Raw genomic sequence first — 144,179 nt, forward strand, 5'->3', positions numbered from 1 at the left:
CCCTCCCATGGCCTCCTAGCTGGTGGTAAATTGCCTCTCTTGGCAGAAGCGGCTGCTGGGAGCGCCAGCATCAATAGTAGCTGAGCCCTGGGTCTGGGGAAGCTAGCGCCCGCGCACTGGGCCACGCAGCTCCGGCCTGATTGCTGGCCCTGCGGTGGGTTGGGGATTCTGGGGAGTGGGCCGAGGCCAAGACGTGCTCTGGACTGCTGGACTGGGCAGGCAGGGCTGAAGCCAGGCCACCTCAAGGCCTCCTTGTCCTACAGGAGGCTGGGCCCCCTGTATCCCAGGAATCCTGGGCTTGCTGGGAGTGTGCTGGGGTAGGGTTGGCAGAGATGGAACATGGATCTTGGATCTAAGGGTGGCTGTAGCCAGAACCAGAAGCAGCCCCCATTATCCCCTTTGGCTTGAGGGCCAGGCAGGGGCTAGTGTCGAGTTAGGAGCCTGTCATAATACCCTGGTGGTTGCCAGCATCCACTCTGGACTCAAAAAGCTTAGGTGTGTGCTTCAACCTTTGCCTCTCACTACGACTCTGGGTAAATTACATATTTGGGTCTCAGTTTGCTCATCTGCAAAATGGAATTATTAAAGTAGCTTCCTCCAGTTGATGTGCTCTTACAGGTTTGACATACACTGTTCACTCCCAGTCTGCTCTGGTCTGCATGCTGTGTCCCCTGCACCCCCCATGCCCCCCCCCCCGAATCATATGTTGAAACTTATAATGCCCAAAGTGATGGTATTAGGAGGTACACTTTGGGGAGGTGATTAGGTCATAAGGGTGGAACCCTCATGAATGGGATTAGTGCCTTTATAAAAGAGACCCCAGAGAGCTCTCTCACCCCTTTTGCAGTGTGAGGTCACAGCAAGAAGAGGGTTGTCTATGAAACAGGAAGCTGGGCCCCAGCAGACACCAAACAGGAAGCTGGGCCCCAGCAGACACTGCTGGGTGCCTTGATCTTAAGCTTCCTAGCCTCCAGAACTGTGAGGAATACATTTCTATTGTTTATGGTATTTTTGTTACAGCAGCTAAAGGGACTAAGACAGTCCTACAGCCATGCAGGCATAACCAATCATAGCAGTCTCCCCTGCTAAGCCTAGATAGCCACAACTGTCGCTCCAAGTTCTGCCTAATCAATTAAGGTTGGTGCTCAGGATGAAACCTACAGACCATCACTGGCCTTGGGCCTTGCCCGACCAAGGACTACAAGCTCCATCACAATTATAGCTCTTTGCTTCACTTAAGAATGAATAACCCTGCAATTATTGAACATAAGCACTTTCCAACTTTCACTGCACTAGAGAAGTTTGCATCAGCCAATAGGTTATAAATAAATGTGCATATCTTCTCAGCCATTATTTAGAGGAAGATAATGTATCTGGAGACATTTCATGTGTAGACTCTAATGAACTAAACATCATCAGATATTTACTTAAAACAAACAGAAACTTTGGCGTTTCATTTGCCTGTTAGGACCTATTATGATGCTGTAATAGCTCATAGGTCTTGAGAATCAGAAGGGATAATGTATGTAAAGTACTTGGCACAGTACCTAGAACAATGGCATTTGTTCCATAAAAGTTAGCACTCGCTAATACTAAGGTATCAGTGACTGCAGCACGTGGGGTATGAATGCGCAATGTTTACCTACGATTAGCTTCTGCTACATGAACAGAAACTGCTCTGCCTGATGCCATGCCCACACTCAGCCCCTTCCCTTCCCTTCCCAGGCCCACCTTCCCACCCCTGCAGGCTTCTCCTGAGAGCACCTCTAATAAATGAGTTTCACGTGAATCCTTGCTCTGAGGCGTGCTTCTGGGACACCCAATCTAGGACAACCACCATGACTGGCTGATATCAGGACCACTCAGCTTCCAAGCCAGTTCACAGCAAGGATGTGAGCAAGAACTCAACAGCACCCTTGTCCCTGCTGGGCACGCTCTCATCAATAGTAGCTAACACTTGTGCCAGACACTACGTCAGCTGCTTGATATATATTAACTCAATACTCACAGTAACTCTGTGAGATAGATACTCCTATTCGCGTTTCCAGATGAAGAAGCAGAGAACCAGAGAGATCAAGGGACTTGCACAAGGTCCCACAGCTAATAAGTAGCAGAGCCTGAATTCAAACCTAGGCAATTTGGCCCTTAGAGTTTGGGTCTTAACAGTATACTCTGTAGCCTGTCACTACAAGGCACCCGGGAGAATTCAGTAACTGAACAGCAGGAGTTATTAATATAAGCAGCAGATCAGCTGGGAAGTGAATTATCCATGGCTTATTAAAAAAATTTGTTTGGAAATCAACCAAAATGTCTATGAGAAGAAATTTTGAATAAGGTCAGGCAAAATACAAAATAAAATTGAGAGTTTTTGAAAAGAATACAATGAGTTTGTGTATAACGTTTTTCTGAGGTCTTGCTGGCCCTTGATTGGGGTCATCTCTGACCTCTGGACATCCTGGCTCTGGGATCCTGTAACCTAAATCAGAAATAGTTCCTGTTAGGGCCTCCTGCCTAAAGGTCTAGGTGACACGTGAGTGGGCAAGGATGTGCACATGTAACACCAACCATACACACACACCCGGAGGTGTCATCTTTTGAAAACTAAAGAGGACTGTGCTGTTTCCATGAGACCCCTGTTGTCTGCATTCCTCCTCACAGAGGCTGGGGTCATCTCATTTAGGTGATGGTCAAGAAGGAGGGTGTTGTGGGGACCACTCGAAGCTTGAGCTAAAGTGAGGGAGACAGGCATAGAATATAAGGCAGGGGACTGGAATGTTCATGATGTTGTCTTCATTCACACTTTGGTGCTGGGATGACTGAAATGCTGGCCAGCACCCCCTTCTCTCTGACTCTCTGTTTCTTTCTTTTCATGTGACCTCTCTTCATGAGAGCTTGGGCTTCCTCATAGCATGGCAATTTCAGGGTAATCTGACTTCTTACATGGTAACAGGCTTCCATCCAAGAGTACAAGCAGAGACTGTGCAGCCTCTTAAAGGCTATGCCTTGAACTGGCACAGCATCACTTCTGCCAAATTCCTTTGTTCAAGCCAGTCATAGGGGCCAGTTCAGATTTAAGGTAGGAGAAGAAGACCCCAGCCTTCAACTGGAGGAGTGGCAAAGAATTTACTCTGCCACAACTATGATGTAAAAAAGACATAAAGTTTTATCGTTAAGCTACTGGACTGTTGGGACTGTTTGTTACAGCAGCTGGCCTATACTGACTAATACACTCTGTCATAAATCAGATGTAGGGGCTCATTCACATCTTCCCTCAAAAAGGAGTCCCTTCTACAAAGACCATCTAGTACATGAAGCAAAACTGAGAGAAAATGGAAGACACTGTACAAGGAATAATCTCTAGTTCTTGTAAAGACCTTTATTTTCTGATTTTCCAATTCTTTTTGCATTAAAGGAAAATATGTTCAAGGGAGAGATATATGGACTCATATTTGGTTTAAAGATAGCTTTTATTAGGGAAAAAAGGCTTGTAGTCAAAATGATCTCTAGCCAAAATGGACTGTCCTGGAAGTAATAAGTTTCCCATCACGTGGAGGCAGTTGAGCAGAGGCTGGTGTCACCGGGATGCTGGATGAGGAATCCAGCTGTCAACACTTCCACTCCCGAGACTAGTTTTACTCAGACCCAGTGAGAACCCAGTTTGGTGGAATCCTTCCCATCCCAAGAGACCACCTGGTTAGAAATCTAAGCTCTAGCTCATCATGAGCAGACAACTAGGGAATGTGAACATTCATCTTTCCAGAAAGTTCAAACGCCAGGTAATAAGAAATCGCTCCTTGGCATTGGATAGGAATAACGCTGGTCTGCAGCATGGTGGCTTTATTCTCTGGAGGCATCTCTGAAACCTGAGAGAGAATGATGTGGGAAACAGGCTACAGGATGGGGTCAACCCATGAGGGGTCCTGCCCAGCTCTATCCTGAGCTTCCAAAGACTCTTCCACCTACCTTCTCCCTGGACCACCTCCCCCCCTCCGGCACCAACAAGCTGATCCAGCAGGGAGCTGGTGGCCGAGTGAACATCTTCAAGGCTTGGTTAAAACAGGCCATCAACACTGGGAGAGTACAGGTGTGCTCCTGAAAGGACAGACTGTCTGGGTGGATAGAACATGTAGTCAGAGTTTCTTAAATGCTAGTGTTTGGATAATATTGTGGATAATTTGCATTTTCTCCCTTTTCCTTCTTCCCCTGAAGGCAGGTGGCAGGCTTGGTGTTTGGTTGCCTCGGGGGAGGAATGTGTCAGAGCTGAAGGTAGAATTATCCCGGAGATTTCTGTCATTGTTCTGAAAACCTAAACATGTTAGGGATGGGTTTGTGGGAGGAGGCGGAGTGGCTTGGGAGGCTCAGGAAAGAGAGAGAGAGGGGCTTCCCTCAGACTAAGAAAAAGAGATATCCCCTGGGCTGCACTATGAGAGAGTGGCCAGTGGATCCCTGGAGCAGTGGGAAGACAGAATGACCCAGGGAGAAATGGGTACGTGGTATGTCAAGGACATAAGACCAAAGGGATTTGGACTCCCAGCCTCACCAGAGACCCCTGTGTCCCACGCCTGGAGAGGAAGCAGCAGAGAGAACTCCGAGCTGAAAGCACCACACAGATGCAGCGATAGAGCTCTCAGGGGTGACTGATGACTGCAGATCCTGTGCCCCCGGCCTTGGCACTACATCCGACCCCAGATCCTTGACAGCACAGCCTGGGTTGAGCTGAAGGAGGGCTGGAGAACAGAGGTGGAGGTCCCTTCTCGCACCATGAGCTCAGAACAGGGAACGAGGCTGGTTACTGAGGATAGAGAGATGTGACCATTCTTATACCCCTGACTTCTTTGTGTGTGTGTGTGTGTGTGTGTGGTACACGGGCCTCTCACTGTTGTGGCCTCTCCCGTTGCAGAGCACAGGCTCCGGACGCGCAGGCTCAGCGGCCATGGCTCACGGGCCCAGCCGCTCCGCGGCATGTGGGATCTTCCCGGACCGAGGCACGAACCCGTGTCCCCTGCATCGGCAGGCGGACTCTCAACCACTGCGCCACCAGGGAAGCCCTACCCCTGACTTTTGATTCACGCTGACTTTTGATTTGTATCCCCTCTATATTTAGTATTGGTGGGTAGAGAACTGAGTAAGTGACGGAGGAAATGATTGAGGAAATGATGCTGGCATTTCCGGTTGACTCGGGGCAGCTGAGTCTGTGCTTGGTTTCCAGGGTGTCCTGGAGGAGTGCTAGAGCGGTTGCCTCCCCTGGGCTTCTGTATTCACAGTTAAGGAAGTAATCCATGTCTAATGATGCCCTAAGCACCATCACACCTTCTTTTGTGTAAATAATGTCTGATAGAATGAGGTGTGAGCCTGCTGTGGCAAAGAACACTTAGCTGTTAAATGCTTTCCTTTCCACTCCATTGACTTTCCCTATTTACAGCTATTCCAGCAGAGCGTCCATGTCATATTAATTTCCTGCCAGCTGCTGTTTCCTCATCTTAGTTCTGAAGGGAAACCCATAGGGACCTCCCCAGGACCACCCACTCTCCACGGCACTGGCCTCTGCTTGGGTCAGGAATCGAGAGAGAAAATGCAGGGTGAGGTCTCTTCTCTCTTCTTCTCTGGACTTGGCCTTGGAGCTTTTTTCCAACTTAGACAGTAACAGTTCCTTGACCTGGGTTTACCTGGGAGGAGAGTATTACAGAACCTGGGGTGGGAGGAAGATTTTTGTCTTGCAGAGAGGACATAGGGTATGGGAGTAACAACTGAGGCAAAGACTCCGGTGACTTCTAAGGAGGATGGTGACAGACTAGTACTGACACTAATATTAACAGTAATAGTAACAGTGGTCATTAATCTTTATTGAGTTGTTTGCTATGTACTGAGCACCATACTGAGAACTTACATGCATTATCCGTTTAACCCCAACGCCACGAGGTAGGTCTTGAGTAGGCAGTATTGATCAGAGGGGAATCTGCTTATAGGAGGAGATAAGATATTGTGACTGGTGAGTAGAATTAAAATGAATTATGTGAGTGCATTTGGGAGAAACCATAGAGGTTAGCCAAGTCCTGTCTGGACAAAGACAAGATAAAGAAACAAGGCATGTGAAACAGTGGGATGTTTTTTGTTCTTTGACCCCAAGAGTGATTTTAACGAAGTAGAATTTAGGTCTCAGTCAAGACTGAATCCACCTAGGCTCCACTTTTGGTTGCCCAGGTAACAGGAGTCACACGTTAGGATAATAGCATTATAATGGGAAAAATGCAAATGAAATAAATAGTAATTAGGGAAGGAGCTGTGTGTGGCCCAGTTAGGACCACCTTGGGGGAAGGTAGACAGTAGTCGAGGGCAGGAGGGAACCATTTGTGTTATGTACGAAAGTTACTTTGAGAGAACTAACACATGGCACGTACCTCTGGTTTCTCCCCCAGGCTTTGGTGAAAATGGACTGGATAGTAAATCATGGACTTGCTTGTCCACATTGACTTTCTTTTCCACCGTTGGCATAGCTGCCTGGAGAAACATTTTCCTGGGAGATGGTGAAAGGCCATCCTCCTGCTGACCCGTGGCTCTGTACTTGGCTTTGGACACTGGGGCCGTGGCTCACCTGGGATCTGAGAAGGACAGCAGAGAGTCAGTCCTTGCCTCTGTAGGGCAGGTAGGCTCAGGGCAGCCACCAGACAGTGATTTTGACAAGCCGCTGCTTAGATTTTTCTTCCTGTTCTTAGTACCAGGGGGCTAATCATGTCCCAAAGAGTCAGGGGAATAGACTAAGGGTCAGCGGTTCTCGCTATTGATGTTGCTGTGTAGATGAGGAAATTGAGGTTCAGAAAGGCTAATACAAGTGGAAGAACCCAAATGTTTCTGACTCTAGTCGAAGCATATCATTCCTTCTAGCCTTTTATCCACCTTCTCAAAAGCAAAGAGACTGAGGAAGGACAAACAAGGTATAGTGGATTCACTACCAAAAATGGTCACAATCCTTCCTTTCTCTGAATCCTTTTCCCTTGCAAGATGACTCTAAAGTTCCTCCTATCAAGAGGCAGAGTTTATGTCCCCACTCTGGAACTGGGCTGGCCTTGTTACTCACTGTAGAAGTGATGGTGTGTCAGGTCTGAGCCCAGGCCTCAGGGGCTCCTGTGGGCTTCCATTCATCTCTTGGAAGCCTCCCATTGCCATGTGAAGTAGCCCAGGCTAGCCTGCTGGAGGATGAGAAGCCCCACGGAGTAGAGGTGAGGACCCCAGCTGACTGCAGACACATCAGATCACACGTGAGATGTTGGCCCAGATCAGCAGAACGGCTCAGCCAACCCAGGGGTTCAGGAGCAACAGTAAATGTTTGTTGTTTGTTACCCAGCCCTGTTGTGGCAATAGATGTCTAATACAGGAAGCCACGGAGACTCCACCCTGGAACTACGCACAATAGAAAGTTGGGCAGCAGGATGGCGAAGCGGATTCGGTGGGTCACAAGGACTCTAGGAATCTGAAACCCTCTGAGGATTCTGCACTCAGTGACGGATAGAAAAAAAAAAGATATTATCTAACACCACCCTCAGAGCCATTGCCCTTGGAGAAAGAAAAAGGAAACCAACATTCCATGCCAGGTGGTTTAGATGCACTGTTCCATTTCCTCCTCACACCATTTCCCAACAGAGGGAGGGGAAGGGACCTGCTTGCGGTCTCACAGCTAAGAAGTGGCAGAGTAGGGATTCTCATCCAGATCTGATGAGCTCAGAGACCACCTTCTTTTCCATTGACTCCGTGTTTTCTATCTAGTCACTGGGTAAGCATTTATTCCGCTGGGCCCTGTGCTAAGCTTGGGATTTCCTAGTCGAATGGGAGACAACCTCTGTCCCCAGAGAATTATGGTGCTTTGGGGGCTATGAGACGAGTCTATTCAGAGGGTAATTCCCTCTCAGTAGAGAATTGCTGGGTCAGAGGGCTCTGAATTCAGGAATGATTCATGGATGATGGTTTCCAATAATGTGATGTCTTTGACTCCCCACCTTATTCCTCATCCTGACATGGACTTGGGATTTGGGCCCTGGTTATGGATTTTAGGCAGGACTGAATTCGGGGCTACTGCTCCACTGGGTTCTGGTTTGGCCGTGCTCTAAAATGGGTTATGGAGAGGGCTCTAGGGTTAGACTTGGGTTAGACTTTGGCTTGTGTCTGAATTGCCCTGGGAATTGTTGGGTCCTCACCTGGCTTTGATTTGGGCTAGGATTGGGACTAAGTTAGTGCCCCATTAGGCTCTGTACTTGGCTTTAGACACGGGGTTCTTGGCTCAGCTGGGATCTGAAATGGATAAGGCAGGTGGACTCAGGGCCACCCCCAGGTAGTGACACCCTGGCCAGCCCCTCTCTGATTGTTCTTTCTTTCCCTTGCTCAGCCATACTTAGAAGAAGGCCATACTTCCTCCTCACCCAGGAGTAGACACATAAAAGCATGCTTTACATGGTTCCTCAATCTATTTGCCACTTCCCCAAACAGCTATACCGCTTCCCTGACACTTGCTATTGGTGAGTCCCGTGTTAATCTGAGTCCTAGAGTCTGTAGCAGGAGAACTCTAAGGACAGATTGTGACTGCAAAGTGCCAAGGCGGTCCGTTCCAAGAGCCTGTGGCCACTGGGTTGAAGGAGCCAGGTACTTCCCATGGTCACCTTCTGGGTGGGCTGGGTCTACCAGGCTGAGTGCTGAGGGGTTCCGTTTGTTCAAAGCAAGATGAGCAAACCCGGGGACTTAGGATATTTTCTTGGATGGGTGGGTTTATTTTGATGGGTTTCCCAATCAGAAAAGTTGGTAGCTGCCCTATTTCTGCAGGATCCAGGCTTCCTACCCCTGCTCAGTAAAAAGTCACAGGTCCAGAAACAGGTTTAACAGAAGGAAGGGTCAAGATTCTGGGCTGGAGAAGACAGCACGGACAAAGATGGGGCCACAGCTGGAAGCCGTATTGAGAGAAGATAGAAGAGCAAGGAGATGGGAAATTTTAATAATCCCATTAAAAAATTAAACACCAGGCCCCAGCGGTTGTCGCTTTCCATCCGCTGAGATTCACAACACTTGACATCCAATTATAATTGTGGGTTCCTCTAAAACAGCCCGTTAACTGCAACTATAAATTATTATTGCTTATGTGGAGTAGGCTGCTGGCTTAGTAGCTGATACTGAGGACTCTGGAAATTATTAACAATGTCCCTTGGAGTTCTCTTGCTCTGGGGAAGATGGATGGACCCTGGAGGCATGAAGACAGCTGCCGATTGGAACGACATGTTCTGGCACAAAGTACAGCTGCCTTTGTCTTTGATGGAGGGAGGGCTTTTCTCTCTACTGCTCCTCAAATTGCCATCTGGTCACCTTCCGTAGAAAGGAGCCTATGTGGCTGCGCCTGCGGACCTGGGATGTACAGGCCTGTACACACCCACCCCCCCATCCCCACAGTGCCCCCCCCATACACAGATACACACATTGTGTAACTCCTGCCAACAGCACCTTCCTCTGACGGAAATACCAACATACACCACGGATCCAAGGAAATACTGAAAAATTCTGAAAGAGCTTATTCCATTCTCTATCAGCCCCTGACTGGGCATCTTCGCCCCTCTGCCTCCCTCGCTCTCAGGCGCACTGCTTCCTGTGAAGGGCAGGCCAGCCACGGAGCCCTGGGGGAGCAGCCTGGCCTTGCCCACAGGGCAGAAGAGGCGTGCTCAGCCCTGATGGAGTTTTCTGTCAGTCTGTCTGCATCCATTTCCTATCTTCAGGGGACTCCCTAGATCTTCTATTCTCTCTTTTCCAGGGTTACTACGATTTTTACTTTTTACCACTTCAGTGGTATTTTGGGAGGGAATAGAGAGATAAACATGTAGGCTAAATTCACCCTCTGGAAACCAGAAGTTGTCCATTGCATTTTAAACATTTGATGTTTTTTTTTTTAAAGCAACAAAAAGAATAAATAATATTAGTGACTGTTTTGCCAGACATTTGACACCTATCATCACATTGATCTTCTCGAGAATTCTATGAGGTGAGGATTACCATTAACAGCCCATTTTACAGATGAAGAAACTAAGGCACAGAGACGTCGAGCTCACGTAGCTAGTAAACGGAAGAGTCAGATCTGAACCTGGGTCATCTGAATCCAAAGCCTGTCCTTTTAACTTATGCCTTCTTTGGGCTAAAAATAGTATTTCTTAATTACTGTCTTTTTTATAAAATGTAATGCCTTTTAAAATCACAAGAAAATATGAAATAAGAATAATTATAAAAAGCTTTCACTTTTCTTGGCTTACATCTAAGCATAATCTTTATTTAAACCCCTGAATCTTCTCTTAGTTTTTTCTTCTGCCCCCTGTAATTTTCTTCTCCTTGCGCATCTTTATAGAGGGAGATCTTCTTGTCCATTCCTGGCTTTAGAAAAAACAGGTTCCGTCAGAGAACCCACGGGTCCTTGTTCCATCTATTTGTCTCAGACCAAGGGGAGATTTGGAAGCTTGTGTTTTTGTAGTTTTCTTTTGCTGGATTGCAGTTTCGGTTGCCTGTGATGAGTAGGAAGTGAATTTCCGGGAGAGTCAGCATTGCAGGAGAGAAATTTCCTGATGGGCAAAGCAGTTTCCTTTCTGAGTTTATTTCCTCAGCAGAAGTTAGCAGGGCACTGCCCTCTCCTCTAAATGCCCTAATGAGGAGCTCACTGCAGAAATGCCTAGAGTGGCTTGGCCTGCTGCCGGGGGACTCACCAGGGCCAACAGCTCCCCAGACCTGTGTCCTGCGCTGTCCCCATTGCTCTGAGCTGGGGTTCTTTGTGGAACTCCCACATTAGGCTTGTTGATTGGCAAGATTCCTGTTTCTCAGGGCTGATCTCCCCCAGCCCACCTGTTTTTACTTATTGTCTGTGATCATTTCAATTGGGATTTCTGAAGGAGAGGCGTTAAAAGCATGTGCTTAACTAATTATAATAAAAATGCAAATTTTAAATTTCCTTTTGCACATGAAAAGGAACTGAAAGGATAAATACCCAAAGGTATATCTGGGCAGTGGAATTTTGGATGATTTTTATTTTTTTCTTTGCGATTTTTCTGATCTCAATTGCGAATCTATTATTTTTACTTGATTTTTAATCTTTTAATTTCAAAATTCCAAGCATATAAAAAATAACAACAGACATTCTTGCACCCACCATAGAAGTTTAACAAATGTTAACATTTGTCCTACTTGTTGTAGATCTTTTTTTTTTTACATCTATTCCTTTTATAATCAAAGGCTTCACTTTAACAATCAGAGAAAGTTAACTCAGGGACTCTCTAAAGTTTTTCTGGAAATAACTTCTTTCTTGACGTTGGAATAGGCAGCCAGCACTGTCAACGGGAAGCCCAGTACCTGGCTGTCCAGGGACCCAAAGAAGATTCTGGGGCACTGCTGCTATTGCCAGAGCCCCCAGGAGGGCAGTTGGGGGTGCAGACACAGCTTTGATGCCTGGAAGCTTTCTCCAAATTCCAGAGTCTAGTGACATCCATCTCTGCCTTACAGAGAGCGTGACCGCTCCAGGTGGGGTCTGCAAGACTAATATCCCTTGGCAGGTGTTTCTGTTTTTTATGTTTTGTTTTGGGGAGGAGAAAAAAATCCTTAGTACTCTCTCTCTCTCTTTCTTAGCAGTTTTATTGAGATATAATTGTATACCAAAAAACCCTGCAGTTGTTTAATTTATACAGTTTGATGAGATTAAACCTATGCATATATACCCGTGATACCATCTCCACAATCAAGGTAATAAACATATCCATCATCACCTTCAAAAGTTTCCTTGTGTCTCTTTGTGATTTATTATTATATTATTGTGGTATAAACACTTACCATGAGATTTACCCTTTTAACAAAATTTGAAGTGCGCAGTACCAGAGTCTTTACTGCATGCACCGTCGTACAGCACATCTCCAGAACTTGTTCATCTTGTGTAACTGAAACTTCATACCTGATGAGCAATAATGCCCTGTTTCTCCCTTCTCCACTGGCAGTTTTCTAGAAATGCGGAAATGCACTGTTCTTCTCACACGTTCAGGTACATAGGAATCACCTGGGGATCATGTTCAGTGTGGATTCTGACCCAGCAGGTCTGGAGTGGGGCCTGAGAGGCTGCATTTCTACGAGCTCACAGGGGATGCTGATGATTCTGGTCTCAGGCTCTGCTACCAAGAGTGGTCTCACTCTTGGTAGCAGAGCCTCCGAGGACTTGGCGTGGTCCCCAGGCTGAAGGAGGCCACCCTGGTTATACATGGCCGGAATCTGTTCTCGTTGGTCACAGCCAATGTTGTATGGGTTTTTAAATCTTTTGAATATCACCCTGTTCCTGAAGAAAACATTTGACCACAAGAATGCCTTAGATTTTGCTCTCAGTTTTCTGTGCCCCAATTATTACGAATGATTATCATTAACTCTTTGAATAGAATCCATCAAGGTAAATGCAAAGTGTAATCTATTCTAGCTAGAAAACAAAGATAAATTTCTGTGTCTCAGATCACTGTCCGTTTTTAGCATATCCCAAAGTGAGATGAATGCCTCATTGTTGGTATGTGAGAGAATTTTACGTATCACATTGATAATTTTTAAAGACTTTAAAAATATTCTTTCCACCTGAATTCTTTTTTTTTTTTTTTTTTAGTTGAAGTATAGTTGGTTTACAATGTTGTGCTAGTCTCAGGTGTACAGCAAAGTGATTCCGTTTTGTGTATATATATTATATATATATATATAAAATATATATACACACACACATATAGGTATATATATATATATACTCTTTTTCAGATTATTTTCCCTTATAGATTATTATAAAGTATTGAGTATATTTCCCTGTGCTATACAGTAGATCCTTGTTGGTTATCTATTTTATATGTAGTAGTGTGTATATTATCCCTCCCCCCCTTTCCCCTTTGGTAAGCATAACTTTGTTTTCTATGTCGGTGGGTCTATTTCTGTTTTGTAAATAAGTTCATTTGTATCATTTTTTTTTTTAGTTTCCACATGTAAGTGATATCATATGATATTTGTCTTTGTCTGGCTTACTTCACTTAGTATAATAATCTCTAGGTCCATCCATTCACTGAATTCTGAACCAACTGAGAAAAAGTATAAAAGCACAAGGCAGATGGGAGATTACCATGACATTCTTATTATGACAAAGGCAAGGCTGAAACCTGGCTTTATTAGCATCAAGGGACCTTACTAATGCCCTCGCCTCCTTACTGGCATCCTGGGAATCCCGCTTCAGGGAAAGTGAGTTGGAGGAACAGACCCACCTACCCAGATCACTACTTGATGCCAATCTGTGGGGAGAGGGCAGAAGAAAGAGACAAAAACTAGGATTTTGATAAATTAGTTATACCCACCCAATCAAGAAATATGGACCAGTGACTATGCCCAACAACCAGGTAAATTCTCACCCCTCTGGGAAGAGGAGAAAAGATAGACGAGAATCTAAGGGTGTTTTGTGAAAATCCCTTCTCTCTGAAACCAGAGAAATGGGGGGAAAACATCCCCTCATAGCAATAGTTGTGCTTTTGTATTTTAATTAATCAGGGTTAGTGGAGCTGATTCTCCATGTGTGATAGAAACAAAAACTTTCCTTTTAAAATAAATTTAAGTGAACAAAAAGGAGATGATTAAAAGAAAAAGGTTAAAGTAATAATAGTACAGGTAATATGTGGATATATGAAAAATTGTAAAGATGATGCTCAAATATCTAATGTTTGGGAAACACTGGTCCAATTAATATTCCCTGAAATCTCAATGCAACAGTTCATATTCACAAACTGCAGATCAGGGTCAGTCTCTCATCCTAATGTTCTCCTAAGGCAGCTTTACCTCAGTTATTTGACCATTGATCATGGTTTGATTGTTTCATTCAATAGAGAGTGGTTAGAACGAATAAACTAAGACCCTTGATATATTATCAGCTTTGATTTCATATATATGCATCATTTTTGGGTCAAGTCATACGATCTTAATAGTATTGATCCCAGGCTTTTAATTCCCTCTCCCCTCTCCCTCCCTCTCTCTCTCATTTTTTCTAAATTCACTGTGAGAATAGGAGTAGGTAGAATAGCAAATTCTTTTTCTTTAATGGCATAAAATAAGACTGTATCCTTCAATAATTTGATGCAGCTTCTAGGTGAACTAGAAGCATGTCCTACTGCCACAGGAAACAAGGAGACCAGTATACTTTCATGCCCTGGATGTCAAGGTTACATTCACTGGTTCCAGGAGACAATAGAAAACAGCCAAACCTGTTGGCTAAATGGTGCCAGGTAGAACGAGCTAAATGTGAATTATGCCAAAAAGAAAACCTGCATTTGGCAAAAAAAATCTTGACATCCAAATGGGAAACATTAAATTATCCTATCCTATCCTATCCTTGACATGCAAATGGGAAACATTAAATTATCCTTCACTTGGTTACCTGGGCACCATTTTGCTGCCAAATTTTCCCAAAAGGTTAATTGCTGTACACGTGTACACTCAAAATTGAAAGCAGTTTCCAAATATGTTTATATGAGGGGTGACAGCTCTCCCCACTAAAAAAGTCCCTTAGAGAAAATGGAGTCTTATATCTGAGTCCTTAAGAGGTATCTAATTTAAAGGGCATTCTCTAAATAACTTTATTTTGAACCATGAGGACACCTGAAGTGAGCTGATTCACTTATCCTAAATGCTAACTTAGGATATTCATATAGATCACTGGATGGACTTGGTAACAGAAAAGGCAAAAAAATTAACACTAATTCAGTCGTTATTCCTTGAGATGTGAACTCACAGTGCAAGTCTGGACATAAACAAGCCATTGGAAGGTCATCTTAAATGAGATGTTCAGTGATTATGTTGATGGGATCATGACTTCATGTCTCCTGGGAATGGATACATGGAACTGGAAGACTGCCATGGTAGAGAACTGGTAGATTAACTCAGACAAGGTCCTGATGCCAAAGATTAATGAGAAGAATTTAAATAATATCATTTCATGAAGATGCAAGAAGGGGAACAAAGCAGTATTTTAAATCCTTATAATTGTCCAGATAATGTGATTTTAAATTCATCTGAGAATCTACAATAAATGAGACACTACAAGTAGATAACTATTCCCTTTAAATTTCTAAAAGTTTATATTAGGTCGGACCATTTGAGATTGCGATTTTTTCAAGTTAAAACAGCTGAATGTTGGCAATTTCATATGGTTCAACTTCATAAACTCAAGTTGGCAATACACACAAAAAGATATTATTGGGAAAATGATGGGTCCCCCTAGCTGTGGGGTCACCTTATATGCAGGTGTGTACACTTCAAGGTGAAAGTGGAACATTGGAATTTTCTAACTGCGGAATCTTCAAAGTTAGGGTCATGATGATATTTAGTAGCTTTATTGAATTTTTAATTAACGGAGGACCATTTGGGGAGACAAACTGTTGGCTTTGTCAGTAGTTACTCCAATAACCCTCCTCTTTTTAGAATAATCAAGATTTTAGTTGTTTTCATTATAAACTATCATTTTTGTTCACTATTTGCCCAATTTCTTTATTAGAAGGTCTACCTTCACATGAAGTCATGGAATACTTATTTCATGTGCTGACTAGTGACATCAGTGGCGAATCTTTTGCCTACAACTAATGCCAAAATCAGGTGGCTGATGCTCTAGGAAGGATAAGATCACAATTATTCCTTCTCAGAATTCTCCAGCCTTTATTTATCCCTCTGTCCATTGGGACCAGCCATCATTTGCAATTCTGCACAATATCACCTTGATCTCCCATAGAATCCCCTTAATAGACTCATCATTCTTACTATTTCGTGTTTATCATCACTTTATGTAAGAAAGACAAATATGTGGATACTCCAGGAGTTCCTGTAAAAGGAATTATCAAGGATACATTATGTTGACCTCCAGCTCTCATGTAAAGATCACCCTCAGGACATTGATTCTTTCTCCTTTGAGCTTACATTAGGTCGTAGGAAGCACATCACCCATCAGTTGTCCTCTTTGCCTTGACTCTTTGGAAGCTCAGAGCCACTCTTGAGTTCATTCAATGTGGAACATTTATCACATATATTTCTTTTTTTTTAAATGAGATAATATGAATATTTATATTGATAAAAGGCATAGTCCACATAAAGTTACAAATATTGTAAATCAAACAACATAGCATTCGAAGTTAAAACTCTTAGATATATAAGAAGATATTATCAAAAATTATTACCACAACGGGGCACATTAATATAGTGCTATGCAAAAATAATAAAGTAATAAAATTCCCGGGGGGAGGGATAAATTAGGAGTTTGGGATTAACATACGCACACTGCTATATATAAAATAGATAACCAGCAAGAATCTACCATATAGCAAAGGGAACTCTACTCAGTATTCTGTAATAACCTATATGGGAAAAGAATCTGAAAAAGAACGAATATATATCACATACATTTCTTGATCTGATTCTATCTTCCTCTTGATAATTTAACTTTTGATCTGGAATTTTATCTTGATCCCTGCAGCAACTCTTCTCTCCAAAGTTAGTTTAATTTCCAAGGGAAGGCTTGGGTCAAATCCCCACCTGTCTCTGCTTGCCTTTGTTGCCACAGACAAAACACCCAGACTTGTGCCCAATTTCTTATTTTCTTCACTTCTCAAATATTATTTTCCTGCACTTAAAGAATGCTAGCTAAAAGACAACACATGTCGTTTCTTCATTCCCAGGTCTAACAACATTTGTTGATGTCAAGTTCTTCCTAAAAGACAATTTAAATTTTTGTGCTGCAGCCCAAGTCTCTTTCTCATAAAGAAGGAATCTGGAGTGAGAAGTTACAGATTTGAGTCCTGGCTGTGTGACCCTAGACAAGTAGCTTAAAAAAAAAATCTTTGGGTCTCAGTTTCTTCCCTCTGCAAAGTGGGAATACAGATCTTAGTTATTATAAAGAGAAAATTATGTAAAGTATATGAAAGGACTTTATGCCCTTAAACAAGTTTACGGTCAAGTTAATATTACTCAGAAGCAGGAGAGATTGAAGTCCCGTATAAACATCTTTGTTTCCCTGGATATTAACAAGTTTACGGTCAAGTTAATATTACTCAAAAGCAGGAGAGATTGAAGTCCCGTATAAACATCTTTGTTTCCCTGGATATTTTGCCTCTGCCATTTTATCTTTGTGTCTCCATATTACCCAGAGTTTCCTGGCTGTACCTCTGCCCAAGGGCTCTGAGTGGCTGCAGCCTCTGGAGAGAGGGTTCAGGACTCTGAAAGTGGCATGAGGTGCCTTGAAGAGCCACTTTGAGGAGCCCAGAACAAACCCCATTAGGACCAGGTTCATCTGGGTAGTGTGAACTGCAGGGCTCATACTGGGCTCTGATAGAGCTAGATGCCCAGCGTGGAAGGACAGCCAGGTCAGGGGCTGAGGAGCTGCGGCAGCCAAGCTACAAATGCATCCCTTGCTCCAGGCTTAGGGGGGCACAGAGCCCCATCCCAGAAGCCTGAGGGCAGGACTGCAGGCAAGATGCCAGCTCTACTGCAGGGCTGAGCATGAGTCAACCTGGTATTCCTCAGACAAGCTCCCGACTGAGGTGTGCTGGGCAGGCTATGCCCACAAAGCATGTGTCAGCCAGCCGTGATCCAATTAGCCATGTGTCATCAATCATGTTCTGGTTAGACGTGGGTCAGCCTGACACGTGTCAGTCACACAGACTCATCTCCAATCCTTCAAGGCACATGGGAGTAAAATAAACGGCAGTCACACACATGGTCACTGGGTGCATGTCTGCCAAACTCTGAGTGAGGAATGGACACCAACCACGTGGTTCCAGCAGGAGAATGTGGATGTAGAAAACTCTCCCATCCTCCCCTGCTTTTCTTTCACCCCCTTTCATTCATGGTCTGGTCCCTTCCCCTGCAGACTGTGTGTGTGTGTGTGTGTGTGTGTGTGTGTGTGCGCGCGCACAGAGGGGGGATGCCAAGGGGTGGGAGGCAAGCAAAGGGAGTTGCCTCTTACTCAGAGAGTGGGTTCTAAAGCCAACAGGCCACATGACAGAGACACAGAAGCCAAACCGCCTGGAGAAACTCCCCCAATCTGACACTGCCGCTTCCATCTCCCATCACTGCTACGGAGGTGTTTATTTATCCAGTTGGGCATTTGAGAAAGTAACTGGCTTGCATTTAGGGGCTATGGAGGGTGAAGAATAAGTAAAAATCTACATTAACCTCACAATCAGCGAGGCAAAATACTCACATGGTGATGGGCATGCAAGGATGGAGGGGACAGAAGACCCCAGCGTCTTCTCATCGTCACTGTCATGAAGCAAAATGGCAGCTAAAACTGCTCACGCTGCTTGAATCACCTCTCTGACAGAATATAATTGAATTTAGGTGAATTAAATGCTTGTCTGACATGACTCCCTCTCATTATCGGATGAAATGCAATCTGACTCGTTTAGGCTTGGTTAGGAGGAGTGTCTTTCTGACTTTCTTTTTTTCTTTCTTCTAACTGAAACAGAGATGTGGTGGCCAGAGCACCAGCATCCATCTTGGACCATGAGGATGAAAGCCAATGGACTAAGGATGATGTAGCAGAAAGACAGAAGGTGCCTGAGTCCCTGTTAACATAGTGGAGCTGCTGTACCAGCCCTGGACTGTCCAAGTCCAGACTTCTTTCATTTGAGAGAATAAATTCCTAATTTGTTTAAGATACTGTTGTCAATAAAAAGCAGTTAGGAATATAGTTCCTAAAAGGCACAGTCATAGTTCCATTTCATACTAGAAAAATGGAATAAATTTTGTTCTAAGTTGTTTTGGAGGCTGAGGTATATATGTTTCTTTCTTTCTTCCTCCCTCTCTTCCTCCCTCCCCCCCTCCCTCTCTCTCTCTCTCCCTTTCTTTCTTTCTTTCTTTTTCTTCCTTCCTTCCTCCCTCCCTCCCTCCCTCTTTCTTTCTTTCTTTCTTTCTTTCTTTCTTTCTTTCTTTCTTTCTTTCTTTCTTTCCTTCTTTCTTTCTTTCCTTCTTTCTTTCTTTCCTTCTTTCTTTCTTTCTTTCTTTCTTTCTTTCTTTCTTTCTTTCTTTCTTTCTTTCGTTTCTTTCTTTCTTTCTTTTTCTTTCTTTCTTCTTTCTTTCTTCCTTCCTTCTTTTCTTTCTTTCTTTCTCCTTCCTTTCTTCCTTCCTTCCTTCCTTCCTTTCTTTCTTTCTTTCTTTCTTTCTTTCTTTCTTTCTTTCTTTCTTTCTTTTCTTTTCTTTTCTTTCTTTTTCTCCAAAATGATAAAAGCAACATGTTCTCCTTATTTATTTATCAGGAAGCCAATTTTATCAAGAGCCAAGTTCATTGTTGAAGTGCGAGGGGCCCCTTGGGGCATCTGTTTATCCACCTGAATTCGTTCTTCAGCTCTCCAGTGCTGGGCAATGGGAGGTGGGGGAGATGAAGAGATTACGTATGTCTCCCATAGAAGGCATCCAAGCTGACTAGTGGCCCATCTTATCCTGGAAAAAGAGCAGACATCCATTTCTGCCCTTAGTATTGGGTAGGCAGGTGTGGGGTACACCCTGAATTTGTGGAAAGACTGAGAGTAGCCCTGGAACTGGGATGTGGTGTAGATGGGCCCAGGGTCCAATCCAGTGAACAGAATTTAGCCCAGTGCCCTTAATCCTTGTTCCCAGTTGCCCCAACCTAGAAAAACACACTCCTGGGCATTTTGGGCTGGCATGTAACACTCTTCTCCAAAGGATGAATTCCTCCTCATCCTTTAGGACACGGCCCCACTGTCACTTCTGCCAGGAAAGTTCCCGTTCTCTTCCCTGTAGCCCTCATCACCAAGTTTCAGTTTATTACATTATAGAGTAATTGTTTGTTTATGTGACTCTCATTCTCATTAGTCTGAGAGCTCTGTGAGGGGAACAGGAACAAAGGTTCACACAATTGTGTATCCTCCGTGTCCGGCTAGTCAGCCTAAATTGTTCAGGAAATATATGCAGAACGAATGAAATCCCATTGATTCCTATATTTTCTTGTATTTCATCTAGTAGTTTCTTCACCAAATTTGAGGACCAGACCTCCTAACTTCCTTCTCATTCCTGGGAGATGTAATGTCATTGCACCTGCAGTGTCTGATAAACAAGCTGAGCTTTATGCAATAGGTGGTGAGATTTGTTATAAGGGGAAGGAACTCCCCGTCCTTTTTCATGAAGTCCTCACTGACTGTGTTATGTTTCCTCCTTTATATCACACTCCCCCCTGCATTTGCTCCAATTATTGCCCTGGACTTATTTGCTCACATCTCTCTTGTGTGAGTTACTCCAGGGCAGTGTCCATACTGCAGCAATTAAGGGTGTGGCCTTGACACATATATACAATGGAATATTACTCAGACAGAAAAAGAAATAAAATTCAGTTATTTGTAGTGAGGTGGATGGACCTAGAGTCTGTCATGCAGAGTGAAGTAAGTTAGAAAGAGAAAAACAAATACCGTATGCTCACACATATACATAGAGTCTAAAAAAATGGTTCTGATGAACCTAGGGGCAGAGCAGGAATAAAGACGCAGACGTAGACAATGGACTTGAGGACATAGGGAGGGGGAAGGGAAAGCTGGGACTAATTGAGAGAGTGGCATGGACATATATACACTACCAGATGTAAAATAGCTAGCTAGTGGGAAGCAGCTGCATCGCATGGGGAGATCAACTTGGTGTTTTGTGACCACCTAGAGGGGTGGGATAGGGAGGGTGGGAGGGAGGGAGACGCAAGAGGGAGGGGATATGGGGATATATGTATACGTATAGTTGATTCACCTTGTTATACAGCAGAAACTAACACACCATTGTAAAGCAATTATACTCCAATAAAGAGGTTAAAAAAAAGGGGGAGGGGGTGTGACCTTGAGAGGAACGCCTGGTCTGGATCCTGGCTCTGCTACTTGTGTGAACTTGATTTCTCCACTTTTTTCAGCCTCCGTTTCCTCACCTCAAAAATAGGGGTAATATCAGTGACCACTTTTGAATGTGATTCTCAACTCCACACGGATTAACTTGTCTAATCCTCATAAAGCCACTATGATGTTGGCACTGTTACTAGCATCGCTGTTTTACAGATGAGGAAACTGAGGCACAGAGAGCATAAAATAACTGGCCCAAGATCCCAGAGTCAGAACTCAGGCAGCCCATGTTTGTAACCACCACACCCGTCTGCCCTGTGTTCACTGGACTTTGAAATAGGACTTGCTTTGTAGGGTTGATAAGATATGGAAAGCCCAGCAGCCGACACAGAAAAAGCATTCAACACAGGTTGTCTGGTGTGACCTCCATACTCTCCTTTTGCAAACACTCAGTAAATGTTGACTAGTTTTGGGTGTTAATAAGTGTGTATGAGGATATAGAAAAGAGACAGACACACACATATGAGAAGACACAAACCCACACGTAAGCATGCATCCTCAGACACGTGTGCACAGACCAGAGGGACTGAATGTGGAGTGTGGGGAGCCACTACGCATCACGACACCAGTAGGGATGGAGGAGCGCCTCAAAGACAGGGCAGGAAGCTGGGAGAACAGAAAGCATCCTGGATGTCTCAGTGCTACTTTCAGGTGCATTCAGGGCCAGGGAATCTCAGTGAATGCGAGGAAGGGCCGTCAGGACTGCCACGCGTGATGGTGCCGGCTGTGCCCTACACAAAGATGTCAGCTGGGAGTGGCAGGGGGCGTGGAGGCTGATGTCCAACCTGCACTCTGTTTGCTATAGTGTGTCCCCCAAAGGCTGTGTGCATACCAAAGGGGCACCCTTTCTATTTATCCGCCAAGAGGGAGTGCCTTTTCCTAACCCTCACAATGGTGCTGTATAGGCTAATAATGGCAGTAAAGACCCCAAGAGACCTAAGAGATCCCAGGCAGAAGGTAGAGCTATGGACAGCATCCTTTCTTGGGGTTAAGCAGTGGGGTTATGCGTTCAGGGTACAGAGCCCCAGTAGTTCATTCATTTACTCAAATAATAATTAAGTACCTACTGTACCCTGGGCACTGTGCTGAGGAAGATGGACATGGTCTCTTCTTTCCTGGAGCTTCCAGACCCAGGGGGGAGAAAGGTATCAACCAGTAAACTCACATATAATGCCAGATAGCAGTAAGTCCATAACGGAAGGAAAACAGAATCACAAGACTGAGAATGACAGGGGGAAGGGAGGACAACTCTAGGTAGATATTTGAGCTGAGAACTGGACGATGAGAAGGAGCCAGCCATGCTATCTCGAGGATCAGCTCTTTAGGAAGAATAAACTGCTTTTGGAGTTCAGGGTAAGATCAGAGTAGTAGGTATGGCAAACGGTCAGAACCAAAGAAAACCTAGAAGACGACTGGACCCAGGGTCTAGGCCAGCAGGAGCAGAACACTGGGACAATTTTGGCCTGGGGGCAATAAGGACACCAGGGAATTCACCACCCAAACTGGGGCCCTGCTGAGTGTGGAAGGGGCAGTGTCAATAATTTCTCCAGGACATCAGCTATACACTGGATCTGTCCTGGGAAAACCAGGGTGAATGATCACGCTACGCTGGGCGTAATGGGTATTGAGCTTATTGGGCCGAAATCTTTGCAGCTCATCAGTTTAGACTCAGCCACTTGCTCCTGGGTTGTGAGAGTAACTTAATTCCTAGGCACATTGGAAGAGATAGGATGGAGGGAACTGCTACGAGCTTGGTTCTGTTAGAGCTGCGGTGGATCTAAGCTGACAGGAGAGGTAGATTCCACTGCCAGGAACCAAATAAGTGAAAATAAAGGGAATACAAGTGAGCACCTACTGTGTGTCAGGCGTGTACCTTCTCACCTAAGACTCACCCCTTATCGTAGGTACAATTTCTGTCCCAGTTTACTAAGGATAAAACTAGCTCTAAGAAGTTGACAGTCTGACCAAGATCATATAGGTAGGAAAGAGCAGAGGTAGGATTCAAACTCAGACCTACTGGGCTCCCAATGATATATTGTCTTTAGACAGAGGCAGGGAAAGCAAGGCTGACCCAGGTGTAGGCACATTCGGATAGGCTCAGAGAAACACACTTACAGAGCGACACTCAGACGCAAGAGATCCAGACGCAGCTGGAAGCTTTGATGCGTGGATAGGGTTCTGTGCCCCGTACAGCTAGGTGTCCCCCAATATCTGCTCTCCCCTGCTTCTATAGAATACCCCAGTTTTAGCTGAGCCCTGTGCCACCAAAATGACAGATTATATTTCCCTACTCCCCTCGCATCTAAGAGTTCTACCCAAGGTGATGAGAGCGAAAATAGTACCACTATCCTCGCACAAGCTTAGGGGGCACTGTTCACAATACAAGGAATATGTGAGTAAAAAGGATGTTGCAGCCTTGACTGGCAGAGGTTTGTTCTGCCCATTCTCCCTTTTGCTCCCAGGAGACTGAATATTTGAAAGGAAAGCGGCCAGACCGTATATGACAACAGAGCTCTGACCCATACCCCTGGAGCAACTGGCCTGGAATGGTCAGGACCTGCTCGGTGACTGCCAGCTGTCCTACTTTAATGTCCCTGCTTTAACTGAGGACCCACCAGAGAAAGTCAAGTATGCCCATAAGACAATCACATAGGATGCCCGCTTCTAGTTAGCCCACCTCCAGCTTCACGGAGCCAATAGCCACCTTCAGGGCACACCTGAAGGGTCAGGAGGCTCTGCGTGTTCTCTTTGGGGCGATCACTGATTTCTACACTCCCTGCTGGTGAGTGTGGAATGAGCCATCGTGAACTGTGAGCTCCAGGATGGAAGGAACCTGATTCTCCGGTAGTTTGGAATCACCGTGCACCCTGGACTGTGAGTGAGAGAGGAAAACGATTCACACACACACACACACACACACACACTCACTCACTCACACTCACTCAGGCCCGGAGGAGGCTTTTTTGTCTCGGATTGAATAGTCAGACCTTATCTATTTAAACCACACTAATTTGGAACTTGTGCAAGTTTGCCCTTGGGCAGCCTGGGAGAAAGGGTACTTTTGCACTGGATTAAAAATCAGAGGTTGCTGAGCAGACTCACGTATACACCTGATTTCACTCGTTTAGGATTTTTAAGGTACTTTAGCGTCTTTCATTTGCATATGATGATTGATATGCTAATTACAATAGACTCTGACCTATTTATTAATACTTAGAGGCTACTTAGTCTGGGAGGTCTGTGAATACTAATAATGCAAGGGAATAAAGCTGCATTAATTCTAACCGGATTCTCCCTCATCAGGATAAACAACCGAATTTCACTGACTCTTTCTTGGGTTTTTCCTTTGTGTCCCAATGTAATTCCATCACCCTCTGGATACAGCCTCGGCCACCGTGTGGCCCAGGATCACAGGACACCAAATACTTCTGGATGGGGAATTTATAAGGGCAATTCATTAATGTCCACATACAACTCATCCTTCTTCTGATCACCAGAGATTCAGGGCTCAGCTTCTGGGTGGTAGCAGCTCCCATTGGCCTCTGTGTCCCTTCTCCATGCCCATGGGGGATGCCCAGAGGGGGCAGGCTCCCAGAACTGGATTCTTGGTACCATGTTCTCAGTCATTGGATCTCCTAAGATGCTTGGGGTGGAAAGATGGGCTAAGACCCAGAGCTAATATCTTATGTTTATAAGTCTTGTAATTCAGACTCTTATTTTCAGGAAGCTTCCATGATGCCTGACAAAGGCAAAGTGGCCCCTGGAGGTTCAGCAATCTTTCCCAGGTGCCTGTGTGTCCTATGGAGCTACGTGGGAAGTGTCCCAGAAGTGCAGTTCCATGGGGCATTCCTGTCCGTGCCACCAGACCTCCAACATCCATCCACACACTCATTCATCCATCAAACACTTGCTGTGTGCCTACGACATGCCAGCAAGATACAACCTTGACTCTTAGGGAGTTCACGGTCTATGGTCAAGACAGGCATTTACACAAATGATACTCTAGTGAGATAAAAGCTGGAACTGAGATGCATACAAACTACCAAGTGCAGAAGAGTGAGCGGATAACTCAGCTTCGTTGGGGAAGGTTTCACAAATATCAAGGCAGCGACAGCTGAGTGAAGTCTTACAGGAGCAGGGGTTTCCATTAGCTGGAGACACACGGGGGAAAGCATTCCAAGCAAGGCATGGAGACAGAAAAGGATCAAGAAAAGACACGTAGTTCTGTAAGGCTGGGTGAGGGAGGAGAAGTGGCTAATCCCCAAACCGACATTGGGGTTGTTTTGGGCACCACGCTGGAGGATTCGGACTTCATTCTGAGGCCACGGTACACACTCAAAGCAGGGCTGTGAACGCAAATGCCTACAGGGTCAGGCAGATGATGAGGGGGGCCAGGTGGGAACTGAAAAACCGAGGAGTGCAGGTCCCATCCAAAGGTGACAGCCATTGTCGCCATGCTGGAGCACAGGCTCAGTGTGGCCAAGTCTCTATGTCATACTGACTGAAGTAAGTCAGACAGAGAAAGACAGATATCATATGATATCGCTTATATGTGGAATCTAAAAAACTAGCACAAATGAACGTTTTTACAAAACAGGAATAGAGTCACAGATGTAGAAAACAAACTTATGGTGAGCAGTGGGGAGGGGAGGAGGGATAAATTGGGAGATCGGGATTGACATATACACACTACTATGTATAAAATAAATTAACTAATAAGGACCTACTGTATAGCCCAGGGAACTCTACTCAATACTCTGTAATGACCTATACGGGAAAAGAACGTAAACAGAGTGGCTATATGGATACGTATAACTGATTCACTTTACCGTACAGCAGAAACTCACACAACAATGTAAATCAACTATACTCTAATAAAAATTTTAAAAATAGAAGCTGGAAATCCATATTTTTATATGAACACTCCCAAGTTTTAAATGTTGGAAATTATTTCAAAACATCATGCTGGCCAAGCAGAAACATGTCCGATGTCCTATCAGCCTCTGGTTTGGCTTCACTTCAGATTTAAATCTTCAACAGAGAGCTGACACCGTCAGACTATGTTTCAGAAAGAGGATGTCCCCACTGACCTCCCCAGGCTTTGCCAGCAAGAACCTCTTCTTCTCCCTCCTCCACCCCCTTGCTTCTTCCCTCGCTGCCCTCCCAGACCATCCCCAGCGCGGCCCCATCTTGCTTGGAGGAGCTGGGTGAATGCGCCGTGCTCCAGGCCTGACAGAGAAAGCCCAGCCACGAGGACACGAGAGAGCCGTATTTATTTCACATGGACAAGCGTGATTCTGTCGCATGCTGAACATGAAAGCTCGCGTGAGGAAAGTACCCGTAACAGCAGAATTATGTGCCTTTGCCCACAGGGAGCAGGGAGAGTCACAGAGCGGTTTTCAAAGACAGTTCAAGCAGTTGAGACCACAGGCTTTGAACTCACTGGTTTATTTCATCAGCAAAGGGTCTGTCTCCTAGGAGTGGCCAGGGGGACACTTCCAGCTCTGTAATCTCGCCACGAGCTGCTAAGGTCAGGAGGACGAGGCTGGTCCCCCATCCATCACCCAGGGTGGCTCGGAGACTTAAGCTGAGAGGGGAGGTACATGCCGCTCGAAATTAACAAACCCACTCCGGGGTGGATGGTGACAGGGACAGACTGCTGTGTTCATAGCAACAGACCATCATCCCTTATAATATGTATCATAATTGGAAGACGCACTCCCACTCTTCCTAAAGCAATTTCCCAAGGCCTCTTAAGGGCTGAAGGAAAACCATTCAGAATTGACCGGACACGTCAGAAGCAGATCAGCTTTGCATGGACAGACTGGGAGGGCTAGTGTCAGGGACCCCCCTGGTCTCTTGGCCTTAGCTGGGCTCCTGGGTTCCAGGATGATGAAATCCGAGATGGGAACAGGGGTTGGAGCCTGGGTTCCCTGGGGGAAGAGGGTCAAGGGCTCTCAGGGCAAACCTCGCGGAAGAGACAAGTGGAAGAGCCCTGGCATCTCGATGGCTCACTCCCACCTGAAGTCCTGCCCAACAGTTTCATAAAATTTAATATTATAAGGTCTATAAAATTCCCGGAGCTGGTCTATCACTTCCGGATCGATCTGTACATGAGTTCTGCCTTTCGATTTGCCCAGGCATCGAGGCAGGAGGCTCGATTCTGTTTTTTTCAAGCAAGGGAATCCTTTGGTCTTGTTGAAGTAGAAGTGCTTGTCCGTGATGAGCCTCTTAATGCCCAGGAAGTCCTGGACCCGCCCCATCTCGCCGGCTGGGTCAGTGATGAGCCGCTCGCCGCTGACGAAGTGGATCTGGGCCAGCGGGAAGTAGCGCAGCCAGCTCTCCAGGTGCAGCGCGTACATGCCTATGCGGATGGCGTTCCAGGACACATCCACCAGGCCCAGGGTGCGGTTGCGGAAAGAGAGGCCCTCGAAGGTGGGGATGTCCGGCTTCTTGGAGAGCGTCTGCGTGTAATCGGAGATGGCGCGGGTCACGGGGTTCCGCACGACCACTATCAGCTTGGTGTCTCGGGACATGTTGAATATCCGGCGAGGGGCCTCTTGAGTGACGAAATAGCTGGGGGTCTTCTCCAGCGTGATCTGGCTCTCGAGGGTCCGGGGCATCAGGCTCCTGCGGGGCAGAAACGCACATGATCAGCCGGGGCTCTGTTGGGGGCCTGGAGATCACTTCCTTCCGCCCAGCTCCCTAGTGAAGCACCCGCCCCCTCACCAACGGGACCTTTGAGGCTCACCTGCTCTCATCTGATGAAGACCCCACTTTAACTCTTGTTGACTTTGTTTTTTAGGTCTTTAACAGTTTGCTTTAAGACAAGAACCAACCTAAATGTCCATCAGTGTGAAATAAATAAATTGATGGAATAGCCGATTAATAGAGTTAGGTAGATCTGCGTGTACTCTTATGGAATGATTTCCAAGATTTAGTGCTTAAATGAAAAAAAGCAAGATACAACTTGTTTATCTCAGGAAAGATACCAAGAAACCAATCAAAGTAATTGCTTCTGGGGAGGGGACTTGAACGGGAGCAGAGCCAGGAGGTCAGGGATAAATGAGAATTAGTTTTTATTGTGTAATCTTTTACGCTGCTTGAAATTTTTATTGTGTTTATTACATATTAAAAAAATACAAAGGAAGCCACCGAATATTGTTCTGGCAAAAGATACTTCTCTAAATATATTAAGAAAATCTTTTGGGGGGAGGAAAGGCATGCTTTGTAGGGATAACATGTGTTTTAGAAATGAGTTCTGATGTCTTTCCCTCCTTGGTATAAGACTGAAGAAGCACAGAACTGCAGGCTGGTTGGGACCTCAGTCGGAAGCCCTAATGCAACCTCTTGCTCCCTTACTTTTTAATTTCCTGGTTTGCTTAAGGTTTAAGGGAGGATGGTGGGACACGCTGATGTCTCCTTCTCAGGTGTGTCTCTTTCAGGCCCTTGTGAAGGAGAACACCTCTGGCTCCCAGTCGCTACAGTTTTCTTAAATAAAATAAAAATTTTGTTTTTATTTTTGGCTGCGTTGGGTGTTCGTTGCTGGGCGCAGGCTTTGTCTAGTTGCAGTGCGCGGGCTTCTGATTGCGGTGGCTTCTCTTGTTGCAGAGCACGGGCTCTAGGTGCACGGATTTCAGTAGTTGTGGCTCGCAGGCTCTAGAGCACAGGCTTAGAGCACAGGCTCAGTAGTTGTGGTGCGCGGGCTTAGTTGCTCTGCGACATGTGGGATCTTCCCGAACCAGGGATCAAACCCGCGTCCTCTGCATTGGCAGGTGGATTCTTAACCACTGCGCCACCAGGGAAGTCTGCTACTTCTTTCTGAAGGTTGTGTTTTACCCTTAACCAGTTTTTCTTAATCCTGGCTGTTCATTAGATCATCCAAGAAAGTTAAAAAAAAAAAACCCACAAATGTCGAGCCGCATCCTAGACCAACTGATTAAAAATATTTGGGGGTGGGTTCCTTTCTGAAGCTCCTCAGATGATTCTAATGTGAAGGTACGGGTGAGAACCACCAACACAGCATCCTTCCCCCACTCTTAACACTACAGCTTCCCAACACCCACAGAATGCATCTTCACAGTCCTCTGGAATAGAGGCGCCTGGTACCTGGTCTTCATCCCAGCCCCTATCGTCATCTCTCTTCAGTAATCTGGTCTTACAGTTCTTTGACCAAATATCTCCTTTTTGTCTTCCTTTTAGCACTCTTTCTCATGGCCATACCATAGGTCTTGTCCTCGGAATTGCCCTAATTCTGAAAAGATTCACACTGAAATTCCACTCTAGGACGATGTTGTGGGTTGAATGGTGATCCTCCAGAAGATACCTCCACCCAGAACCTATGAATGTGACCTTATTTGGAAAAAGAGTCTTTGCAGATGGAAGTAAGTTAAGGATCTCAAGATGAGGTCATCCTGGATTAGGGTTCCTTGTAAGGAATATCCGTAGAAAAGAAGAGAAGGAGAGAAGAGATACACAGAGAAGGAGGCAATGTGGCGATGAAGACAGAGCATGTAGTGATATGTCTACAAGCCAAGAAAGGACAGGCACAGTTGGCAGCCACCAGAAGCCAGGAGAGGAGCATGGAGCAGATTCTTCCTCAGAGCCTCCAGGAGGAACCAACCCTGCTGACAGTTTGGTTTCAGAATTCTGGCCTCTAAAACTGTGAAAGAATAAATCTCCGTTGTTTTAAGACATCCATTTTGTGGTCATTTGTTATGGCGGCCACAGGATACACACACAGACTACAACCTTCTTTCTTTCTACCTTTACCACGGTTTCGGATTCATTGTATTGATACCCGATCTTCAGATTCATCTGTGATATTCTTGATTTCACTTTCTTCTAAACCTTCTCTGGACCCAGTGAACAATCATTTCAATAGCATCATCTTCACATCTAACCCTAACCCTAACCCTAACCACCATCGCCATCATCATCAACATTAATTTCTTTGTAATACTTGCTCTTCCAAGCTCTAATAATGCGTCTTGCCAGTTTTCATCCTTTCTAATTCCGTCTTTGTGTCGTCAAACAGCAGTAGAGAAAATTGCTGATCCTGACAGAGGATTGCTTCTCCTTTATATATTTATTAATTCTAGCTTAAATTGAGCCCTCAACACTGCTCAATAATCTTTTATGTTTGTCTTTACAGTGCCCCCATCATTCCTCATAGTAAGTGTTCCAAATTCTCACCATAAACTCTCAGCCATACTCAACCACCCTAACACACAACTAGTCTCCCACTACTCTAGAAAAGGATAAGCTGCCACCCCTCCACTCCTTCAGTCTTCCTCTCCTTCACCTTGAAAGTGACTATTATCCATCCTGAACCCCTCCCACTAATCTCAGAAGACAAGGTAGGCAAGGGCTCACCTGCCCACCTGTGCTGTCAGATCCCTTCCCCTACTGCCTTCCCTGCAAATCTACCCATTATCCCCTTGAATATTCAAATTCTCTTTGCAGCTGATAAGCTGATACGACTGATAATTTGCTTCTAGGCCCAGAGTCTATAACGCACCCTCATGGCTTGAAACTTTGAAAGTATTTATTAATACTGAGAAGGCCATTTTCTAAGTTGGATATCATTCTTGGCAAATAATCACAGGTGTACTTGAATAGAATTCTTTGGCTGGATTTTCTTAGACATCTGCCTGTAATATTTTACGACCTTGGCATACATTGTAATGAGGTTTTGGCCTTTATGACAAGAGTAGATGAAATTACATATATGTGACAGTGCATTTAAACTTAAGGACTTTCCAAACTTCATGGGGGTTATTGATATCAGCACACAAAAAGTTGACCTGATAAGCCATGAAACAGATTTCTTCACAATATCCTTTTTTAAAAAAGATTTATTTATTATTTAATTATTTATTTTATTTATTTTTGGCCACGTCAGGTCTTAGTTGCAGCACGCGGGATCTTCACTGAGGCATGCGGGATCTTTTGTTGCGGTGCGCAGGCTTCTCTCTAGTTGTGGCACGCGAGCTTCTCTCTAGTTGTGGTGCACAGGGCGCATGGGCTCTGTAGTTGTGGCACACAGGCTTAGTTGCCCCATGGCATGTGGGATCTTAGTTCCCTGACCAGGGGTCGAACCCAAGTGCCCTGAATTGTAAGGCAGATTCTTTACCACTGGACCATTAAGGAAGTCCCTCTTTGCAACATCCTTTAATACGCTAAAGAATATCCAAGAGAGGAGTTGAAGGTGCAGCATTTCCAAAGCTTATGTGACCAAGGAGCTGTGAACTTTTGCCAGGAGCACCAATTGACACACCTTTTTGTTACCAGTTTGGGAAATTCTGACCAATTCCAGTGATCTTCATTCCCCCAGCTGTGCACTGAAGTGACGTTCCACCCTTCTAATTCCTAATTGGCATATCAGCTACAAAACCAAATTACAGATACTAAGGAAGATACAAACACCAGACTGTAAATAACATGACACCGAGGTCATCACATCGTGAGTCAAACGTGTACTCCAATCTATCCCACCAAAGGACACCCCTATATATTTATTTCTCATTCGGTCACTGGAATAGAGCACAGGAGGCCTGTGGGATGATAATGTACAAGGAGACCATATGGACACACACCTCCCTGCTCTGTGGTGGGAAGGGGCCATTAGGCTTTTCCTTAGGCTCATTTTTCCTCCTCATGTCATTGTTCAAATTTTGCTGATTTGTTTCCAGCTGCTAACAAACAGCTGAACTTTTCTCTCACCCTGTAACCCTTTTAAGCTTCAGCGTCCTTTTCTGTGTAGCTCTGCAAAAATTACTGAAAGAATGGTCTAACACTCGTCATTTGGACTTACCTCCCATCTGTTATTTTAACCTGCTAAGCAACAATTTCCACCACATCTGGTAGCAGCTCCCAGATTTTTTTAAGGAACCACCACTCCCGCTTTAGATAAAATCTTAGCAGGCCAAGGGGAGGGTGCAGGACTGAAGTTAGGCTAATTAGTGCTAATTGTGTCATAAAGACAAAAATGTATCATAGAGACCGAAAGTGGACTGAATCTTCCAACCAGACACAGGAGCAGGGAAGAGCCTCCCTATCGGTTTCTTTTACCAAATCCCTTCAGCTCTCTGGGTTCTTGCCCTTCCTGAGACCTGCTTTTCCCACTCTCCTCTGTATTCTGTGAGTTACTGCACATCCTTCTAATTTGTTTGTTTCTGGACTACTTTAAGTTAGAGTCCGTTTCTGTAGTTTGCAACCCAAGAACTCCAACGTGTCATACACAACTTGGCTTCCTCTCTGTGGAAGCTACGCTCACTCCTACTTGATTATAAACTCCATGAGGGAGGGCAGGTGCACCTTATTTGCATCTACATCTGCAAAGTCTTCCACAGCCACGGCACAAGTAAAGTTTCCATCAATATGTCTGAGGTTACACGAAGCCAAGAACCTAATCCAGTTATGCAACGAAGCCCTCATCCTTTTTCACATTCTCAACTCTCTCCAAACCACCGGGAACCTTCCCAGGAGTCTATCTCCCACTTCTCTTACTCTACGTCATCTTCCTGGATGACCTCATGCCTTCCCCAGCCATTAGCACTGCCCAGGAGCTGTCGACTCCTCACAAGCCTGTAACTGCAGCTCCAACTTTCCCACACTATGGACTGGAACGTCCAACTGTCTGTGGAGTGGACACCTCATCTCAACAACTGAACTCCCCATTTTCCTTCCAAGCTTACTTCTCTCTTTTGCCTGTTTGTGTAGGTGATATCACTGTGAATCCACTCACAAGGCAGAAAAATGTCAGAGTCATTTTTGACCCCTTCTCACATCTAATGTCTGTCGTTCTTGTAAGTTCTCAAGTTTCCCCCTCCCCCTCCCCCAGCACTCACACACCACAGATTTTTCTCTGACCTCCATGCTTCTACTCTCGTCTCCCTTTCAATTTATTCTGCAGTCTGTGTCCACCAGGGAACTCCTTCTCAAGCAAATCCAATCTTGTCAACCATCAGTTATTCTTTTGAAGAAAGCCCACATTCCTTGACCTGGTACTCAAGGCTGCTGCCTACCTTTCCAGAATTTATCTCCTGCCACCTCCTGGCAATCTGATGCTCATACTATGCTGGACACAAAATCCACTCCCCAAACACATCCTGCTCTTTCATATGTTTTGCACTTGCTGAGTTTTTTTTTTTTTTTTTTTTTTAAGACTCTTGATCATCTCTCTTGTCTCTTTCACCCTGGTAAATGTCTACTCATCTTTCCAAGTCCAAAGGAAAGTCATATCCTCTGTGAACCCTTTCTTGTAATTTCTTGGCACTTCCTGCATCCAACTACTAAGACCTCACCCCATTGTGTAGAATTTACTGGGTATCCATCCATTTATTTCCACAGGTCATCAGCATCTTGGGTGTGTTTCTCGTTCGTTTTTGCCTTCCTAGCACAATACCTGGCATGGCATAGGTGCTCAATAAATTGATCAAAGATCCAGTATCAAAGGTAGGTGCCTATTCAGAGGTTACCTCGAGTCCTCAGAAGTTACCGGTGTTTACCTTATGAAGCTTGGCCTTTTCTTGGCATTCTGTCCTTGGGCAGAGGAAGGTTCCAGCAGATAGTCCTGGGGCGAGGGGATCGCTGTGCCATTTTAAAAACTTCATCATGGCCACGTGTGCTCAGGCTCACAGGCTGAGGGGAATCCAAGCTCTGCTTCAATCAAAACCTCCCAATAGGGCTTCCCTGGCGGCGCAGCGGTTGAGAGTCCGCCTGCCGATGCAGGGGACGCGGGTTCATGCCCTGGTCCGGGAAGATCCCACATGCTGCGGAGCGGCTGGGCCCGTGAGCCATGACCGCTGAGCCTGCGCGTCCGGAGCCTGTGCTCCGCAACGGGAGAGGCCACAACAGTGAGAGGCCCGCGTACCGCCAAAAAAAAAACACCTCCCGATATATGAAGGTAAAATGAGATTGAAAGGAACACATCTTGTGCCATTTCTGTTTTGCCATCTGCACTCTGTCCTTTGCCCAAGGCCCCCTCTAATGTTGAAAGAGGACAGGGCTGTGGTCATCTGTAGTGTGGCTGGGAGAGGAGGAGTCGGGGAAGTCAAGCTGGACTCTGGGACCACCTGGAGGGCTTTGGAAATATGTAAATAACCCCACACCAGACTAATTAAATAAGAATCTCTGGGTGGGCACGGAGGCCTCGGTACCTGCAACTTTAAAGCTCCTCAGATGATCCCAGTGGGCCCCCCCAGGGCTAAGAACCATGGCTGGGGGCTGCGTGTTCCTTTAGCCGCATAGCCTTCAATATGGTAGCCCAGGAGTATCCCCTGGGGGTGCGCCTTAAAGAGTCCCAGGACATTCAGCTTCAGTGGGTTTGGGGTACAGCCCAGGAGTCTACATTTTTAACAAGCCCCCTGCCCCAGAACTCACGATCAGAGAAGCTTGGGAAGCACAGCCTTAATAAAAGGCACCCTCATAAGTAACACGATGGCGCTCATTACTACCTGAGATGTTATATATTTATCTGACGGATGTCTCTGCCCACCCCTGCCCCGAGCCATGCACTGGAAGTTCCAGAAGGAGAGTGTTGGTGTGTGTCTTGTTCATGGCTGTGCTCTCAGCACCTAGGAGATGGCTGGCACTTAGTAGGGGCGCAGTCAATATTTGCTGAAGAGAAAACATAGAAAGGCAAGGTTTTGGTTCCCAAGTCTGGGAACAACGAGGAAGAAGCATATTTGTGTATGCCGGTGGAGATGTGTGCACGAAAGTCCGTATTTTATCTTCTCCCTAATCACAGACTTCTGCGGCCCTTACCGAAAAAGACACACACACACAAAATCCAAACACTCACTTGTCAGCTTGAGGCTCTCTGGAAATGGCATTTTCTGACCCACCCAGTGGGACAGAGACAGCTTCTGTGTCTCCACTGTCCACAGAGGGACGTGCTGTGCGGGGCCTCTGAGCAGGGCCGGTACACCCCTGATTATCACTGATAGGGTTCTCTGGAAGATTTCATTTCCTGCTCAATCTGTACACTCTGTGTATGTGTTCTGAAAGGCCTGGCTGCCTGGGGGACTTCAGTGATGTATTAGCTCCTAGCTGGGCAAGCAGGCTCCTTGAAAAAAAATAATTGCAGTCTCCAGAGGGATAATTAGGAGGGAAAGAGGAGGGGAAAGGCTCTCTTGCAAGAAACTCGTTCTTAACACTAAACCTAGAGGGGTGGGATAGGGAGGGTGGGAGGGAGACGCAAGAGGTAGGAGATATGGGGATATATGTATACTTATAGCTGATTCACTTTGTTATACAGCAGAAACTAACACACCATTGTAAAGCAATTACACTCCAATAAAGATGTTAAAACAAAACAAAACTAAACTAAACTAAACCTGCTAAACCTGCTCACCCGCTACGTGCTGGCTGAGCCCAGGCACAGCCTGTGTAGCGTAGCTCACAGTCACTGTGAGCGTAGAAATGAGGCCCCTCTAGCATCGCGGCAACTCCTCCTTCCAAGTCCACAGCCCCACATCCTTACGTTGATGTGACACAGGAGGAAACTGCTGAGTCCCAGCCTGAAACCCATCAATAATTCTTCACTGCTCACAGGATAAAGGCTTAAACAGGATTCATGTGGCTCATCTTGATCCGGCCCACAGCCACCCTGGGCTCTGGCCAGACTGGACTATTCAGGGTTCTCCCCCGAAACTGCATTTTTCATGCTAAGGGACCTCTGACATGTTTTGCCCTCTGGGGGAAGGCTCTGTAGCCTATCAGGCAGAATTTCTTCATCTCTCAGCTCTTAGCTCATCATCACCTCCACCAGGGAGCCTTCCCTGATTGTGCCCTTATTATTTCCCCCTTCCCAGGAGTTAGGCAATTTGTTACCCTTGTGATTCCACGGTAGTCACTACAGACACATCCCGTTTTTTACACATTATCTGCATCTGTCATCACCCTAGAGTGTTAGGTCACGGAAGGCAGGGACCACCACTGTCACATCTCTATCAACAGGGCCTGTCCTGTGCTTGGTATGCATTCATGTATTCATTGGACAAGGATTTATTGAGCACCTGCTGTATGCCAGGATACAAAGACAGGCATGGTGTAGTCTCTGTCCTCAAGGAGTTAACAGTCTTGTAAACCCCAGGGGTAAGGGGGTTCCCTTTTCTCAGTGTAAGGGGCTGCACTGAACTTGGCTTCCCACTAGGGCTGGTGGCTTCCTCCTCTGCCAGGAGGGGCCATGCCTGAACCCAGTCTCTGACAGTCATCAAGGCCCCCAGGGGCAGGAGAGCTGGCTTTCCCAGATAACTTCTGTACACAGCTGGCCCCTCAGCCCAGCCTACCTGGTGTCCTAGTAGTTTGATTGTCCCCCCAGCTGACAAGGCTGTTCTCACCCCTGCCCTATAAGAAGGGAAGTTCATGTAGGTGTCGGGGCAGAGTCCCTTCTCTGGAGCATAAACCCACAGCTGGTCCAGGCTCTGGTATGTCCCTCAGGGTGATGGTGAGAAGACAGAGTAACCCCTTGCCTGCCTCTTCTAGTGCAAGTTTCCCCAGTGACGCTTATTCATTTTCTTTTTTTGAGATTTATTATTTATTTATTTATTTTATTGTTGGCTGTGTCGGGTCTTAGTTGCGGCATGCAGGATCTTTTGTTGTGGCACGCGGGCTCTTCGTTGCACGGCTCGAGTTTCTCTCTAGTTGTGGCATGCAGGCTCTGTAGTTTGTGGCACGCAGGCTCTGTAGTTGAAGGGCGCGAGTTCAGTAGTTGTGGTGCGTGGGCTTAGTTGCCCTACAGCATATGGCATCGTAGTTCCCTGACCAGGGGTCGAACCCGTGTCCCCTGTATTGTAAGGCGGATTCTTTATCACTGGACCACCAGTGACACCTATTCTTTCACCCATACTTTGTGCATTATGGAATTTGTCTTGAGTCCTGCCATGTGACCGATGGAGACAAGAAAGGGATCCTCCTGGGCTTCCCTGGTGGTGCAGTGGTTGAGAGTCCACCTGCCGATGCAGGGGACACGGGTTCGTGCCCCGGTCCGGGAGGATCCCACATGCCGCGGAGCGGTTGGGCCCGTGAGCCATGGCCACTGAGCCTGCGCGTCCAGAGCCTGTGCTCCGCAACGGGAGAGGCCACAACAGTGAGTGGCCCGCGTACCGCCAAAAAAAAAAAAAAAAAAAAGAAAGAAATGGATCCTCCTTGCCTGATATATCCTAGAGATGTTCGGAGGGCAGTGGGCTACTTAGCAGCTGGTTGTGAGTATAGGATTTGGAATCAAAGAGCTCTGAGTTAAGAGTTCTGCCACTTGCTAATCAGAAGAAATGGGCACATGGCCTATTTCACTTCGCATAATGTCCTGTGGGTTCATCCACGTTGTCACAAATGGCAGGCGTTCCTTCCTTTTTTATGTCTGAGTAAAATAAGCCAAGCACAGAAAGACAGATACCAATACTACATGATTTCACTTAGAGGTGGGATCTGTATGTCGAACTCATAGAACCAGAGAGTAGAATGGTGGTTGCCAGGGGCTGGGGTGTGGGGTGGGGAAATGGGGAGACGTTGGAAAAAGGGTACAGACTTTCAGTTATAAGATGAATAAGTTCTGGGGATCTAATGCATAGCCTGGTGACTACAGGTAACAATACTGTGTTGTCTACTTGAAATCTGTTACAAGGGTGGGTCTAAAGTGTTCTCACCACACACATACAAAAATGGTAACTATGTGAGGTGATAGATACGTTAATTAACCTGACTGTGAACATCATTTCACAATGTAAACGTATATTGAATCATTATGGTGCATACACACAGCATACATCAGCCATCACACAGTCTGCTACAGACTGAAGGTTTGTGTTCCCCCCATCCCCAGCCCAAATTCATACGCTGATGCCCTAACTCCCAGTGTGATGGTATGTGGAGGTGGGGCCTGTGGGAGTAATTAGGACCTGAGCGTGGAGGCCTTAGTGCCCTTATAAGAAGAGACATGGGAGAGATGATCGCTCCCTCTCTGCCACGTGAGGACACAGTAAGAAGGCATCCGTCCATACACCAGGAAGTGAGTCCTCACTGGGAACCAAATCGTCTGGCACCTTGATCTTGGACTTCCAACCCCCAGGCTGTGAGAAATAGCTTTCTGTCATTTAAGCTCCGTGGTCTATGGCATTTTTGTTATAGCAGCCGGAGCTGATCGAGCCGGGGTCATTGATGCCTTCGATGTGACCGAGGGCCAGATGCGGTTCTCAGCTCTGTGTATGAACCACCGCCCTCAGCCTTCACATTAACTTCCGGCACTCTCACTATTCCTGTTTATGGGCTGAGGAATCTGGGACACAGGGAACTAAAGTCAGTCACCAAAGCGATGCAGCAAGTTGCAAAATCTGGATTCAAGCAAGTGTGACTCTAACACTAGAAGAAAACATGAGAATATAAAATTAATCTTGGCACAAGGACAGCCTTTCTAAGCATGAGACAAAACTCATGGAGGAAAAGACTGAAAAGTTAGATACATAAAAAATGGAAGTCTTTGGGATGGAAAAATACCATAAATAAAATAAAGGGAAAATGACTCACTGGAAAAACATTTGCAGATATAAGATAGGGAAACAAAGGATGATTTCATATATTTTTAATATCTATATACGTGTTTATATGTTTTATATATTTTTTCAAAGTTCTTGCAAATTAATAAGAAAAAGAGCCAGCTGGTAGAATAAAGGAACACAGGCTGTGAAAAGTTAATAGCAAAAGAGCTACCTATGGGAAATAAGTACATGAAGAGACAGTCCATCTCTCTTAAAATTAAAGAAATGCAAATTAAAACTAAGATGAGATCATATTGTTCACCTATAAGCCTGGAAAATATACTTTAAAAAATGATAACCGTTATTGCTGGCAAGAGCGTGTAGCACTAAGTACTTGCCAGTATTGGAGGGAGTGTAAATCAATGCATCTCTAGGAGGACAATTAGATATTATCTACCCAAATGCAAAATACACATAACCTTTAACCCAGCAATTCCACTTCTGGAAATTTAGTTGTGCAAGTGTGTAAAGACCTGTGTGCAAGAATGTTTGTTGCAGTATTTGTGGCAGAGATGGGGAGGTATCCACCAAAGATCCCTGCCCCTCACTCCATAGTGTAGCTCTGTCTCTAGAGGGCGGTGGCCCAGCCAGGGACTACATTTCCCAGCACCCCCTGCATCCAGGTGGGGCCCTGTGACTGGTTCTGTGTGTTACCTCCAGACCCAGGTGCTTACAAAGTAGGTGTGTCCTTTTCATTTTCTTTTCCATCTACTAGCTAAATGCAGAGAACTCTGAGGCCCTAGAAGGTCCAAAAGGTAGAAGGGGCATGAAGACCCCTTATAACTGGGAAAACAACCCCCTCGGACTACCATGAGCAAGACATGCACTTTTCTCTTGGCGTTTGTTACAGCAGCTGGCATTGACCTAATGACTGAAACACTGTTTGTAGCGGAAAGAGACCAGAACAACCTACATGTCTATTGGTAAGAAGCTGGTTAAATAAAGACAGACAATAGCTTATTTTGTGGCTGTTAAAAAAATAAGCTGGTTCTATAGGTATTGACACAAAAAGGAGTCCAAGATGTATTCTTAAGTGAAAAAAAAAGCAAGATGCAGAACAGCGAGTTCAATATGCACCTATTTACATACAAAATATACACACAGATGCCAGTGTGGATATGCATATACCATCTCTAGAAAGATACACAGTAAATTGTTAGCAGTGATCACCTTGGGGGACCTGGATGGCCCGTGGTATAGGATGGGCTTTTTTTCCACCTTTATCTTTCTGCACTCATTGGATTTCTTTTCCTTTGCCATGAGCATGCATTGTTTGTAGTTAAAAAAAAAACTAGCTAATAAAAAGCTATGTTAAAAAATCTCCATTGATATTGTTTAGGGAGAAGATAGCCTGCATGGAAACAGTTTTGAGGAGTGAGGGGGAGGAAATGTGTCTGGAGGAGCTGGGGTGTGGGTGAGAAGCAAAGATATGGAAGGCCGGGAATTCACAGCTCTGCTCTCCAGAATCTTGGCTCGGAAAGGAGGAAGGGTGACCGTGGGCGTTGAATGAATGGATTTTGCTGCTGCACGTAGAGTTCTGATAAGTTTCCGGGCAACTGGACCTCAGTTTCTCAGGTGCCATCAGGCTAGTCTGGTCTGACCATGGTCACACTAGCAGGGCACCTTGTGTGGGTAACTGTGGGTCTCTCACCTTCTCTCACTGTCTGGGCTTAGCTCCTTCCCCACACCAAGCCTACCCTCCCTTTTCCCCGGGAGTGGGTCCCTTAAGTCAGCCCTTCTCACACTTGGAGGTACATTTGTATCACCTGGGGGACTTGTGGAAAGGCAGATTCTGAATCTATACGTCTAGGGAGGGGGCCGAGATTCTGCATTTCTAACAGGCTCTGCAGTGAGGCTGGTCCATGGCCCACAGGTTGAGTAGCCAGGTCCTGGCCAGCCTGGCATGAATTGCATAGTCAGTGAATGTTTATGCACTAAATGGAATTGGCTAATGGATATTGGATGAGGAACTGCAGATGATGTGAATTCAGAAAACCCAGATTGGAGGCCCAGCTTTTCCATTTCCTGGCCTTGTGACTTTCACAGTAGTTTCCTCAGCGCAACAGGTGGATGATGAGAAGGTGGGCTTCCCCTGGCTGCTGTGAGGTCTAAGCTGTATGAACACATGAGGGGCCTATGTAAGCCATAAAGCACTGTACCCAGCCATGAATGGATTCCTCTTTCTCTACTTAATTTTCCCGCGCTCGTTTAAGTCTTTTCTTTTTTTTTTGTTCTTTCATTTATTCAGTTATTTTTAAAAATTGAGATCTAAAAGACATATAACATTATATTAGTTTCAGGTGTACAATGTAATGATTCAACATACATATATATTGTGAAATCATCACCATTATAAGTCTACTGGACATCATCACCACACAGACTTACACACAGAGTCACCTTTTTTCCTCGCGATGAGAACTTGTTAGAGCTACTCTCTTAGCAGCTTCCGCATATGCTATAGAGTATTATTAACTATAGTTACTGTGCCATAGTGCTTGTCTTTCTCATTTTCAAAAAGCCAATCATCTGTCCCTTCATGCTCTCCTGCTACAGCCCTATCTAAGCTCCATTTCTTCCCAAAGTTCATGAAATAAAGCTCAATGGTTCTGGGCTTCCCTGGTGGCGCAGTGGTTGAGAGTCCGCCTGCCGATGCAGGGGACACGGGTTCGTGCACCGGTCCGGGAAGATCCCACATGCCGCGGAGCGGCTGGGCCCGTGAGCCATGGCCGCTGAGCCTGCGCGTCCAGAGCCTGTGCTCCGCAATGGGAGAGGTCACAGCAGTGAGAGGCCCGCGTACCGCAAAAAAAAAAAAAAAAAAAAAAGCTCAATGGTTCTACTTTCTCACCTCACATTCATCCTCAGCTTGTCACATCTGCCTCCTTCCTCCTCACCCCCTTAAAGCAGCTCTCTCTGAGCACATCCATAAATGCCGGTGCCATTCTGTCCTGGCCTTGTTTTAACTTTCTGTGGCATCTGAGGCATTAGCCCACTCTCTGCTTCTTGAGGAATATGTTCTTTCTTGGCTTTAAGAACACAAGGTCTTGGTTTCCTTTTTGCCCCTCTTACCAGTCCTCCTCCATACGTATTTCAGTTATTTTTCCCGCACTTACCACTTATCTCTTTATGTCTCACTTAATGGCCCCACCATCCACCAGTTGCCCCAGCAACACTCACATCTAATCTATAACCAAATCCAACTGGTAACCTCTCACCCAGTCTCTTCTGACATTGGTCCCTGCCAGCTTAGGACCCATCACAGCATCCTCGTTCATGGTCGGAGCTCAAGGAGCAGCTCAGCATCTTTCCCTAGGTAGACTCTGCTTGCCAGCATCCATTCGGAGCCAGCTTGCTCCACCAAGTGGCCCCAAGGCTACCAGGGGTGGTACCAAGGGGTGGCTTAGGGGACCTTCATCCTCCTTGCAGTCTCCTGAAATCAATCTAAGTGAAAACAGATGGAGGGGAAGAAGCGAAAGTGCTGCTGGAGAACGTCTGAAACTGGCAGGATGGGTGCATTACAAATACCTTATTCTTGACACAAAGGGGGCCTCAGCACAGCCAGCAAATTCCACCACGTTCCTCTGGCCAACTCACTCTCCCATTCTGCGCAATGACTATCTCAGACCTTTTCCATTCTCTGCAAATGATCAAAGCCAGCCCTTTTCTGTCCCTCTCAGCAGATGAGCTCGCACCGTGGAGAATAAACTGTTAGCGTGAAACATCTTCATGATCCTGCTGCCAAACACATAAATTTTTCCACACTGACCAGCCGAGGACGGAGATGGTCAACCCGGTGGCCTTCGGATGCTAGTCCCCCAGGCCTGTGCGTCTCCACCTCCCTTCACCTGCCAGTGTTCCCTGCCTGCAGTGTCCACGGAGGCCCACCTCCCACCTGTGCCTGGATCCATGCTAAGGACCTGTCAGTCCCCACCAAATCTGAATGCATCCCAGGTATCTGCAAGTACCCCAGCCAAAGACTGGATGAATCAGTACGTTCATCTTATTTTTTAATACCAAGCTTTACAATGTCACACTCCAGAGTCCCTATGGCTACTAAATTTTGCAGGGTTGAGCTCCACAAGCCTGCCCCCACTTCCTGCAGCATAACAGTGCCCCCTAGTGGGAGGTTATCTAACTGCAGCTGGTGGCGGCAACACCTCCTGCCTGGTCCTCCACAATTCCGTCGCTTCCCTGGGAGACGTTAGCCACCATCAGGAGTTCTTTCCATTTTGTCTCCCGAAGAGGCAGGTGTATCAGAATACACGAAGCCCAGTGGTTGCAAAGGTGAGCAGGGCTTGGCTTTCTGATCATGCAGGGAGTAAGGAGAGCAGTGCTGTTGAGCAAAACACTGGGGAGTCAGCTGCTCAGATATCATCCAGGCCAAAGCTGCATGTATGGTTACTGAGTCAACAGCACTTCTACAGGGTCCAAGTCTCACCCAAACTGTGCAAATCTGGATCCTTGTCCAGGCTGTGGTGTGGAATGGTCCAGCTCTGCATTTCAGTTCTGGAAGGCATTCAGGACACCTTGCAAGATGAGATAGCAGACACTCTCAGACCCTCAGTCCTACCCTTTCCTGCCTCCAGGGCTTTTCTGCTCTTTCTGCCTAGAACACTCTCCCCTGACTCTTCCATGGCTCAGTCCTTCTCATCCTCAGGTCTCTGTTCAAATGTCACCACTCTCAAATGTCACTCTCTAAACCCCATGGTTTATTTCCCTCCTCGCACTGAGCACAACCTGTAAATCTCTTGCATATCTGTTTGTTTATCTATTGCCTTTCCCCCAGTTAGTCTGCAAACCCCATCAGGAAGGGATGCTGTCTTCCTTGCTGAGTGTGGAGTCTCAGTCCTTGTCACTGGGCCACACCACCACAGGCAGTCAAAAAAGCATATGACTCATGCTGGTCAAATGAATAACAGGGGAAGAATCAAAGCCTAAAGGCAAGAAGATCTGGGCACCTTGAGAAAATGCAGCAGCCTGAGCTCTTTAGAAAGGGTTTCCCAAAGTGCAGTCACATATAATCTCTGGTGTGCAAGTGATTCATGGATGAAAGTTACATTTTTTTAAAACAGTTTTGTGTTTATTTTAATGCGTTTTAGAAAATTAGAACTAGAAGATCGTCTATATTTAACAGATTTTACTGCTTAGGATGAGGCTTAAATATGCAGTGAGCATAGAAAATGTGACTTGATCTAAAGACAAATACTAAGTAAATAGTACAAATGGTACGTGAATATGGAGAAAAGGTGATCCTTATAATGACTCAAGCTTGGGAACCTCTGGCTCAAAACAATGTTAGTTTGGCCAAAGGAAATCCAAGCCAGAGTAATGTAGACATAGGCTCATTCAACAGATAATTATTGAGTACCTACTGTTTACCAGCCATTGCTGGTGCCGAGGCCATGGCTCTAAGTAAAACAGATGCAGCACTTGCCCTCATGGAGCTTCTGGTCTGGTGGAGGACGTAATGAACAAAAAATAAGCAAATATATAATTACAATTTGAGGTGGAAGAAAAGAAGAGCAAGTGTAACGAGGGAATTGAGGGGTCGAAGAAACCCCAGAGTGGACATTTGAGCAGAAGTTCAGGAGATGAGTACCAGCTTGGATGAAAAGACCATACGGTGAAATGAGAAAAACAATAGGGTAAGACAAAACAGGTAAGGATGAGGTAAGACGGTACTGTAGAGAATCTAAAAATGCACTAGCAAACTACACTGACAGAAATCGAGAGTGGAACTAGCAACGTAGAAAATAAAAATCAGAGCAAACTTGGGCCTGATCTTGGGCTTCTCAAGTAAAGAGCCACAATATTGAACTGTTGGGAGAAAAGATGACATGGAAGACAGAGTAGTCGTAGGCAACGAATAGTTTGCGATGTTACTGAAGAGGAAACCTGAAACAAATTGGACAGAGCTATTGGCAAAGATTTCATTAAATAGACACTTCCAGAGATAAAAGATGGCAATGTGGGCAGATCAAAAGGCCAGAGTAGTCCAAACAAAATAAAACTTACATCAGTGAACCCATCCATCCATCCATCATCTATCTATACAAACATGCGTCAGGTCAAACATTTAACCTTATACGTAAAATGCAAACATTTTGTAAGTATTATATATACCCAGGATGGATAAAGCAAACAAAACAGTTTTTCTACAAATTCAAGCCAGACAAGGACTTTGTAGCAGCAGTAAATGCTAGAAAACACAAATCATCATTCATAGAGTTTTGCAGAAAAAAGAATTGTTACTTCCAATACTTAGTAGTTAGACAATTTGCCTGTGAAGCCAAAAGAAAAGCACTATAAGATAAGCTTGAAAAGCATTCCACCTCATTCTTCGAAAAGTTTTCTGAAGATAAAAGCAGTGACCTGAGTGATGGTGTGAAGGAACTGGGGAAAGGGAAGTTGAATATAAAAAGATAGTGACTGGGATTGAACTCAGCACAGAGTCTAAAGAATTAATACATTTAGCTCTTAATATCAATAGTTTTCTTTAAAAATTAGATGTAAAAAGTAATAATTTATACCCCAATACAGGTGAAAACATTAATTTCATCAATCAAATTCAAGATCCCAGGGTAAATTAACACAGACTGAGAAATTGGCAATAGAGGACGAGGGGGAGGGAAGGGGCAGAGGGAAAGCACAGGAGATCCTTTACCAGAAGGTCCCTCCTACTCATTTGCTCTATTAGAGAAAAATACAATGAAGAATTAAAAACAGGACATGCATCCTTCAAAACACTGGAAAATAGAAAAGCAAAGTAAATGCAGCTCCTATAACAAAAGAGACAGGAAAGGAAAGCAAGGAAAAAAGAGCCAAAATTGTAGAGCAAGATGACAGAAGTGCAGAAGTAGGATTGACTGTGTTAATATTCAAAATCGCTGGAAATAGGCTAAACCCCATAATTAAAAAAAATGACAACAATAAAAGTTTCTCATTCTCACATAAAACCTAGTCAGTCATATTTGTGTTCATAAGACCACCCAGAACACAGGGGTGGAAACATTTTATATGAAGATGGAGGGGTTCAGATGCAGCAGGAAAATGCCAGTCTAAAGAAAGCTAGAGTCACATTCTTAACACCAGAAAAAGTAGAATCCAACGCAAAAGACATTAAATGAGACAAAGGGCATCATTTAATATTGATAAAGGGCCCAATTCATGGTAGTGCGTTCATATAACGTGGGGGAATCACGGTGTTCATCTCTCTTCCTTCTCTGGTCACCACTAAGTTGATAATGAATGGATAAAAGGTATAAAGTCAAAATATCAAGAGAATGGGTGAAGAGTTGGTGGCAGACAAGGAAGAGAGACTTACTTTTGGAAGAAGGGAGGCTGACTTATGAGGGGTATTGGTCTTGGAAAAGAAAGCTGAAACTTAAGTGGCTGCAGAGAGGAGGGGGTGTCACTATTGAGAAGAAAGTGGAATCTTCCAATAGCTCTGGAATCGGAGGCACCAGGGACCCTGATGGGGTGAGAGGACAGAAGCACAGTCAGTGTTACAGGTCTCTAGCATGAGCAGCTGGACCTACAGAGCTTCCCCCAGCCCTACAGCCGGGCTGGAGCCACTTTTCCTAGTAGGGGAGTGATGGGGAGATTATCTTGTGGCGCTATTAAAACAGGCAGCCCCCAGACACTGGCCAAGGTGAAGAGGGGGGCGAGACACCTGCCAGAATGCTGGCAGGCAGCTTATCTACCTCAAGCTGACAAGTGAAAGATCCCTCTTGAGAGAAACTGACCAGTCAAGATTTCAAGTAATATCTACCAAAGCACAATTTATTAAGAGAAAAGCTGCCACATCCCATTGAGATCCATATCATTACATGTAATACAGAATCATAACTCAGTGCAGAAATAGGTCAAAAGGAAAAATGATCCTCTCAACTGATTCTGAAAAGGCACTTAGTAAATTCAACATCCATCACTAATAAAGAAAAAAATTACCTTAAGAAACCAGGAAGGCTGCATCTTTAACATGAAAAAGAATATCCATCTCAAACCCACAGGGACTTGTATATTGAAGGATGAAATAGTGCCAGTAGCTAACTTAAAAAAAAAGTTCTTATTGAAGTATAGTTGATTTACAATGTTGTGTTAATTTCTGCAAAGTGACTCAGTTATACACACATACATATATGTATTCTTTTTCATATTCTTTTCCATTATGGCTTATCACAGGATACTGAATATAGCTCCCTGTGCTATACAATAGGACCTTGCTGCTTATCCATCCTATATATAATAGTTTGCACCTGCTAATCCCAAACTCCCAATCCTTCCCTCCCCCATCCTCTTCCCCCTTGGCAACCACAAGTCTGTTCTCTTCAATAGCTTACTTTTATTGAGAGCCGCGTGGCAGACATGGTTCTAAGTATTTTCACATCTATTATCTCATTTAAATCTCACCACAATATCACTAGGTAGGTATTTGTATTCACATAAGGAAATTTGGTGCAGAGGAATAATCTGCCAAAGACCCAATGTACTAATTGGTGAAGCCAGGATGTAAACCCAAGGGTTTTGATTCTAGTTGTATGTGCTGTAACCTCCAGGCTATGAGTCTCGTTAAAGTCAGGCAAGACAAAGATGCCTGCTAACACAATTGATATTTAAGATTGTTCCATATTGTATAGACAGTTCAATTAAAACTTTAATAAATGGAGAGATGGGAAATCATAATATTAGAAAGACATCCATACTTCTCAAATTAATCTATAAATCAAATGTAATACCAATCCAAATCCCAAGAGGATTTTAAAAATTGAATTTGACATTACAATTATAAAGTTTCTTTTGGATGAATAAATTAAAAATAAGAGCCAATGCATTGTGTTAGAAGGAAGAATCATGGGAAGGAAACTACAGTGTCACACAATATATATTATAAAGCTGTAGTAATTAAAACAGTGTGGTTCTGGCTCAGAAACAGGCAAATGGATTTATAGAACAGAATACAAAATCAGAAATAAGCACAGCTACATAAAAAACACATGATAAAGGTAGTATTTCAAGTCAGTTGGGAAATTACACATTATTGGGACTTTGTTGGGACAATTAGGTGATTAAGCTGGGAAAAATGTAGTCAGATTTCCTCATTTACATCTATACCAATATTAATTCAAATTGAATGAAACATTTCAATGTTAAAAAGAAAACAATGGGGTAAGAGATTAAAATATCAGTAAATATGTATATATTCTTGAGAATTGGGAAGGCTTTATAACCATGATATCAAAGAAGAAAGAAAGAAAGAAGTTAAAAGCTAAAGTTTTGGGGAATTCCCTGGTGGTCCAGTGGTTAGGACTCAGGGATCTCACTGCTGGGACCCCGGGTTCGATCCCTGGTTGGGGAATTAATATCCCACAAGCCGCGAGGTGAGGCCAAAAAAAAAAGTTAAAGTTTTGGAAGACAAAAAAAGTAACCATAAGGGAAAATAAAATGCAAAAAAGTAAATGGTGTTCCAGATATGATAGACAAATATTTAGTATCTTTACTAGAGTTTTTATAAATCAATAAGAAAGACACCCCAACAGAAAACTGAGGAAAAGACATAAACGATTCCTGAAAGAAGATATAAAACTGGCAAAATATTAAAATTCATTAGATATCAAAGAAATACAAATTCAATCCAAATAAGATAGCATTTTGACCTATCACAAAGTTATTATTTAGTGTTATCCATGGTGCATAGAAATATGCACTCTCATACAATGCTAGGTTTGCAAATAAGTTGAAAGTAGTAGATGCAAACTATTACATATAGAATGGATAACCAACAAGGTCCTACTGTATAGCACAGGGAGCTGTATTCAATATCCTGGGATAAACCATAATGGAAAAGAATATAAAAAAGAATGTATATATTTGTATAACTGAGTCACTTTGCTGTACAGCAGAAATTAACACAACATTGTAAATAAACTACACTTCAAAAAATAATTTAAAGGAAGGTTCTTGTTAGAATTTAGCCTGTTGAAATGTTAAGATATTTGTATAAAGATGTGTTATAAGGGTGCTCAACACAGTATTCTTTATTTAAAGTGGTGAACTAACAGAAACAACCTAAATACACACAATACTATAATGATTAAATGATGGTATGTATATGCATTTTGAGAAATGCTAAGCTGTGATTATAAATAACTTTTCAGAAAATGTTTAAGATACGGGAAAATGCTGGTATTAAACTGGTAGTTTGAAAAAAAGAAGTTAGAAAATACCATATTACGCATGATAACTGGTCTTGTGTGTGTGTGTGTGTGTGTGTGTGTGTGTGTGTGTGTGTTTGGATATCAAAAGCAAGGACACAGTTACCCCTGGATATTCTGGTCTCCTCTACTTCTCCCAACTATGTATAAAAATATACGACCTGCTGTTCTTGATGACTTTTCCTGAAAGATGTGTAGATAGAACAGACTGTTCTTCATTTGATATTTATACAAAATCCTTCCCAGTTTTGCTCCCAAAGCATTTATAAATTCTAAATAGGAAACTTCAGTACAGAGATATGGTCCATTTCAGCCAAACAACTTATAACCACAACTTCAAAGAAAAGAATGAGGTGTACATGCATAGTTATATTGGATGCTACGTAAGAGCATGGTAGAGTGGGCCTCTGGGAAGGGAAACCAGGAGACTAATGGCTGGGAGGAAACTCCATTTTCATTACACATTCTTTGTGTATCCTTTGGCTTTTTTTTCAAGTGCATTTTTTCTTCAAATGAAGGATGCAGAAGGGGAAAAAATACAGGCATTGGAGCCAGACATGTCTAAGTTTGAGTCTCTGTTTTGCCACTTATTTGTGTACAGCCTTGGGCAAGTAACTGTCCTCTCTCTGAGCCTCAGTATCCCCAAAAAAGAGTAGAAAATAAACCTTACTCTGCAGGATTGTGGAAAGGATTGGAGGTGATGCATGGAAATTTCCCCATGTGTTGGCTGGTGCATAGTAGGCCCTTGTTAGCTGTGGCTATTATGATTAATCTTGTACCTGCCTGAGACTGTAGGCAGAGCTGAAGCAGAATGTAATTATCCATGTTGGAACAAAGCCAGGATACCTGAACCTTGCAAAACATGCTGTTGAATGTTCAATCAAGATATGTAAGTACACACAGCCACAGAACATACCCAGTGCTTTCCCCCAGGGTTCAAGAAGTAAAATGCATTTCACCATGGTACATCTGCTCGTTTTTTAAAATTCTACAACTAATTAACCAGAATCCTCATCAGCCATCTCCATGTGGATTAACTAAACATGTCAGCAAACCCTGGCCCTTTTCTGTTAAACACAGGCAATTTCTTCTCCCCACCAGTGGTTCCAGCAAGATGCTGACTGCAGGGGGAGTTGAACTGCAAAGTCTAACCTTCATTTAACCCACTGTAAGGCATTTCTCATGCAGTAGGTCAGTTTGATAGCTCCTCAACATTAGGAAGGCACAATATCTTAGTGGTTAAACCTACAGTCCCTGGAGTTGGTCTGACATGGCTTTTCATTCTGCTTGATCACCTCTTAACTGACAAATCATGGGTAAGTTATTTAACCTTTGTAAACCTCAGTTTTTTCCATCTGTTAAATGGGGCCAATTATGGTGCCTACCTCATAGGATTCTTATAATAATTAAGGGTGAAGATGGATGAGCATTAAAGGTATTTTGCACAATGTCTGGTGCTAAGCAAGGCCTCAAAAAATGATAACAAAACAAAGCTATATGTGCTTTTGCATTAGAAGATTCCAGGGAAGGATCATGTCCTCATGCAGGCAATGGGGAAGTCACCTACTGAAGAAAGATGTATGTAGCTGAGCTCTCTTTAAGGAGCCCTGTAATGGCCAGAAAAAGCAGTCACAGAGAACATGCACATTGTCCTCTGTGTTAAGTTTATAAATAATTTACTTATCAAATATCCTAAAAACGAAAATGCGAGGAAAACAGTTTAAAAGTATGATTGCATCATGGTCAAAAACATTTCATTGGTTTTCAAAGAAAAAAAAAAAAAGCAATGCTCCTTTAAGAAGAAAATCCTTTTAGAAAAACCCAAAGTCTGGTTATTACTGTGATTATCTAATTGTATCTCTCATATGTCAACATTTTTCAAGGGTGGGATGTCATGTAAATGTAACTAATTATTATTTAATTCCAACCACTTATGTGAAAAGTACTTTTCTGATTAGCAAGGCGGTCAAAGGAGAGATGTCAGAATTTTTTTTTCTCTTTCTGATTGTACAAGATTGTTGTGGAGGAGACGTGGATTTGTCCTTATTATATCAAGAACCTTGACATAGAAGAAGGTAGTCACCATTTAAATGCTATATCTTGAATCAAACCTAAGAATAGCCATTGTGGCGGTCCCACCCCCTGCTCCCAGAATGGAGCCTGCGTTTCCACAGAGCTGGAACTCCTGGCTCAGGGTCTCTTCCCTCCACTGTCACTGAACTGCCCCGGAGCCCAAGGGGAGGGCGGCCTCACTGAGGCTGCCGGCTCTGGATGGGCCTCAGCAGCTGAAGCTGCAACAGTCCTGGGGACCATGGGACAGCTGTGTGGATGACAGGCTCTTGGTGCTCCAGCTAGGCATCAGGGTTGTGCCTCTGAGGTGGGAGAGCCAAGTTCAGGACACTGGTACACAAGAAATCTCCCCGCTCCATGTAATATCAAATGGCGAAAATCTCCCAGAGATCTCCATCTCAATGCCAAGACCCAGCTCCACTCAACGACCAACAAGCTACAGTGCTGGACACCCTATGCCAAACAACTAGTAAGACAGGAACACAACCCCACCCATTAACAGAGAGGCTGCCTAAAATCATAAACAGGCCACAGACACCCCAAAACACACCACCAGACGTGGACCTGGCCATCAGAAAGACAAGATCCAGCCTCATCCACCAGAACACAGGCACTAGTGCCCTCCACCAGGAAGCCTACACAACCCACTGAACCAACCTTAGCCACTGGGGACAAAAACCAAAAACAATGGGAACTACGAACATGCAGCCTGTGAAAAGGAGACCACAAACACAGAAAGTTAAGCAAAATGAGAAGACAAAGAAACACACAGCAGATGAAGGAGCAAGATAAAAACCCACCAGACCTAACAAATGAAGAGGAAATAGACACTCTACCTGAAAAAGAATTCAGAATAATGATAGTAAAGATGATCCAAAATCTTGGAAACAGAATGGAGAAAGTACAAGAAACGTTTAACAAGGACCGAGAAGAACTACAGGGCAAACAAACAGTGATGAACAACACAATAAATGAAATTAAAAATTCTCTAGAAGGGATCAATAGCAGAATAACTGAGGCAGAAGAACGGATAAGTGACCTGGAAGATAAAATAGTGGAAAAAACTACTGCAGAGCAGAATAAAGAAAAAAGAATGAAAAGAATTGAGGACCATCTCAGAGACCTCGGGGACAACATTAAATACACCAACATTCGAATTATAGGGGTCCCAGAAAAAGAAGAGAAAAAGGAAGGGACTGAGAAAATATTTGAAGAGATTATAGTTGAAAACTTCCCTAATATGGGAAAGGAAATAGTTAATCAAGTCCAGGAAGCACGGAGAGTCCCATACAGGATAAATCCAAGGAGAAACATGCCAAGACACATATTAATCAAACTATCAAAAATTAAATACAAAGAAAAAAAAAACAAAAGCAGCAAGGGAAAAACAACAAATAACACACAAGGGAATCCCCATAAGGTTAACAGCTGATCTTTCAGCAGAAACTCTGCAAGCCAGGAGGGAGTGGCAGGACATATTTAAAGTGATGAAGGAGAAAAACCTACAAGCAAGATTACTCTACCCAGCAAGGATCTCATTCAGATTTGACGGAGAAATTAAAACCTTTACAGACAAGCAAAAGCTAAAAGAATTCAGCACCACCAAACCAGCTTTACAACAAATGCTAAAGGAACTTCTCTAGTCAGGAAACACAAGAGAGGGAAAAGACCTACAATAACGAACCCAAATCAGTTAAGAAAATGGTAATACGAGCATGCATATCAATGACTACCTTAAATGTAAATGGATAAATGCTCCAAACAAAAAATATAGACTGGCTGAATGGATACAAAAACAAGACCCATATGTATGCTGTCTACAAGAGACCCACTTAAGACCTAGAGACACAACAGACTGAAAGTAAGGGGATGGAAAAAGAGATTCCATGCAAATGGAAATCAAAAGAAAGCTGGAGTAGCCAATTCTCATATCAGACAAAATAGACTTTAAAACAAAGACTATTACAAGAGACAAAGAAGGACACTACATAATGATCAAGGGATCAATCCAAGAGGAAGATATAACAATTGTAAATATTTATGCACCCAACATAGGAGCACCTCAATACATAAGGCAAATGCTAAGAGCCATAAATGGGGAAATTGACAGTAACACAATCATAGTAGGGGACTTTAACACCCCACTTTCACCAATGGACAGATCATCCAAAATGATAATATGTAAGGAAACACAAGCTTTAAATGATACATTAAACAAGATGGACTTAATTGATATTTCTAGGATATTCCATCCAAAAACAACACAAAACAGTTTCTTCTCAAGTGCTCATGGAACATTCTCCAGGATAGATCATATCTGGGGTTACAAATCAAGCCTTGGTAAATTTAAGAAAATTGAAATCGTATCAAATATCTTTTCTGACCACAACGCTCTGAGACTAGATATCAATTACAGGGGAAAAAATCTGTAAAAAATAAAAACACATGGAAGCTAAAAAATACACTACTTAATAACCAAGAGATCACTGAAGGAATTAAAGAGGAAATCAAAAAATACCTAGAAACAAATGACAATGAAAACACGATGACCCAAAACCTATGGGATGCAGCAGAAGCAGTTCTAAGAGGGAAGTTTATAGCAATACAATCCTACCTCAAGAAACAAGAAACATCTCAAATAAACAACCTAACCTTACACCTAAAGAAATTAGAGAAAGAAGAACAAAAAAACTCCAAAGTTAGCAGAAGGAAAGAAATCATAAAGATCAGATCAGAAATAAATGGAAAAAAAATGAAGGAAACAATAGCAAAGATTGATAAAACTAAAAGCTTGTCCTTTGAGAAGATAAACAAAATTGATAAGCCATTAGCCAGAGTAATCAAGAAACAAAGAGAGAAAACTCAAATCAATAGAATTAGAAATGAAAAAGGAGAAGTAACAACTGACACTGCAGAAATACAAAGGATCATGGGAGATTACTACAAGCAACTCTATGCCAATAAAATGGACAATTTGGAAGAAATAGACAAATTCTTAGAAAAGCACAACCTTCCAAGACTGAACCAGGAAGAAATAGAAAATATAAACAGACCAATCACAAGCACTGAAATTGAGACTGATTAAAAATCTTATAACAAACAAAAGCCCAGGACCAGATGGCTTCATAGGCAAATTTTATCAAATATTTAGAGAAGAGCTAACACCAATCCTTCTCAAACTCTTCCAAAATATAGCAGAGGGAGGAACACTCCCAAACTCATTCTATGAGGCCACCAACACCCTGATACCAAAACCAGACAAAGATGTCACAAAGAAAGAAAACTACAGGCCAATATCACTGATGAAAATAGATGCAAAAATCCTCAACAAAATACTAGCAAACAGCATCCAACAGCACATTAAAAGGATCATACACCATGATCAAGTGCAGTTTATCCCAGGAATGCAAGAATTCTTCAATATACGCAAATCAATCAATGTGATATACCATATTAACAAATTGAAGGAGAAAAACCATATGATCTTCTCAATAGATGCAGAGAAAGCTTTTGACAAAATTCAACACCCATTTATGATAAAAACCCTCCAGAAAGTAGTAGGCATAGAGGGAAGTTTCATCAACATAATAAAGGCCATATAGGACAAACGCACAGCCAACATCGTTCTCAATGGTGAAAAACTGAAACCATTTCCACTAAGATCAGGAACAAGACAAGGTTGCCCACTCTCACCACTATTATTCAGCACAGTTTTGGAAGTTTTAGCCACAGCCATCAGAAAAGAAAAAGAAATAAATGGAATCCAAATCAGAAAAGAAGTAGTAAAGCTGCCACTGTTTGCAGATGACATGATACTATACATAGAGAATCCTAAAGATGCTACCAGAAAACTAGAGCTAATCAATGAATTTGGTAAAGTATCAGGATACAAAAGTAATGCACAGAAATCTCTTGCATTCCTATACACTAATGATGAAAAATCTGAAAGTGAAATTAAGAAAACACTCCCATTTACCATTGTAACAAAAAGAATAAAATATCTAGGAATAAACCTGCCTAAGGAGACAAAAGACCTGTATGCAGAAAACTATAAGACACTGATGAAAAAAATTAAAGATGATACAAACAGATGGAGAGATATACCATGTTCTTGGATTGGAAGAATCAACATTGTGAAAATGACTCTACTACCCAAAGCAATCTACAGATTCAATGCAATCCCTATCAAACTACCACTGGCATTTTTCACAGAACTAGAACAAAAAATTTCACAGTTTGTATGGAAATGCAAAAGACCCTGAATATCAAAAGCAATCTTGAGAAAGAAAAATGGAGCTGGAGGAATCAGGCTCCCTGACTTCAGACTATACTACAAAGCTACAGTAATAAAACCGTATGGTACTGGCACAAAAACAGAAATATAGATCACTGGAACAGGATAAAAAGCCCAGAGATAAACCCACACACAAATGGTCACCTTATCTTTGATAAAGGAGGCAAGAATATACAGTGGAGAAAAGACAGCCTCTTCAATAAGTGGTGCTGGGAAAACTGGACAGCTACATGTAAAAGAATGAAATTAGAACACTCCCTAACACCATAAACAAAAGTAAACTCAAAATGGATTAAAGACCTAAATGTAAGGCCAGACACCATCAAACTGTTAGAGAAAAACATAGGCAGAACACTCTATGACAGAAATCTCAGCAAGATCCTTTTTAACCCACCTCCTAGAGAAATGGAAAAAAACCCAAAAATAAACAAATGGGACCTAATGAAACTTAAAGGCTTTTGCACACCAAAGGAAACCATAAACAAGGCGAAAAGACAACCCTCAGAATGGGAGAAAATATTTGCAAATGAAGCAACTGACAGAGGATCAATCTCCAAAATTTACAAGCAGCTCATGCAGCTCAATATCAAAAACAAACAACCCAATCGAAAAATGGGCAGAAGACCTAAATAGACATTTCTCCAAAGAAGATACACAGATTGCCAAGAAACACATGAAAGAATGGTTAACAGCATTAATCATTAGAGAAATGCAAATCAAAACTACAATGAGATATCATCTCACACCTGTCAGAATGGCCATCATCAAAAAATCTACAAACAATAAATGCTGGAGAGGGTGTGGAGAAAAGGGAACTCTCTTGCACTGTTGGTGGGAATGTAAATTGATACAGCCATTATGGAGAACAGTGTGGAGGTTCCTTAAAAATCTAAAATTAGAACTACCATATGACCCAGCAATCCCACTACTGGGCATATACCCTGAGAAAACCATAATTCAAAGAGTCATGTACCAAGATGTTCATTGCAGCTCTATGTACAATAGCCAGGACATAGAAGCAACCTAAGTGTCCATCAACAGATGAATGGATACAGAAGATGTGGCACATATATACAATGGAATATTACTCAGCCATAAAAAGAAACGAAATTGAGTTATTTGTAGTGAGGTGGATGGACCTAGAGTCTGTCATACAGAGTGAAGTAAGTCAGAAAGAGAAAAACAAATACCGTATGCTAACACATATATATGGAATCTAAAAAAAAAAAAAGAGGTCATGAAGAACCTAGGGGCAGGACAGGAATAAAGACACAGACCTACTAGAGAATGGACTTGAGGATACAGGGATGGGGAAGGGTAAGCTGGGACAAAGTGAGAGAGTGGCATGGACATACATACACTACCAAATGTAAAATAGATAGCTAGTGGGAAGCAGCCGCATAGCACAGGGAGATCAGCTCGGTGCTTTGTGACCACCTAGAGGGGTTGGATAGGGAGGGTGGGAGGGAGGGAGACTCAAGAGGGAAGAGATATGGGAACATATGTATATGTATAACTGATTCACTTTGTTATAAAGCAGAAACCAAGACACCATTGTAAAGCAATTATACTCCAATAAAGATGTTAAAATAAAAATAATAGCCGTTGCTCCAAAGGCAGCTCTTTAGTCTGTTTTATTTTTATTTTTAAAGAAATATTTTTGTCAAAAGTCCATTATATCCGAGAACAATGTTATAGGTAATACCCCAAATCTCAGGTCTTATCCCACCTCCTAGTTGTCGTGAAAACCTGCTGAATGTGTCAAGCATGACTCCACAAGGAAATGATTTCAGTGCAGTGAAAGCTCTGGCCTGAGTTCTGATCCAGTCTCCACCACTTACACTGAACAAGTCACTTCAACTCTGAGTCTCTTTCTACACATATGAAAGGGAGAAAGTGATACATTTCTACAATGGAGAATTTCAGCTATAACACTAATGGTAAGTGTCAACTTGACTGGGCTAAGAGATGCCCAGAGAGCTCGTAAAACATGATTTCTTGATGTGTCTGGGAGCTTGTTTCTGGAGGAGATTAGCGTTTGAATCAATAGACTCAGCTGAGAGAGTGGCCCTCTCTTTACTCCCAGCATACGAGGGCATCATCCCATCCACCGAGGGCCCGGCTGGAACGAAAAGGCGAGGAAGGGCGAATTCAGTCTCTTCCGGAGCTGGACGCCCATCTTTTCCTGACTTCTGACTTCGGGGCTTCTGGTTCTCAGACCTTCGGTCTCAGGCTGGGATTTACACCATCGGCCCCCCTGGTTCTTAGGCCTTCAGACTCGGACTGAATTCCACCACCTCCTCTGTCCTCCGGCTTGCAGACAGCAGATGGTGGGACTTCTCAGACTCTGTAACCACGTGAGACAATTCCTATAATAAATCTCCTTTTATATATAATCTATATATGTCTTATTGGTTCTGTTTCTCTGGAGAACCCTGGCTGATACAGTCTCTCACAGAGTTCCTGTGAGGGCTAAAGAAAGCGTACATAACGTGGTAACACAGTTCCCCGCACGTGATCAGTGGAAGGATTTGAGGGAGCAAGGTCACCGGCTGCAGGGCTGGGAAGAGCGAGCAGAAGACTGAACACAGAATGAAAGGTCTGAGGTGGCCACGGAAGGATGGAGAGAGGGGGCCTCAAGGCTCACACACAAATCACTCAGAAGTGCTCGGAGCTCTGATGAAGTGTAGGATCCATAATTCAACAGTGGCATCAAGGCCATAGTAACATCTTTCAAATGTGAGGTGTAATCCAGCGAAGGAGAGTGGAGCAAATGTCTCCTTGGCTTCTCGAATTTGTTATTTTGATTTTTTAAAAAAAATCTATGGGGCTTCCCTGGTGGCGCAGTGGTTGAGAGTCCGCCTGCCGATGCAGGGGACACGGGTTCGTGCCCCGGTCCGGGAGGATCCCGCATGCCGCGGAGCAGCTGGACCCGTGAGCCATGGCCGCTGAGCCTGCGTGTCCGGAGCCTGTGCTCCGCAACGGGAGAGGCCACAACAGTGAGAGGCCCGCGTACCGCCAAAAAAAACCCACAAAAAACTATGAAGCATAGGTCACTTTCTGGGCAGCATAAAAGTACCTGCATCAGGCCCACGACCTAAAGTTGTACAAATTGTCTCCTGCCGCAAGGTGTTCCAGCCGAGGGAGAAATGGGGTAGAATCCAGTCGCCCTCAGGTTTACTAAGTTTCTCCCATGCATCTGGTTTACTGGTAGTGATGACTTTGTCTACTTTCCAGGAGGCTGGTGGTGACCCTGGGCTTCATACAAGGAGTCCTCTTTACCAAGGTTTGGGGCCAATGTGGCTGCTCAAAGGCGGGCCATCCAGGCCCCATGTCCAAGGGAGTGATGTGAACCTACCCTTAACTTACAGCTCCCCTTCCCAAGCTGTATTTTCCCGGAAAGGTTTTCCCCATCAGTGTCAGAGAGAGAAGAGCTATATTTCAGTTTGTTTATTGCTCTGAAGCATCTGTTACTTTGGTATGTTTTGCAGGGAAACTTGGCATCTCATATTCATAAACTGGGCTGCTTTGGGTTTAATTGTGTAAATAACTCAAGCTATACACTGGGATCTGTGGTGGTCTGGAAAGATTTTCGACAGAGAAGCAAGTGAACCTCCAGGGTCACTTTCCTGAGCATATAATCATGTGTTAACTGCACCCCTGTAATTGATGCAAATGTAGCTCTCGGTCTTGGGTGTGGGGGAGCCTGGAGCCCCACATGAGAGAACAGCTGATTTCTGATGACCTGACCCTGGGAGAGAGCCAGGCTGGGCCAGAGGTGGTCTATTGAAATCTCTGAGTCCCCTGCTTTTGGCAACCAGACGGTATTGACCCCAAGACTGTGGACCAGACCTTCCACTTGGTGTTGTACCCAAGACCTCATCTCTTCCAGATACACCATGGTTAGGTCAGTGCTGTTCTTCTAGGGAAGGGTCCCCACTGTATCGCCAGTAGAGGAGCATCTCTGGTAAAAATCTAGAACAAAATGGAATCTACAGGGACATACAATGAGGCCACTCTGGTAGGAAGTGACATTTGAGGGCAAGAGCCCCAAGTTCAAATGTTCTGTTCTTTCTGGGGTTTTCTTGGCTTCTCTCAATTGCCTCTTCAGAGACTGTGGACTGGGTTGGGCTCTGAAGGATTCTCCTGTATTTGAGGTTTAGGAAAACAAGGGTGGGAAGGCTTTCTTCCTCCAAGCTACCTCTCACAGACCCTTAAGTTAAAGAGGCAAAAATGGGGGAAGGGGGTTGGTACTGTGGTTGTGTGTTTTCATATAAGAGTGAAGAACACCATGGTCTAGGTCTGAAGATGTATCTGGCAAAAAGGAATAACAATCAACGTAGATGTCTAGATGGAATCAGATCCTGCCTAATTTTTCACAGGGGATAAAGCTGACAGTAGATATTTTTCCCCCCTCCATTTTACAGATGGAAAAACTGAGGTTAGGGAAGTTACCCAAGGTCATCCAGCTAGAAAGTGGTGGAGGTTTGAACTCAGCTCTGTCTGACCCAGCGCCTGCCCTGGAGGGTGAAACTGCAGGACGTGGCATCCAGGGAGGAGATACAAGATATGAAGCCCCTTCTATTACAGAGTCCTGGGCCAATGGGCCAGGGAGACTCCTGCCAACACTTGTATCCTCTCCGAGAAGCATCATGAATGAAGCTTCTTCATTTCCTTCTATCTTGGCAGGAGCTCCAATTTGGAGTCAGATTAACCTGGATTTGAAGCTCAGCTCAACCTTTTCCTAGTATGTTCTCAGGCAAGGAAACCCCTCTGTTCCTCAGGTTTGTTATCTATAAAGTGGAGACAATAATAGTAATACTTCAGAGGATTGTTGTTGCAAGGATTAAATGAGATAATACGAGATAGATCACGTGAAGCCCTTAGAATGGTCCCTGACATGTAATAAGCACTTTGTAAGTGTTAGATGTCAGAATTAATTAATTACATGGTGATATTTGGGCCAAGCAAGGCTCAGCTTCTTTCCTGACCCTGTGTTTCTCCCTCTTCCTCTGTTTCTGTGACTTGCCTAGAAATGGAGCCCTTATCCCACCTGGGGCAGGTCCTACCTGTTCTGGTTTCAGGAAACAGGTCTGGAAACCACCCTCTGGCTTTTCTCAAAAGAGGGTGAGGCAGACCCAGAACCTCTCTGTGGCTGGCTGGTGGGGTGCCCCAACTTTTCCTGCAGGCTGGCCCAAAGTCAGGTTCAGGGGGTGGTGGGAACTTGTGGGATGCCTACTTTTGGTCTTGTGTTCAAGATGCATTCTCCAATCTAGCTTCATTTCCACCTACAACTATTTTTAAAATTTCGTTTAGAATCAGGAAGTGAAGAGGGGTGTGATTAATTGCTAACCTCAAACCTCAACAGAAGGGAAGTATACAGTTCAACTACCATCTAATATTTTATCCTTAAGCCAAAAAGAGGAAAAACCCAGTTAAGTGGTTATTCCAGCCATTCTAGTGAGTTCTCAAGATAGCTCACTTCATTTTTTTTTTTGATTGCGCTAATGATGACACCTTGAACTTCCCCTCCATCATCCACAGCACAGGCAGGCCTCCCATCAACGGCTCTTCTGTGGAGCAGTTTGCAAACACTTCTATCTTAGAACTCTCTGGTCCTGGCAAAAGTGCTCCTTTTCCTTCAACTCTTGCCCATCGGACCAGGTTTCTTTGGTTTCCTCTGGCCTCTCCGATGTATCTGGCTCCCTCTTAAAGGGTATGAAAACCCCTCTGCATTGCTGGGCTGAGATCTGGGCAACACTTGCCTGACACAGGGAACCTGGAGAGCATTCCCTGGGCTGCTTCTGTCACTTTCTCTCATCCCGTGACTCTCAGAGAAGGAAGCACAAACGGTCAACATATTTGGAAACTGGCATCTGTTTGCAGTTTATAATGTTCTGCAAGTGCTGTAAAGTGACCTGAATTTGCCCCAAATGGAGCATATGGTTGGCGGGATTGTTGCTACGGTCTGGGAATCTTAACGGAGCTGAGTTCACCTCCCTTACTGATCCCCAAGACTCTTCTTGGAAATCCCACATATGCTATTTTTTAAGTGAAATGAGAAATAAAGATTTTCATATGAAAGTTCTCAATTATAAAATTTTGGCGTGTGTTTTTAAACAACATCAACAGCCACTAAAAACATGATTAGGTCCAAATCAAATACGTTCCGTGACACTACAGCCTACTGGCTGCCAGTTTGCAAGCTCTGTGCCTTAGGCCACTGGCATGTTCTTGCTTTTACCAGATGTTTATTAAGGACCAAGTAAATGCCAAGAACTTGAGATGATGTGGGGAGAAGAGAAGCAAGCAAAGGACCCACAGTTCTTGCTATTGCAGGTCTTGCAAATAAGTAAATTAAGGCAAGAACCTAAGGTGTCACTTTCTGAGATGCTATGACGTGTCTTCTCCAGCTTCCCAAGGTCACTGGAACCTTCCTGTCCTCATTTTGGTGAGCAGTGAGTATTCTGCCATGGAAGTCAGCTGCCCCTATGGTAACCTTTGTTTCTACTCCTGTGGGCTTCCTGCAAGCTCTGCTTTCTTCCAGCTTGGTTTGATTTGATACTTTCCATTCTGACATGGCTGGACATGCATTCTGGTACCCTCTTTAGAACATGGAGGGGGCTGGTAACTGAGGGACACAGAGGAAAGGGGTAGAGATAGTGCAAGAGCCGTGCCTGAGAGCAGCCCTTAGAGCCTGCAGAGTTCATGTGGATCCCGCCGTATATCCCCTCCTGACAGCACTGATGTCTGTACTGCCCACCAAGAGGTAGAGCACCAGGGAAGGAAGGGAACCAGAACTGCACTGAGCACCTGTTGATGTCACGAAATAATCAGGAGCGCTCGCGTTTGCCCCTCCCAACAGCCCTAAGGAAAACTCACGTTGCCCCTCCCAACATGTCCCCCAGGGACATGCTTTATTATTCCTACCTTGCAGATAAGTAAAGTGAATGTAGATGAGGTAAATTCTTTCCCAAGATCACAGAGTTAGTAGATGGCAGAGCTAGGATTTGAACAGAGGTCTATCCCTTGGTTGCAAGTGCCAGAAACTCAGCTCAGACAATAAGAGAATTTATTGCCACACACACTTTGGAACTCCAGTGATTCATCTAGTCTCAGGGGTATCCAGATCTAGGGGCTCAAATGTGTCACTGGGGCTCTCTGTCTCCATCACTTGGCTCTGCTGTCCTTGGTATGCTGGCTTCATGTTGCAGACCGTTCCTTCCATGTGACTGGCAAAGATGTCCATTGGCACAGCCTGAGGTCCCAGAGAAAGAGAGACTTATTTCTACCGGAGTCCATATATCATATCTTAGGGAAGTTCTGACTGGCTCAGTTTGAGTCACATGCCATCCCTGAACAAATCACAATGGCCAAGGGATAGAGTTCCCTGATTGGCCAGCCTAGGTCATGTGCCCACCTCAGTGAGCAGGGTGCAGTCTATATACTCCTCAACCAGGACCACATGGCACAAAGGAGGTTCCCCAAAGTGAAATCAAGGTCTAGTGCCAGCCAAAGAGGGGAATGGACGCTGGGGGAGCAAAACCAATAGATGTTGTCTACACTTTCTGATATCAAAACTTTTCCCACACCTTTATTGGAAAGAAGACAAATAGAGATAGGATAGGAGACAGTAAATTTGAGCCTTTCTGCATTCATTTGATTACTCTTTAATATCTAGGTTGGCAGAATGTCCTTAAATAATTTTGGGCTCTATGCCGTCTGGAGCTTTGTGGGGCTAGGGTGTTCTTTGTTCTCTCTCACCCTGACCCACCCAGTCCGCGGCTGGCAATCAGGGTCTCTCTCCCGGACCAACGGCACCTGAATCCTGCCTGGGAACCTTGGCCGTGGGAGATCCCCAAGCGTTTGTGGCAGAAGAAGAAAGTGGCTGCCTTACCCACTCTGGGAGCCCAGGGAAAGATTTCAGACTCAAACATATTTGCAGAAAGGATTCGGCGGTGGAGTTGCTACCTCCAGATTAATTTACACTCCAGTGGCCCCCAGAGAGGCTGACAGACTGATGGATGGTGATGCCTGCTGGGTGTGCAACCACATTAGTGCTGCCACAAGCTCAGATCATTAGCTCCAAGGTCTTCGCCACACCTTGGACACAGCTAATCTCATGTAAAATGGGGCCAGCTCTAGGGCCATGTGCACTCAATGGCAGATCCCTGGGGTGGATACCCAGCTGGGCTACCAACACTGCAGAGGGTGCTCCAACTGCCCCTGCCCCCCACCTCCATCCATCATCTGCTTTCATCCTTCCAAGGACATGGTGCGGGACGCGTAGGACGCCTGGCAAGAACATCCTCCACGCGAGGAGCTCAATTACCTGCCCGTGGGGAGCTCAGTGACAGTTCCGAGGATAGAACCCTCCAAGTCACAGTCCCACCCTGCAGGGGATTAAGCAGAGGAAGGCTCCTAAGTCTGTGAGACGCTGAACCTCTTGGTGGATTCTGTTGGAATCCAAAGAAATAATCAGTCAAACTGGTTATTTGCTCAGAAAGCAGAATCCGAGTGTGTAGCCAGAGCCCAGGTACCCTGCATAGATGGTCCTGGCACTGGCTGATGAAGGCTGGTGCTCAGCTCGTGAGAACAGAGCACACAATGGCTGACCGAATTTTTCACATATTCTCCCCAAAGACTGTGGCAGGAATATATAGATAGGGCTTTGAGTAAACGCCAGGAGACCTTCTGCAACCTCCCCCTTCCTTCTGTGACTCCATCACCCACCACTTCCCCCCTCCTCACTCCAGTCCAGCTTCACTGGCCATTTTGCAGTTGAACACGCCAGCCACACTCCCACCTCCGGGCCTTTGCACATGCTGTTCTCTGCATGGAAAGCTCTTCCCTCGGAGCTCTACGCCTCCCTCACCTTTTTCAAGTCCGTACTCAATGCGCCTTCTGGAGGAAGACATCCCTGACCACCCTACTTAAAGTTGCAACACCCCTCCCCCAGCACTCCTTGCCCTCATGTCTTGATTTATTTTTCTCTGCCTCACTTACCACTTCCTAATATACTCTATAATCTACTTATTTCTGTTGTTTGGATCATGTTATGCCCCTGCTTAATATCTTTCAGCGGTTCTCCATGTCTTACGGGTCTCCCATAAGGGTGGGTGATTTGGTTGGTCCTGGGGCTCAGCATTTATTAACATTGAATCATAGACCAAAAAGTTTAACCTTTCCACCCTCTCCTGCTTAGTCAAGAACAAAGTCTCAGTCGGTGTTAGCGTGTCTCTAACATGTTATTCTCCGTTTTTAACAAAGAGAGATCAGTTCTCACGCTCTGAGCTTTCAGCAGGCGACAGTGTCTAATCAGAATTGAAGAATATCATTTTGTGTTTGTTGTATTTACTTCTTTGACAAAAGATACCAGGTTTTCATTTACCAGTGGTAAAAAGTTCACTTTCTAAATAATTTAAGTAGAAAGCCCAAGTACCTGATATGAAGAAAATCATGAAGGGGCTACACGAATGACACAAGTTTAAGAAATCGTTATGTATACAACAGACTCAAAATATCCTTCAACGGTGCACTCAGCCTTTCACGACCTGGCACGTGGTGCAGTCTCTTAGATACTCTCCTCATGCACCTCGACTCTGGAAATACAGGAGGATTTACGATTCCCCTGGCATTTTTTGCAGTTTCACACATCTGTGCCCAGAATGGGCATCCCAGCATTACCTTCTGGGTGAAACCCTGCTCATGCATCAGAAGTCAGCATCACCGTCACCACCTCTGAGAAGCCCCTTGCAATCTCTCGATGCAAGACAGAATTCATCCTTTGCTTCTCTCTGCTGCCTGTCTACCGTGTTTATACCTGTATTGTTGCACGAATTACACGGCACTTGTTTAGACAACGGTTCCTTGGGAGCAGAGACTGCCCTATGCCTCTTGTATCTACTGTGTGGAGTGGCTCGCACACATCAGATGCTCAATAACTGTTGAGTGAAACACTGTATCTCATGGACACTGCAGGGCAATCTGATTGCCTGGCACTTTGGGGTCAGGGATGAGTCTAGAATGAAATCCAAACTGAACCTGGCCTGCACCGTCCTCAGGGTAAGTCAGGACCTTGGGGTTCCCTCAGATTCCTCTCCTCTATCCGAAGTGAGACTCTCCCAGCCCAGCACAAAAGGACATGCATCCTCCCCTGAACACCGAGTCACCTGGCCAACTGGGTATGTCAGAAGGACCTCCATTTCCCTGCCCACTTAGAACCATGTGGAAAGTCTTCAGCTAGAATGACACTCCTGGTCTCTCTCGCTACCCTGCAGTCACTCCTCACATTGCCCTGATTAGCTGGTGAGTTTGGAAGAAGTAACAAACCATGCTGTGGTCAGCAATCCTCCCAGAGCCCTGCCAGAAGCAGCTATCCCCCAAAAAGTCAGTGCCCACTCCTCTGGTCCATCGACGCTGAGGGACAGCGCTGGGGGATGCCCAAAGTCCCAGCTCTGCTGTGACCAGGTGTGAGTCTAACTCAGCAGGGCCATTGGCAGGCTCTTTGGACCACATTCTCAGCCACCTTCATCAGTGACAGAGCTGACCTTTTTTTTTGCAGTATGCGGGCCTCTCACTGTTGTGGCCTCTCCTGTTGCGGAGCACAGGCTCCAGATGCGCAGGCTCAGCGGCCATGGCTCACAGGCCCAGTCGCTCCACGGCATGTGGGATCCTTCCGGACCGGGGCACGAACCCATGTCCCCTGCATCGGCACTCCCAACCACTGCACCACCAGGGAAGCCCAGAGCTGACCATTTGATCGCCATTTGTCTGACTCTTGACAACTGGTCCTGAACTTGGGAAGGGAAGAGAGGAATGCAATCTCACGTGTTGCCCTCCTCTCCGCCCCAACTTTCAACAGGGTATAAAGTCTTGGAAGTCTATAGAGGCTAGAAGTCACAGGTTCAGGCAGAGGACCTGGGCTTGAGTTGTCAGGGAATCTATAGTCAAGACCCAACTGGGGGTGCTCTTGGAAGACTGCCCCACAGAGGCTCTATTTTACCCCCAACATACACCTACACTCATGCCAAGGCCCCAGGGTCCAAGTCCCTTCAGAGGGATCTGATTTGTGTGAGAACCCCACCACGGCAAGAGCCCACCCTTCTGGGTTCACTCATCCCCCTTTTCTGCTTTCATCCTCTGAGCCCACAATTCCAACCACTCCTCCCCGTCTTTGGCATCCAGGTGTAGCCAGTTAAGGGCATGGGCCCCAGGGTCAGACAGACAGGCTAGGGCTTGATCATCATCCTTTCCACTTACCACTGGCTGGGCCAGTACAGTGATGGCATCTCCTGGGGTCTCAGTTTGCCCTTATTTAAATAGTGATAACAATAGTAGCACCTGCAGGGTACATGCCCAGTATGGTACCTGGCACACAGCAAATGCTCTGTCAATGTTGGCTGCCGTTATGATGGTCCCACTAGGGCATGTTTCTGCAGCCTTGGCCCCCGACACCCTTTCTTGTTCGTGTCTGGTATTGACCTTCCTACTTTAGCCACAGGTAAGAGTCCTGCCCACTGCATCCATCCAGCCCTGGGCGCCGCACAGGGGGATGTAGCCCATGTTGCCTCCCCACAGGGTACGAGGATCAGGCAGGTCCCAGATTGTCCAGATACAGGCAAAGTTCTGGGGTGTAAACCCTGCTGAGTACCTTCTGAATGCCTGAGGGGCTCAGAACACTAGTCCCCTTTAGTTCTAGTGGCCTAAGGATGTAGGACCCAGGGATCTCAGGAGAACCAGGAGAGCTTTCATTAGTCCAGCTGCTTCAGCTTCCTGGGGCCTGTGGGTACAGCAGGTCTCAGTGCTCTTCCCGACTGTGACAGGTTCCAGCCCCAGCAGCTGCCTCTGCCAGTTCTCAGCAGTGACGTTCACAGTGAATAATGCCTTTTCCCAGACAGCATATGGCTTTGGTAGAGTTTGGTATTCAAAAGGCACAAACTCACGGTCGCATGGGCCCGCTGCCCAAGCTACCCTGGCCAAGTCAGGCCATGCAGGGCAGCAGGGGTTGGGGGACTTGAATGAGTATCACCGTGAACCAGGCTTGAGGGGAGCAGAGTACAGGCCCCGCTGGAAGGCTGGCTGGTGCGTCCGCCAAGGAACAAATTCCCCGCAAGTCCAAGAATGTGGAAACTGGAAGCAAGGGAAGAATACTCCCTTTCTAGATTTTCCACTTGTTAGAAGTCAAGGCAGTAGTTTTCCAAGTAGGCTCACAGTCATGGTTTGCAAAAATGGTAAGAACTCCCCTTCCTGTACGAACCCCCTTCGGTAGAGCCCTCCCACAATGACTTTAAACTTGGCCACGTGACTTCCTTTGGCCAATAGGATAGCAGCAAATGTGAAACATGCAGAAACGTGAAAATCGCTGTTGCATCGAGGCTTGCCCTCCTGCTGCTCCTGGAACCCCGTGGCCACCACTGAGAGCTCCCAGGCTCACCTGCTGGGGGATGGGAGACTGTGTGGAGGTGGGGGTCCCATCATCTCAGGCATCCTGGACCAAGACACTGTCTACCAGGCAGCCCGGCCACTAGCTGGCCACAGATGCACGAGGGAGTCCAGTCAAGTTCAGGTGAGCCTGGCCCAGACCAGAAGAACTGTTCAGGTGAGCTCAGGCCAAATTGCCAAACTGCAGAGTTGTTGAGCTTAATAAATGGCTGTTAAGTCATGATGTTTTGAAGTACTTTGTTACGCAACAAAAGCAAACGGAAACACATGGATTTTGTGTTGTCAGAGATCGCCAGAGTAGACACAGCTTAATCCAGCTAGACTCTGACGTACCTGTTTAGAACATCCCAGGGTGGCAATTTATAGAGATTTAAAGAAAAAGGGAGTGATTATGAATTCAAAGTGACCTGTATCAGAAAGAAAAAGCCATCTCCCAGTGCTTCCTCCCTTCCCAGTCTAGTTTATCTGTCCCCCAAAAGTTTTAGGCGGATGTAAGTTGACATAAGGGAAAATGGTCCAAGAAACTTGCCGTTAAAGTAAGATAAGACTTAATGGACATTTAAATGCCTACCATGTGCCAGGCTTTGAACTTGGTGTTTTAAACATTCTCGGTTTCATTCGCCCCCGCTTAACCTACGAGATAGATTCTGCTTCCGCAGGTTCTGAAGCCCAGGCTCAGAAAAGAGGCGTTGTTTTCCCCGGGAGTGGAGGAGCCAGGGTTTGAAATCTGCTCTGCTAATTCAAACTTCAGGTGTTTTCATGTTACCTCAGGATCCTTATTCCAGCGAACTCCTGTTGACCGCTACTTATGTGCCAGGTCCTTTTCTGAGTGCTTTCCATAAAGAATTTAATCCTCAACTCTAAACCAATGGGGTAGGAACTGTTGTTACCATCACGGAACAGATGAGGAAACTGAGGCATGGACAGCTTAAGAAACGTGTGCATGGTCACACATCTGATGAGTGGTCGATTTGACACCAGGCCTTCTGCCTCACGGGCTTATTTTAGCCAGATTGTTCCATATTCGTGGCTGAAAGCCTGGAAGTCATTATACAACCACCTCCTTCTCATTTTGCTGTTTAGAAACCAATACTAGCGCCCCAGGCAGGGAAGCAGATTGCCTGACAAGCCCATGTTTTGGATTCTCTGGGATGAAGTTTGGGAGAATCTTATATTCTGGGGTCCAGAGCTGCCCCCTTCTCTGTCCTCAACGGAGCAGCCCGCCACCTAGTGGACGGTGCTAGAGTTGCCAGTTTAGGCACTTCCGTGGATCAGGCTGGTAACTGGTGAATGCAACGGGCTGGGTGGGGCTGGTGCGGAATCCTTGGCTACACACTTCATCGAAAGAGGAAATTATTTCTTTCCAGATGATTGTTAGCAGGCAGGAATATGGGTGCACTGTTGCCCAATTTTCCCATTTTTCAAGGCAAGCCAGAAATTTAATTTTTTCATGTGTTTTTATTTTTAAGTTGGCATCCAATAAATTTTTTTTTCTCAAAATACCACGTGAGCCAAACAAAACTTCTTTAAGCCAAATATTGCCCAAGAGCAGCATTTGCTCTATTTGGCAGAGGAGATCAAACTCGGGGTAAATGACAATAAAAATCAGAATGAATTTAAGGGGGAATTTATCTCCTAGAAAATAAGTCTGGAATAATCATCTTTAGGGTCGATAAGAGAAGTGAAGGGTGGATTATTAAATAGTCTTTCACTTGGGTTTACCTCCAGGGCTGCCATTTGACATCCTAATACTCAGCTGACAAATCCCAAGACTGTCCCATTTCTGTGTAGAGAGCGGATTTACAAGCCAAATTCTGAAATCTTCATCTCAGAGAGTCTGCTGTGCTACTGGCTCTTTGGGTATCTACAACAGCATACAGATCTTATTTCCATCAACGATAAACACACAGTCTGGAGAACAATAGGCACCATCTGTAATCGTTCTACTGGCACCCAGCAAAATGTTTATATGCCTGGTCAGTTCCCACAGGCCTATTCCAGGATCGTTTGTACCTCCCAGGTGAGCCTACCCTGGCTCCGAAAATGAATCCTTTTCCCTGCCAGCATCGGAGTCTGAGCCACACAGGTTTCTAGCCCATGAGGTATTGCTGATAGCGGCTGCTCTCAATGTGGGAGACTTGCTGGCTTCCTTGGGAGACTTTGCCTCTAAATCCCAGGCCCCTGTGGGTGGAAGGATATTGGACCAGGTTCATTCATTCATCAAATGTTTATTGAGCACCTACTATGCGTGAGGCACTGTTCCAGAGTCCAAAGGTAGACTGAACGAAAGAGACAAAAACCCCTGCCTTCATGGAGATTGTGTTGTGGGAGATGGACAATAAACAAGATGAATAAGCAAAATAGATAGCATATTAGAGAACATAAATGCTAAGGAGAAGAAAACAAAGCAGGGACGGGGATGATGAAAAGTAAGGGGATTAAAGTTTTACAAAGAGTGTCTGGGGAAGGCTTTACTCAGAAGAGGTGTTTGGGCAGAATTTTACAGCAAGTAAGGGAGGGGGCACGAGGCTCTTGGAGGAGAAAGCATTCCAGGTGGTACAAACACAGGTGCATGATCCCTGAGGTGACACTGTGCCTGGTGTATGCTAGGGACAGTGAGGAAGCCGTGCTGCTAGAACGGAATAGCAGGAGAGGAGGTCAGAGGGACAAAGCAGAAAAGGCTGGGGTGTGGGACATGGGAGGTCATAGAAGGACTTCGATGTTTATTCCGAATGAAATGAGAAGCAGAGGAGTAATCTAATCCATCTATGTTTTAGCAGATCCCACAGGCTGCAGTGCTGGAGACGGACAGAAGAAAGCAAAGGGCAGAAGCAAGAATCAGTTAGGAGGCTATTGACAGTCATTCCCAAAAGAGATGATGCTGGCTTGGCGAGAGAGGGTAAGAAGTGGGCAGACTGGTCAAATCCCCAAATTCTTGATTATTACTGCCACCACAAGCTTATTGGGCATTGCTGGTGGGCTTCACTGGGGCCCATGGGTCCCCTGAAATTGTCTGCAAAATGCTGTTTTGTGTATTGTATATATATGGGAGGGTCAGTACATGACAGTACATCCCAGGGATTATAAACTGCCCTGTGCAGTCACATGGCCTGAGCTCAAATTCCACGTGAGCACCTTCCTCTCTCTGTAACCCTATACAAGCTTTTAAACCTTAGTATACTCACCTGTAAACTCAAGGATATTAATAACTGTGCCTACCTTATGTGTTTTAAGAATTGAAGACTACATTTGTAAAACACTTCATAGTAAATATTCAATATACGTTAGCTATTTTTATCCCATTTTTTCAAAGTGTCAGTAACCCAAATAAGGTTGAGACTCTAAGCCTTTGCCTTCACCCTGAGCTGGACCACATCTGGTATAAAAGGGCTTCTTTTGTTCCCCTGACTTAAATTTTGAAAAGGTTGAAGATCTTGAGGTTTTAGCTTAGGCCTGCTCTGTAATCTTGAATCAGGAAACCGAGTCTTGGTTAGGCTGAGTAGACTGCAGAGCTAGAAAATGACAGGGCTGAACCCCCAGCTGTCTGATGCTAACCCATGTCTTTACAATACCATGCTGCTTCCCGAATGTGATGGAAGACTTTCTCCTCAAAGATTTGTCCAGCAAGGCTGACGAGGGAGGTCTCTAACAGAAGGCAAAGTCAGAATCAGCCCTGCCTCGGAGGGCTAGTTTTACAGAGAACCCCTTCGCCAGCTTCCCTGGGCTTCCCTCTGCTCTTCCAACAACATACATCGCAGCGGCAGGTCTCGCTGTTGAATACCTGTCAGGAAAATGCTAATTTCATTGTAGGTCCCACCGCTGTTCAGATGATCACAAACAGGTCCATCAGAAGTCCTCAGGGGACAGCATTTATAAGCGATTCCCCCTGTAGACTGTACCAGTGGAGCCTCCTAAAACTGCTGCTTCATTAATGGGCCATCTTCATATTTGTTAACGTCTAATTACTGACACTAATGGACTCATGTATTTTAAAAATGAAATGATGGGTTTTATTCAATTAGGAAAAGCACCAGATAAACTGCTGAATAAATCTAGCAAGGGACACAAAGGACTGCTAGCTAAACAGGCACCCCCAGCTCAGGAGACCTCAGGATGCTGCAGCAGCAAAATTAACTCCAAAAAGAAACAAATCAATGCCGGGATTATAAAATGGAGCACAGTTGTGGATGAATCCATCTTTAGATTAACAACAGTCCGGGGGACGGCCCACCCTCAGAAATGGATCTGAAACTTAACTGCCGCTGACTTTCAAATATTTCCTGACTTTGCATTCTCTGGCTGATTTACATGGAAATAACATATCAGATAAGTAAAAAGGAAAAAACAAAGATCCTGCGTAATCCCACCATATACAAATATACATTATTAACAGTGTGTTGTATATTCTTCAGACTTTTTATGTTTCTATTTATATGATTTTGTGCGTGTATTTTCAAAAGCTAAACAGAATCACACTAAATGAACGTGATGTTCTGTAACTTTCTAAAACCTGTTAATATACAATGGATAATATTCCATGTTAATAGTTTACACTATGGACTTCATCGCTTTAAACAGTTGTATAGTATTCCATACCAATCTCTTATATTGGACATTTGTTTGTTTGCATTTTAAAATATTCAAACGAAACTATATTAAACATCCTTGAAGCTAAATATACATCTACTCTTTATTTTCTTGAACGTGTTTTCTAAAAAGCAGAGTGTCTGAATGTGACTGAGTCTAAGGCTTTCCAACAAACAGTCAAATTTCCTTCCAGAACAGTTATACCAATTGACATTCATAATAGCACTACAAGAGGGTATTTTCACATTTTCCAATTTCATAAGTGAAAAAATGCTGCCATTATTTTACTTCATTTTTTTCATGACTACTGAGTTGAGCACTTTTCTTTCATTTGTAGATTGTCCATTTGAATTTCTGCTTCACACATTTGCTTTTTCACGCTCATTGCCCCATTTGTTATTAGGGTGTCTGTCTCTTTCTTATTTATATGTTATAAATCTTTACAAGTTAAGGATAGTTAATGCTTGACTTTACAAGTTAAGGATAGTTAATGCTTGACTGTTAATGCTTGATAATGGATACCATTATCCATTTTTAACTTCTGCTTCACCTTTATAATTTTTTTGGTGTAAAAATGCTTTCACAATTTTATGTAGTCCGATTTCTTAGTCTTTTCCTATATGTTTTCTGTCTTGGTGTCATGCTTAGAAAATTTTGACGACTCCATAGCTATAAAGTGGTTTTATTTTTAACAAGCATGTTGAGACATTTTGATATATGTGAGGGAAGAATTATTTTCCAAATGGCTACCCAGTTGTCCCAATACCATTTCTTAAATAAGTCTTTCCCACTGATTCAAGTGCCACATTATCATGTAACAAACTCAAATATTTTATGAATTTTCTATTCTACTCCACTGAACTTTCTTATAGAAGTACTATACTTTTAATTATTATAAACTTACATTATGTTTTAATATGATCATATTCTCCAAATTCAAAATCTTCTCCAGTGTTCTCGCTGATCTCCAGATGAACCTTAAAAGTCAAGATTTTTCTTTTCATTGGTGTTTCCATTTAAGTGAATGAAAGGAATAGATTAATTTGAGGAGAGTTGACATCCAGGTACATGCCATGCCCTCCACTCATTCAGGTCTTTGTTTACATTATCTAGTAAAGTTTTATAGTTCATACACATTCTTTCTAGGCATTTATTTAAGTATTTAGCATTTTATTTCTGTCATAAACAGCCCTCCTCCCTGTATATTGTGTGTAACAATACACAATATTCTTAACTGATTATTGTGTGTGTGTGTGTGTGTAGGTATTATTCCCTCTGCCAAGCTCTGCTAAACTCTTTTATTAGTTCCTAAACTGTCAGTTGATTCTCTGGTTTTGTGGGCAGACAATATCATCATCTGCTAATCAAGAAAAAGGGTGACTTCTTTTCAGAATCTGTGTCTAGTTTCACCTTTTTCTTGTCTTGTTGCATTGGCTATACCTTCCAGAACAATACTAAATAACTGCAGTCATAATGGTGTTGTTCTGGGCTTTAAATGCCACTTAAACATAATGTAGGAAGCTAGTCAGATAAATAAAAAGACTATCCACTAGTCCTAATTTAGTATTTTGTTTTCAGAAATGACCGCTGACTTCTAGCAATGCCTAATTTAAAAGCCATCCAACTGATTGTGAATTTTTCTTTCCTTTTACCCACTATATGCTTTATTCATATTATTAAGCACCCTAATAACAAGCCATTCCTAGCATTCTTGGAAGAAATTCTACTTGGCTACAGTAAATACCCCCTCACCAATTCTCTAGATATATATTTCTTTGTGTTAATTTAACTGAATATTATTTGTTCCTTTATCATTAGGTTTTCTGCATTAGTGTTCAGAATTTGGTATCAGGGAAATACAGTTGCTTGCTGGTAAAATAAACAGGGAAGTATGTTTTTTTTATGTCTGGAATAGCATAAATTATCAAGCTCCTTGAAGATTTGATTGAATTCATACATGGACTAGCATACATGGTCTAGCAGCTTTTGGGGGGACATTATTTTCAAATACGTTCATGGTTGTTACTATGTTTTCAGTTTTTCTACATCTTCTTGAGTCAATTTTTTTCCCGTAGAAAACCATCTGCTTAAATGAGATTTTCCCTTTTAATAAGTGAAATACATATATTTTTAAATCTGCTGTTTTGTCTTTCTAATATTGTGCATTCAAGTTTTCTTCCCGCCCCCCCTCCTTGATTTACCTATCCAGAGATCTAGTTTGCATTTTTAAAAAAGCAGCACTTGGGTTTATTTATCAATTAAAGTGTCTTGAGGGCCATGCTCCTAGCAGAAGTTGTAAATGTGTGATTTGTAGGTATTCAGTCATATGTATCCAGGGCTGTCTGCTCAGTCTACATCTCCCTTTCTGCAAGCGACCCCTTCACTCGCAGGAGTGGCCCCTGCATTCTGTTTGTACTGAGTAGCCTGACCTCCTAATCTGGACCGGAGCAGCTGCAGACACTTGGCTCAAGCTACAGCAGTCAAGCAATCTTGTGAACTTGGAACTGAGAATCAGATACACTAGTTAATATTTGCCATTTGCTCAAATAGGTAATTACTGCCTTGGTTCCTGGCTACAGTTCTTCATGAGGTCCTGCCATATTTCCTAGACTTGGTTCCATGAAATATCCCTGTAACTTTATAATAAACCCCCTTTTCTGCTTTACCTAATTTGAATAAGTTTCTGCTATTTTCAACCAGATGATACTTGATTCAGACGGTCGCTGAGGGTCAGACATCCATCACAACACCTCCTTCAGAAACAGAGAAACTGCATGTTGGTCATGTTGGTGTGGCCTTGACTGAAGGGACAGTGTGGATCAGATGACTTTCAGTCTCTCTATATTCTTACTTTTTAAGTTTATATGTTACCTTGAGACTTCAGTTTCTACCCAACTTACCAAAGGAGCGTTTGTCCAATACATTTGCAGTTACTGTGGTGGTGAGAGTTTATCTAAGCTACTCCATGGCACTGCTGCCTTGGCATCCATTCTGTTTGGTCAAGTGGGCTGTGGAGGCATTAAGCTGACACTAGCTCCCGCATGTAGGCACATGCCCTAGGTAACAGCCCCCAGAGTCACAGGCAAATGTAACTTCCTGATATGACTTTTCCAGCAGCCCCACACTCCTCCCAAGGTCTTCCCCTTGTGTGCCCCTTAGATAAGACCCCCACGGAGCTTTCCAAAACCCTGCTCTTTCTGGTTCAAATTGACCAATCTGGCCTTAGCCCGGGAACCCCAAAGCACTCCACACACAGACCCTAATAAAGGCATATTTCCCAGGTTCTATCTCTCTTTCGGCCTGCCCCCTGCCTTGACTTCCCCGTGTGGCCCTGCGAGATATGCCATGTACTTGCGAGATATGCCATGTACTTCCTCCAGGACGGGTGAGTAATTAACTCTCTACTCCAGTTTCTCTTGTGGTCTTTTGTTAAACCTCCTCACCATCCAACACCCTGTTGTTCCACTTAGCAAATGTTAATTTAACAAAGTCTTAAAACCTGGTCACATGAGCGCCACGATTAGGGACTTTCAGATGGAGTGAGGAACCCTGCCACACTCAACAGAGGAAGGAACGGTGGAGTGCTGTCATGGGTGCTGGGAGCTACAGAGGATGAGAGGAAAGGGTGGTGGGTATTTGCCACTGAGCATCTTGGACGGCCTGGAGAACTATGGATTGTACGAAAACAGCTAGAATCTTTGCCTCACTGATGGGACGCACTCCCCCGTGTGTAAGCCTTGTGAGTAAAGGACACTTGCTGGATCAGAGGTGTTGTAGCAGGAGTTGATGGTCTTAAGGACGTGGGTCCTTCAGGAGGGCCCTGGCCTGGAAGGTCGGAACATTTTGAGTGCTTCTCAGAGGAAGAGGGCCATTGAGTCAGGGGACCTGTGTGTGGAATGACACCAGTGAGTGAGATGGCTGTTTTCATAAGCACCATGAGAATAAGAACAACTTTATGGCCCTAAGGTGGAGACAAACTAGCAATCACATCTACTGATGTAACATCCCAGAAGGCAGGATTCAGGAGGCACATCATTCTCAAACACATACCGTGAATCTGCTCATCGGGGGGCACTAGTGGGGTTACCAGGAATCCCAGAAGAACTTATATAAGGTCCTGGGCAACTTGTAGTGCTTCACTTGCAGCACAGCACAACTGGGAAGACTTTGTGTAGTTGGTGGAATAATGGCCCCAGAGATACAAGGGCCTAACCCCTGGCACCTGTAGATGTGACCTCATTTAGAAAAGCAGTCTTTGCAAATGCGATAAAGTTAAGGACCTTAAGTTGGGGAGATTTTCGTGAATTATCAGGGTGGGCCCTAAATTAAATCACAGGTATTCTTTGTAAGAGGGAAGCAGAGGAAGATCTGACACGCACAGAGGAGCAAGTGGTGTGAAGACAGATCAGAGAGAGATTTAAAGATTGGAGTGATGTGGCCACTAGCCAAGGAATGCTGGCAGCCACCAGAAGCTGGAAGAGGCCAGGACCAGATCCTCCCCAAGAGCTTCTAGAAGGAGCACGGTCCTGCCAACACCTTGATTTTGGCCCTGATTTTTGGACCCTGGCCTCCACTATGTGAGAGAATAAACTCTCATTGTTTTAAGTCAAGGACTTTGTGGTAATTTGTTACGGCAGCCTTAAGAAACTAATACACTGTACTTGTGGATTCCCTGAGAGCATCCATGGCCAGTGTGTCTGTTCACAGAATGTCCACGAGAGAGGACATTCACAAGAATGTTCTAGGTCAGGAGGCAGAGAGCCACTCGTGAGTGCCAAGCAGAGCTCCGGTGTCAAGCTGGCAAGATCTCAGGGCAGAAAAAACCATTTGCAGGAGCTGGTGGACCCATGACTGTTAAGAGGTTGGAAGGAGTCTTTGAGTTGCAAACAGAAACCAAAACAAAAAGGGTTTGAATGGAGAGAGAATTTTTGCCACAAAATGGAAGCATGCAGACCCCACCAGATCCGGGGGTTCAGAGGGTGTCCCCAGAGCTCAGCCTCTCTCTGCCTCTCCCAGTCCCAACGCCCTCACTGCTTTATCCACATGCCAGGGGCAGGCATCCTATCAGCCCGGTAACTTCAGTAGAAAAAGGAAGTTGCCCTGATGACTCTGGCAGGAAAGTCCTGCCGCAGACACTATGGTTCAGCTCGTACCATGAACCAATCACCACAGCCAAGGGGGCTGGGCATTCAAGGAGGTGTGAGACTTGGAAGTGGACGTAGGGGCAGAGATGCAAACAGTGCACCTGTGGTTGACAAAGCTGAATGGCAGTGCAGAGATCTTGGGATTCCAGTGGTGGGCATGGGTGGTTAATACATTGCAGAAGGCTTGACAACACACCTTCATCTTGAGGACCAAAGGGCCTTCTGCTCCAAGTGAGTTGTTACCCGTCAAGTTCAAGTTGATGGCAGTGGGAAGCTTGTGCCAGGGAATTCTCAGGATATGCTGGCCTTGGCAGGCATGTTGCATTTTTTATTGGGCCACCCACACACGCTATTACTTTTGCCCCACTGCATCTTTAAAGGCATCCCAGGACACCAAAATCACCACTATCTGCTTTCTCTGCTCTTCCTACCAGGCTGATGGGGAAAGTAATCAAACCTATAAATGGGGATGCTGTAAGTTCAAAAGCAAGCACGGTCATCTTAGCCAGGGCCATTTAAAAAATTGTACTCAAGTATTTCCTCAGCATCCACTATTTTCCAAGCTGTGCGGGTGCAGAGGACATTAACATTGAACAAAACAAACCTGTTTCCTGCTCTCATGGGCTGCCTCCTTCATCCCCGTAGGGGATGTTCCAAACCTTTACTCTTTTCCTCTCGGCTGTCAACCTTGCTCAGCTCCTTTGGAAAGATGAAAGCCAGCAGGCATAGCTTGCTACCCACCCCGAGCCTGGGAACATCAGAGACACGTGAGATGACTGGTTCCCCAGCCAGCTTCCTGAGAACGGACTCTGATCCACGCCGGGAGCCAGTAGAAACCACAGAAGGTGTCTGAACAATCTGAGTCCGAAAGATCCAACGGTCTAGGGTAGGTAAGCTCACATGCTGCCAGAGCCAGGCAGGGAACAGAGACGTGTGAGATGGGAAGGGTGTAAGACAAGTGATGCTAAACAGCTGGGACTGCAAGAATAACAGGTGCCTGGTTAGTTTGCCTTTAAAACACTGTGGGAGGCCAATGAAACCACTTCAGCAAATCCACAGGCTGCATCTCGCTCCACATTCCACCAGTTTGCAATTGGTGCTGCTGACTCTCTTCAAAGAAACTGAGGAGAATCCTGCCTCACAAATGAGACGCGCAGCCACACCAGCTGCCTTTAGATCCTAAAACAAGAATGCCTAGTAGGCCTTTTGGTGCATTCACTCACGTATTCATTCGACAAGTGTTTATTGAGCATTTATTAAGTGCAGGATGCTGTGCTAGGCATTGGTAAATGAACTCCCCCGATCCCCACCGTCCCACAGAGCTCACATTCCCAAGGTGGGGTGGAGAGACAAGCAGTGGACATTAAACAAGTGAAATACGTCATGAAGAAAATACACAGGATGGGAGACGCTACTTTAGATAAGAAAGGTCTCTACAGTGGATATACTGGGCTCACGTTTGAAGGATGGGAGGCAGCCAGGACTGGGGAGCAGAGTGCTCTCTCTAGGAATCAAGTGCAAAGGCCCTGAGGCAGGAAAGTAGCTCAGTGGGTTCAGGAAACGGAGAGGACCCCTGTGACTCTAGTGAGGGCGGTGAGCCAGGGGCCACAGAGGTCGGCAATAGCCAAGATCTTGGAGGCCGTGGTAGGAGGTTTGTATTTTATTATTTTAAGTTCCATTGACCCATGACTCCTGGAAGGAGGCCCCCCTCCACAGCTCTGGCCTAAAAATTAATTTGTATTCAGATAATGGTACAGGTGCCTGCCTAAGAAAGAGGACAAGGCTGGTCTGAGGATCTCATCTCCTCCAGCTCCCCTGTGACATTCCAGAGCACAACCCCATGTCCAGGCCCCTCTGAAATAAGAACCACCTTCCGCCAACTCTGACAGGAGAGGACCACTCTGGCCCAACAAGGAAGTCTTTGAGACAGGAGAGTAGGCACAGCTCAGAAAGGCTCTCAGGAGACCTGACAGTTGGAATACCGACCATGAGACTGAGTAGCAAATTACTGACTCAATTACATTTTCAGCAAAGAATCACAGAATAGGTACTAAATTCAGTTATCCAGCCTTCTTCAAATTGTGAGTTCCCACTACCTTTCCCCAAATATCCCCTTTGTGCCAAGAATTATTAGAGGCCGTTTGCATTGTTTGCAAACACGAACAAGAATGTGTACCGTGAGTGTGGCAAAATACTTCGTGCTGTTCTCGAGTGTGGAGGCGTGGGTCTTTCCTGAGTGTGGGTAACATTTGACTGGGATCATTGGGTGGGGAGGCAAGATCAAAAAACGAGGACAGAGTGGTTTTATCATATTTCTGGTCAGCAAGACTTGGTGTTTTCTTTATTGTATATATTATATTATATAGCACTTTGCAATATATCCAATGAATTCATGTACATCATCACAGAGACACCCAGCAAGGGAGGCATTTCCCTCATTTTGCAATGCAGAAACAGGTTCAAAGAGGGGAAGGGACTTGTCTAAGGTCATACAGTACAAAGCAGGGACTTGAACCCAGGCTGTCTGACTGGATCTTTAAAGCTCTTACCACTCTAGCCTCCTTACTAAATTGACTACCTCCCCAGAATAGCTCACTCCCCCTCAATCAGAAGAAATTGATTCTAAAATAGGTCTTCCTGGAATTATATTTGTAATAATATAGTAATCTACTTATGCTATACTTCATAATTTGAGAACATAGAGAATTCTGTTGTCTCAGCGGGTGAGTTTTCTGGTTTAAAAACAAGTACCATCCACACCACAAATGCATGTGCGTACACATCCTCCTTGACAGCCCATATGCTGCTCAAGAGGGCCTCAGCACACGTTCTTCTTTTACCTTTTGTGTCTAGCACTGCACCCGGCACGCTGGAGATGTCAGGAAAGATTTGTAAAATGAATGAATGAACAACAACGGAAAAAGCTATCCTACTTAAGAATCCCTCACATCTCTCCTTCAGCTCCCCTCCGATGCACTGAGTGGCTTATTAATTATGGATGGAAATGGAAGCTCTGAAACAGAAGCTGATGTGGGTATAAGCGCACCCTGTGTTTGCATAATCATAAGTAGATTATTAAAAATGGATAAGGCAGCCATAATTGAGCTCCAGCCCACCAGAAATCTTAGAGGAAGCAGATGGAGCATTTGGGCATTTTCTGTGCTTTAATCTAAACCAGCAGAAAAAAAAAATTGATTAGAAGATTGTCTTTCACATTCCATTATTGATTTCCAGGCTCTCATTAGCAAATGGGTCACTGTAAGAGCTTTCCCCAGCGCAGAGTCAGAGACATGGGGATTTTATTTAGAGGGAGTTAAACTTTTCTCTGTTTGTCAAGCTCTTTTGAGAGTTTGGGCTTCTGGCCAAAGTTGTAAGTGAATTTTTCCCCAAACACACTTTCCTTTCGTTTTGAAGTGGGGCTGGAAAGGAAACGATATTAATGCATTTTCCACTGTTTATGCTTTAAAATCATCTCAAATACTCATCAAGAGGCTCCAGTGGAAATAACAAAAAGGCTTTCTTAAAGGGAAATCACGCAAAGGCTTGAAGAAAGAAAATGATGGTTGGATAACACACGTGAGGAAAGACGCAAGAAATGTCTTGTGAAAGAGTACATGTTGGCTCACGTGAAAAATTACAACTGTGGAAACCCAAGTTAACAAGTAAATAAATGTAAATAATCAAGGAGGAGCATTTCCTGAGTGCTTATATCATTGCCAAGTGGTCATATCGACTCATTTCATCCTCCTGACCACGAGGCAAATGTTATCATCTCCACTTTACAGAAGAGAAAATACGTGCTCGAGGTCAAAGAGGTATTGAAGAACAAAGGTCAAATCTGAACGCAGCCCTGTCTGACCCATGTCACAGGCCATCCACCTTTGCTGTACAGATCTGAGTCATTAAAATTAATGTTATTTTTGTCACTATATTCAGGAAATCTCACATAAAGTCATGCGTATGAGAGCTAACTGAATTTTTATTATACAAACAGGTGTCATTCAGCCTCCCTGAGCCTCACTTTCTTTCCTCACTTATAAAATGGGGGTGATAGTAATATATACCTGTGGAGTTGTTGAAAGGGTTAAATGATGCAGTGTGTATAAAACGCCTAGGTCAGGGCCTCATACATATTAGCGTTGAATAAAGTGTTGTTATTGAGACTACATAGCATCAGTTGAAATGTTTCTATTCTTACATTTGAATGACACCTCTAGGCATCAGCTGAGAGCTGGAAAAAACCTTCAGAAATGACCCAGCACTGCTCCCTCATGTAAAGGCCCAGAGGAGAGACATGACATGCCCAAGGCAGAGAAGAATCAGGATTGCTGCTTCCTGGGACACTTTAAGGTCACTACCAACGGATGACACATCAGTTACCAAATGGAAGCAGACATGGAGCTCTCCTTCTCTTCCAGAGCCTACTCCACCTGCCCCAGAGTGGACTTCCTACCACTCTTTACCACCAGAAGTGCTCAAAACCTAAGAGGTAAGAGATGGGGAAAGCTTTGGTTTCTTAGTGAAGGTATATGTTTTGGGGCTATAGCCATGGAGGCAGGAAAGAAGAATAATCCTACATTAGCAATAGGATTTCTATTTCTGGGGAATGACACAGGATTGAGGATTTACATACTTAAACATGCAAAAATAAGTTGAAGAAACTGCATCAGGACTAGCAGTTTAGGGAAAGCAATTACAGATTGCAGAAGGAACCACTGAGTAAAATACACCTCGAGAAGCCTGCCATTTGATATCAGCCTATAAGCCACCTTTATGCAATTAGTAAAATATGCCCCATCTGATACTTCCATCTGTTGGGAAACTGTAAAGTTTACACAAATCTATAATGTCTATGATGTGACTTGGGACCCTTTAAATGTGGCATGGCTGTGTAGTGCACGACCTGCCCAACTGTACATTGCATCCCTGCTGGGCCAATTCACTACTTACCACTCTGAGGAAGGAGAGTGGTTTCACAGAATTAAGTGGAGAAGGTTTCTACAGTGGACATCTATTGTTTGTGTCACTACCATCCATTCATCCTTTTTATAGTAATAGTACCCTAACATTTCTTTTTTAGGATTTGGATGGGGTAGATTCCAAACCCTGCTTGAGAAGTAGGACTATGACCCATGCCAAAACTGGGCAGAATATCCCATCTCCTAGATGTGATGAGTAGTTCAAAGATGGGCATGTGATCCAAATGGAGCCAACGAGTCTACAACCAGACTTTTCCTGGGAATGCTGGGAAAGAAGAAAATATTCTTTCTGGTGTATTTGGAGTTGTGAGGATATGAGGGCTGAAGCTGTGGTGGGCATCATGCCACTGTAGGGAGCCTGAGAATGAAGTCAACACACAGAACAGAGAAAAGAGAGAGACTTGATGTGTTGCTTCTGATACCCCTGTACCCAGCCGGACCTAATGACCCCTGAACTTTTCAGTTATATCAGATAAAAAGTTCTCTTTTGCTCAAGGCAGCCTACATTTGTTTTAATGTCACCTGCACACAAAAGAGTCCTGAGCCTCATGACCCCTACTGATTTTGAGAAGTCTGGACATCTGAAATGTTCAAAACCTGTGATGTTGGCCTGGTCAGTTGTGGAGAAGCCATAGCCCAGGGCTGGGACTGTCTGTGGCCTCACCTTCCTTCTCTGCCTCCCAGGATGCTCAATCCAGGAACTTGCAAAATCTTCCAGCTCAGGATCCATGTGAGGGAAAATTATTAGGAGAATCCACTGCCCTCTACTTGGGAGGAAATGCCAGAGCTGGATGCAACTCTCATCGATTAAAAATGATAAAAAGGAAAAGTATGGAGCCTCAAAACTGCATCATAAAATGGACAGAGCACAACTATACTTTTGAAAATGGTTTACTGAAGGAAATAGAAGTAAATTCCAATAGCATTTGCTTCGGGCTTTCAATAAAATTAAAGAAAATGCAGACATCATGAAACAAAAACATAGATGAGATGAAAAGAAAAAGAGATGAAAATGATTATGGTTTAGAGGCAGAAAGAAATTAAACCATTTAAAAATGCATTTGATGAATGTCTATCGACAGATGAATGGATAAAGAAGATGTGGTACATATATACAATGGAATATTACTCAGCCATAAAAAAGAATGAAATAATGCCATTTGCAGCAACATGGATGGACCTACAGGTTATCATACTAAGTGAAGTAAGTCAGACAGAGAAAGACAAATATCATATGATATCACTTATATGTGGAAACTAAAAAAATGATGAAGGTGAACTTGTTTACAGAACAGAAACAAACTCACAGACTTAGAGGGTGGGCATGTGGTTGCCAAAGGGGGAAGGTGGGGCTGGGGAGGGATGAACTGGGAGGTTGAGATTGGCATGTGCACACTACTATATGTAAAATAGATAATCAACAAGGACCTACTGTATAGACAGGGAACTATACTCAATACTCTTTAATAACCTATATGGGAAAAGAATCTGAAAAAGAATAGGTATATGAATAGGTATACCTAAATCACTTTGCTATACACCTGAAACTAACGCCACATTGTGAATCAACTATACTCCAATATAAAATTTAAAAAGTTTTTAAATGCATTTGATACAGTAACAGCTAAATGAACAATGCAGAAAAGCGACTTAGTGACAACATGGCAAGTGTGAAAAAGTTCCCCAGGATTCAGAGGAAGAGAACAGAGGTGAAAATTGTGGAAGATGGGAGATATTAAAGACAGGCAGTGTGGGGCAGCACCAGGAAAACTTGTATCTGTGACCAAGACGCCAAAACAAATGTAACAGAAGCAATGTGCGATATGAGAAAAAAAGTTTCTTGAATGGAAGAAAAACCAAATCTGTGTTTCAAAAGAATGCAAAAATCACATCAGGAAAAAAAATTCATAAAAGACACCAAAACCTAGATGTGTATTCTGGTAAAGTTCTGACTTCAAGGAAAAGAGCTACAAATATTCAGGGGAAAAGCTAACCTGTAAAGGATGAGTCAGCCTTGCCACAGACTTCACCTCTGCAGCGTCAAACAGAGACAATGTCGAGTCTGGGGGGTTCTGGAAGCCTGCAACCCCAGGTCTCTAAACACACAGCCAAGCTGCTGTCCTCATGTGCCACAAAAAGGAAGCTATTCTCAGCTGTTGAAGGCTCAGAGGTTCAATGGCCATATTCTATTGCAATAATATTCCAGCCAACGACTGGCTGATTCAAAATACAATTGTGAGACCATGCGTGTCTGCGTTTATAAACTGAAAAGTTGGATGAAATGGATGATTTTCTAGGAAAAGATAAATTACCAAAATTGACTCAAGAAGAGTCAAGCTGCTTAGACCAATAAAGGTGCTAGGCTTCTTGTTCGACCAGACGGGTAGCCTTGGAGAATGCTAGCCCCAGGGAGATGCCAGCCCCAGAGAGATGCCTTCCATAGAGCTTTGCGGCGCACGGCAGCCTTCCAGTATGGAGGGAACCCAGCCAGCACATGGGCTTCTGCTTTAGGCATCTCCACCCGCCCGAGGCCCTCTTCCTTCCTCTCAGGATGGGAAAAGTGAGGCTGCCTTCCAAGGCACCTTCAGACCAGACTTATCTGTAACCGATCTAGTAGAAAATCCTTGAAGTTTCTACCAAACAGGTGAAGCTATTCTTAATATCTAAAACTAATGCATTGGGATTAACAGATACAGACTAGTATATATAAAACAGATAAACAAAAAGGACCTACTGTAGAGCACAGGGAACTATATTCAATATCTTGTAATAACCTATAATGGAAAAGAATTTGAAAAAGAATAGATATGTATATGTATAACTGAATCATGTTGCTGTACACCTGAAACACTGTAAATCAACTATACTTCAATAAAAAATAAAAATTATAAAAAGATAAAACAAATGCAGATTTTCCTCCTATTGTGTTGATCCTTGTCATGGGCATGAGGGGCAAGGGGAGGAAGACTTAGATGCCCATCCTCTTCAGAAGTCTCTAATCCTGAAATACAAATCAAAACTACAATGAGATCTCATCTCTCACCGGTCAGAATGGCCATCATCAAAAAATCTACAAACAATAAATGCTGGAGAGGGTGTGGAGAAAAGAGAACACTCTTGCACTGTTGGTGGGAATGTAAATTGATACAGCCACTATGGAGAACAGTATGGAGGTTCCTTAAAAAACTAAAAATAGAACTACCATATGACCCAGCAGTCCCACTACTGGGCACATACCCTGAGAAAACCATAATTCAAAAAGAGTCACGTACCAAAATGTTTATTGCTGCTCTATTTACAATAGCCAGGACATGGAAACAACCTGTGTCCATCAACAGATGAATGGATAAAGAAGATGTGGCACATACATACAATGGAATATTACTCAGCAATAAAAAGAAACGAAATTGAGTTATTTGTAGTGAGGTGGATGGACCTAGAGTCTGTCATACAGAGTGAAGTAAGTCAGAAAGAGAAAAACAAATACCGTACGCTAACACATATATATGGAATCTAAGGGAAAAAAAAGAGGTCATGAAGAACCTAGGGGCAAGATGGGAATAAAGACACAGACCTGCTAGAGAATGGACTTGAGGATATGGGGAGCAGGAAGGGTAAGCTGGGACAAAGTGAGAGAGTGGCGTGGACATATATACACTACCAAACGTAAAATAGATAGTTAGTGGGAAGCAGCCGCATAGCACAGGGAGATCAGCTCGGTGCTTTGTGACCACCTAGAGGGGTTGGATAGGGAGGGTGGGAGGGAGGGAGACGCAAGAGGGAAGAGATATGGGAACATATGTATATGTATAACTGATTCACTTTGTTATAAAGCAGAAACTAACACACCATTGTAAAGCAATTATACTCCAATAAAGATGTTAAAAAAAAAAGTCTCTGATCCTCTCTTTTACCCATTCATGGACTCCTGGAATAGCAGTGGTAGAAATGTTACCAAATCTTTCCTCTTCCCTGTGGAAGAAGCCACTTAGCATCCTCTAAATAATACACTCAACCACATGGATGAGTTTCAAAACATTACGTGGATGGAAAGAAGCCAGACACACATGAATAAATACTGCATGACACACTGTATAATTTCACCTCTATGAAGTTCAAGAACAGGCAAAATTAACGTTTGATGATAGAAGACAGAATAGTGGATGACCTTTGTGGGGGTAGTGATTGCCTGGAAAGGGGCACAAGGGGACTTTCTGAGGTGATGGAATGTTCTAGATCTTGATCTGGGTAGTGGTTACACGGGTGTATACAGATGTAAAATTTGATCAAGCTGTACCCTTCAGATTTGTGCATTTCACTGTATGTAAATTTTACAGCAATCAAAAAAAAAATCCTTCCAAGTGGATGAGGAAAGGTGAGCTGGTATGAAACGGGACTGCATATTCAGTAGGTAAAAATGTTTCTATAATTTTTTTAACTTTTAATTTTACACTGGAGTATAATTGGTTAACAATGCTGTGTTAGTTTCAGGCGTACAGCAAAGTGATTCAGTTATAATACACATTTCTTTTGTGCAGATTAGTCAGAACCTGATTCTTTTCTCAGTTTGAGAACCAAGACTACATTAAAACATCCTCAGGGAGGTGGAGATTTTATAAAGGACCAAAAGGAACACTTTTCATCTTTTCTGAAAAAGTGCAGAATGAATTAAGATCCTTGGGGATACGAGTCACCATTGAATGCACGTAGCCGTCGGGACTGGAGAGTCTAGCCTGGAATGATGAGAGGAAAGGCGAGCTTTTCTGCAGGAGAAAACAAGCATTAATAACCAGCTGGAGAAAATTCTTCAGACAAATTGAATGTGACAGACAGGGGAAGGGGCAGACCTTGTGAGGCAGAGAGACATTAAGGGCTTCAGGAGGCAAGAAAGAGGACGATATGAAGCTTGAGGGAGGAATCTTTGGGGCTTAAGGTGGTGTCCCCCTTCCCCAGGAAGTAAGAATCCAAGCTGATCTGCTGGGCTGCCCTTTGCCAGAGGAAATGCCTGGAGGACAGAGATAGCAGGGAGATTACAAAGCTTAGCTGGGAGGAACCAATCATGAGCTTGCCCCATAAAACATGCTTCTCTTATTTGCCATCCTATCTGCCATTTATTACCTCTAATTCTGCATTAAAAACCTCCCTCCAAACTCAGAGGTTTCAAAGAACAATCACTTATTTCTGTTCATGTGTCTACAGGTAGGCTGGAGTCCAAGGTTTCTCAACCTCAGCACTGCTAACATTTTGGGTCAGATAATTCTTTGTCATGGGGGCTGTCCTGTACATTTGTAGGATGTGTAGCAGTATCCCTGGCTTCTACCCACTAGACGCCCATCACGCCTTCCCCTTAGTCATGACAACAAAAATGTGTCCAGGCATTGCCACATGTTACCTGGTGGGCAAAATCACTTTCCGCTGAGAACCACTGGTCCAGGCTGAATTGGGCTGGGCTCACCTGGGCTTGGGCCTAAGCTTCTGGTTGAGGCCAGGCCTGTTCCACGTGTCTTCCATCCTTCTAGGACCAGGTGGTGGTTACAGAAGCACAAGGGGGCAAGCCCAATGACACAGGCACATTCAAACCTTTGGTCATGTTACATCAGCTAACATCCCTTTGAGCAAAGCATGTCACATGGCCAAGCCCAACACTGCTGGAGGGGAGACAAGAGTGATTATTTATGGAATAATAACCCAAACTATCCCAGCCATCAACACCACCATTGGCTGAAAATTATATTAGTCTAATAAGTTCTTTACCTTTTATCTTAAGTTATCCTAGGAGAGACCCAGGAATGAAATACAACAAGTGGGGAATGGAAAATTCCCATGAATCAGGGGAATATGGATTATACCCTCCTTCAGGAGGATGGGTTTTCATCTTTATTCTAAAATACATGTATAATAATGGTCCCACTCCAAAGAATAGACAGCTGGGCTGCAGTGGAGAAAAAAAATAACTTTGACTTGGAATTGGAAGACCTGAGTTCTAGTCCTTGTTTTGCCACTTAGTAGCTGTTTGATTTGGGGCAAGTCTTTTGACTCCACCGAGACTTTGGTTTCCTCGTCTATAAGATGGGGCTATAACAGTTTCTACCCAGTAGGGTCGATGTAAGGCTTAAATTACATAACATACATGAAATGCATGTGGTTGACAGTCTCCAAGATGACTCCATCAATCCCTTCCCTCCCTTTACACACATGGCGTCTCCTCTCATAAGTGATGGGGTCTAATTCCTTTCTGCCCTTGAATCTAGACCAGCTTCAGTGACTTGCTTGACTAACAGAAGCCAGCAAAAGTGAAATTCTGGAACTCCTGAAGCTAAGTCATAAGAAGTCCCGCAGCTTCTGCCTGGACCCCTTGGAACACTTGTCCTTGAGGTGCTTCTTCTCAGAACCCAGCTGCCATGCTGCTAGAAGCCCAAGCCAGGTGGAGAGGCCACACATCATCACTCTGGTTGACAACACCAGCTGAGCTCACAGCCAACAGCCAACATCAACTACCAGCCGTGTAAGTGAGCCACCTGGGACATTCATTCCAGTAGAACCTTCAGATGATAACAGGCCCAGCTGACGTTTGACCGCAACCGCATGAGAGATGCTGTGTAAGAGCTGCTCCGACGAGCCCAGTCATTGCATGGAGCCATGAGAGACAGTAATAAATTATTGGTTTAAGTGACTAAGTTGTGGGGTTGTTTGTTACACATGCCATTGTAAGGTATTATTTCAGAGCTATATCACACATATACATCTAAGAGAAGCACCACGACCATTCAGCCCTAGCATAGTTATTATGGTGAACAACTTGTGGTTGATGACACCAAGTAGTCTCTTATTCTGATAATACAGCATCCACTCTTTGCTTTGAAGGAACCACTGGCTTGGGAAGGGGGTTCCCATATGGTGTTGCCAGTTTTAGCAAATAACATAACAGGATATCCAGTTAAATTTGAATTTCAGATAAACAATGAATAATTTTTTAGTTTAAGTATGTCTCCTGAAATAGTTGGGATTTATACTAAAAAAAAATTCTGTGTTTACCTGAAATCTAAATTTAACTGGGTATCCTGTATTTTATTTTATGGGAACAACGTTACTCCCATACCCAGCCCTAAAAGTGGAGATGTCTACACTAAGCTGATAACGCATCGTATTGCCCTAGCCTTGGTTATCACTTCATGATGGCGATATTACTCAATCCAGGACGAAGAGAGAGGGACTTCAGGGTTTGTGTGGGAACTATTTGAGGGAACCCTGTCTTTTTTGCTGAAATGGGTGCTGTGATGATGGGAAGCCTAGAACTGCCAGAACCTGAGGATAGAAATAACCCAGAAGAAGCAGGTCCAAAGGATAGAGCATAACGGCCTTGTTGGTGCCCTGGATCAAGCCTTTCCTGAAGCTACTTCCAGGCAGAAATGTTAAGAGCCAGTGCATATTATTTGCCACATTCCCTTTCCACTACTGTGGTGAACTTGGAAGCCCATGTTGAGATGAGGTCTCCATGAGCTGGGTCCCTCAGTGACCACAAGGAGAAGAGGTCCCCTGCTGACACTTGAAGGACATGTAGCATAAGCAAGAAACAAACCTTTGCTCTGCTAATCTTAATGATGTGTTGGGGTTGTTTGTTATGCAGCATGACCTAGCCTATTCACTCTGTCTAAATCGAGTTAGAATGAGAGCTAGGCAATAAAATGGATGCTATTCCCACATACTGAAGTTGAGCTGTAACATGTCCATACAGCAAACATTTCAGTAAAAGGTTTTTTCCGCCTCTTAATTTATGGTCTTAGTATCTGAGTGGGCTGGCTTATCTTAAAGAGACAGAGGACCCAATTATTTCAAAGAGGTAAATGCATATGTCTGTGAGCTCCTGCTGGCTGGCAGTGGTGAAATAACATGAGTGGGGGAGTGATAACTACCAGCAAGTGAGAGTGTCTCTGTTAAACCTGCTATTTAGGGCTCGTTGCTTGCTTCACGACACTCTGGGTGTTTAAATACACCCTGCTGAAGATCATTCCCGTTTCCTAGATGAGAAAAACAAGGCCTAGAGGGGTAAGAAAAACCCACACAAATCACAGTGAGTCAGCTGCCATGTCCCAAACCTGCTGGATTTAAAGTGTTCAAAATGGGAACGCTTTTAAAGACTTTCAGGTTGAATACAAGATTTTAGAAAGCAGCTGGCTAATTTTATAGCGTGTATAACCTGCTGCTAAGATGAATGCAATCACTCTAAAGCCCTCGGAAAATCATCACAGTCCGCGGTAGAGTGTCAGGGTTTCTCGACTCTGTGCAGGCGTGGGGATAATCATCTAGCCTCGCGTTAAGTTATGGTCTCTCTAACAGACAGCGGAGAACAAAAGGGAGACAGAAATCAGCTTGAACACACAAGAGTCCTTCTCCCCAGGACCAGTGGGGAGGAAGGTGAGTGAGAAGTCACAGAGTCCTCGAGCCTGAAACAGGGCCGGGAAGTGGGACAGCAGAGGCATGTGTGAAAGCAGAGACTTCCTTTCCAAAGGTGCTCCAAGGAGAATATTTCACAACCACACTCAGAAGCGATCTGGATGCTTTAAAACAATGCTGTGCAGAAGCTCTGTTTTAGCTACACCTAAAGCCACCATCTTCTGCTCCAGTCTATGTAAACATCAGTCCATTTCTGTTCAAAAAATCTTGCTGGAACACCTAGGATATGTTGGAGACTATAGAAAATATAATCAAGGAGAGGAGGCTAGGATTTACTGAATATCTACTACAGGTACTGTACTGGGGACAATGGTTCATATCTCCTCATTTCGTCTTGGTAAAAAATCCTCAAAGTTCTTTGCGCCCCTGTGTTCCAAATGAGGAAACTGAGGCCCAGAAAGATAACATGACCTTGCCCAAGGTCACACAGTCAGTGGAAGAGGCTCATCTGGCCCGCAAATCCATCCTCTTTCAACTACATCTTGCTGCAGCCATGTAACAACAAAGAAGACATAACTCTTGCAATCAAAGAGCTTATCAGTGAGCTGGAAGGAAAGGACACACATTAAAATAATAATTACAGGGTTCTAGAAAACACACAAGGCTGGCCTGATCAGGCAAGAATTCAAGGAGAAAATGAGACTCCCAACTGAACAAATGTTTCTTTCTTATTTATTCTTCTGAACACCATGTGTTGAGAGTTAATCATACTCCTTGCTCTCTGGCTTGTCATCATCATTGGTCTGTGACAGCCCCTTTCTTACGTATTTATTAATTAATGTACACACTTTTCTCTTCATTCCCCTCTCCCACAGGCAATCCATTCTCATATATTTATTGGATATCTTTTTGCTTGAGTATGTTCTTGTAAAATGTATATTGTTTGGCATGTAGGTTTAAAAAAATTTACGTAAATGGTATTACGCTGAATATCTCATTCCTTTTCCTGCATTGTTCACTCCACGCTCTACATTTTTTTTTTTTTTTTTTTTTTTTTTTTTTGCTGTATGTGGGCCTCTCACTGTTGTGGCCTCTCCCGTTGCGGAGCACAGGCTCCGGACGCACAGGCTCAGCGGCCGTGGCTCACGGACCCAGCCGCTCCGTGGCATGTGGGATCTTCCCAGACCGGGGCACGAACCCGCGTCCCCTGCATCGGCAGGCGGACTCTCAACCACTGCGCCACCAGGGAAGCCCGACACTCTACCTTTAAGGTCTATCTGTGTTGCTTCGTGTTCATCTATCTGCTGATGCTGAGGGCTGCAGGAGGCTCCACCTGTGCATCCCCACCCCTGTCCGCCGACTTTCCTGGGGATGGAGACTGGGTCCAGCTCCCCACCTCTATAACTACACTGCAGTATCTTTCCCTGTACGTGTCTTTTTACGGAAATTTGTGAGGCTGTCTTTGGGTTATCTGCCCAGGAGTGGAACTCTGGAGTTTTTGATATGTTTAATTTGACAGTCATGTCAGATCGCTGTACAGAATTACACCAGTCTGCCTTCCCACCAGCAGTGCCCGAGAGCTCTCATACCCTCTTATCTACTCTGACACATAGCATTTTTCTAATTTTTGCTAGTTTAATAGGTGTGAAATGATATCTCAGATTGTTTTAATCTTAATATCTCCAATTACAAATGAGTTCATATAAAGCATATAGGTTTTTTTAAACTGCCTACTATGTGCTTGGCACTGTGGGTGATATGGAACAAGTAGGTGACTTGGTCCAAGATCTTACTAAGATTACATGAGGGTACAAAGTAAGACCAAGCATATAACAAGGGAGGCATTAAAGGTGGGAAGACAAAAGGGTTTGCAATGAGATTGGGAGCATCACTGTCCAACGCCAATAATACGTTAACAAGGGCTGACTGGACCTCCTGGCTCAACGCAGCAACCAAGCTGAAGGACCAGTTTACACCTGACCACCCTGAATGAAATCAGACAATAAAAATCTTTTGTTAAAGAAAAGAAAACTCAATTTGAGAAGACTGGAGGGGGCTTCCCTGGCGGTCCAGTGGTTAAGACTTCGCCTTCTAGTTCAGGGGGTGCAGGTTTGATCCCTAGTCAGAGAGCTAAGATCCCACATGCCTCGGGGCCAAAAACCCAAAACATAAAACAGAAGCAATATTGTAACAAATTCAATACAGGCTTTAAAAATGGTCCACATCAAAAAAAAAAAGACTGGAACTTTACCAAAAGTTGAATTTGCTTTATCAAAAAGCCTTAGGGGGCTTCCCTGGTGGCGCAGTGGTTGAGAGTCCGCCTGCCGATGCAGGGGACACGGGTTCGTGCCCCGGTCTGGGAGGATCCCACATCCCGCGGAGCGGCTGGGCCTGTGAGCCATGACCGCTGAGCCTGCGTGTCCGGAGCCTGTGCTCCGCAAAGGGAGAGGCCACAACAGTGAGAGGCCCGCGTACCACAAAAACAAACAAATAAACAAACAAAATCCTTAACTTCAACATCCTACTAAGTTGCTGATCGTATTGCTAAGCAAATACAGCCATAATTAAAGAGACATCATATGGCCCTGTGGCAAAGTAGCCTGAGTTAACATGGACTCTCCTATCAATAGAAATTCTAGATAAAATATTACAGTAAAAATACATAGTTGAGTTCACAAAAAAGAAAGGGAAATCCCTGAATGGCAGACATGAAGAGAACTTTGATAGTTAGAATGATGGCACAGTGGCCATAGAGATAACAGACCATATATAGGCCTGAGTCGATGGAATTGTTATGCCCTCAGAAGGACTGAAGGTGTGACCCTAAGCTCACGGGAGGTGGTTACCTGGAATCAAGACCCCTGTATAGAGCTGTGAAACTTGCAAGGGTTGTCATCTTTGGGAAGGAAGACTAGAGAAATTTGTCCCACTGGCCCAGGGGAACTGTAAGGAACTTTGTCTTTATTCAGGGTTCTGGGAGGAAAAACTAAGTCTTGTAAAACTGAAACCTTGAGCTTGTGTTGAGCATGGTGCAGGAGTCCCAAAGCAAGAAACTAACACAAAAGTCTGTCCCAGTGCAGCAGAAGCAAATGCAAAGCCACTCAGTGGAAACACTTCCAACCCAGGACACCTAGAACTCACATGGCAGAAACAATCCCCACTAGGATGAACTTGAAACTTAAAAATTAAAAACACTCCAGGAAATAATCCATCATAATGGAGAATAAGATGATATGACAAAAAGGGAATGGGTGTTCCCAAGAACTTGAGATAATAAAGCCATTTAAAAGAAACTATGAAATAAATATGTTGAACATAATTAAAGAGATTTAAAAAAACCCCAGAAACATGAATAAAAGAATAGCCCATTAGGGGGGAAAAACCAGGCAAATCCTAGTTTTGGTAAAAGTTCTAACCTTTCCAAAGTGAGCCTTTCTCTTGTTAAAAACAAATACTCTCCAACAAATGAAAAAATACAAAGGAAATTTTCTATAGTTTGACACTGAGAGATTAAAGAAGGCAAACAGGGGAGAATATTAAGAGATGAGAGAAATGCATTAGAAGGTACAACATGTGTCTAACAGGAGGACCTAGGAGGAAGAAGGGAGAATAGACAATGGGAAAGAAAATACTCAGAGATGATGGCTGAGAATTTCCCAGAATTGATAGAAAGCATTAATCTTCAGATTTAGGAAACAAAGTATGTTCGGATCAAAATAAAACAAATCCATACTTTAGATACATTGTAGTGAAATTACAGAACATCAAAGAGATAGTGAAAAGCAACCAGAGACAAAAGACATATTTGCCTATAAAGGAATCACAATTTGATTCAGAGCAGATTCATCAACAATGATACAAAAGTTCAGAAGATGCTGGAATTATATCTTGCAGGATCTGAGGGAGAATAACTGCCAACCTAGAATTCTGTACTGAGTTAACTATTAATCAAGAGTGAAGGCAAATAGAGACATTTTCAGACAAAGAAGATATTGACAGAATTTAGTAAAAACTAGCGAAGGGCATACTTGAGTAGAGAGCAAGTGAACGTAGAAGGAGGAAGTGGATGAAAGATGCAATGGTGACCAAAGGAATTAGGAAACCTCTGGATAGATCTACAGAGAAGTTTCCTGTTTTTAGAAAAGGAGGTAATAATGATAATAGGATGTGGGCTGGTAAAAACAAGGTGTAACTAAAATCCTAGACAAAAACACGGTAGATGGGGGCTGGTGATAGGGATTTGTATGCTGAGGTTCTTGTATTTTGGGGGAAGAAGGTAAAGTATTGACAGGTTGTAGACTATGAAGTTAAAATTATAAGGATAGCCCCTGAAAGCATCTGAGTATTACAGATAACGTCCAAAATAGTTGAAGGAGAGGAGTCAGTGTGGCTTATGGTGTGGGGCAGTGGAAGAAATGTAAGACGTGCCTCGGTAGGACATTGTCACCCACTCCAGAACCACCGATGTCTCTCCTAATAGCATGAGGCAGGTCATGAGGGGAATGATAACTGCGCCATTCTCTCTGGACTTGCAGGTGGACAAAATCGCTGCTCCCTCCCAGGGCAGCCAGAAGCTCGTTTTCACCTCTTATATGCACTCTGACACCATCAGAGAATTCCTATTTTGTGAGCTCCTTTGGGTAATTGCAAAAGCAGGCGACATCTCTGAAAGAATAAAGTTTCTTTGCCAAGCAAAGAATATGCAGACTGAGAGAGAGGTGACCTCCCCGACATGAGTACAAAGGAAATGATGTGGTATGAATGCAACTTAAGGAGTCTTGGGGAAATGTGCTCCTTGACACCAGGCCACTCTCACTGGGCAAAGCAACCCACTGAATCTCTGATTTCACTTGCTTCTATTTACCTTTGTAAGTCAGGTGCCCATCGCCATGAAAACCAAAAGTCATAATTGATTTGATGTCAAAGATGACATGCACACTGCACCACAATCTCAGCTTCTTGTACCAGCTAAATGCTGGTGGCAGCATCACTGAAACTTCCTTTTGAGTAAAGTTAAAGGCTACTTTTTGTCTTATTCTGCACAGCTTTGAGCATTTTTTTTCTAGAAAATGACCATTTATTTTACATTAAAAAGCTGAGGTAAAAAGATGCTTTTTGCAAGCATCACATTCATAGTGCATGGACTTGAAGGCAGCCAATTTCCATTGCAATAAGATGAATTCTGCAAAATGTTGCAGGTACATATTTATAAATTTGAGGGGAATGGGAATATAGTTTTCATCATGTTCTTGGAGACATTTATGAGCAAAATGAAGTTAGAAGCACCTAAGACATTAATTCTAACTAGCAGGAGGGATAGGTATGGGGCATATTGGAATCTTTGGGTGAAAGGGGACAAAACTGTGTGTCATCTAAAAAAAAAAAAGCATATAATATGCTACCTTGAGTTGGAAAAAAAAGAGTGGAGTGGCTTCTACCCTGGAAAGAAGATTTCACATAACTTATAGAAGTTACCGATGCAAAAGCTTTTGTGTCAAGAAGTAAACAACATTGAGAAACACTGCTCTAAAGTATGATTTAACTTATCAAATGTGATTGACAGGCCATTCACAATTACAACTATTCTAAAGCTATAGGCAGAAAGGAACATTGTACCTCTCCTCCTTCGCTACTTACAATTCTGTTGTTTTCAAGAGCTCCTTCCAGATTTCCTGAGAAGCTTTTCATTCTCTTGGGAGTCAGCAGTGCAATGTGGTTTCAGTGGGTGCCTGTGAGTGAGGCTGAGTCCTGCCCTGCTCAGGTGCTACAAACCCTCGTTGATTCATTCAACAAACAGGTAGCAATGTTATTAGGTGCCAGGCACAGAGGAGATGGCCAGGGACAAGGTTGGGCTTCATTTTGCAGTAATGCACAGATGTTTGAGGACATTCAGTGTAGTGAGGGAGTGTGTTACACAGGGTTGCTAAGGGCAATGTAGGGATGCACTGTGATCATCACAGTTTAGTGCAGTTCACAGATGGGGTGACAGTGCCAGCTGGCGTTGCGCAGGGAAGTGTGGGCTGGGCGTTCATAGTTGGGCAGTAAAGGGCAGCATCGGGTGGGGCTGGGCAGTGCTGGGACCCTGTGGTAAAAACAGTAGATCAGCATTACTATACCTGAGTCCCAGGGTAATGAGACCAAGGCAGGATCTTATAGGAAGAAAAAGCATCTCCCGGACTCTTTCCGAGGCTGCAAATGGCAGTAGGGCACACACCCTAGCACAGGGGTCCCCAAACCCCCGGGCTGCGGACCAGTCCTGGTCTTCAGCCTGTTAGGAACCGTGCCACACAGCAGGAGGTGACTGTCAGGCAGGCGAGCGAAGCTTCATCTGCCGCTCCCCATCGCTCGCATTACCACCTGAACCATCCCCAGCCCCCCAGTCTGTGGAAAAATTGTCTTCCATGAAACTGGTCCCTGGTGCCAAAAAGGTAGGGGACTGCTGCCCTAGCAGACCCTGTACCACCCACCCTGCCACCTGGAGCGAGGAAGAACTGGATTTGCAGTGGTCACCTGCCTGCATACGCTGTGGTCCTTTCAACAAATTGTCTCTTCTCTCAATCCCATTCTTGCACTTCTCAATGACCCCTGCCCTTTCATAAATGCAGCTCCAGGAGCCTCCACTGCTGGGTTTCAGCAGCTGTGGACACCTAATCGATAGCTTTTCATAACAATTTTCTCCCCAGCAAGGACTCTGGCCCAAGCTATTCAGCTACGACACACCTGGATTGACCTAAACAAAGATGTCAAAGCAACCAAAGAGGCAATTTGTTATTTATGCTTTTTAAGGACTCATTCTGCAGCTGCTGTAAGAGTTAGGAGCCTCCACCAACTGTCAAAAAAGCCTCTTTGATCCAACGTTGCAGAGGATATTGAATCTGAAGGGTGGTGCTTGGTGGGTCTGCTGGGAACACCTTCCAAAGGAATCCAACATGGACCATTCAAAATCCCAGGCCATGGAATGTTTCATCCTGAGTCCCAACTGCATGATGGATTTTTGCTCAAAGAGATTCTAGAGTGAGACAAAGGAGCTTTAAGTCCATTTTCTCCAAATTCAGTCATTCAGATACAGCCCACACAATCCTGGCCATATTCTTGTGCTATTGTTTACTTTCTATTTCTCCTTAAAATCCACTCACTTTTTTTTGCTTACATAAACATATTTTTTTTAGTTTTAAAAAAACTTTGTTAGAACCATAAATGGAAAACCATGTCTCTTGCCACAAATGGTAGGTAACCGTAAAAATAAGTACAGAGAGGAAAAAAAGATTAAACTCTAACTAGGTAGCATTGCAGTGTTAGCTATGAACACCAAGCAGATCTTCTCCTTGACTCAACTGGAATGAGGAATGGGTATTGAAAAGGGCATGTTTTCACCATGAACTTTGATGTGTGTAACGAGTATACATCATCCCAAATCACCTCAAGGATCACCCCAAACCACCTAGTTATGATACATTCTCCACTCAGGTTACACAAACCTAGTCTAACTCCCTGATTCTATAAATGAAAACACTGACACTAAGGGTACACAAGTCATCCACCCAAGAGCAAAGGCAAGTTGATGAACTTGTGGGAACTGGAACATGGGTTTCCTAACCCAAGACCGGAGCTCTTCTGACACCACTGTTGGACTAAGCTTTCCTTCCTTCGAGGCTCAGGACCTCTGAGCATCACATACTTCCCCTGGGAGACCCATGCTGGAGATATTAGTCTAGGAAGGCTCAGCTATCTCCCAGCCACCCGAGGTCAGCACTGACTGGACACAGTGGAGCACAGAGCCCTGGGAATGGCTGGCTGCCCTGGCGCTGCACCTCAGGGACCCTCCTGGAGGAGATGGCCTGGTCTGAAGGATTCCGAGCAAACAAAGGCCTGATAGGCACCTTTTAGCAAGAGACTAAGATGGGACTGAGAGACTAAGATGGGACCCTCTGTCTAGACCAAGCTCAATCTAAAAAACTGGAGGACTTGAAAGTCACGGCTGAGCTATCACTACTGCGCAGCAAAGTAGATCCCTGGTCCTTGGGAGATCTCTGTGTCTGCTTCCAGAGAAAGTAGTTTGGAAGAGTAAGCAGCTGGTTAGTAACCCTAACCTAACCTTGACTTCTTTTTGAGCTCATGGGCAAGAAAGAGTGCACGATATGTTATGTGACAGATACATTCTGTGCCCTGTTTCACTCCCCTTAGCCCACCTTGGACTTCAGCGGCAGCTATGATGGACAGTTCCTGTGAACGCTGACAGCACCCCTGCTCACTTTCCCCTCCCCCAGGGCAGTCCAGAAAGAAGCACAGGGAGGGAAACACCCCTTGGAGAAACTCCTATGTCTCTATTGGCTCTCCTATGAGAGCCAATGGCTCTCATCTGGAGAGACAATTCTGAGGCACTTTCTAGATGATTCCTTAGAATTCCTTGGATTCCCCAGCTATTGAGTCCAAGTCACCACCGTGCCAACCAGCTATTCGTAATTGACTTTGCCCCCTTCCCCTTGTCCCTCTATCCACTATCCTTCCTCCTTCCGGGAATCATCTACAAAATAGGTCAACTGTCTACTCCTGTAGAGAAAAGAGAAAAGATCACCAGATGTATGGAAGAATAAAGTACTGTAGCTCATAAATCAGTGCGAGAAATAAGAGTAAACGTTCAAGCACGATAGTCGCTACAAGGAACAAAAGTAATATTAGAAACAGCTGCATTCTCAACAAGACTCAGAAAACACTACATCCATTCAACTGTAGAGAGGGAATAATCTGAAGTCAGTAAGGGTTGCATGGAAAAGAAGAACTGATTGATAACGTAAAAGCCACAAATGGAGGTGGGACTCCACATTTCAAACTACTATCAGTGAATAAAACAACTCAGGAGACACTTATAGAATTCCGAGGCAAAAGAAAAAAGTGATAGAGAGAAAAGAATTTTAGAGGACAAATCTGTAAAGTTTATTAAGAATTCAATGGACAATCCAGATGAATGCTATTGATCAGAGTAGAAGTGCTAGTAAGTAGCAAAATCACAAAGCATCCAGGCAGGGAGAAAAACAACCACACAAAATGAAACAGTTTGTCTGCAGAGGAAAGAGATGAATCCAGCTGACATCAAACTTCTCTTCTGTCACACACACACACACACACACACACACACGTGCACACACACACGCCACAGGACAGTAGAACGCTGTTTTCAGAAGGGTTTTTGTTTTCTTTTTTCAAGGTTTTGCCCTAAAAATTTTAATTCAGCCAAATTATTGTTCATGTGTGAGAAAAACAGAAAGATATGCTTAAACCTACCAAAGGGCTCAAATTAAAACAGTAACTTAAAAAAAAAGTTATTGATAAAAGTTCTCCAACTGGTTGAGAGATAAAAACAAACAACTAAAGAAAGGTATAAATTAATGGAGGAAGGAAGGTGAATACCGGCACCAGTAAACACAGATTTATGCTGTGAATACAGTAATGAAGCTTACGGACAATAGCAAATGTAATATTTGAACTGAGATACATTATATGAGATGACTTAATAATAATTACTTAGAAACAAAGCCCTCAGCAACAGCAGCTGTCACTTACCATTCCATTCCGTTCTCACCCTCCTTGGCCCCTGGCAATGTCTCTTTCTACAGTCCGCAGGTAAGCTTTTTGTTTTTAGCTGTTACACTTGAACTCTTTTATCAATTATCTACGCTTTCCTAGCACTTCTGTGATTCATCAGCAGATAGAGTTTGGGGGAAATGATACCCAGGTGAGTTCAGGATGTCATGTTAAAAATTATTTTTAAAATCATGAGAAAAAGTATCTTTAAGATGCACTAAGAGTTTTATGAGGATTAAATACGAATTCGATTTTATCTAGTTCTTTATCAGCAGTATAAAGATGCTTGAGCCCTCCGCAGATTTTTTTTAAACCTTCTGGCTCTACTCTTTTTCTCATTCCTCCTAATTTTGCCTGTTTGTGCTCTTTTTTGTTCTTGATTAAATACCACAGCTGTTTGTCTATTTTATTGATTTTTTCAGAGAATCAGTTCTTGGGTTTTTTGTTTAAACCAATATTACTGTTTTCCTAGATTCATTTCCTGTTTTTCTCTTTCCCAATGATTTCTTCCTTGTTTCCTTACATTTGTTTTATCATTCTTCCAACTTTGGGGGTGGAGTCCTTAGTCAATTCATCTTCTTCATTTAATAAAGAAGCTTGTCTGCTGTGGAGTAGAGCTCTGACTACATCTGACTAGTTTCTAAGTATTGTACACATTATCATTATTTTCCACATATTGCACAATTACAATCTTGAAATTCTTCACTTACCTGAGTAATTAAGAGGTGCAGTTTTTTTTTGCTTGTTTGTTTTTGCGGTACGCGGGCCTCTCACCACTGTGGCCTCTCCCGTCGCGGAGCACAGGCTCCGGACGCGCAGGCCCAGCGGCCATGGCTCACGGGCCCAGCCGCTCCGCGGCAGGTGGGATCTTCCCGGACTGGGGCGCGAACCCGTGTTCCCTGCATCGGCAGGCGGACTCTCAACCACTGCGCCACCAGGGAAGCCCGACCACCATCATATTTTAAATAGGTTAGTAGGAACAACGAGAGCTGACCATGGAAAAGTCCGAATAGACCAATAATCATGGGAAAAAGGTAATGCTAGGAAATACAAACCATCTTTTCCGCAGGGGCCAGCACAGAGTAAGAGATGTCGGAGGGATGGACACCTCAGACACATCTGGTGCACCTGCCCCTGGCTTCACTGTGGTTTATGTGCGGACCGCCCGTCTCTATCCCTCCCCATCGCTGTGTCCATTTACTTCCTGGTCACGCCACACCTTGTGACCTCCCTCTCCAGCGGTACAGGAGCCTGAGTTACTGCAGCTCCTTCCGTGAATTCAATTAAAACCCACAGGCTGGCAAAACTCACATTTTTGCCTCCAGCCCAGGTGACTTCAGCATAACCACCCAAGTTGTGTCTTCATCACCTAATGAAAAGAAATCCGTTCAAACTAACCCAAGGGAAAACTGGGGTTTGTGAAAGGATGCTGGGGTGGGTGCCTGGCGGACATAAAGTGCAGGCAGTACAGGCAGACTTTAATGGCCTCTCTCTACTGTACACACAGTCTCTGCGTCTAATTTAAGATGGCACGGAAAGAAAGAACACGATTGCTGGCCCTTCTATAGTGGTGGCTGAGGAGTGAAGTCTTGTGGGGCTCTGGGAAGCATGGGTTCTTCACCAAGTACTGAGAGGAGGGAGCTGTGGGCATCTCCAGTCCAGCTCTGGGGGTGCTCTGGCAGGAGAGGGTGCCTAGGGAAGCTTTTTGTCCCTGCTGAGTTGGCTCGGGACGGAGGGAGTGGGGAGCGGGGGAGACTTCTGTCTCCGTCCTTAGGCTGTCTGGTGCTCAGGTGGTCAGACCTGCTGTTGGTAGAGTGTGAATTGGTTTGTTCTGAGGGGGAAATCCTTGGATACCTCTTCCTCTGTGGTTTGTGATCCATTTTCCCCCATCGCACATGCCCCACCAACTCTCCCCAGGACCTCAGCCAAACCTTCTTATCCAGCAACAGGCACTCTGATTATGAGATGCATTTTGCACTGCTGCCTCCTCCATGTCCTGACCTCAGACCTTTAGGTGGAGGCCTGGCTGGACATCTGCACTGGCCACCAAGGCCCCAGACCACAATGGAAACCCAACCTTTGCATCAGACCCCAGCATCGTTCGGAAATGTGGGTGTGGGGTGGGGAAGATTTAAAGGCTACCCACATTCTGGATTCTGACTCATAACAAAGATGGAAGGTAGGCTTGTGAACTCCAAAAACATGGGAGCTGGTTCGCTTTGATAATTAAGAATTAGGGGGCTTCCCTGGTGGCGCAGTGGTTGAGAGTCCGCCTGCCAATGCAGGGGACGTGGGTTCGTGCCCCGATCTGGGAGGATCCCACATGCCACGGAGCGGCTGGGCCCGTGAGCCATGGTCACTGAGCCTGCACGTCCGGAGCCTGTGCTCCACAACAGGAGAGGCCACAACAGTGAGAGGCCCGCGTAACACAGATAAAAAAAAAAAAAGAATTAGGGATATAAGATGGCCCTTCAGTAGCCGAGTTCTACAATCATGGATATTTTAAAAATAAAGCTTTACTTTTTTATTTTATCTTTAAAAGTATTACACAGGAAAATAGACTTTTATTAGTGTTAAGCACTATGAATTTTAACACATGTACAGACTCATGTGATCACCACGACAATCACGACACAGAAGGGTTTCACTCCCCACCGCGCACCTGCCGCACATTCCCTCGTCTGCCTCTTTATATTCACACCCTCCCCCTGCCTTAAACCCTGGCAAGCACTGATTTCTTCTCCACCATTTTAGTTTTGCCGGTTTGAGAGTGTCATGTAAACGGAACCATACAGTACGTAACCTTTCTCTCACTAGGCATAATGCCTTAGAGCTTCATCCAAGTCACAGTTTTTGTTGTTTGTTTGTTTGCTTTAAGGAACAGTAAATAAAGATTTTACATAGGCCATTTAGGTTGGAATTGTCAAGAAACTTTGGGTAGCCCTCAGGTAATTGGTCTTATCAAACCTAGAGTCCAGAAAAAAATTATACAAAATCGGTCCAGAGAAAAAGATCTAAAAATACTACATAGCTGGATCTTTTCCTTCAGTTCTTCACGTCTGTATTTGCTTTTCCCATGATGCCCCATCAATTTGCAATTTAAATTGAAATCACAGTTTTTTTAACCACCCAGACTTTGTAATGTCAGCCAGTCCCTCCCAAGCTGCTGATGGACCATGACAACCAAGTATGATAAAATAATACAGTGACATCAAAGCGAGAAGGATCCAGGTGGGTAGGTCAGCATTTCCCAAAGTGTGAGATATGTACCACTACTGGTTAAAAAAATATTTGAGGGGCACGTAGACATGCCTTTAAATGCCACCTAATCACATCATTACAAAGTAATCATCTTTCCTTTTTCACTCTATTCAAATCTTCTGATTACATCATGGAGAAAGTCTTAGGTGCTATGATGTTAACACCTCCCTAACAGATTTTTTTTTTTTTTTTTTTTTTTTTTTTGCGGTATGCCGGTTTCTCACTGTTGTGGCCTCTCCCATTGCGGAGCACTGCCTCCGGACACGCAGGCTCAGCGGTCACGGCTCACGGGCCCAGCCGCTCCGCGGCATGTGGGATCTTCGCGGACCGGGGCACGAACCTGCGTCCCCTGCAGCGGCAAGCGGACTCTCAACCACTGCGCCACCAGGGAAGCCCCTCCCCAACACAGTTTGATCTCTCTCTTTAACAGAAAAAAGAGGCTGCCTCAGGCAGAATGTGGCACAGGCAACAGTATCCGGCTGGAGTCTAATTGCATTGTTTGGTTTTTACTGCCTTGGTTTCTATGACCTGTTTCTGGCAAGTGATGATTCTCATTTAAGATAGTGATATAAAGTTTCATGCTTAAGTAAATAGGTTAAAGCAAAAATTATGAGTGGACTTTAACACCATGTAAAGGTTATAAAAGTATTTGTAGATGGCATCCGAACGACTGAAGATTGGGAAACAATGTGTCAGATTTTAGACAGAACTTTGCTGACTGTGTGATCGGAGAAGCTTGTTGACAGATTACCCCAGAGGCAAGACAAACCTGGATGATTGCCTAGCTCTTCCACCAATGGTTCACACACACAGACTCTCAATACTCATCATTCAACCAACCCAGTGGAGCTCTCTCCACATCAAAGCTCTGCTTGGCTTTAAAGGGAATTGTGTCAGAAATGACACAGTTCATCCTCCTGAGGGGTGGCTGCCTTCTCTTCTCCATCATACCCTTCTCCCTCCAGTCTCCTCTGCACCACCGTCCCAATGTTCTCCTGTCGTTCTGCAGGTGCCAACTAGGCTGGAGAGAAGTCTTTCCAGAATGATCTTTATGGTCCACCCCTGCCCATCCCTTAGCCTCTCCTTGCAACCAAGACCTCACTCTCCAGGTTGGACTTCTATCTGTACCAAACCACCCAATCAGAGAGGCTCTCACATCCTGTGCAAGCTAGGTCATCTCTAAAACATGAATCTCTGAGCATCTCCGCACAAGCCAAAGGAAATGTGTAGAAGAATGGAGAGCTCTGAGCTGCTCTGAATATGGTACCATGAGCTGGGGACAGTGACCAAGCTGCAGAGGATTTCTATCCCCTGGAGAAGCAGTTTAGAGCAGTGGTGGCATCACAAACTCAAAATCCTCAGGGACTCTGTGACCATGTACAAGAATGGCAATAAGAAGCAGTGGGGATTGCTGGCTCCCTCCCTGGGGGTTGGTCCTACAACCAAATGGTTTTCTCCAACCTCGGGTCATCCTGGCTCCAGATTCTTCTCCTCCCCATCGGCCCAACAGATAAGGTCCCATCTTTCCTCACCTTGACAAAGATCCACATTATGCCTTTTGTCTTCCAGGCATTCCCATCAGCTTAGTGATGGTCATATCTCTTCCAAGCACAATCCAGGAAGGGGGACCCTCAACAGTAATAAGATCTAACACGTACTTATGACATTGAATCACTACAACAACCTAGCAGGTAGGGATGCTTGATATCCTCATCTTATAGAGGAGAAACCAAAGCTTAAGAAGGTAGCAGCTAACCCCACAACGATCACGTGGCAGAGGCAGGATTAGAAAGCCGTCCAGCCTGCATCTAAGGCCCACCCTCTCAGGGTGATGAGAGGACAGCTTATGGGTAGCATCCAGCCCACAAACATGTTCTGTTCGGTCCACAAGGGTTCTATAAAAGGTGTGAATCAGTAAAACACATTTACAAATCGAGAGTTCACATTTTTTAAAAATGCCATATTTCAAGCTTTTTTCTAAAAAAAACACAACAAAATACCTAGAAGATCTGGCAATATAGGATGGCAAGAAAAGTCTGTTAGGGACTGACTACTGGGACAAGTGTCCCCCCACCCCTTAATGCCCCACAGCCAATTTCATTTCTTCACATACATGCCCACAGAGTATAGGATGTTGAGTCTGCGATGCCATCACTGCTCCAAACTGCTTCTCTAGGGGATGGGAGCTCTCTGCAGCTGGGTCACCACCCCCAGCTCCCAGTGCCATCATCAGAGCAGCTCAGAGCTCTCCATCCTTCTACACACTTCCCTGGGCACCAGCCACCTGGACTGGGTAGAGGTGCTCAGAGGTTCATGTTTTAGAGATGACCTTGCTTGCACAGTTGACATTTGAATCATGTCCAAGTTTGAGTACCTATAAAAAATAGCTTTGAAATAAGTACCTCTCAGAGTCTTTGTGCCTATCTCCTCCTTGTCATCCTTGGTAGGAAAGAACAATCGAATTAAGTCAAATCCTTTCCCTCCTGACAAAATGACGGTCAGACAGAGATTTGGCCAAGTTGCCCAAGAATTTCTTGGTTAACGGAGATGTTCGTGCTAGAGAAAACAGGAGAAAGAGGCCTCAAAGTAGTAGGGATTTTGCCACCACAGAGCTTTGCAGTGACTTAACTCATTTCTCACAGAATTAATAATTCAGATCCCACACTGTTTCAGCCAGAAGTGGCCGTAAACTGTAGAGAGTTTAACCAGCCACTTCTAAAAATGGGGCTCGATCCTGGGAAATGCTACCTCCACTTTAAGCCATCTCACTTGAGCAAAATGAAAGCTGTCGGATGATTTCATACCTTCATTAAAACCATCAAAGCAGAAATGCACTGCAAAGAGGCTGTCGAGGCAGAGGACATTTCCTCATGCTCCAGCAGCTCTGGCGAAGGTGGGGAGATTCAGATCCCGATTACCTTGGGGGAAGGCATCATGGTGTTCGATTCTGTTTGAAAGAAACCACACGTCAGCCCCCTAAATCTAGCACGCCATCAAGGCAGCTCCCTTGCCAGGCACGTTTATGAGGCTGGGACAAGAATGAGAAGCTGGGTGATACACACACTGAGTGACACGTGCCTTTTCTGGGTTGGAGCAAAGCTAATTCAATCTTCAAAAATCTCAAGAGGTTACCTAAGAACACTGCATTTATAAAAAGGGCCTCAAAGACCTCCAGAAAGAGGGACTCTGCCATCTCTCACCAATTTGGGGGGGACCCTGCTGCCTCCAAGCTACAGTAGAACGTGACATTCCTTTCTTTGGCTAGTTCAAGGATACCTACAGGTAGATGCTTGGCCCGTCAAGCCAGGGGCTGTGTTGGGAAGTATGTTAGGTTCAGACCCCAGCCTGCTGTCACTTGGAAGGGTCTGAAAGACAGCAAGCCTTTAAGAGATGTCATCATCACACCAGCATCTTCCCTGACTCCCCTCTCGTACCTGGTCCCTATGAATCCATCCGCACAACCTGCAACTGTACCTTCAGAAGGTACCCAGCACCTGCCCACCTCTCACACCTCCACCGTTACCACTGCAAAAGCCTCCTAATCAGTTTCCCTGTTTCTGTCAAGCAGCCCAAGAGATCCTTTTAAAATATAAGTCAGATCATATGACTGCTTAGCTCCAAACCATCCAATATATCTCCCCACTCGCTCAGAGTAGAAGCCAAAATGCTTGCAGTGTTTTGGAGACCATTTTGGCAGTATGTATCTCGAGCCTTTAAAAAAGTTCTTCACTGTAACCTAGTAATTTCACTTCTAGGACTCTATGCTAAAGAAAGAATTAGAGATCTAGGCAATGGAGAGTTACTTAAATAGAAAAAAAAAAAATGGGGATCAGCAACTAAATGTCCAAGAAGAGGGGAATGGGTAAGCGCTCCACGGGACCACATGATAGAATGAGACCCAGACACTGAAATCAAGGTTTGGAAATATTTAATGGTGTGGGAACATCTTAATGATGGAATATTAGGCAGAGAATGCAGGATTGAAAATCGTGCTTTATGTATCTATACTACGGGTCTGCATTTTGTTGGAAACAAACAAAAGTCCCAGTTCTGCTGCTTCCCAGCCGGATGGCTTTGGTCAAATCTTTGAGTCTCTGAGAAGACCAGTTTCTTCAACTCTAAAAGTGAGAGGGGAACATTTTGGATCTCTCAGTTTTCACTGGTACATGACACAGCATAGACTTTTTTAAAAAGTAATAAATCATAAAAAAAAATTCTTGCAATGCCCTTCATGGATCTGAATGGGGGCCTGGCCACCTCTCTGAATTGACTTCCCATAACTCACCTCCTTGCTGTGGCCACTCCAGCCATTTTGCCCCTAGATTTCCCTCAGTCACACCAGAGACCCTGCTGTCCTCAGAGCCTCTGCATTTCTTTTCCCTCTGCCTACAGTGCTCTTCGCTCAGATCACACATGCTTTGCTCCTTCACCTCCTTCAGGTCTTTACTCCAACATCACCTTCTCTGTAAGGCCTTCCCGAAAACACCCCGTCTAGAATCGCGGTGCCCCCTCCCTGCCCACCGAGCTCTCTCCATCCTCCTTCCCTATGCTTTCCCACAGCACCTGTCACCATCGGACATAGATGTAATTTACTTATTCTTTATTGACCATCTCCTTCCCACCCCATAGAAAGTAAGCACCACAGGAGCAGGGATTTTTGTCTGCTTTTTTTTTTAACTGCTCTCTCCCCGGGGACTATAACAGTACCTGGCATGGAGCAGATGCTCACTAAATACCTGTTGAAGTGGTGGCTGAGTCACCAGCACCGCACCCTGCACTCTCTCGCCCAGCCTCCCGAGACCCACGTGTGAAAAGCCTAATGAAAGGCTGGGGCCAGCCTGTAGCCTTGGGACAGACTCACCAATTCCTAGTCATCCTGTACACCTAAGCATAGTCACTCAACGACTATTTATTGAGCACCTACTGTGTGCCAGGCACCACTCTGAGCTCAGGGGACACAACCATGCACAAGACAGACAAGATCCCTCCTGTCCCGGAGTTTTCGGTCTGGTGGGGGAGGCGGTGAGTAAAAAGAAAAATGAACAAGATCATTTCAAATTGCAATAAGAAGTAAAAAGTAAATAAACCAAGGGGGAGACAAGAGATAGAGGGTAATGAGGAAGGTGAGTCAGCTTAGACTGGGTAGCTAAGGAAGGCGTCTTCAAGGTGACATGTGAGCTGGAACCTGCACGATGAGAAGCAGCCAGATCTAGGGATGCTCTGGGGGAAGAGTGATTCAGGCGGAGGAAACAGCCACTGCAAATGTCCTAAAGCTTAGGCATCAGCCCCCTGGAAAGTCTCTCTGACCCACCCTGAGTGGGGGCCCCTCCTGTGACCCCATATGCCAGGAGTATTTTCTCTCTCAGCATATCTTGTTATTGGATTTGTCTGCCCCTTCAATTCTTTAAAGGAGAGTCCTTTTGTATCTTAATTTTTCTAGGACTTAACACAGTGCCTGGCATACAGTAGGTAGTCAATAAATGCATGCAGAACTAAAGTGATTTGAAAAAGCTTTATTTTTTGATTTGACTGTAATCAGAAGTGAAATTGTGCAATGAATGTATTCAGAAACAGCATCCCTCTAGGGCCACCCCTTTCACCCGCCTCCTGCAAAAATCCCATCTGCCCATTGAGACCCAAATAACATACTATCTCCTCCAGAAAGCCTTCCCAAATGCCCCCAATCGGATTTTGTCTCCCCGCCATGCTACGATAGCTCCGCTTGCATCTCTGTTATGGTTCCTATCATCAGCTCTGACTTGCGTAAAAACTTCCCATGAACATTTCATAACCCATCAAACTGGGAGGAACCCAGGAGCAGGACCTGTGTCTTATTCACCTTCAGGTTCTTAGCACTTAGCTCAGTAAAGGAATGACGAGAAAATCAACGACCGATAATGACAGCCAACACTTGTTGGACACCTTCCACATGCTAGAAATTTTCTGAGCACTTTTACATGATATCACTCGTTCAGTCCTACATGTAGGCAAGAGGGTTGGTCCCCATGTGCAGATAGAACTGGGGTACTTGTTGGTGGACTGACACTGTGGTAGAACCAGGATTCCAACTCGTTCATTCTGATTCAAGAGCCCGAGCTTTTAATCACTGTGCTGAAACGGTCTTCTGATCTCTATTTTGAGTTCATCTCATCCATGAACTCAGGGCTGCCTTCCTTCCCTCTTTCCGGTGTTCCCTGAGGCACTGCTTGAATGCCAGCTCTTTTTTCCACCAGGCCTAGGGTGGGTCTGGGATTCCATTACCTACAGTGAGCACCAAGACCCAGGGGCCATGAGTGAGCAGGAAGCCACCACCTCATCAGGGTTGATGACTACTTACCCATCTGAAGGCAAGCTTGGGGAGCCCTGCTATCACAGACACCCTCTAAATGGGTTCTGCTGAGAACATTTGGTAAGTCCCAAGGACAATTTTTCCCATCGGAGCTCCTTTTATGCAGCTAAAAACTATTTACAAAGATATGACATTGTCTTCCCCTCTTTATACAGTGAGATCAAACTGTCTGAGAAAGCAAGAGTGACACCCTGCCCTGCCGTTATGTTTAAGCCTCACATCATGCATCGCAGTGGGGAAAAAAAAAGGACTTTGCATCCTGAGATTTCAAAAAGACATCCTCTCTCAGATGAGCCTCAAAATTTTAAAAACAAAAAACAGAAAAAAGCTCTGAGCCCCTTTCACATAAGTTGCCAAGTCCCTAGTGGAAACAACTTTACTTCTGACTTTTGTAACACTGATGCCTGCAGGTATGTAACAACCTATGAAGATACGATATCCAAGGGGGAGACCGCTGATTTTCCACCAGCAAAAGCGGTGATGAAACCAACAGTAAACTTGTGGGATTTTTTTTTCTTTTAATACCTGCTATACCCTTTATTCAGGGAATCCTGTTCTTCTGAAGGCTAGACTACTTTGTAAATATTGCAAGCACCAATACTTTCTGAATGCTCATACTTGTGCTGAGTTTTCCTTTGGCTTGTCTCTTCCAATCATTAACACATCAAAGGAATCTGAACGCTAGACACATCACTGGATTTACTTACACTGGATTTTCTGCAGACTAGTAGTGTTTCCTATGATGTTGTCGCATAGCTCATCTCAGTAATTTTAGATACTACATTAGACCTACTGGTGAGAAAATTTATTATCTTTTCCACTTCACTTTCATTCCTTCTGATTACATTAAGGAGAAATGTTTCACATTGATATTAGTATTTCTTTAACTGCTCTTCTTAGTATCCCCTGACGTCCTCTTTTAAACAAAGATAGAGCAGGCTACAGGCTTGGAACATTCTAGCCACTTTCAGTAGCAAAAATTCAATAGCACTGTTTGTTTTCAATCTACTTATTTTTACAATTACTTTCTAATTATGGCAAGTGATGCTGGTTTTCCATTTAAGGCGGTTTTCAAATAAAGTTGTTTTCTAAAAATATGTTTTTGTTTTTGGTTTTTTTTTTGCGGTACGCAGGCCTCTCACTGCTGCGGCCTCTCCCGTTGCGGAGCACAGGCTCAGCAGCCATGGCTCACGGGCCTAGCCGCTCCACGGCATGTGGGATCTTCCCGGACCGGGGCACGAACCCGTGTCCCCTGCATCGGCAGGCGGACTCTCAACCACTGCGCCACCAGGGAAGCCCTAAAAATATGTGTTTTGACTACATTTGCATAATGGGTGTTAGGTTTACAAAGGCACAGCACATCTCTAGAAGGATACACAAAAACGGATCCCGTGACTGCTGGGAAGAGGAACTGCGTGGTGGAGACAAAGTGGGAAGGAGCAGAATGGTTTTCATTGAATATCCTTTGTCACTTTTGAAGTCTGCACTATGGGAACATATTATCTATTCTAAAATGTACACACTGCAGAAAAATCAACCCAGTTCTTTATAAAAAATATAATTTTAAAATGTTAACATAAACATACAAATTATTAAGAAAATAATAGTAGAGGTCATGCCAGGTTTTGGCAAATATGAGGCGGTACAAAAATGACTGAAGCCTGGAAAATGCTACCCTCCGAAGATGTGGGCGTGATGCTGCCTCTCTGAGAACAGCAGGGAGAGGTCCTTGGGCCTCCACCCAGAGCAGACACCCTGGGTTTCTCACTCATGGGAGCCGGCGGCCACAAGCACTGAGATGGAATCACAATGAACACCGCTGACTTCTGAGCTTGGGAAGCCACGCCCAGTGGACTTGTGTCCGGGAAATCATGTGGTGCTCAAGCCCCAGGTAACCCAACCAGTCCATCTGGCCCAAGTTCCTTGGAAGCACACGCTCAGTAGTAACCCCTTCCTCCCCTCTCTCTCTATGCCGTTATCCTCTGAGGAAGCCCCGTGAGAGAAGCATCGGACCAACAGCCCAGCTGTGGAGCTCGACAGGCAGCAATTACCTCTGAAATGCTAAGTTATTTCCATCACTGTGGCTTTCACCCACCTCATCCAGCTGCCCATGGACTACAGCCCATCCGCGCAGCCCACTAGGAGAACACAGTGGCAGCAGAGCCGGTCTACAGCAGCTCGGCACTGATTCCGGCAAATGGTAGGCGTTTGACAAATAAATGGACTAACCCGCCCTGGGGTTAGTTCTGGAGGGGAGAGAGAGTCCCACAGGTTTAGGTAGACTGCGTGACCTTGCAAACGCCCTCCAGCCTGACTCACAGCCAGCGAGCTTACCTACCCGCCCCAGACCCGCGGCCGAGGGCGTGCCCTCCAAGGGCACTCATTTCAGGCGATCTGAATTCGAAGCTGTGTGCTTCCGCCCTCGCCCCGCCCACTCGGTCTCTCAATCATTCAGGAATGATGCGTGGAGGTCTAACCAACGATAAGAAAACTATTCTACAGTCCTGCACGCCAGATGCATGGAACAGAAGCAAGCCCTGCGGGTAACAGCACCTGTTGGGCATCAAGCATGCCCTGAACCTGTTAGGGACTCTTGGGATATGACTCCAAATATCTGGGCAGAACAGCAGCCCGTGAAGAACATGACCTCCAGAGCACCTTGTTGTCTCGTGGTGGCTGTCAACCCACACTTCCCCTCATTTCAGGATAGGAAATGGCATGGCTAACAATCAAAAATCTAAAATGGGTACAGCTCCTTCACCAATCAGAAGAGACCCTTGCTGGCTGCAGAGACAAGCAGGGTCTTAGGGGCTCCCTGCTGGGCTGGGCATTTGCCACCTAGTTGCTGGCCCTTTGTAAGGTCCAGTGAGTTTCCAGAGCAGAGGGCATCTCTGGGGGAGAGAGTTTCCATCCAATATGGAAACATCGTATCTCAAGGACTTAAGACCCCATCAATCATTAGACACATCCTAATTTCAGAGATATTAAAAGGTGAAAGAGAAAATGTGCTTCTTAGAATCTATGTAATAGTTTAACATCCAAAACAGATGTAACAATGTGTGCCGGTTGAATAGCACTGGGGCTGGTCCGGGTCTTTCCCCCCTAGATAGCCACATACCAAAGGCCATGGGGAAAGCCCAGTCTTCATTCCAAGCTCTTCCACTGTCCCACCCAGCTCTAGGGGGAAGCCAAGCCAGGCTTCAAAAAGCCTCCTTGAGCGATGACAGTCCTTCTTGCCCATCCTGAATGTTCCTCGGTGCCTGACAAGAACTGTACATGCGCTGGAACTAACTACTATATCTCCAGCTGCTGCGAGGCTGACAGAGACCTACAAGGCGGACAGAGGATTTATGGACTCAGCGGATCCATTTAACCAGCCTGTGTGACATCCTCCTGGACAGAAGCAGGAAAACTCCTTATGAAGACGTGTCTGCACAGACACTGGAATTGTGCGTGCGGGTGCCCACGTGTGAGCTGTGCGTGCACACACATCTGTGCACACGGCAAGCACGGGTCCATCTGTGCCATGTGTCCATCAGTTTGTTAAAGGTGGTAAAGCCTTCCACATTCATTACTTCCCCTGCCTCCTGCCTTTGGTTTTATTTCTTCTTAAAGTTTGCCTTTCTAGAGTTTGGCTTTGTTCTTGAAATTTGATTTCTTGATTGAAATGAGCTGGATAGGGTGATAGACCTTATTCTGTGCTTTTAATTCTCTTTCTCACTTAGACTATTGCCTCTAGGGCAAATGCTATGTCTTCTTTGCCTCACGCCATCCGCAGAACACCACTGCCACTGAACAAATAAATAACCAGACTTGTGGAGTCTAAAATTTACAGAACAGGCTCATCTATCACAATTTTGACACCAGAGCACAGAGTCAATTATCACATATTAACTTGCTCTTGTTGGCATTTCAGTGCATTTAGAGAAGATTCACTTCGCCTTCACACTGGCACCCCCCAACCCCAGTCGCTGAAAACTAGCAAAACGGAGGACACTTTACACAAAATTCAGGTTCCCCTAAGACTTTAAAAACTACTGGACAATGCACAACTTATGTCTCTTTATGAAAGATGAAGGCCCGAATACTCTGTCTCATACTCAACCTTTGACGCATCCCGAATATAACCTTAGATTGGGAGAAGCATTTTCACATACATTGTCAGATATCATTCTCATTTTAAAGGTGAGCAAACTGACACCCAGAAATGAGAAGTGACTTTTTACCAATGCAGGAGGAAGGAGAGAAGAAAGGGAGGGAGGGGAAAAAGGACAATCAAAGCAGAGCTGAAAGCAGAACTTAAGGCCAGGACCCGTCCCAGGCGTTCATGAAACTACTTTTCCAGCAATTAATTAATTCCTCAGCCCCATGTAGTAACAGCAGTGGGGAAAGAAACTGATAGTTTTAATACTAATAGTACTGATGGTGGTAAAAGGAGTGTTAGTGAAGTAGTAGTAGTAATAGTGGTAACAGTGATAACATTACTGTCTTATCTTTATACACCAGGGAATTTTCCAGGGCACTTTCATATACAGGGTTTCATTCATTCTTCAAAACAACCTTCTGTGATAGTTACCACAGGCGCCATCCTATGACGAGGAAGCCAGGACTCTGTTTCCAATTACCCAGCATAGGGGACTATCTCCTGCCTTCTGACAGCAGGTCCTATCCTGGGTCCCTTGGTAGCATGGTCTCACCCTGCCTCCCTGTGCAAGCAGCTAGCCGACCCCACCCTGCACACCCAGCTGCTGAAAGTAGAACTTAAGGCCAGGACCCTTCTGTGTGTGGAGCAAGTTGGGAGAGGGGAAGCTAGCCAGGTACAGAGGTGAGGTAAGCTTCAGTGATGGGCCTTCCTAGGGTGGCCTGAACTGGGCTAGTTCCAAGAGAGGATTCAGGCTGGGGGTAAGGAAGGTACAGATTCTGTCTCCTGGTCTCTGGCCAATGGTGCCTCTCTGGATGTTTCATTTTGCCTTCAGGCACCGTTTGTCCCCTCCTGGTTTATCTCCACTTACTCACAGAAAGAAGTCTCTCCTTTTGATTTTTCCATTGTCTACCTGACTGGGGCCTCCAGACCTGGGAGGTTATCCCCAGGGGCTTCAAGGTGGGCAGATCATAATGAGATCCACTGCCTGCAACTCTACCTTTGGAAAACACAGTCCCCTACAATAGGTGCAAGGGCTCTTTGGCCATGTCTACCCAGTGGACACTGGCTTTATGGTGGCAAGCTGTGTAGAACACTGGTTAGAGTACTTGGCTGGAAATGCACACATGCATGAGCTCACACACACACACACACACACACACACGCACACACAGCGTGTATGTGTAAATCTTGGTGGGACAGTGCATGCCAATGACTTTTGGGCCTAAATTTCATCAGCTTGCTTTGGGTCTCATTCCAGATGCTCTCTTTTTGGGTTGCAGTTTTCACATCTGTGAAATGATAAGGGCAACAGGCAGAGAGAGAAGCATCTTACCACCTGCCGTCCTAAGTCATGGAATTCAGGAATAAAGTGAGAGCATGGGTTTTAAAGAAAACCATCTATCCCCATCACTTCTGCAACTAATGCATATTACTTGAGTGATAATAAAGAGTAAAACACATACAGAGAAATGTTCTGGAAACAGCATCCAAATGGGGCAGTATTACCTTAGGCAGAAATGACCATCCACACCCGAAACCCTGGGCTCCGGGGGTGTGGATTTGCAACCCAAATAAGCACAGATCACACAGCCCCTCCTGATGCTAGAGGCTCCTAGCCTTCCTGGGGAAGTGACGGGGATGGGGCTGTTACTACCAGACCTACAGGCCAAATGTTCTTTCGGAAATATAAAGGGAGAAAGGGACGGTAAGACAGACCCTGGGAAGTGGGGGGTAGTAGAGAGAGAAGTGGAGCTGTCAGCATGCTTGATGTTAAATAAAACCTACCAAGACTCAGTTGAGAATTTTAGCAGAATCCAAATGTGCTATATAAAAAAAAAAAAAAAAAAAAAAGGCACGGCTCCCATCTCTAAGGTTCACAGCTAAGCTGGCTTAGAATCACACATGCCAAGGTTAAAAATAAAAAGCAGCCATCCCTGAATGACACAGGCTCCGAGAAGGAAGCCTGAGGTATGGTGTTTGGTGGCAGAGCACAGACGAGGGAGTGCAGGGGCTGGGTGCGGGGAATAGGTGTTTAGTGGAGGGCCATAAAAGCCAATGCTCACAATTTTGCTATTTTGCACTTAAAAGGCACTGCACTTTGGCGAAGGGGTTCATAATGATCTTTAGATTTTCCATCGAGGAAACCCTGCCGTGTATTAGAGTATGGCCAGGGCTGACCCACATCGTGCTCTGCTGTTAGATGTGTTTGCCTCTCTCACCCCACGGTCTGGCTCAGACGCTGTCCTCAAATACTTCGTACACCCAGATGGGATGCCTGGGGGGGTCACAGCTTGGAAAGCACCAGACCTGCCATTCTGTGCCACCCTCCCTATTCCATAGAGCCAGCATAAAGGTGCTGGGGCCACCCCCAGACCAGCTGTGCCCTTGCTGCACTCCACTGGAGATGGACTGTGTGTCTGCTTCCTGAGGAAGGGGCATGTCCCACCCCTGGTCCCATAAGCCATGACCACTGCAGGCCAGGGCTCCCTGGCAAAGGGGATACGTTGGCCCTGTTGCCCTGATTCTTACAAATCCAGGGTCCTTATTATGAGCCCAGTGGGGTCCTCCTTCTAATGAAGTTGTCCTTTATCCAATATGCTTATGACTTTCTACTCCCTAGAGGGTTTACTTCAATAAAATTTTTAAAGAATAGCCTCAGCTACTGTGTCAGCTACCATGTTACCCCTCCCCAGTTCCATTACTAGGCAGACATTTCTAGCAAGTCTTCAAGGGGTCAGGCAAATGGTGAGAAATTTGTGACCCAGGTTTTATGGGGACCACATACATTACACCACCCCCAGGGATGCCCTGCTCAGCCCACACGTGGGCCAGTCCTACACTTCAGCACCATCCAGGGCTTGGGAGGGAAATGGGCATTGAACAGTGGAGGCAACTACCTTCCAGAAGTTTCAGGCTATTCCCAGACACCACCAGCTTGGGTGACTGTCATCCCTGGCAGTGCAGTGGGAGTCTGCCTATGACTGGTTGCCCCTATGACCCTAGCCAGCCTTCATCTGAGGTGCCTACAAGTATTCCAAATTCCACACCCTGGCTGCTGGTTTAGAAGCGTCGCCCAGTGCGAAGTGTCTCTTTGACACTTTTAGAGCGCTTAGAAAGGCCTTGAGAGGCACACAGGGCAGGGACTTTTCCTGATCCTTGTGATGGACCAGAAAATCAAGGCTCAATGAATTTTAGGAATTTGCTCAAGCTAAGTGCAGAGCCAAGACTCACATCCAGGGTCCTTTCCACTATTCAAAAACACTAATTCAGGGTCAGAGTGACTGGGAGTCTCAGGCCAGATACAGCAGCAAATACCTGGGGCTCAGACTGAGACTGCGGAAGGGACCTTTGTCATGCCCACACCTCAGGGGATGCCCTGTCCTTCGGCCTGAACTCCGGGAACCTCGCCCAAGCGCAGAGCCCTGCCGCGAGGGGGCCCTCTTCGGACTTTCCCTTCTCTGGGTCCGTCAAATGCCAGGAAAGATCTGGCGAGACTCAGGACAGGGCTGTGTTCAGGCAGCACCTGTCCCGGCTGACCCTTCCCTGGGCACTCGGCTTTACCCCAGACGCTGGACACGGAGCCAGCCCTCCAACTTGCCCCGAGGTCAGGCCAGAGATCTCCCTTCCCTTCCGGCGATTCCAGAGCCAACTGTCCTTCGCCGTTCAAGAAACCGGGGCCCGTCTGCACAATCACTGGGAAGTTCTGGATAAATCCTTCTGCTAGAGTTCCCCCACCCCCTCACGTGTCAGCCGGAGCCCACTCAGCGAGCCGGGTTAAGGGGAAGCGAAAGCGCAGGAGATGGCTCAGAGGACGGAGCCGATTGGAGCCGGGGCACGCTGAGTGGGGCTCCCCTCCTTACCTGTACCAGTCCAGCCCGCGGCCGTAGTTCCTGTCGAAGAAGTGGGGCTCGGTGCCCAAGGCCCGCACATCCGGGTGCACGCGGATAAACTCCAGCACGGCGCGGGTGCCCCCCTTCTTCACGCCCACAATGAGGGCTTGGGGCAGCCGCTTGGTACCCAGCTTTGGCGAGCCGGAGTGGTTGGAACCGGAGAGGCGAAGGGCGGGCGCGGCAGCGGCGGGCGCGCTGGGAGCGCTGGGCTCGCTGGGCGTCGGGCCCGGCAGATCGCAGGGCCGGGACTTCTGGAGAAGTTTCTGGCCGCCCGCGCTGGGGCCGCGGAGGCAGCGAGGCGCGCCGAGGAGGCGGCTCTGGCCGAGGTCGTCGCAGCAGCACAGGAGGCTGTAACACAGGTAAGTGCAGGAGAGCGAGAGCGTGAAGGCGAAGAGCAGCCTGCGCGCCCTCCGCGGCTGAGGTGGCCCCGCACGGCCCAGGACCCTATAGGCCATGGCTCCATGGGCCCGCTCCGGGGGTCATGGTTTCCGAGGGGGCGCCGGCGGCGGAGCGGCTGGGGCCCTGCGGCCGCCTAGAGGGCTCGAGCCGCGCGGCCCGGGCCACGGGGGTCGGGCATAGGGGGCGCCGTCTTCTCTGGGAGCTGCCGGCCCGGGCGCGCACCATGCCCGGGGATCCCGGAGGCGGCGTCTCCTCGGGGAACGGGCGGCGGCGTCTCCGACATCCCCGCGTCCTGGGCTCTGGGGCTCCGGGCAGCGGGGCGGCGCCCGGCGCTCCTCGGCTCTCACGTGCGCCGGGTTAGAAGCGCGCCCAGCGCCCGAAGCCCCATCCCGGATCCTCGCGCCGCGGCGCCCCGAACGCTCGGCGGCGGCGCGGCGGTGCGGGCGGGCGGGCCGGACGGTGGCGCTGGCCGCCGGCCGCGTTCCGGCTCCTCGAGAAATGCGGGGCCGAGCGCGCTGCCGGCTCTATTTAAGGAGTCGCCTGACGTCAGCCGCGCGGGTCCCCCGAGCCCGCGCCCCGCCCGGGGACCCGGCCAGCCCCTTGGCCCCCCCTCTCTATCCCTCCCAGGGACACACCACCCCGGGCCCTCCCCACGTAGGCAGCTCCCTAAGGAGCCCGGGCCAGCTTGGGGTGGTGAGGGGAAGGTGTCGAGGCATTTGCTCCTCCGGGAGGCTGGATACCCCGGCCACCAGGGCCTCCCGACACCCAGGGGTTCGAGATTGCGCCAACATCCAGACCCAGACAGAGACCCGGGCACCGACGCAAGCACCCTGCACTGATAACAGGTCCCACCACACTGACACACGCACGCACGCACAAACACAGGTACACGCGTACCTGAGCGGGATACACCCCCAGACCCCACACGGGGAGGGGAGAGAGAAATCTAACCTGGGCGCAGAAACACCCACAGGGACACTCCCTCTTCCGCCCACCCCCGTTTCACCCAAAGGACACCCAGAGCCCGGAATCGGACATCGTGCGGTGTGCGCACGCAGGCGCAGGACCGGGACACACGCTCTAGACGGGATGGGCGGAGGAGCCGAGCGTGAGTGAGATTCCGTGACTATCCGTGGAGCTCCTTGGACCCCCGCGCGCTGACTCACACCCAGGCGGCTCGCTCTCACACCCATGAAGCGTGCATCTCCACCCACTGTCACCCCACCTCTCCTTGGCCCTGGCGGAAGAGCGAGCCCCAAAGGAGCGGGCTCCCCGAGGGCGGGTCCCTCTCAGCCGCCGCCCTCTAGCGGTGGGCTGCTCCCCGGGGAGCTGACCAGGGTCCCACAGCGTCCGTAAGGTCCAGGACTTCTGCACGCAGTGGCACTGGGAGGAGGAAACAGAGGGCGCGGAGGACTTATCCAGGAGCAGTTCCTCCTCGAATGGCTCCTAAGAGACTGCCCACAGGACAATTATCAGTGACCGTGCCCAGAACAGGCTTGAGTGACCAACCCCAGTACTGCCCTGCGTGACCACACTAGCGGATCAGAACTGTTCAACAGTGCCTAAGTGACCATGGCCAAGAATGCAGCTGGGCTGTCACTCCACAGTGCCATGTCATCCTGTCCAGGTGTTCACCAAGTGAGTACCCCCATGAAATGTCTGAGTGACCACCACCCTCACTGCACCCCTCTCTCTCCCCAAACTGAACATCCTTTTTCAGGGTCCTTCTTCCGGGAATAATCTGGTCAGGTTCTGTGGACTTTAGCCCAAGCTAAGGGAATATTCTGTCCCCAAACCAGACCCATCCCTAGAAACCTTAGGCCAATCCCTCTCCTACAGATGATAACAACTAGGAAGTTTGTTTCAAGCACGGGGCATGTGTTAGCTCATTTAATATTCACCACAACCTATGGGATTGTTACCATTATCCTCACATCACGTTGCTTCCTTAATCCTAACACGTACTGAGTGCTTGTTTTGTGCCAGTAACATGCAGATCACTTGGCATTCACTACCTCATTTATCTTCAGCGACAGGTACTATTATAATTCCTAATTTACAGACAATGAGATTAAGGCTTAATGAACACATACTCAGTAATTGGATGAGCTGGGATGAAACCCAGGCAGTCGGACTCCAAGATTCAAGCTCTTAGTTAGAGTGCTTTGCAGTTTCCTAAGTTCCTTTGACCATTCCTCACATAATTCCATCCTAGATCTGAACTAATTTGTCTATGTCACTTCTGAAGTCTGACACCTGGGACTGAATGAGGAATTCCCCACTGTAGACTGAAAAGCTCAACAGACTGAAAAGTTCAACAGGACTCTCCCCTCCCTTCCGTAAACTCTGTTTCTAGTAATGCCTCCCATGACTCCATCATCTTTTTCTTGTAGCTACGTCACACTGCTGACAGCTCAAGCTTCAGCCAAGTAATGTCTCTAAGTGTTTCTTACAAGTGCTGCTGATTAAGGCACATCTACCCCATACTGTGCTTGTACAGTGGGCTTTTTTGGACCCAACATGTAGGTCCTTACACATTTGACCTGATGAAATTGTATCTTATCTCATCATCTCACTCCATTAAAAAAAAATGTCTACTTGAATCTTGAATCATGACATAGCTTTCATTTATTCAAAAAGAAAAAGTAGAAAGAAGGAATGCCAACAGCTTTACCCTAGATTCCAGGTATACCTTGGGCAATGGATTGACAGCTCTGAGCCTCAGTTTTCTCCTCTGTACAATGGGGAGTTATGACAAACTTAAACCTCTTGGGGTTCTGACATTGCATAATTCTGATTCCATTATTCAAGGCATGAACCGTTCTATTGGCATCATCCCATCTCTGTGTTTGATTACAATTTAATTCCTCACTCAAATTCTTAATAAAAATGTCAAAACAAATTTATTGAAAGAAGTTCTAATATGTATTCTCAACAGTTTTCCACATTGTGAGCCTGCTATTTCTACATTTCACTGTTAAAGTTACAAGGTTAAATGTGGATTAATCCACTCTGACAAATGCTTTTTTCTTTAGGGAAAATAAAACATGGATATGGTAATTTCTCATAATTCTGTGCTTGGCTCAACTTTAAAATTAGTTTTGTGTTTGAATTCATAAGCTCTGAAATTTCTGGATATTCAGATACATCAGAGCCAGGCAGATTTACCTCTTCAAATTTCCAAGCAGAGTCATGACCGTGGCTGAGATAAAATTTTTCAGGGAGTGAGACAGTGGACATGCCTGCACATCATCCCTGCCCCTATTTTTTCCAGGAATGCCAGGATTTTCCTTTGGGGGGTTCTGGTAGGATTACGTTGGGTTGTGTGGTTTGTCAAATAACACTCAGTTAAACAAGACATATGTTTACTTTTCTAGTTAAACAAGACATATGTTTACTTTTCTATCACATAAAAGAAGATAAAGATGACTCAGTGCTGATGTGGCTCCACAGTGTTAAGGACCCAGGCTCTACCATGTGTTTCCTCCATCCCCAAATCACCATGTAAGTCCAAGATGACTTATTCAGCTCCAGCCATCCTGTCCACATTCTGGACACAGGTAAGGAAGAAAGGACAGAAAATCATGACATATTCCTTTGAGGATGTTTCCAGGAAGTGACCTGCATCACTTCCACTTGTATTCAGTTGGTCTGAACATTGTCACCTGGCTTTCTAGCTTCAAGAGCTCCTTTGAAATGTAGTCTTGATTCTGGGTGGCTATATTCCTGGCTAATATGTGGGTGTTTTGTTACCCAGAAAGAATTTGACAAAAACTTATGGAGGGCAATTCATAATCTCTACCATTCTTAGAGCATTTCCCCTCATTCTTTTCCTATGTGGTGTGTGTTCACCTAGTTCAAGGGCAGGCATATGACCAAGCCCAGTCAATCACAATTTTCCAATCACATTTCAGTGACTGAAAGCTACTCAGCACTTTCCAGTGAGCAGCAACCACAGAACTTTTGTTGAAACTACTGGAAAGAGAAACTTTTTCTTCTGAGATGATAAACTAATACAAAATAAGCCTGAAGCTTCCAACGGCCATCTCTGCCATCAAGAGGGGAAACCCTGGAGAATGAAACAGACACAAAGGAGAGCGGACTGAACGATGGAGAATCAGATTCCTGATGGTATGTGAATCTAGCCGTGCCAGAAGCATGGTCCCTGGACTTTTTGCTCCAACTCATTAGTTACCTTTCTGTTACTTGCAGTAGAAAGAGTCTTGATTAATACAAAAAACAGGTGCCACCTCAATTACAGGGAACAGGGACCATTTTAATTTTAAAAAATGGTGAAGGTGGGGTGGGGGCTTATTTTTAAGGAAATACACAGACTACGACTGGAATCCTTCAAAATCTGGGCAGTCATAGGATCCAACTACTGTCTCCATCTTCTCTAGTCCTCTTTGTGTCTTGTTTTCTTCTGACTCTTAATTGCCTTTTTTTTTTTAACATCTTTATTGGAATATAATTGCTTTACAATGGTGTGTTAGTTTCTGCTTTATAACAAAGTGAATCAGCTATACATATACATATATCCCCATATCTCCTCCTTCTTGCATCTCCCTCCCACCCTCCCTATCCCACCCCTCTATGTGGTCACAAAGCACGGAGCAGATCTCCCTGTGCTATGCGGCTGCTTCGCTAGCTACCTATTTTACATTTGGTAGTGTATATATGTCTATGCCATGCTCTCACTTCGTCCCAGCTTACCCTTCCCTCTCGCTGTGTCCTCAAGTCCATTCTCTACGTCTGCGTCTTTATTCTTGTTCTGCCCCTAGGTTCCATTGGTAGTTTGATAGGGATTGCATTGAATCTGTAGATTGCTTTGGGTAGTAGAGTCATTTTCACAATGTTGATTCTTCCAATCCAAGAACATGGTATATCTCTCCATCTGTTTGTATCATCTTTAATTTCTTTCACAGTGTCTTATAGTTTTCTGCATATAGGTCTTTTGTCTCCTTAGGTAGGTTTATTCCTAGATATTTTATTCTTTTTGTTGCAATGGTAAATGGGAGTGCTTTCTTAATTTCACTTTCAGATTTTTCATCATTAGTGTATAGGAATGCAAGAGATTTTTGTGCATTAATTTTGTATCCTGCTACTTTACCAAATTCATTGATTAGCTCTAGTAGTTTTCTGGTAGCATCTTTAGGATTCTCTATGTATAGTATCAAACAGTGACAGCTTTACTTCTTTTCCGATTTGGATTCCTTCTATTTCTTTTTATTGACTGATGGCTGTAGCTAAAATTTCCAAAATTATGTTGAATAATAGTGGTGAGAGTGGACAACCTTGTCTTGTTCCTGATCTTAGAGGAAATGGTTTCAATTTTTCACCATTGAGAACAATGTTGGCTGTGGGTTTGTCATATATGGCCTTTATTATGTTGAGGTAAGTTCCCTCTATGCCTACTTTCTGGAGGGTTTTTATCATAAATGGGTGTTGAATTTTGTCAAAGGCTTTTTCTGCATCTATTGAGATGATCATATGGTTTTTCTTCTTCAGTTTGTTAATATGGTGTATCACATTGATTGATTTGTGTATATTGAAGAATCCTTGCACTCCTGGGATAAACCCCACTTGATCATGGTGTATGATCCTTTTAATGCACTGTTGGATTCTGTTTGCTAGTATTTTGTTGAGGATTTTTGCATCTGTGTTCATCAGTGATATTGGTCTGTAGTTTTCTTTTTTGGTGACATCTTTGTCTGGTTTTGGTATCAAGGTGATGGTGGCCTTGTAGAATGAGTTTGGGAGTGTTCCTCCCTCTGCTATATTTTGGAAGAGTTTGAGAAGGATAGGTGTTAGCTCTTCTCTAAATGTTTGATAGAATTCGCCTGTGAAGCCATCTGGTCCTGGGCTTTTGTTTGTTGTAGGATTTTTAATCACAGTCTCAATTTCAGTGCTTGTGATTGGTCTGTTTATATTTTCTATTTCTTCCTGGTTCAGTCTTGGAAGGTTGTGCATTTCTAAGAATTTGTCCATTTCTTCCAAATTGTCCATTTTATTGGCATATAGTTGCTTGTAGTAATCTCTCATGATCCTTTGTATTTCTGCAGTGTCAGTTGTTACTTCTCCTTTTTCATTTCTAATTCTATTGATTTGAGTCTTCTCTCTTTTTTCTTGATGACTCTGGCTAATGGTTTATCAATTTTGTTTATCTTCTCAAAGGACAAGCTTTTAGTTTTATTAATCTTTGCTATTGTTTCCTTCATTTTTTTTCATTTATTTCTGATCTGATCTTTATGATTTCTTTCCTTCTGCTAACTTTGGAGTTTTTTTGTTCTTCTTTCTCTAATTTCTTTAAGTGTAAAGTTAGGTTGTTTATTTGAGATGTTTCTTGTTTCTTGAGGTACAATTGTATTGCTATAAACTTCCCTCTTAGAACTGCTTTTACTGCATCCCATAGGTTTTGGGTTGTCGTGTTTTTATTGTCATTTGTTTCTAGGTATTTTTTGATTTCCTCTTTGATTCCTTCAGTGATCTCTTGGTTATTAAGTAGTGTATTGTTTAGCCTCCATGTGTTTTTATTTTTTACAGATTTTTTTCCTGTAATTGATATCTAGTCTCATAGCGTTGTGGTCAGAAGAGATACTTGATATGATTTCAATTTTCTTAAATTTACCAAGGCTTGATTTGTGACCCAAGATATGATCTATCCTGGAGAATGTTCCATGAGCACTTGAGGAGAAACTGTTTTGTGTTGTTTTTGGATGGAATGTCCTATAAATATCAATTAAGTCCATCTTGTTTAATGTATCATTTAGAGCTTGTGTTTCCTTATTTATTTTCATTTTGGATGATCTGTCCATTGGTGAAAGTGGGGTGTTAAAGTCCCCTACTATGAATGTGTTACTGTCGATTTCCCCATTTATGGCTCTTAGCATTTGCCTATGTATTGAGGTGCTCCTATGTTGGGTACATAAATATTTACAATTGTTATATCTTCTTCTTGGATTGATCCCTTGATCATTATGTAGTGTCCTTCTTTGTCTCTTGTAATAGTCTTTGTTTTAAAGTCTATTTTGTCTTATATGAGAATTGGCTACTCCAGCTTTCTTTTGATTTCCATTTGCATGGAATATCTTTTTCCATCCCCTTACTTTCAGTCTGTTGTGTCTCTAGGTCTGAAGTGGGTCTCTTGTAGACAGCATATATATGGGTCTTGTTTTTGTATCCATTCAGCCAGTCTATGTCTTTTGTTTGGAGCATTTAATCCATTTACATTTAAGGTAGTCATTGATATGTATGTTCCTATTACCATTTTCTTAACTGATTTGGGTTTGTTATTGTAGGTCTTTTCCCTCTCTTGTGTTTCCTGAGTAGAGAATTTCCTTTAGCATTTGTTGTAAGCTTGTTTGGTGGTGCTGTATTTTCTTAGCTTTTGCTTGTCTGTAAAGATTCAATTTCTCCGTCAAATCTGAATGAGGTCCTTGCTGGGTAGAGTAATCTTGCTTGCAGGTTTTTCTCCTTCATCACTTTAAATATGTCCTGCCACTCCCTCCTGGCTTGCAGAGTTTCTGCTGAAAGATCAGCTGTTAACCTTATGGGGATTCCCTTGTATGTTATTTGTTGTTTTTCCCTTGCTGCTTTTGATATTGTTTCCTTGTATTTAATTTTTGATAGTTTGATTAATATGTGTCTTGGCGTGTTTCTCCTTGGATTTATCCTGTATGGGACTCTGTGCGCTTCCTGGACTTGATTGACTATTTCCTTTCCCATATTAGGGAAGTTTTCAACTACAATCTCTTCAAATATTTTCTAAGTCCCTTCTTTTTTTTTCTCTTCTTCTTCTGGGACCCCTATAATTTGAATGTTGGTGCATTTAATGTTGTCCCAGAGGTCTCTGAGACTGTCCTCTATTCTTTTCATTCTTTTTCCTTTATTCTTCTCTGCGGTAGTTATTTCCACTATTTTATCTTCCAGGTCACTTATCCGTTCTTCTGCCTCAGTTACTCTGCTATTGATTCCTTCTAGAGAATTTTTAATTTCATTTATTGTGTTGTTCATCACTGTTTCTTTGCTCTTTAGTTCCTCTAAGTCCTTGTTAAACATTTCTTGCATTTTGTCCATTCTGTTTCCAAGATTTTGGATCATCTTTACTATCATTACTCTGTATTCTTTTTCAGGTAGACTGCCTGTTTCCTCTTCATTTGTTTGGTCTGGTGGGTTTTTACCTTGCTCCTTTATCTGCTGCATATTTCTGTGTCTTCTCATTTTGCTTATCTTACTGTGTTTGGGGTCTCCTTTTCGCAGGCTGCAGGTTCGTAGTTCCCCTTGTTTTTGGTGTCTGCCCCCAGTGGCTAAGGTTGGTTCAGTGGGTTATGTAGGCTTCCTGGTGGAGGAGACTGGTGCCTGTGTTCTGGTGGATGAGGCTGGATCTTGTCTTTCTGGTGGGCAGGACCACGTCCGGTGGTGTGTTTTGGGGTGTCTGTGCCTTTATTATGATTTTAGGCAGCCTCTCTGCTAATGGGTGGGGTTGTGTTCCTGTCTTGCTAGTTGTTTGGCATAGGGTGTCTAGCACTGTAGCTTGTTGGTCATTGAGTGGAGCTGGGTCTTAGCGTTGAGATGGAGATCTCTGGGAGAGCTTTTGCCATTTGATATTACATGGAGCTGGGAGGTCTCTGGTGGACCAATGTCCTGAACTTGACTCTCCCACCTCAGAGGCACAGGCCTGACACCCGGCTGGAGCACCAAGACCCTGTCAGCCACATGGCTCAGCCAACAGCTGCGGCAACTCCCCTTTTTTTCTTTATTTGTAAATCAGGAAGGGTTACTGAGTTGCAGGCAACAGAAACTGACTCTGGCTAACATAAGCAAAAAGCAGAATTTGGACTAATTCACACAGAAGAAGAACTTCCAGGTAATACCTGAATTTAATGAGAAGAATGGAGAACTGGGCTTGTAAACAGAATAGCAGCCACAGACCCATTTCTTTCTCATCCTTTTCCTTCTGAGTCTTTGTTTTCTCTTTTGCATCCGCAGTATCTTGAATCTTCCTTCCCACTCTAATACTTTGCGTGTAAGACCTCCTTGAATTTGAAATTATAAAATGACATTTTCTTTCCCTTAAGTCTTTGGACCCAATCAAGTCTTATTATTCAGTTTTATTTCAGTGTCATTTTCAAAAATTTCCCTAGTGCCGAGTTTTATAAAATGTGAGAAAAATGTTCCAAAGAGGGTGGTTCTTATGAGGCAAAAGGCTGGGAAATGAAGTCTCATGGTCTGCAGGTTGTGTGAGATGCAACATTCACATCTGAGCTGAGAGGATGTGAATGAATATTCCACATTTAAGAAAGAAGTTAGGAGTGAGGGTGAGAGAAGACTTTACACATGCTCCCTTCTCTGGATAAAATCAGAGGGCAAAAGTTCAAGGGACCAGGTACTTCCTATAGAAGGGAACCAAATCTAGAAGACCAGGAACCATGGTTGATTTTAAGTACTTTGTTAGATTCCAGGCCTCTTGTCACTCTCCATGACGGTTTACTTTTGCCATTGGCAACAACAATCATAACAATAATAGGCACTCCTTACTGCGCCATTTACTCAGTAGCAGGCACTGGGCAAAGCATTTAGATGCATTAACTAATCTAATCCTCTCAATAAACATGACACAGATTGTTACTATCCCTATTTTAAATATGAGGAAACAGTGTCAAGTAGGTCGATTTGTCCATGTTCTCACTCAGATACTTCAGGGTGAAGAAGGGGGAAACTAGTGCAAAAAAGCATGAATGGGGTGATTGACGATCAGTTTTACCCGTAATGTTCCTTTGGGTCAGAGCTGTTACACGGCCCCACCTCCCATCCTGCATTATTTAACCCACATTGTCTTATATCCACCCTATCTTACCATCTTGCCTTCGTAATAAGACTGTAAACTCCTTGGTGGTGGGGATTAAACAGCTAGTTCCAGCTCAGCCTGGTACTTGGAATTTGGGCTGCATATTCACTTTGGGACTCCCTTGGTTTCTTTATCTCCTTTCTTCTTCTTCTTCTTTTTTTTTCACTATCGCAAGTTAACTTCTTTTTTTAACATCTTTATTGGAGTATAATTGCTTTACAATGTTGTGTTAGTTTCTGCTGTATAACAAAGTGAATCAGCTATACGTATACATATATCTCCATCTCCTTTCTTCTTCTTGATGGACCACTAAATAATATCACCCCATCAGGGCTTCCAAAAAAGAACCAATATTTCATTTCAGAATTTTTCCAAAGTGAATTATTTGTAATGTCAGGGAAGATACTAAGCCTGTTCACCTGTACAATAATATGGTAGAGCTGACCTCCTGATACTCCCTCTTTAACCACAAGGAAGCCGATAAGAATGTCACTGCTGGTGTCGTCACCCTGAATTTATCAATTTCCTGTGATATAGATTTTAGTAGTATAGAAGTGGAAGATCTACCTAGGTACAAAGAACAATTTAGGGAGATACATTTGTCAGCTTATATTGCGTTTTTTGTTTCTTTTCAACATTTTTATTCTACAGATAATACATTCTCCAATGGAGAAACAAATGAAAATACTGAGAAGCAAAAAGTCTCCCAAATCATAACATTCAGAAACAACTGTCATTAATTTTTTTTAAATCCTTCCAATTATAAATGCATTTGTTTGTTTATTTATGGGCCAGCCCATAGCTACTGTTTTGTAAGCTGTTTTTTTTTTAACTTAACGATATTGTGAATCTATATCATATCACTAAGTATAGACCCGTGTAGGTCTAGTGCTTTCAGAAAGAGAAAATAACTTTCTTCTGGAAATGCTGGATGTAAGGATGGTGTAAGCCTGCAGCTACCATGAGTGGAGAGAACCTAGCAGGTATGTGAATTAATTCACCACAGAAGTGAGCAGAGTGGGAGGAAAAGACTGAGTCCTGGTGATAATGTTTGAATCCCTGGATCCAGCTTTGCCTGAAGCTATCTCTTCAAGAGACAGTAAAGTACAGTGGTTAGGAGTGCAGTGTCTGGAAGCGTACTGCCTGAGTTCAAATCCTGGCTCTGCTAATAAGATTAAATGCAGTGCACTTAGAACAGATCCTCATTAACGATAAGCCCTCAGTAAACATTAGCCATTATTATGCTGCAAACTTTTCAATTACATCCATGAATAAATTCTCTTTGACTTAAGCTATTTTGATTGATACAGGTATGTACTTTTCAATTAAGTATGTATCTTTCAATCTATTTAAAAGTTTTATTGACAATAAAGTAAATCTCTGTTCTCATTAATCACCTAAGACACCTCCTGCTTTGGATCTAACTTATATCCTTGATATTTTAAATGTTTCTAGGGAAGTAACCAGATATCCTCTCTGGACAGTTCATGGCAGGTGTTCAATAAATGCTTATTATACAAATAGATAGGTAATACCTTCAAAGACCCCTTTGCTTGGAGGACAATAATTTTAACCCTGAGGATATGGGACAACTTAACTTAAAGGACTGAATTCTCTGTTTATTGATCACCTCCTTCATACCCACTCTTCCCTCTTTATTCAGTGTAAATTCCGTGGATAAACACAATAATCACTTTTTTGCTTATGTCATCAACTCCCTTGACCTTCTCTCACAGTGCTGTATTTCCTAGTTAAAATCAGTTCTCTGCCCACTCAGTGCCCAATGCCTGCACCCAGACAGTTGAACACAGAAAATGCACAAGCACGATGACTAATCTCACTTAAAATTTACCATTTCTAATCTCAAGTGGATCCTTAACACTTCCTAGCAATCATACTACCTTTCCCTAATCCATCTTCCCATTCCCCTATGTAACCATTTAGTTCCTTCTCACCTCTTCTTAAACCTCTAACACCTCCTCCCCCTCCCCCATCAGCCAATGGCCTTGCTTCTTACTTCACTGGTGAATAGAAGCAATTGAAAGAGAACATTTACCACTGCCTCTACCCACCTGCCTGTAGCTGTGTTTATATACTTTATTTACTCTCCTGTCAATATGATGTTATGGTCTGTCTTTTTAGATAAGGCCAACCCCTCCACTTGTGTACTATATCCAATCCACTCTTGTCTATTCAAGGACATGACTCCAGCAATCCTTCCCTTTTTCTCCTGCATCATCAGCCTTCTCCCTCTCCACTGGGTCCTTCCCATCAGCATATAAATAAATTGATACTTCTTCCATCTTAAAAAGGAAAGAGAGACATAATCCTGTCTTGACCTCATCTCTTCTCCAACTAGAGCACCATTTATATTCATTCCTCTCTTTACATCTCAACTCCTCAAGAGAGATCTCTGTTCACTGACTATATTCTCTCCATCCACTCACCCTGGAGCCTATTTCAGTCAAGCTTATGTTCCCAGCTCTCCTCTAAAACTTCTTCTCAAGGTCACCAGCAACATCCCTAGTGCTAAACTCAAGTCAATTCTTAGTCTTCACTGAATCTGACCTATAAGCAGCATTTGACACAGTTGGCACCCTTTTCTTCTTGAAACTTTTTGTTCCCCAGGATTTCAAGACACCAGATTCTTCTAGCATTTTTTTTCACCTCTCTGCCTCTCCTTTCTAAGCTTCCTTTGATGGTTTCTTTTTGTCACCATGATCTCTAACTTGGGGTATCCCAGGGATTCGTCCTTGGACATCATCTCTTTTCTGTCTACACTTACTCCCTTAGTGAGATCTGAAGTCTCATGACTTTATATACCACTTATAAACTACTGCATCTCAAATTCTTATCTCCTTTCCCCTAAACTGTCTACTCAGACATCTCCACCTGGACATCTAGTAGGCATGTCAAACCAAACATGTCCCAAACTGAACTCTTCCTAGTTACCTAAACTTGTTTTTTTCATAGTCTTAGTCATCTAAGTAAATGGAAATTCTCATCTTCCATTTGCTTAAGAAAAGAGTAATCTAGAGCTAGCCTTGATTCCTTTTTCTCTCATACCCCACATCTGATCCATGAGCAAATCTTATTGATTCTTCCCTCAGAATATATACTGGCTTAGACTGCCCCTCACCACCTCCATTGCCATCATCTTAGTCCCAGCTACCATTCATTCTCACCTAAATTCCTGCAGTAGCTACTCAGTCATTTCTTCTCTCTCATTTCTATCTCCACTCTTCCATGCTTTCCTTTGGGTTGCAAGATGCTGAAACCCTGAAAACTACATTTCCCAGAATCCCTTGCCACCTGATTTCCAGTTAAGTTTGCCCAATGTGAGTTCCTAGCAGGAGACTGGAAAACAAATGGAAGGGAGAAACCATGCTTTGCTTCTAGAAGTGTCTCACATAGCATTAGCAGCAACAGAAGTGTTGGTTAAATGCAGGTTTCTAATTTCTTGTTCATGTAGTATGGAGGTTGAAGTGAGCATTCCTGTAACCTTAGCAGCACAGAACTCATGGGTGTAGCAGACCCTCCACCTCTTGGACAGTTAGGGGGCCCCAGGGTCCTACAGTGTTAGTGGGAATGTGACCTCCTGGCTTCTTGCAAGGTGGAGGTGGCTGTGGTTCCTAAGGCAGCAGAAACAGTAGCAGATGCTCCAGCAATCACTGTGATATAGCAGTCATGGGCCACAACATTTTCCTTTTTGCTCCTACAGCCTAGGGGTAGTTCCTGCGGTTACTAATTTCTAAGTAACTTTATCCCTTTTTACTGCCCTTATCCTTCCATCACTGTTAGAACCAACCTCCTGTATTAAATTCTTTCTGTTTAAAATACCTAAAGTATTTTGTTTTCATGAGCAGACACCAATTGATACAGCCCCAACAGGTCTTCCTAAAGTCAGCTCAACAATGAGAGGGGCCCTTCTGTTTAAAGCCCTTGTGGCTTCTGACCTCACCCAGAGAGAAGATCTGCCCCAGAGGCTAAAGACTTGTAAACCTGGTAAGAATTGTTTTGAGACAATAAAATGAAGCTAAAACTGCCAACTGCCCAGATTGCTCCCTTCTACCCTGTCCCCACACTATTCTCAAGCAACTAGCAGACCCAAAACTGGCCTCATTCAAAAATGAGAAGTTAACAGAAGAATCTATCAGGGGACCAATGAATAAATACCACATAGGAGGATGACTTTAACCTAATTCCCCTTGGTTTATACCCACACTCCTCCCCTTCTCACCACTCTGCCTGAGGTCTCCCTGCTTGAGGTCATCTTAGTCATTTTTTTCTGTGGAATAAGTGACTGAAGAATGGGCAGCATAATTTCCCAGTTGTGTGCATGGCCTGCAGCTCAGGGTGCAGCTGCTCAGACTTGTACCTCTTTCCTGCTTTCTGCAACACCCAGTGACTCCAAAGCTCAGCCTTTTGAAGATTCTCTCCAGCAGTATTTCCTACTTTAGGCGTTCAGTGCAATTTTCTCAGCTCTGCTGTGCTGGGTGCTGTGTCCAATTTTTTATTGTAATTTCTCATTTGCTGTTGTGTCCTCTCACTTTCTTTGTCCCTGTAGATTAATACTTTTATTTCATGCCTTTAGACTTAGTGGTATTGTAAGAAATACAGTCTGTGTGACAGAGGGGTTCTGAAAGAACCTTGAACTGCTCCAACAGAAAGCGCTCAGGTGGTGGCTTTCAAGCTAATCTCTGTGTGCCAAAGAGGCTGCTCCTCCAGGTCTGAGCCTTAAGCTCTGACAGTTCTCAAATGTGGACCCTGCAGGTGGCAAGCAGCAGGCAAGTAAACAGTTTAAGAAGGTCCGCTGGTGGGTATGTGGGAAACCTAATTAATTTGTACCATACAAGTAGTACATGAATCATTCCTTTTGTAAAAATGTCGAATACTGCAGCCAAAGATATGGTGCCCTTTGACCATGCCCTGGCAATTTTTGTCCTCTCCCCAAAAGTTACTAACATTATCACAGTTTAGGTAGTATACTTTCAGTCTTTCTTCTACGCTTTCGTGTATAGAAAAATCGGGCGAAAAAACCAGCATTCTTTATTGGGGGTTTAGGGAGTAGTCCTCATATACAATTATGATATTCTGCAACATGCTTTTTTCACTCAACATGTTAATGCCTGTAGACTTAACTCAGTCTCTGCAAAATGCTTCATCATATATATGCTGCCTCAAGTTGTTTCCAATTTACATCTTTTATAGATCAGGGTTGATTTAGCCATGTCCCTGTAGATAGGCTTTTAGCTTTGTATCCATTGTGATTTAATTTGGCTGCATATACCTGAGAAACCCAAAGCAACAACAGGTTGAATAGGATATCAATCCATCTCATTTAAAGGAAGTCCAGAAGTAGGCAGTCTGTGTCTACATGGCGGTTCCGAGAAGTTACTAGGCACCCAAGCTTCCAGCTCTCTATAACCTTGGGTGTGTCTCACCTCCTTGTAGTTGAAGATGGGTGCTGCAGTCCCCACCATCACATCCTCAATAGAGGTGACTGCATGGAGGAAGGAAAGAAGGGTGCCCATCCTAACTTTTAAGCTTTCCCAGACGTCCCACACAACTGTCAGCTCACAGTTCACTGGCTGGAATTTAATCACATGGCCACCTGGCTGCAAGGAAACCTGGGACATGTATTCTTTTGACAGGCAGTAATGTTATTAGGTTCAGTTGTTTTGAAAGAGACAAGGATATTTGGCAGGCTGTTAGCAGTTTCTGCCTCAAGTTATTTCCATCTGTAGTTCTTACAACAATGCTTCAATGAACATCTTTTAACACAAGAATCACAGTTAAATATCCCCAGCCAGCTACAGCGTCCCTGGGCCAGGGCTGGAGGGCAGTCCAAGCTCCCTCTGTGCCAGTCAGTTAACTCACTATAACTATTTAGTTGCCGGATCACAGGACAGTAGGGACAGTTTGAGGCTGAGGGGAAAATGTTCAAGTGCCCTGGGCAGTGGGGATTTAGAGCACTTGTAGGACGTGAGGTGGGGCTGTCTACCAACCCAAAGAGAAATATATCAGTATTTTAGCAACTGGTAGAGGCCGGCTTTTCCTTGCCCTTACTGCGTACACATGCTAGTATCTCTCTAGATGGATTCACTGGGTTATAAGGTGTGAATGTTTTAAATTTTAATAGATCCTCCCCAATTTCCCTCCAATGTGACTTTGCTGATCCATACTCCCGCAGCAATTCCTCCCAACCTCAGCAACTCTACTATTAAGAAAGTATATTTTAAAAATAATGTTGCCTGTCATATGGAAGAAAAGAATGGTAACTAATTGTTTTTATTTGCATTTCCCCGATTATCACTGAGGGTAAAAATCTTTTTATATATTTCTTGGCCATTTGGGATTCCTTGTACGTAAACTGACTGTTTGTGGACTTCGCCAATTTTCCTGGAATCTTTTTGTATATAGTCTAAGGTAGCATTCTAATGTTTTCCAATTGAATAAGCATTTGTCCCAAATCAATCACTGAATAGTCCTCTCTTTTCTCACAGATATAAAATACTACATTTCTCATTCTTGGACTCTCTCTTTGGATCCATAGACCTAGCTGTCAAAATTTTCAGACAATATTGCCTTAACATGCATTAATTTTGTAACAAGTTTACAAGACTTTTCCAAAAACATATTCAAATGAGGATCATGAAGAATAGACAGAATGCTTTTGAAAATAAAAATAATGTACTTGGTGAGATCTTAAATGATAAAATTGTAGTAATTCAAACAGTGTGTTAATAGATCAAGACAGAACAGACATTGATGAATGAGACAAAAAAGAAAACTCCCAAATAGACTCTTACGTTCGGTATGTGAGGGAGCTGGCATTTGGGTATTGGAGTTAAGGCCATTTGTTAGCCAAAACAAATTCCAGATGAAGCAAAGCATTCAATATTAGAAATTAGGTCATAAAATAATTATAAGAACATTTTGAGATAAAAAGAGAACTTTTTAAACCTAAAAGCAGTGGAAGATACCATAAAGGATAAGACTGGTACATTTGGCTACACAAGCAACTTACAGTTATATATCTAAAACGTCTCAAATAAAATTGAGAGCAAATGACACCAAGAAAAATATTCGTAATGTAAATGACACAAATTTTAATACCCTTAATACAGAGGTATATAGAGAGAAGTATATTAAGAGTTTTATACCTCTTATATAAAGAGTATATGAAAAAAGAAAAAAAAAAAAAAGGGCTTACCTGGTGGCGCAGTGGTTGAGAGTCTGCCTGCCGATGCAGGGGACACGGGTTCGTGCCCCGGTCTGGGAAGATCCCACATGCTGTGGAGCGGCTAGGCCCATGGCTGAGCCTGCGCGTCCGGAGCCTGTGCTCCGCAACGGGAGAGGCCACAACAGTGAGAGGCCCGCATACTGCAAAAAAAAAAGAGTATATGCCTTTTATAAAAGTATAATAAGGAGCATTTAAAAATCAGTAAGAAAAGATGAACACCACAATGGAAAAATGGTCAACTTATATGAATGGCTATTTCAGAAAAAAAGAAATACAAATGACTAATATACAAATGGAAAAATCGAACATTAAAGAAGTACAAAGTAAAATCATGTTAAGTAGAATTTATTACCAATCAAGTTGGCCAGTAATTTTAAATGATAAACTCTAGGCCATCAAATATATTGAGAAAGGGCTCCCTCATGCATCCTTGAGTATATCAATTGGAACAATTGTTCTGGAAGACAATTTGACAATCTACATTACAAACTTTAGAAAGTATTCATACCTTTTTATTCAGGGTAGAAATTTATCCCAAGAAAATAAATGATGGATACATACACAGGTTTGTGCATGAGATTATTGGTTAGTTACAGCATTATTCATATAAAACTGGAAGCAATCTTAAAACTGCATCAATTGGTTTTTGCTTAAATAAATTACTGTCTCTTGCTCTCTCAATGCCAATCCCCTATATCCACCCCAATGCAGAGTGTACTAGGGAGAGGTAGGAGGTCACAGAGTAGAGAAGGAACAAGATTGCCGTTGTATATCTGTGTCTGAACTTGGCCCCTAATGATCTAGCCTAGTGGTTCTCAGCCCTGACTGCACATGAGAATCAACTGGAGTGATTTAAAAATCAACTGGAGTGATTTAAAAAATGCTGATATCTGAGGCCTCACCAATTGGTCCTGGGTGAGGTCTAGGACTGGTATTATTTTTAAAGCTCCCTAGGTGATTCCAGTGCACAGCCAGGGTCAAGAACCATTGCTAACAGCACTCCCTTTAAGTTGATTAACTACATAGGTTATTGACCAAAGCTGGAACTAACAGCCTCCAGAAGCCCCAGGGAAGCCAAACCATTGCTTGAGCTGGGCTCATCGCAAGTGGGCAGCGGCCAACCTCATACCCCAAGAGACTGGCCTCCCTAGCCTTGCTACAGCCTGGCCAACCAAGTGTCTGTTAGATTTAATACCAAAGAGGTCATGGGTGACCTTGACAAGCACACTTACTGGCGAGGGAATCTTGACTGTTCGTGACAAACTGCCACAACAAAGCTACACACCAGTTCATGTTTCCATTTTTAGCCTCTTTATTACCTCCATCTGTTGATGGAGATGCAGCAACAAACACATGGCGTGTGAGCTGCAGCGTTATCTGGTATTGTATAAATAAGGACAGCCAAACTCCTACGGTCTCCCACTTGCAGTGGGGGCTGATGCTTCCTAAGTGGGTCCCTCCTTCTTTCCGCACATTTCATCCCTACCCCCTCAATCTCTGCTCCCTTCTCCTCCACCTCAACAACGTTTGCAGTTTATGCTCCATTTCACACAAACAACTTTCTAGCACTTCCTTGCTCACACAGTGATGGCTTGAGGCTTAGCTGCAGACCTTGAAAATGCTTCTTTATTTTCATCGGCGACTGCGCCTTCCCTAATCCTTCCCTCCATCCTGTCTCTGCCTCCCAGCCATCCCAGCCCCTGTGTAATGATACTGTGAGTTGCAAGGACACATTTCTGATAATTTATTAACATACTAAAAGAGGTGATGTATTCATGTCTAGAATCCCCCTTCTAAGTATAAAATGAGAGAATAAAATGGAAGGGGGAAAGATATGGATACTATTTATTGGGGTTCTGTAATTTTCGGTGCCCTTTCCACCATGCTCAGATTCTCAAGAGAGAGAACGCAGGGAATTGGAGATATTCCAGGGCAGCGTTTCTCCAACTTCAGTCATTTACATGCCACCTTCATGATTTCTGCCCTACCAACATTATGACTATTTCTGTCAAATTTCTTTATATCATCTCACTTTTTACAGTTAAAATGAACCTGATCATTATTAAGGTGAGCCTGACCATTACTAAAAGTAAAAACCAGCATCGTTTCCCCAAATTGAAGGGAACTTCAAGAACTTATACAATAAAGACAAAATGGAGTTATTTCATCCTTTAGATATTGTTGTCTGTTAGACACTGAGTTTGAGACTTGTCTCCTTGTTCAAAAGGTGAATAAACAAGAGAGGTTTTAAGGACATTTTAGCACCAGACTGAGAAGTCTCCTCTATGTATTCAGAAGGATTGGAAGATGTTTGTAAAAGAATAACTTTCTTTGTGAGTTGATGGCTGTGTGACACCTGAAATTATCTTGGTGCCGTCACAACAAACACCCCACAGTGAGAGAAGCACTGCTGTAGCCCAGTGCTGACTTTTTATTTCTGGTGGGATCCTCTCTCTGTCCAGACACCATTTTGGATCATTTTTCCGTTAAACCAGGCCAACTGTCTATGCACCAGGGTGACACATGCTTACCTCCCAATCACTTGCCCTTTCTTCTCCATTGCTACTGGGACTCTTTAGCCCTATCTCTACAACTTTGACCTCTGGGAATCCTTGGTCCTAAAGAAGACTGGTGAGAGGGAAGGGTATCAGGGCAACAGTGGTAAAGTATCATTCACCTCAGCTTGATAGCCTGCTCAGGGGACACACCTACAGTGAACTCATCCCACTGGGTGTCCCTATTCAGGCTCAGACATTTGTAGGGGGTATTATTCAGGTTTTCTACAGTCAAGGCAACAAATAGCTATTAGCACACATTTTGATTTTTAGGTTCAAAATCATCTCTACCAGTCTACTCTATAGAGGATACCCAATGTAGTGGTAAAGCTTGTAGACCCTGGAGCCAAGCATTCTTGAGTTCAAAGCCTGTCTTTGCTACTAGCTGCCCGAGTGACCTTGACCAGGTTACCTAACCTCTTAGCATCACAGCTTTCTTGTCTCTGATGGAGGTGGCAATAACAAAAGGGGCTACAGCTTAGAGGATGAAATAAGATGAAGTATGTAAGGAGGTTTGCACGGTGCCCGACAGAAATGAGTACTCAATAGATATTAGCCTCCATCATCATCATCATCATCACCAAGTATGAATCTCTGAGATGGCAATGGATAACATCTAAGTGTTAAAGCATCATAGTAAACATTTATTCTTCTCTTAGGCTGCCCAGCTCTGAGCATCTTTCCTATGTTTCTGGAATTCCCCATGCTATGAGTCTTGGTAGCTGGCAGAACCTATCCTCTACTAAGAAGCTGAAAGTGTCAGATCTCACTTTCCTGGACTCCCTTGCAGCTAGGGAGAGCCAGATTCTGGCTGTGTCCCTTCCCATGGAGTGAGGAGTCCACAGGACTAAGGAGGTGTGCTCACCCCTCCTTATAGACCACATTCCAGGTATCCTGGATCCTGGAATACCTGGTCAAACAGCCTCAACTCATTTCTAATTCCACACAGATCTCTTCCCCACGTTTGTCCTGCCGAGGGTGGACTGCATCAGCACCCTGAAGACCAAAGGGTGGCCAAGAAATGACTCTTTACAAGAGAGGGTGTGAATGGAGCTCTGATGTTTACATGCTCGTGTGAAGGAAGAGCCAGGAGTGGAAAGAGAAGTGGGGTGGCCCACAGGCCGGGCGGGGCGGGGGTTTCCCCATACCATCACCTTCAAGTGTAGATCTCCAAGGAGTCAGAATTCTAAATCTGAACTTGGCCTTCCAGGATGCTCTGAAGGTATATCTGTCAGGATTGGATTATAGAACATACTTTATTTAATAGTTTGTAGGTTTTATTCATAACTTTTAAATGTTTAAGCATATAGTATGTGGACCTCCATTTCTGTTCTTGCTCCAGATCCTGAAAATGATGAGATTTGCTTGAGTACCTGCTCCAGGCTTTGAGTCAGGAGCAAAGGATACCAGGAAGCAGGAACCAGAGAGATCTTTCTTTCTGTCTCCATCTCTCCCTGTGTGTGTGTGTGTGTGTGTGTGTGTGTGTGTCCGTGTGTGTGTGCGTGCAGCAATAGTGGTTGCAGCAAGATTGAAGTTCTGGAGGAAAGCGGTAGCAGGGAAATTGGGGGCACCCAGTCCATTGCCTGTGATGCTGATGGGCAAGTTATGTCATCAGAGCAGCTCAGGGCAGCAACAGTGCTGCCCCAGCCAGATCCTTTGAGGGAACCTGGCCAGAGATTCCTGCTGCCCAGCCCCTCCTGGTTCTTCCCCACTTTTCTTTCTCCAGACATCTCAGCGATTCTGTGAACTACTTACCCAACAGCCTTTTATTTTCTTTTTTTAAATGTTTACTTATTTTCACCCCACTAATCCATGTGTCCAGTAGAAAAAATAAAACATACACAGAAATAAAAGATAAAGTTACCCATAGTCCCTCCACCCAGAAGAATTCATTATTATCACTTCAGCATATATTCCATATTTTATACCTAACTGTTAATATAAATACACGAAATGATCAAAATAAATTGTTTCTTTATTGTATTCTTTATTCCATTTTGTAACCTAATTTTCTCACAAAACCCTATATTGTGGACATCTTTACATGCCAAGGCAGTTTTTTAACTTAAACTTTTAATTTTGAGATAATTATGGATTCATATGCACTTGTAAGAAATAATACAGAGAATAATACAGAGAACTGCATACTCATTACCCAGTTTCTCCCAATGGTAACCTCTAGCAAAACTACGGTACAACATCACAACGAGGATATTGACATTGGTACAATACACTGATCTCATTCAGGTTTCCCCAGTTTTAATTGTACTCATGTGTGTGGATTTATCTCTATACAACATTATCACATGTTCACGTATCCACCAGCACAGTCAACATACAGAACAGTTCCATCATCACATGGGCCCTTCATGTTGTCCTGTAATAAGTATACCCACCTCTCCCCCAGCCCATTCTCCACCCCTAACCCCCAAATCTGTTCTTCACTTCTGATAGTTTGTCTTTTCACAGATGTTACATTAAAAGAACCATACAGTATGTAACCTTTTGAGGCTGGCTTTTTTCACTCAGCATAATTCCCTGGAGAGCCATCCAAGTTGTTTTGTGTATCGATAGTTCATTCCTTTTTATTTCTGAGTAGTATTTCATGGTACGGATATATCACAGTTTCTTTCATCATTCACCCATTAAAGGACCTTTCCCATTTTTGCCTATTACAAATATAGCCTCTAGGAAGATTCAGGTACAGGTTTTTGTGTGGACATAAGTTTTCATTTCTCTGGGATAGATGCCCAAGAGCTCAACTGCTGGATCAAATGATAATTACGTGTTTAGTTTGTAAGAAACTGCCAAGTTATCTTCCAAAATAGTTGCATTGTTTTACAGTATGTAAGTGATCCAGGTTCTGTACATCCTCACCAGCACTTGGTATTGTCCCTGGTTTTTATTTCCGCCATGCTGGTAGGTATGTAGCGATACCTTACTGTGGTTTTACTTATGTTTCCCTGACGGCTAATAATTGAACATCTTTTCATGTACTTATTTCCTATCTACATATCCTTTTTGGTGAAATGTCTCTTCATGTCTTTTGCCCATTTTCTAATTTTATTTTATTTTATTTTACTGTTGAGTCTTGAGAGTACTTTATATATTCTAGATACTAGTCCTTTGTCAGCTGTGTGGTTTGTAAATATTTGCTCCCAGTCTGCAGTTTGTCTTTTCATTCTTTCAACAGTTCTTTCCAGAGCAGAAGCTTTTAATCTTGATGAGGTCAAATATATCAATCTCTCCTTTTACAGATTGTGTTTTTTGTGTCAAGTCTAAGAATTCTTTACCTGGCCCTAGACCTTAAAGGTTTTCTCTTGTGTTGTTTTTTTTTTCCTGAAAGTTTCATAGGTTTACATTTTATATTTAAGTCCATGATCCATTTTGAGTTAATTTTTGTATAAGATGTGAGGGTTAGGCCAAGGTTCAGATTTTGTATATAACTATTAATATAAATATATGCTCTTCATATTTTCCAGATTTTGTATATAACTATTAATATAAATATATGCTATTATAAAAATGAATTATGTCATATCTTATGACTTATTCTATAACCTAATTTTCTCACAGAGTGCTATATTGTGGACACCTTTATACTCCAATACATTTTAATCTGTATGATAATTTCTAATGGCTGTATAATAAGTCATCAAATGGATGTATCACACTTTATTAAGGCAAGCATATTTTAAAGCCTTCTTACGCTGTCCCAATAACCATTCAATGGATCTCTTTTTCGCAGGCAGCGTCAGTATCTGTCGCTTGAAGCTAAGAACTCTGACACAAGCACATAAGCTGCTCTTTGAGAGGTTATGTAAGCAAACATCACATGTCAAGTATGTCAGAAAAAGAGCTGGAACCTAGAAAACAGTTCCTTCCTTGAATCCTTTAGGTCTCAGTGTTAGACTGAATCAGAGAATTTTGCAGCTTCAAATGTAACCTCATCTTCCTGTGTTAAAATACTCCCCAACCCATGGTGGTCATCTTATTTATGTTTCTATTTCAGTGTGTGTTTGAAGATGTACGCAGGTTTTTTTAAAGAACCTGAGTCATTGCTAAGGTTCAGGTTGGGGCTTGTAGAGGTCATCCACCTCGCTCAGTGGTTCTTCCCTAGGAGCGCTTAGCAGTAGCACCTGGAGAGCTTTTTCAGTCCATACCTGCTCAGCCCTTACCTGACTTTACTAGATGATAATCTTCCAGAGTGAGCCCTGGACCTCTGTACTCGGGGAAACTCCTCAGGTGAATCTTACCCACACACAGGGTAAACACCTCTGCTCTGGTCCAGTCTCCCTCCCCTTTAAGTATTCCAAAGTAGGGATTTCTTCTTGAAAATTCTCTTGCTTGATTACCTCCAGAAATGTGGAGCTCACTTCTGAAGCTTGTTTAAATTCTTTGACGACTAGAAAGTTCTGTCGACTAGGTATGATTTTATTTGCCTTAGAGCCTCTTCCCACGGGTTATCATTGCATTATAAAACCGTGGTTTTTGCCCTTGACTACACCTTGGAAACTTGGAACCATTTTGGGGGCTGTAAGAAACACTGCTGCCTGGGGCCCACCCCCAGAGGGTCTGATTAATTGGTCTGGGGTGCAGCCTCAGCACTGGGATTTCTTAAAGCTTCCCAGGTGATTTGATACGAAGACAAAGTTGAGAACCGCTGGATCAAAGGCCCGGGGGTCACAAATTCAAATGCCTGCGGTGATCTAACAGGTAATGAGGTGACGACTGTGATGAACTAGAGAGCTCTGGATTCATCCAAAAGAGCCGTCAGCTACTCAGCAGCTCCAGGCAGTTGTTGCCATGCCGGAAGGCAGACCCCATGTAAGGATTTTTTTAAAGGAAGATTGGAATTCAGATCTTTATGTGAAATTGACAAGTGATAGAAAAAGAAAAAAATCTGCAGGCCAGATCCAGCCCGGGGGCTTGGGCCTCTGTTCTTAACCTTCTTAGTGTAGGGATTCCTTCTAAAGCAGGTTTCTCAAGCTCAGCACTATTTGCATTGTGGACTGGATAATTCTTTGTTCTGTGCATTGTAGGGTGTTTAGAAGCATATTAGTGTAGATCAACAATATCTCTATCTCCTGGGGGAGGAATTCCTCCTGAGAACCACTATTCTCAAACAACTCTCATTACTTGCCTCCGACCATGAGAAACTCACTCCTGCACCCTCCCATTCTATTGTCTGGTACATCAACGATAAGGACGTTGTTTATTTTTCTAAGGAGAACTTAACCTTCCCATAACTTCCATCCATGAGTTCCAGTTCCATTTTCTAATGCCACATGAAGGCAAGCCTTCCAAATTTTAAAGTCACCTCCTGTGTTCCCCCGTAGTCTTTTCCTCTACCCGCTATGTTCCCCGATTTGTTTCCTGCCCCTCACAAGGTACGTTTTCCAGACCGTTTGTCCTCCACCAAATGCCCTCCTGGTCTTGGCTGTCCCTCAGAAACTGCGGAACCCCGTCCAACACAACATTCCAGGTGTGGCCTAACCAGCAAAGCCAGCAGAGGAGCTATTTCCTGCCTCAGTTCGAACATCGTGCTTCTATTAATGCACCTTTGGATCACACTCGTTGTTTTTTTTTTGGCAACCACATTCCACTGTTGACTCAGACTGAGCTTGTGGTCAATTAAAACCCACAACCTTGGTCATGCTGCTCTTAGGCCAGTGTACGCCATCCTGTACTGCTGTGTGTGTGTGTGTGTGTGTGTGTGTCCGCACATATGCCCTTTAACCTAATTTTAGTATCTTACATTTACTGTTGTTAAATTTCATCTCCTTGGTTTCAGTTTATCATTATAATATACTAAAGATTTTGAATCTATATTCATCATTCAACAGAAGAGCTTTTATGCCCAATTTTGTGTCATTCACATGTTATTAGCTTGGCAGCCAAACTTTGTCCTCATTTAAGACATTGTTAGAAGTGCTGTCCCAGGCAGTCTGGACAAGAGGACTGTGGAACTTCCCCCACATGACACAGACTCCAAAATGTCCCAGTATCCCATCCCTCAGCCCCCATTCCTGCCGATTATCCACAGGATGTTGGGAGAAAATTTGTCTTAAGTTAAAATTCAGATACACTATTACTCGGTCTTTAAAAAGGGAGGAAATTCTGACACAATTGACAACATGGATGAACCTTGAGGACATTACACTAAGTGAAATAAGCAAGTCACAAAAGGACAAATGTTGCACGATTCCACTGACATGAGGTTCCTAGAGCTGTCAAATTCATAGAGACCGAAAGTAGAATGATGGTTGCCAGGGGCTAGAGGAGGAGGGGACCTGGGAGTTATTGT

The 144,179-nt window shown here is 44.3% G+C and overlaps 1 protein-coding gene across 1 annotated transcript; it reads right to left on the reverse strand.

Moving 5' to 3' along the window:
- Window positions 1-26,144: 26,144 nt before the first annotated feature.
- HS3ST2 (heparan sulfate-glucosamine 3-sulfotransferase 2) lies at window positions 26,145-118,706 on the reverse strand. Its single transcript, XM_019921784.3, has 2 exons — window positions 117,796-118,706; window positions 26,145-27,563 (listed from the first exon to the last, which is right to left on the reverse strand). The coding sequence occupies exons 1-2, from the start codon at window positions 118,278-118,280 to the stop codon at window positions 26,945-26,947; spliced, it is 1,104 nt and encodes a 367-aa protein (XP_019777343.1). The 5' UTR covers window positions 118,281-118,706; the 3' UTR covers window positions 26,145-26,944.
- Between the last annotated feature and the right edge of the window lie 25,473 nt (window positions 118,707-144,179).

Source organism: Tursiops truncatus, chromosome 15 (genome assembly GCF_011762595.2).
Source record: "Tursiops truncatus isolate mTurTru1 chromosome 15, mTurTru1.mat.Y, whole genome shotgun sequence".
Classification (NCBI taxonomy): Eukaryota; Metazoa; Chordata; class Mammalia; order Artiodactyla; family Delphinidae; genus Tursiops; species Tursiops truncatus.

Excerpts from the sequence above, each read along its gene's own strand:
- HS3ST2 (XM_019921784.3), bottom strand. The coding sequence starts at position 118,280 with ATGGCCTATAGGGTCCTGGGCCGTGCGGGGCCACCTCAGCCGCGGAGG. Across the intron at positions 27,564-117,795 it reads CGCGGGCTGGACTGGTACAG|GAGCCTGATGCCCCGGACCC; the intron begins GTAAGGAGGGGA and ends TCTGCCCCGCAG.